Here is a 132,710-nt window from a genome sequence, read left to right as displayed (position 1 = left end):
CAGACTCAAAGTGAAAGGATGGAAAACTACCAGACAAGCCAGTGGCCCACAAAAAAGGACAGGTACAGCTATTCTCATATCTGACATGATATATTTTAACATAAATAAAATTTCAAAAAGATAGGGATGGACATTACTTAGTGCTCAGAGGATCAGTCAATAAAAAGTACTTAATTATTTATATCTATGCACCCAATGAGAAGCCATCTAAATGCATCAAATGTCTACCGAAAAAGCTACAGCAATATATTAACAGCAACACAGTCATAGTAGGGGACTTCAACACCCCACTGTCTCAACTTGACTGATCATCCAGGCAGAAAATCAATAAAGACATAAGGGAGCTAAATGAGGAGATAGATAAACTAGAACTATTGGACATTTTCAGAGTCATTCATCCCAAGAAACTGGAATACATATTTTACTCAAGTCCACATGGGTCATTCGCAAGGATAGACCATATGTTAGGCCACAAAGACAGCATCAGCAAATTCAAGAGCACTGAAATCATCCCAAGCATCTTCTCAGACCACAGTGGAATTAAACTAACACTTAACAAACAACAAAAGATTAGTAAGAGTCCCAAAATGTGGAAGTTCAACAGTACACTCCTTAACAACTACTGGGTCAAAGAGGAAATAAAGGAAGAAATCAAAATGTTTTGAGAGTTCAATGAAAATGAAAACACAAGCTATCAAAATATTTGGGACACAGCTAAGGCAGTACTGAGAGGGAAGTTCACAGCCATACAAGCATATAATAAGAAACCAGAAAAAGCACAAATAAACAGCCTGATTGCACATCTTAAAGACAGAAGAAGAACAAAGGAACCCTAAAGCAAATGAATGGCAGAAATCAGAGAGGGAGAGAGAAAGATATATACCTGCAGACCTGCTTCACCACCTCTGCAGTGACCCTCCTGCAGGTGGGGAGCTGAGGGCTCAAACAGGGTTCCCTACTCCAGTCCTTGCACTTCTCACCATGTGCGTTTAACCTGCTGTGCCAAAGCCAGACCATATATATATATTTTAAGCAGAACACTGCTCAGCTCTCGCTTGTGATGGTACAGGGCATTAAACTTGGTACTTTGGAGCCTCAGGCATAAAAATCTTTTTACATAACCATTTTTCTGTTTTCCCCATGTCCAATTCTTATGGACCCATTTCAAACCATGCTGTCAGTAATCCTCAGGGAAAAGGAGGCAGGAGTGAAAAAGGGTTTCTGTGAAGGTGGCTGGGATGGATAAGCAGGGTTAGTGGCAAACACAGTGGGGACAGCTCACTCTCATTACCCCCACCCCCAGGTTTGGTGGGCATCAGAGGAGAAAATGCTGAGTCACAAAGTCTGTCCTGGAATCGAGGAAGCTGGGAAAAACCCTGGTGTGGAAACCTTAGCTTCCGGGAGGTGTTCTAGCCTGGTCTAATCTCCGATCTGGGTCTGCCCTGGACCTACATCCTGCACAGACCCCTTCTGAATTGCACACCCACACTCCCCCCTGCTGTCATCAACTAATAGCCTCCTCCAGGACCAGCCCCTGCCCCAGGAAACCCAGCCACCGAGAAGGCACAAGCCTGGGTCAGACAGCATGGCTGCGTCTCTCCCTCCCATCTGTTTGTCAGGCTCAAAGGAATTTTGTGTTTAAGTCAAACTATCCTTAATGCATTTTTCATTTTCTACAGAAACCATAGCCATCCATTAGAACGAAAGAAGAAGAAGCACACTTCTGCCTGCTTTGCCATTTTTCTTTGATCCATTAAAATCCGAGAGGGCAGTCTCCTGGGGCTCGAGAGTGAGGCCAAGAGGGATAATTATCCATAAAGTGGTCATCTGAGTGTTTGCTTTCTGATGAAAGAAAACTTTTGAGAACTTGGAATAAAGGAGGAATATGTAAGTCTCTCCAGATCCCATCAATAATAATATTAATGAATTAATGATTTACTCAAGTTTTATGTGTCTATTTGCTTTGCTGTTCCTGAGCACACACTGTTTCCTTAGTAACCTTGACATCAGACCAAACTTCATCTCTGAAAACCAAAGTGCACCTCTTCAGAAAGGCAGACAGCTTCTCCTGCTTTTTTTTTTCAATGTTTGTAAAAGGAGAAATGATGAATTGATATATTCTAAAGGAGCCATTCTTCTTCTTCCCTTTCCTTCCCATTACCTTTGCAATCTGACATTTGAAACACCTACAGTATCAACAGCTAATTCCACTGCCTTCCTTCCAACAATGCCTTGAGTCTTAACCAAATAACTTGGCTTTCACCAATGTGTGTGATTTATTTACATATTTGCGTGTGTGCTCACACACATAAATATGCCATCGACTTCTCACTGATAAACAAAAAATGTTGATTTATTTTCTTAAGTGACTTGTAAGAAACTTTGCTTGTGCACAGGATTGGACTGTAGACTCAGCACTGTAGACAGTGCTCACAGTGTTGGTTGATCGCACTAGAAGGTCCTTAATTTTCCTAGGGAAAAGCCCATATACTTACAACAACTGAAATGGCAGCAAGCCAGCTTCTCTCAGTTAACATTCATAAGAAGGAATCAGATAAGGCAGACAAGGGTAGTTGACTTAAAATCAAATGAATATAGACTAAGGCTCATAGTAAATCAGTAGTATTTTTCTTTTATCTTCCACTGAGACTATTTTTGTAAGAGGAATTTGTTATTTTCTATTTGGAGGACAAGTTATTATTATTATTTGTGAATCAAGCAGCAAGGAAAATAGGGGTGCATATGTGCCCAAGGGAGTGACTTTGAAATGACCTGTCTTGCACAGACCCAGAAATCTGCTTGATTTATACACTGCAGAAATGGAAGGCCAATCTGAGTTTCATGCTTTCAAAACTATACAGTCATTCTCCATGTTTAGCTCATCCTATGACAACAAAGGCAAATTCTGGCTTCTCTGAAATCTCAACCCTCACTGAGGATGCGGCCCCAGATGAATGAACTAGTAACAACAGTAGGCACAGCTGCCCACTGGGGTTCTGAGGACCTTTCCAAGGGCAACAGTCAACTAGTGAGGTTCCAAGCCATTTGCAATTTTCTGCTGGAGGGGATTTGCAGTTAGAACTCTTAGCTGGAACATCTACTCTGGTCTACTTTTCTCTTCTTCTTGCCAGTGACCTCGGGTCTCTGTGTGCAGGACAGAATGGCCTTACTTTCATGGACTGATTCAATAGGACTGTATCAGAAACAGGGACTGACTGGATTTTCCTAGAATCCCAGGCATGGAGCAGCCCAACCCTTCCTGAAGGTTGTGTTTGTTTCCTTGACTAATGTTTTCTAGGGCTGACCTGGAACTACATTCCAGGGTGGCTTTTTAAGATAAAGCAAGAGAAGCACATTTCTGTTGGGGATGGTTTAAACTTCTGTAGGCAGGTAGTTATCGAAGGCTGTCTATCTGTTAAGGAAATAAATACTGGAACTCTCTCCCTCCCCACCCTGCCCTCCAGCAAGGGAGATGCAGTCTGCAATCTAAACACAAGACATTTCATTTCCCATCCTTCAACAGGGGTGTTGTTAAAATTCCGTGGGCTCTAGCTGGCCGGGCTGGCTTCACGGGCGGGTAACAGAGACGCGGAGACAACGGCTGGGCAGGGAAGCTGTATTTCTTTATTCAGGAACAACGATTCATAAACTAAACCAAACTAATCACCAAACAGAACTCCGCTGTCTCTTTGCGGCGGCGCAAGCACTCTCTCTAACTCTGTAACTCGGGAACTCTGGAACTCTTGTACTCGGGAACCCTCTGAAACTCTGGCATTCTCGAACTCAGGAACCCTCTCTCGGGGTTCCTTGGGTCGGGGCCAAGCAGCCCGCGAAATTAACTGGACTGATCCAATTCTCTTGGCGGGGGAGGGCTAGAACAAACCAATGTAAAGCATACGACACAGGGGAATCAAGAATCAATTTCAAGGTGGGGCAAGGAGAGGAAAACTAGGCCACTTATGTGGTGACTCATGGGACAAGGGCAAAGAGGCTCCATGAGCTGGTCAGCCAGGTACAACACCCAGAAATCCTGACTGTTTGAACCTTCCCCTGCCGGGAATTCCCATCTCCCCATGCCTACCTCCTGCTCTTTGTCTTCTGCTTCTTTTCCAGCAATATACACTTTTCTTTGTTTCTTGTTCTGTTGATGCCTGTAGCTAGACTCCTGAAGACTCCTCTCATAGTGTATTCTGTTCCTGCCTTCTGGGTCAAAATCTTCTCAGTCTCTTGGACACCCAAATTGAGGATTTGGGGCTTCTTTTGTTGTTGCAGCCTTTGCTCAGACCTTAATTCTTTTCAACATTAGGATTATTATTATTTATTTTTTAAATAATTATTTATTCCCTTCTTGTTGCACTTGTTTTACTGATGTAGTTATAATTGTTGTCTATCTTCATTGTTGGGTAGGACAGAGAGAAATGAAGACAGGAGGGGAGACAGAGAGAGGGAGAGAAAGACAGACACCTGCAGACCTGCTTCACCGCTTGTGAAGCAACTCCCCTGTAGGTGGGGAGTCGGGGCTCAAACCAGGATCTTTATGCCGGTCCTTGCGCTTTGCGCCACGTGCGCTTAACCCGCTGCGCTACCGCCCGACTCCCTGGGATTATTTTATTTTATTTTTTTCCTTTTTCTCCAGGGTTATTGCTGGGGCTCAGTGCCCCAGTGCTCCTGGCAGCCATCTTTTCCCCATTGTTGTTGTTGTTGCTTTTATTGTTATTGTTGTTGGATAGGAAGAGAGAAATTGAAAGAGGAGGGGAAGACAGAGAGGGGAGAGAGAAAGATAAGACACCTGCAGACCTACTTCACTTCTTGCAAAGCAACCCCCCTGCTGGTGAGGAGATGGGGCTCGAACCGGGATCCTTGCAACAGTCTTTGTGCTTTGCACTGTGTGTGCTTAACCTGCTGCGTACTTTGGCCTTCCACATTAGCAGCTTTACTTGGAGTCCATGCTCCTCAACTGACTGCAGGCTGAGAATGAGGCAGGTGTGGTGAGGATGAGGCCGGCGAATAGTGCTGAACGGGGGGCTTCAGTTCCAAGTGACAGTGAATATTGCCTCCCTAAATGTCTTGATATGGGAGGTCAAACTTTGCAGAGGAAAAACATTTTTTTCTTTTTCTTTCCCCCTTCCTTCCTTTCTTTTATCTTTTGCCTCCAGGGTTATTTCTGAGGGCTCGGTGCTGCCACTTGTTAATTCACTGTTTCTGGTGGCCATGTTTTCCACTTCATTGGATAGGACAGAGAGAAATTGAGAGAAGGAGGGGAGATAGAAAAAGAGAGAGAAAGACAGACATCTGCAGACCTGCTTCATCGCTTGTGAAGTGTCCCTGCTGGAGGTGGGGAGTGGGGGCTCAAACTCGGATCCTAGCACAGGTCCTTGTGTGAATCCTTATGCTTAGTACTATGTGCACTTAACCAGGTGTGCCACCACCTGGCCCCCTGGAAAACATTTTTTCTTTGTGGAGAGTGGTGATAGGAAAAAGGAACTCCTAGCTTCCCGGAATTTCAGTATGCAGGATCAAACTGTTCTACAAATGGACGTGTGAATGGGTCTCAGAGACCCGCTTTCAGACTGCTTTGCCACCTACAGCTCAGCCAAGTCCGTAAATCCTGGCTCTGTTTCCTCACCTCCTCCTCTGGTCTGTGTAGCATGGGGTGAGAGGGCGGTGATGCCACACCAGTGCTGCACCCTAAGCGATCTGGGACAGCCCAACCCTGCCTGCCACTTTTACCCAGTGCCTAATTCCCCCTCAGAGCTTCACAGATCTTACCCAGAGCACCCCCTCCACCCACCCACCCAGCACTCCTCAAGGATAGGGCTCATTTGGTTCCCCCTAATAGCAATTTACCTCATTTGCATGTGACTTTTTAATTATAATTTGCTGCACTAAGCAGCTCTGTTGCCAGGGCAACCACTGGCTGTCAGAGAGAACGTGGTATTTCCTGCTCTGGCTCCAGCTGTGCCCTCAGTCCCCAGAGAAGGCTCATTCGGAAGCTTTCTCCTGTCAATGTTGCCTGTTTCTATACCTGGTCTCTGTACAAGCCCTAGACGCCCTTCATTTCTCTTGGACAACCTGGAGTTGGGGTTCTCCCTCTGACACCAGTCCTGTGTCCCCCTTCCACTCCAGTCTTGAGTGCTCGGTCTTGTTGCCTATGGTCATGCTCCAGTGCTTTGTGCTAGATATCAGGAACGTGGGACAGACTCCTCAGGCTCTTCCCATTCCACCTCCTGCATCAGCTGAGACGCTGGTCTCACCTGTAACTGCCAGCACCACACACCCAGGAAGGCAAATGCTTCCCCCTGCCACCCATCTCTCTGCTTCCCTTCAAAAAAATTTTTTTCCAATCAGCACTGCAGGTGCATCTAAGTGAACTATGACTTCATAGCAATCACTCTCTGCTCTGACGAGTAACCCTCCCTCACATTTCCATCCCCTACCCTCTCCGTCAGAGATGTGAATTCTGAAGCTACTCATTCTCAGCTTGACTGAGACAGCCAGTGACAAAATGTGGCAAACAAGCCTGTACACGTCAGGCAGACCCCTCTGAGCCAGGATGTCTGCGCTTTCCCCTGTAGTAATTAAATAGCCAGATGACTTAAAACCCTCCCGAGGCCCTTCGGAGAAAGTGTGAATGTGGTATAAAATTCAAATAGAGGAGAGAGGAGGTCATCCCTGAGGGAGTAATCAAGGCCAAATGTACAAGCTCTCTGCCCAAACAGCCCCTGTTCATGTAATGACCATCCTGCAGGCCATGTATCACTGCCTCCACTCTCCCCATCAGGAAAGAGACTCAGAGAGTGCCGGTCTCACTTCGGGGCGCCAGATGCCGGGCCAGCTTCGCGGGTGGGAGAGAGCTGGGAACGCAGTTCAATCTTTATTGACGAGCGGGCATGCAGTCAACAATCTAATCTCTAATCACAATCCTGTCCTATATAACTTCTGAGGCGGAAGTGTCAGGAAGAGGAAGTATGTAGGATGGGGGTGGAGAGAAGGAAAAAGTGCACGAACCAGTGGGGATTAAACGGGTGCGGGCAAAACAATGATTATTTAAATAGAGCACAGCGGCAAGCAATGCAACAGAAGGGGTCTTAGAGGCAGAATTTTGAAGCAGACCAACAAGAGAGCAGAAGTGACTTTGCTGAAATGCATAGCAGTCAACAAAGCAGCCGCCTTGAGTTTTGCCTGAACCCAAATATCTCCATTTCCCACCTGGCACTTTACTTGCTTGGAGCTTTCTTCAAGTGACATATGTAAGGTGTCATCACTGAAGCAGATATGACTTTCATTCCATGCAACCCTACAAGCTATTGTTAATAGAGGAAAGAGAGAGGATTCTCTTCAGGATGTAAAAAAAAAAAAAAATGCCCACTGGAGCATGCTGGAGCGGAGCCTAGAATGCTGTCATTACCACAAGTCACACAAAGGCTATTTGCCTTGATTTCATACTCAGTGATACATCCCCATCAGAGCGAGTGTTTATCTCACTTGACTCAGTCACGTCTGATGACCTCAAATGGGGTCTGCTGACGGGAGTCAGTTTCCCTGTGAATCCCTCTCCAAAGGTTCCTGCATCCTTTCAGGTGAGCTCCAGTGATGGTCTAGACAAAGCCACAAGCATTCCTGTGACACTGTCACCTGTCATCTAGAGCAGGGACTGTCTGCATTTCTGAAAATAGTTAAACAAATGTCTGGCTATCATATGTTTCTCCATTTGTTAGATCCTATTTATTTGATCTTTAAACTTTTTTTTAAATTTTCTTGACCATCAACTTTCTCTCCCCCCCCCCCAATGATTTAATATTGATTTACAAAATTTAGTACAGGAGCCCATATGACCTTTGAGTCCCTGTCAGTCTGAGCTCACAATCCATGGTCACAGCTTGGAACATTCTAGGCTGCATTCATTTAAGGACCAGTCTTCCTTGAGTGGCAATGTAGGCAGATGCAGCCTCCCTTCAGAGAGTGGGTCAGACCCTACCATTACTACTTTACAGTGAAGGCGTGGTCCTGGAGAGGCTCTCAAGTGGGCTACTGATGAGGTTCCTGGTGGAAGTGACCAGTGAAAGTAGAGAGAGGGGTCTGTTAGATGTCTAAGCCCATCATAAGTAAGGGGGAATCCTAGGACTCCCTGACAAGGACCCCAGGTCATGGGGTGGCCTGGTAGTGATCAAAAAGGCCACCATTAAGTAGGCCAGTCTCTTGCCCTTATCTAACTTTTGTAGTCCCTTCTTTATCTGACAACCTTAGACTTTGTCTCACCTGTGAAAGCATTGACGATCACTTGTATCTAAACCAGTATTAGGTCTGTGGGGTCTGGTTTCAAGTTGGGGAGGAAATACACCTAGGATTTTAGTGGGGTAAAATTTTAAATATGTATTTTATTTATTTATTTTTTGAAGATTTTACTTATTTATTAATGAGAAAGATAGGAGGAGAGAGAAAGAACCAGACATCACTCTGGCACATGTGCTGCTGGGGATCGAACTCAGGACCTCATGCTTGAGAGTCCAAAATCTTATCACTGCGCCACCTCCCAGACCACTATTTTATTTATTTTGGATAGAGACAGAGAGAAGTTGAGAGTGAAGGGGGAGATAAAGAGGGACACACACACATACCTGCAATACTGCTTCACCACTTATGAAGCTTTCCCCTTGCAGATGGGGACTGGAGGCTTGAACCTGGGTCCTTACACACGATAGTGTACACTCAACCAGGTTTGCCACCACCTGGACCCTTAGTTTTTAATGTTTTTTTTTTTTTTCCCTCCAGGTTTATTGCTGGGGCTTGGTGCCTGCACCATGAATCCACTGCTCCTGGAGGCTATTTTTTCCCTTTTGTTGCCCTTGTTGTATTACTGTTGTTGTTGTTATTATTATTATTATTGTTGTTGTTGGATAGGACAGAGAGAAATGGAGATAGGATGAGAAGACAGAGAGGGGGAAAGAAAGACACCTGCAGACCTACTTCACCGCCTGTGAAGTGACCCACTATAGGTGGTGAGCCAGAGGCTTGAACCAGGATCCTTACGCCAATCTTTGAGCTTTGCACCATGTGCACTTAACCCACTATGTTACCGCCCAACCTCCATTTTTAATCTTTTAAAAAAGATTTATCTATTTACTATTTATTAGATAGAGACAGAGATAAACTGAGAGAAGAAGGGAGAGAGACACCCTGCTTCACCACTCATGAAGCTTCCTCTTAATGTGTGGACTCAACCAGGTATACCACAGCCCAGTCCCAGTTAGAATCCATTTTGAACAGGCTTGGAGTTTGATTAGGATCTATACCACCAGAAAAGGGATTGGAGGGTGACAACTTCCCAGATACACGAAGCCCCTGGCACTGGCACTGCTGTGAACATAGGGTTCAATACTTGTGCCTCACCCAGTGTGTCACAGAGTGAGGGTAGTGGATAAACTCTCAGGACACACAGCCTAGACCTCATGCTGTCAGCAAACCTGTGGTTTTTGCAAAAAAAAAGGATTAGAATTTCTCAACGTTGTAAGACTCCAGTAGTGCTCGCTCAGTCCTAGGTTAGTGTGAAATTCACTTCTTGCTAGAAGGATGGACAGGACAAGGCCTGGGTATTCATCAGTCAAACTGTAATTAGAGAGACAGCAGCTGCATTGTAAGGATAAGAGATCAAGTGTATGGAGGTCTTCAATGCCTGGGTCAGGATGTCACTCATCCACAGAGCCGGTGGTAGCCAATAGATTGAGCACACACATTACCATGTGCAAGGACCCAGGGTCTTAAACCTGCAGGGGAGAAGCTTTACTAGTAGTGAATCTGTGCTGCAAGTGTCTTTCTCTCTTTTTTCCTCTCTACTTCCTCCTCCCTTCTTAATTTGTCTCTGTTCTATCAAATAATAATAATAAAAGGACAGAAGAAAAAAGGAAAAGGAAAAAATATGGCCCCCAGGGAGCCATAAATGATAGATTTGTTGTGCAGGCACTGACCTCCAGCAATAAGTCTGGTGGCTATAAGAAAATAAAGTAGAAAAAATTTAAAAAGTGTCACCTATCCTCTTTGAAAAGGATGTGATGAAGGTCTGTTCTACTGAGCACTCCTAGGCACCCTTATCAGCCTATTTTATGGTCACAGGATGGAAAAGAGCTGAATCCTTGCTCTGAAAGTACTGCAACCAGACACAAAGATGCTGCTTAATATAAACAAAATGGGAAAAAAATATAGTAAAGGCATTCTTACCTGGGCAGGATTTTTATTTTCCCTGAGATTCTTAAAAATGAAACTCATTTGGGGAGTCGGGCTGTAGCGCAGCGGGTTAAGCGCAGGTGGCGCAAAGCACAAGGACCGGCATAAGGATCCTGGTTCAAACCCCAGCTCCCCACCTGCAGGGGAGTCGCTTCACAGGCGGTGAAGCAGGTCTGCAGGTGTCTATCTTTCTTTCCTCCTCTCTGTCTTCCCCTCCTCTCTCCATTTCTCTCTGTCCTATCCAACAACGACAACAACAATAATAACTACAATAATAAAACAACAAGGGCAACAAAAGGGAATAAATAAATAAAATAAATATTTAAAAAAATGAAACTCATTTTTGGCAAGATATCTATCAAGTACTCATAGAGAAAGTCTTTCAACCAAGACTACTGTATCCTGCTAGACTGTCATTCAGACTAGATGGAGGAATAAAAACTTTCTCAGACAAGCAACCGTTGAAGGAATCAAGTATCACCAAGCCTTCCCTGAAAGAAGTTCTGAAAGGTCTCCTATAAATAATCAGATCACCATAAACATGCCATATATCAGAACACTCTAAAACTCTATAATAATGGCATTAAAATATCTTCAGTCTATGATATCAATAAATGTCAATGGCCTGAATTCACCTATTAAAAGGCACAGAGTAGGAAGATGGATCAGAAAACATAACTCACCCATATGTTGTATGCAGGAATCCCACCTAACTCAACAAGACAAACACAGACTCAAAGTGAAAGGATGGAAAACTACCAGACAAGCCAATGGACAACAAAAGGGGGAGGGGCAGGAATAGCTATGCTTATATCTGACATGATAGACTTTAAAATAAATAAAATTTAAAAAAGATAGGGATGGACATTACTTAGTGCTCAGAGGATCAATCAATCAAGAGGACTTAATGATTATCAACATCTATACACCCAAGGAGAGGCCATCTAAATATGTCAAACATCTACCGAAAGAGCTACAGCAATATATTGACAGCAACACAGTCATAGTAGGGGACTTCAACACCCCACTCTCTCAGCTTGACAGATCATCCAAGCAGAAAATCAATAAAGAAATGAGGGAGCTAAATGAGGAGATAGATAAACTAGAACTACTGGACATTTTCAGAGTTATTCTCCCCAAGACACTGTACTACACATTCTTATTTTATTTCTTTATTGGGGAATTAATGTTTTACATTCAACAGTAAATAAAATAGTGTGTACATGCATAAAATTTCCCAGTTTTCCATATAACAATACAACTCCCACTAGGTCCTCTGTCATCCTTTTTGGACCTGTATGGAATACACATTTTACTCAAGTCCACATGGGCCATTCTCAAGGATAGACCATATGTTAGGCCACAAAGACAGCATCAGCAAATTCAAGAGCACTGAAATCATCCCAAGCATCTTCTCAGACCACAGTGGAATTAAACTAACACTTAACAAGCAACAAAAGATTAGTAAGAGTCCCAAAATGTGGAAGCTCAACAGTACACTCCTTAACAACTACTGGGTCAAAGAGGAAATAAAAGAAGAAATAAAAAATGTTTTGAGAATTCAATGAAAATGAAAACACAAGATATCAAAATATTTGGGACACAGCTAAGGCAGTACTGAGAGGGAAGTTCATAGCCATACAAGCATACATTAGGAAACAAGAAAAAGCACAAATAAACAACCTGATTGCACACCTTAAAGACCTTAGAAGAAGAACAAAGGAACCCTAAAGCATAGAAATGAAGGACAGAAATCACTAAAGTTAGGGCAGAAATAAATAACATTGAAATTAAGAAAACCATACAAAAGATCAACAAAAGTATTCAGCTGTGACTGGCTTGAGATGTGAAAAGAAAAAAAAAAAGCCACACTCTGAGAAGCTCCACAGGAAATCCCTATTATTTTATTAATTTTAAATTTTATTTATTTATTTATTTATTTATTTATTTATTTATTACTGCCACCAGGGTTATCACTGGGGCTTGGTGCCTGCATAATGAATATAACACTCCTGGCCTCAACTTCTCCTTTTTATTTTCTTTTTATTGTATAGGACAGAAAGAAAGTGAAAGGGAAGGGGGAAATCGAGAGGGAGAGAAAGAAAGAAGCTTCTCTCCCTGTAGGTAGTGACCAGGGGACTTGAACTTGGATCCTTGTACATAGTAATGAATGCTCTCACCACAGGAAGTTCTTCAGGCTGAAGGCAGTGACTTCCAGACAGAAGCACTGAACAGCAGGAAGGAATGAGGAACACTAGAAAGATAAATATTGGGTCTACATACACAGTGTTAACCATTTAGAGTAATTGCACATTTCAAGAACACTAAAATGCATGTGAACAATGGTGTCAGGGAAGAGAAGGGATGAAGGGAGCCAGGGACCCTTCACCAAAATGCATCATATGCTGACCTATTTTTCATTTCTTTTAATTAACCAACTAGTTAATTAAGTTCTTTATTGGAGTTAATGGTTTACAGTTGACAGTAAAACGTGGTAGTTGTTACATGTGTAACATTTCTCAGTTTTTCCACATAACAATCTGACCCCCCACCCTCCTTCTTTGCTATCATATTCCCCCACCACCCCCAGAATCTTTTAGTTTGGTGCAGTACACCAACTCCCATCCAAGATCTGCTTTGTGTTTTCCCTCCTGTGCTGATCTATTTTTAAGAGTTTCAAAAATATTTTTTTTATTTATTCACTATTGGATAGAGACAAAGAGAAATAAAGAGGGGAGGGGAGATAGTGAGGGAAAGAGACAGAGAGATGCCTGCAGCCCTGCTTCACCACTTGTGAAGCTTTCCCCCTGTAGGTGGGGACCAGGGGCTTTAACCTGGGTCCTTGTGCACTGTAATGTGAGTTCTTAACCAGGTGCACCACTGTCTGGCCCCTACTCATTTATTTTTTTTTTAAAAAAAAAACCTTGTTCAGGGGCCAGAGGGAGATAGCTCACCAGGTAGGGTGACTGCATTGCCATGCATAAGTCCCAGGTTTGAGTCCAAGCACCACATAGAAGGTGTTATGGTAATAGAGGAAGCTTTGCTACTATGCTGTGTCTCTCACCCCTGTCTCTTTATCTGAATGAAAACAACTGACACATAGCAGAGATATTGTAATATTGTGGCCTTAATTCCACATAAATGAAATAAAACAAAATCTTATTCATTTGTGTCTGGCCTGGCTGTTTAACACTGTTTAATTCTTAGAGCCTCTCTGGTCACCTGTTTGTCAGAAGAATTGATGACACTTACCTCAGAGGCCAGGGGTCTGAGTTGAATTTGAAAATATTGGAGGAGGCAAGAGACAGCTCACTGGGTAACTGAGTAGGGGCTGTGCCTTGCTAGGCGTGTAGCCCCGGTTAGAGTCACAGCACTACAGGGAGAGCCACAGCACCAGGACAAATTTTAGTGCTGTAATCTCTCTCTCTCTCTCTCTCTCTCTCTTTCTCCCTCTCCCTCTTCCTCTCCTTCTCTTTCTGTTTCTTCATTGCTATCTAAATAAAAAAGTTCACCCAGGAGTGGTGAAGTTGTGTGTACACAAGTGTTGGTATGCTTCTAAAACCCCTTCTGTTTCATTGGTTTAATCCCCCCTGCTTAACACTGTAGTCTATTTACATAACCACTGTTAAGTAAGCACTACCCTGCCTGCAGGGCATTGGTTTAATCCCCACTGGTTAATCATGTCTTTTTGCTCCGCCCTCTCTCGTAGTACACCCTGATTTGCACCAGTCACTTTTCGCTCCACCCTCTCTACGGCACATCCTGTTTACACCCTACTTGGCGAGTGTATATATATAAGGACAGGATTGTGATTAGAGATGGTATAGTTTAGATGGCTTAGACTGTGCTGTGTTCTACATGAATAAAGAGATACTGCGTACAGCTCAGCCATGAGTCCCTGGTCATCTGTCTCCCGCCCGCCAAGATAGTCCGACACACAAGTCCTTAACTCTGGGAAAAATGTCAATCAGTAAAAGAGAGAGTGAGAGAGCTTGAGAGAGACTGGGGAGAGAGAAGTGGGAGAACACCAGCATATTGCTGTATAAGTTGTGAGCTTACTCTTAGCTTTAAACACCCACCCTCACCCTCAACTTGAAATCCTTGTGTCTAAAAAGAAGAAATCTCTTTAGATCTGCAACAGACACTCCTTATTTTGCTTCTGAGCATCCCAGAAGCTTGTGTGATGTATTAAGGTGACTTTGGGAACCCAAACCAAAATAAAAAAAAAAATCCCCAGACAAACTATCCCATGGGGTATGGGGTTCTCTATCTGCTTCTTTGTTTTGAGGAGTTAGAGAAGCCAGGAGGAAAGGTTTTGTTGTTGGTGATGATGCTCCTTTGTTTCTCCTTTTCCCTCCTCTTTCTTTCTGTATGACTACTTTAAGAAATTAAAAGTGAAAAAATTGGGCTGGGGAGTTCACCCAGTGGTGCTCCTCATATTTGAGCCACTGGGTTCATTTCCCAGCACTGTCTTAAAAAAGGGGGAGGTGGTAAAGGATGGGGATGGCAAGATGGCTCACTTGGATAGGGTTTTTTTTAAAAAACATTTCATTTAAAGAACAAAATTAATATTTTTAAAAATCTATGTGATGCGCTTGTTTTGGCATTTCCCACAACAAAACCTGAATGACATGGGTAAATTGACAGGCTCCCCTAGCGTGGCGTGCCAGTTTGTGGAGTGCTCCAGTTCAGGAATCCAAGGGACAGGGGGATATCATCTTTAAATGCTGAAAGAATAGACAACCACAGACAGACAGCCTTTTGGAAGAAGGTAGTTTTCAGAGTGAAGGCTGGTCCACGGTGTCCTCAAACAAAAGCCGAGAGAATGAGCAGCCAATACAGCAATGCTCCAAGAAGCTCCGCAGGAAGTTCTTCAGGCTGAAGGAGGTGACTCCCAGATAGGAGCACTGAACAGCAGGAAAGAATGAGGAACACAGGAAAGGTAAATATTGGGCAAGCAGACAAAATATTAACCATTTAAAGCTACAGTCTGCAACAAAAGGCTCTAACACGTGTGCTAACTGTGGCACCAGGGAAGGAAAGGGGGAGTTGGAGCAATGGAACATTCACCAAAATAGACCATATGCTGAGCCCTAGAGCAAGTCTCAACAGATTTCAAAGAACTGAAATCACTCAGAGTGTGTTGTCTGACCACAGCACAATTAAACAAGAAATTAATAACAGAAAGATAATTGGAGAATCCCCAAGTGTTTGGAAATTAAGCAACACACTTCTTCGTAACCCACAGGTCAGAGAAGAAATCACAATGGAAATTAGAAACTACTTTGAACTGGATGATAATGAACATGAACGTATTGAAACTTGTTAGAAAGCAGCTGATGAAGTGCCTGCTGGAAAGTTTTCATTTTAAAGGCAAGAAGTAGAAAATAAGAAGTTTGTGGGTCAGGCAGTAGCGCAGCGGGTTAAGCGCAAGTGGCACAAGGCACAAGGACCGGCGTAAGGATCCCGGTTCGAGCCCCCAGCTCCCCACCTGCAGGGGAGTCACTTCACAGGTGGTGGAGCAGGTCTGCAGGTGTCTGTCTTTCTCTCCCCCTCTCTGTCTTCCCCTCCTCTCTCCATTTCTCACTGTCCTATCCAACAACGATGATATCAATAACCACAATGTTAAAACAACAAGGGCAACAAAGGGGGGGGGAGAAATTAAGAAGACTGAAAGCCGATGATTGAAGCATGTGTTTCACGAACTTAGAAAAACTTGAGCAAATTCATCCTGAAGTGGAAGGAAGAATATCATCAAGATGGGAGTAGAGATAAGTGAACTAGTAAACAGGTGAGCAATAGAAGAACAATTCACAAAGCCAAAGTCGGTTTTTGAAAAGTTTAATCAAACTGAAAACTCAAAGAGATTAATCAAGGGAAAATGACACCCATATTTTTTTCATCCAATATTAAAAACATAGACCACCCCTACAGAGCCTAATGACATTTTATATGTAATAACAAGATGCTATGGGCAACTTTACGCCATAAACTGACAACTTGGAAGAAAGGGATACATTCTTTTAGAATTTTTTATTTAGATAGAGACAGAGAGAAACTGAGATAGGTGAGGGAGACAGAGAGACAGAGAGACACCTGCAACATTGCTTCACCTCTCGTGAAGCTTTCCCAGTGTAGCTGGGGAGTAGGGGCTTGAACCTGGGTCCTTGCGCACTATAATGTATGTGCTTAACCAGGTGTGCCACTGTCTGGCCCCCGAAAGAGACACAATTTTAAGAGTCAAAATTTACATTTGGGAGGTAACTAACTCAGTTAAGCACAGGACTATCAGGTGCGGGGCCCTTCATTTGCGCTCTGGCACCACACGGATGGTATAAGGAGAGTTCCATGGATGGTGGAATGATGCGATGGTGTATCTTCTCTCTGTCTCTCCTCCCCTCCTCTTTCTCTTCGTCTGCCGCATCTGCTCTTTTCCTACCTTTGGGCTTCTGTTTATTAAGCAGTTTGTCCTGCTTTGTATCTATCGTCTTTCAGCCACCAAGATGCAGCTGCGACCTGACCTCCCTGGGCAGACGACCTTACCAATATGTCCCGAAGTCTCACCTCCCCAGAGCCCTGCCCAACTAGGGAAAAGACAGAAACAGGCTGGCAGTATGGTTTCACCTGCCAATATCCATGTCCAGCAGAGAAGCATCCCATAAAGAATTTTGGTCCATACTCCCAAATGGATACAGAATAGGGAATCTTCCAATGGAGGGGATGGAACATGAAACTCTGGTGGTGGAAACTGTCTGGAAGTATACCCCTGTTATCTTAAAATCTTCTTAAATATTATTAGATCACTAGTATAAAATTTAAAAAATAATAAAAAAAAAAGACTGAGGAGATCACCCAGTAGTGGTGTTCTTCACACTTGAGCCACTGGGTTCACTGTCCAGTGCTGCCATAAAAAAAAGAGAGGGAGGTGGTGGAGGACAGGACTGGCAAGATAGCTCATTTGGATAGTCAAGATAGCTCATTTGGATAGCTTTGTCATGGTATGACTCAGGTTTGACCCGAGACCTACCATACTGAAGAAAGTTTCAGTGATGTGATATTTCTGATATTGAAAAGTCGAGAGTCGGGCGGTGGCTCAGCGGGTTAAGCGCACGTGGCACAAAGCACAAAGACCGGCATAAGGATCCCGGCTGGAGCCCCAGCTCCCCACCTGCAGGGGAGCCACTTCACAAGTGGTGAAGCAGGTCTGTAGATGTCTATCTTTCTCTTCCCCTCCTCTCTCCATTTCTCTCTGTCCTATCCAACAACAATGACATCAATAACCACAATGTTAAAACAACAAGGGCAACAAAAAGGAAAATAAATAAATATAAAAAAATTTTTAAAAAAAGAAAAAGTCATCCTAAAGCAGTGAAACCCCAGTGACAATGAACACACACACACACACGCACACGCACACGGGTGGGGGAGATAGCATAATGTTTATGCAAACAGACTCTCATGCCTGAGATGTGAAGGTCCCAGGTTCAATCCACTATACCACCAGAGCTGATCAGTGCTCTGTGGGGGAAAAAAAAATTAAAAGCCCAAATAACTCTATACAGTTGAGAACTATTGATTCTATAATTAAAAGCTTTCTTACAAAGAAAACTCCAGACTCAGATGACTTCATTGATAGTTTTCCAAGTGTGTCTGAAAGAAGTAATACCAGTCTTATCAAGAACAAAGGATAAAAAAGAACACTTATCAAGAACAAAGGATAAAAACTTATCAAGAACAAAGGATAAAAAAGAATGCTATGATGCCTACACCATCCTGATATTAAAGCTTAACAAGGCCATCATATTACGCTTCTCACAAATATAGATGTAAATTTTAAGCAAAATATTAGTTAAATGAAGTGCAGAGTCAAATGATAATATTTTGTGGCCTGAGATATGGCACAGTAGGCTAGAATTCTAGACTTACAACATGAAGTCTCAAGTTTAGTCCCTGGCATTACATGTGTCAGAGTGGTGCTCTGATTCTCTCACTCTCTATCAGTAATAATTAAATAATTATTCTAAAATGATAATATTTCATGACAAAGTAGAGTTTATTTCAGAAACGCAAGGTGCTTACACTTGGAAATCAGTCTGTACTATATGTCACGGTGATGAGTAAATGTAGGCAAGCTCATTGGTGCAGAAACACATTTGATAACATTAATAATTCATTCATAATAAAGCATTCTCTATTGATTAAAAACTAGTTTTTAAATATTTTATTTTATTTATTTTGGATAAAGACAGAAACTGAGAGAAAAGGGAGATATAAAGAGAGAAAGAAAGAGAGAGAGAGAGAGAGAGAGACCTGCTGCAGCACTGATTCATCAATTATGAAGCTCTCCCTGCCTTAACAGGTGGGAACCAGGGGCTTGAATTTATGTTCTAGAATATTGTCATGTGCTCTCTACCAGATGTGACACTACCCCCAAAGGACACTTTCTTAAGCTAATAAAGGTTATACACTAAAAAGCTTATTTTTAGGGCCAGGTGGTGGCACACCAGGTTGAACCCACATGTTATAATGTGCAAGGACCCAGGTTCAAGCCCCCGGGCCCCACCTTCAGGGGGAAAACTTTGAAAGTGGTGAAGCAGGGCTGCAGGTGTCTCTCAGCCTCTCTGCCTTTCTATCTCCCCCTCTTCTCTCAATTTATCTCTGTCTCGATCCAATATATAAAAAAGAAAAAAAAACTGTTTAAAAGATGTATTTATGGGGGTTGGGCGGTAGCGCAGTAGGTTAAGTGCATGTGATGCAAAGCGCAAGGACCGGCAGAAGGATCCCAGTTTGAGCCCCCAGCTCCCCACCTGCACGGGGGGTGGGTCGCTTCACAGGTGGTGAAGCAGGTCTGCAGGTGTCTATCTTCCTCTCCCCCTCTGTCTTCTCCTCTTCTCTCCATTTCTCTCTGTCTTATCCAACAACAAACGACATCAAGAACAACCATAATAACCACGACAAGGCTACAACAAGGGCAACAAAAGGGGGGAAAATGGCCTCCAGGAGCAGTGGATTCATGGTGCAGGCACTGAGCCCCAGCAATAACCCTGGAGGCAAAAAAAGATGTATTTATTAATGAGAGGAGAAAGAACTAGAGTGTGATTCTGGCACATGCAATGCCAGAGATTGAACTTAAGACCTTGTGTGAGAGCACAGTGCTTTATCCACTGTGCCAGCACCCAGGGAACTAACTCTACTATTGATGTAAATTCAACTATTAAGCACTTTGCTCTGGCTCACTATTACCACTTCTATTCAGTGTGGTTTTGTAAGTCTTAGCCAGTATAATAAGGCAAGAAGAAGAAAAAGATATAGACTGGGAAGGAAGAAAATAAAACTGTTAATGTTTTCAGATGATTTAGATGCATGCATAGAAAATTCGAGCAAATCTACAAATTGTTAGAATTTGTAGAGTAATGCAGTAAGATCACAAGATATATTGTCACTGTATGGTAGCAAGGTAGCTCACCTGGTTAGTCCATCTGGTTTATCATGTATGTGACCCAACTTGAACCCAGTGTCCACTGCACTAGAGTAAGCTTCAGTTTTATGGTATCTTTCCCTCTCTCCCTCTGCTTCTTAACCTATCTCTCTACCTATCTGTCTGTCTTTAAAAAGTCTGCTCAGAGACAACCCACTTTGTGACTTGGGGCCCCGCCTCTCCAGAGCCCTGCCCCATATTAGGGAAAGAGAGAGACAGGCTGGGAGTATGGATCGACCTGTCAACGCCCATGTTCAGTGGAGAAGCAATTACAGAAGCCAGACCTTCCACCTTCTGCATCCCATAATGAGCCTGGGTCCATACTCCCAGAGTGGTAAAGAATAGGAAAGCTATCAGGGGAGGGGACGGGATATGGAGCTCTGGGGGTGGGCACTGTGTAGAAATGTACCCCTCTTATCCTATAGTCTTGTCAATATTTCCATTTAATAAATAAAAATAAATCAGAAAAAAAATCTACTTAGAACAGTGAAGCCAATATAAAATAAAAATAAACTGCCAGTATGTAAGACTAAGGTTTTTTTTTTTTTTTCTGCACTAGTAACAGGTGAGTAAAAAATGAAATTCCGGAGTGGGGGAGATAACATAATGGTTATCAGGCAAAGAGCCTTTCATGCCTGAAGCTGCCAGGTCCCATGTTCAATCCCATATACCACCATAAACCAGAGCTGAGTAGTGCTCCGGTGGGGGGGGGGAATGAAATTCGAAACAATTTACGACAGCATAAAATATAAAGCTTTTAGGAATAGCCTTTTAAAAATATTTATTTATATTGATAGAGACAGAAAAAAATGAGATGGGAGGGGAGATAAGAGAGGGAGAAAGACAGAGACACCTATAGCATTGCTTCACCACTCGTGAAGCTTCCCTCCTGCAGGTGGGAACCAGAGGCTTGAACCTGGATCCTTGTGCTTTGTGACATGTACACTCAAGAGCAAACCTTTTGAAAAAATGTATAAGACAACACTGAAAACTATAAAACATTTCTAAGGGAGATTAAAGATATAAATCAGTGGAGAAATACCATGATTGTGGACTGGAAAAGTCAGTACTGTTATGATGTCAAGACTCCTGTATTGATCTATAGATTCAACATAACTTCACTCAAAATCCCAGTCTTGATTTTGTAATGGATAGTGACAAACGGCTCTGTCTGGAATTGCAAAGAACCCGGAATAACCAGAACATTTTGAAGAATAAAATTAAAAGACTTCAAGACCTACTATACAATGTAGCTACAATGAAGCAACATCAATGTTCTATCCTAGTGCGTATGGAAGATGCAATGGAATAGATGGTCCGGAAATAGACACTTGCATCTAGAAATAGACATAGGCCCCTTGGGACCGAGACCTTCTGACTCTGGAGGAACCAGTCTGAGTGGTTCTGAGGACGGTCATTGTCTCCATGTAGGGTGGGTGTGAAGTGTATGTGGCAGGTCTGGAGTCTTGTCACTCAAACCCATAGGGTGGTGTTTTTTCACCCTAGGCTTCTGGGAATAAGGTTGGGGGTAGGGAGTGCTACATATTAGGAACAAGACTAGGAGTAGCCTCATGACACCCCTATCAGTCTCAAAGAGGTTTAGTAACATGCCCCAAACAGCATTTCTAGCAGGGTCAAGACAAACCCAGGCTATTTGTCTCCACAATCCACGCTTTGCTCCATTACATTTTGACTGTTTTAGACCAAGTTGCCAAGGAAGCTGCCCCAGGCTGGTCAAGGGCCCCCTCTATCTCAGGAGGCAATCCACAAAGCTCCCAAGTCCCAGAAATGAACCCCACAAGATCCCTGGGGGCATCTGCCAATAGGATTATCCCAACACCTATCCACCTCAAACGAAACAGGCTTCCAGAGTCCCCACAGACAGCATATGGTCCTGAGGCCCCAGACAGACGAAATCTTTCTCCAGGACCTGTCTGTCCTATCCCAGGGCATGTTATCTCCCTGGCTACCTCCCCTCTGTCCCAAAGAGAGCTGGGCTTTCTTTCTCCAGAGCTGGAGTCCAGGATGCCTCCCTCCCCCACCCAGTTGACAAGCAAAATTGTGGTGGATGATATGAGTAATAACTGGGAAGCAGTGTGAATCCCCAGAGGCCAGGGGTAAAATAAAGGGGTGATGACAAGGGCTGCTGAAAGATCACACTGACAGGACAGCTTCCTAACCAGCCTGTGAGCTGGCCACCCGCAGGGGGAGGGGCAGCCCTGCTCCAGCCATGGCCTGTGTCCCACTGCTGAGAAATGACATCTGCTCTGGGCATTGGGGTTTGCTTGCTCTTCACATTACAATGGGATTGTGTTAGTGACTCTGGGAACAAGGCAGCATCACTGATGCCTCCTTGGAGAGTCCATGACACCGTTCACTTTGGTTTTTTTGTTTGTTTGTTTGTTCTCCATCAGGGTTATCACTGAACTGGGGCTCATTGCCTATATGACATCTCCATCACTCCCAGCAAACTTTTCCCTCTTTATTCTGATAGAAACAGAGAAAAAGGGGGAGAAAATGTTAGAGAAAGAGAGATACTTGTAGTACTGCTCCACCGACTTTGAAGCTTTCCTTCAAAAAAGGGGGTTGAACCTGGTCCTCGTACACGATAATGTAGGTAATGTATATGCCCTACCCGGTGAGCCACCAACCAGTCCCGGCATCACTCACTTTATTAGGAGGACATGTGGATCAGAGTATGGGAATTAGGGCCAGGCAGTGGCTTACCTGGTTGAACACCCACAATGTTCAAGGACCCAGGTTCAAGCTCCTGGTCCCCACCTGCAGGGGTAAAGCTTCACGAGTGGTGAAGCAAGGGTGCAGGTGGCTGTCTTTCTCACTCTCTATCTCCTCTTCCCCTCAATTTCTGTCTCTATCCAATTATATATATATATATATATAGTATATGGGAATCACTGTGCTATCTCTCTAAGACAGTGAGAGAAGGAACTGGCTCAGTGCATTTTCTTTGAGACAAATTTTTTTTTTTAAGAATTTATTTATTTATTCATGAGAAAGATAGGAGGAGAGAAAGAACCAGACATCACTCTCATACATGTGCTGCCAGGGACTGAACTTGGGACCTCATGTTTGAGAATCTAATGCTTTAGCCACTGCACTACCTCCCGGATCATGAGACAAATCTTTTACAGGGCTCCTCTTCAGGTGATTTCATTTCTTTTGTTCTTTCTTTTAAAAAGAAATGTATTCATTTATTTATGAGTGAGAGAGGATAGAGAGAACCAGAACACCACTCTGGCACATACGATGCCAGGGACTAAATTCAGGACCTTGTGATTCAGAGTCCAATACTACCCACTGTGCCACCTCCCAGGTCCCCTTTCTAACATTTTTATTAACGACTTTATTGTGGTAATACATATATATCATAAAATTATCATCTTAATCATTTTACATTTGACATTTTGCAGCACTAAATACATTCACTTTGGTTAGCAGTGATCCCCACTATCTGTCTCCAGAACTTCCTCATCAGAAGGCTCTTGAAATGAGTCAAAGAAGAGATTTAGGGAGTTTGGCCCTGTGGAGACAAAACCCACTCCCTCTGCTATACCACTTAGCCCACTGGCTAAGCGGCTTTCGTGTCCTGGAGGGGGGTCTGTCCTGGACCCAGAGTTCCTGCCTATCAGCTAGACCTTACCATGATGTTGGTATTTTAACCATATTTGGATTCACACATATTAAATGTTCAATTAGTACTCATCAGATGGTACTGGAGGATGCTGGGAGCAAAGTCATTTGCACAATGCCAAGGTGGACCCAGAGTTTAGATAGGAGGCAGCTCCCACCTTTGTAGAGGGAAGAAGTTAGGAGGGTCCCAGAGGAAGAAGCAGCTTGACTGGATGCTCTGTGCTCCCCTGAGTGAGTTCCTCGATCTCTGAGGCTCAGGCTGGTCTTTAAAAAATGGTAATCTAGGCAGAGGGCAGATAGCATAATGGTTATGCAAACAGACTCTCATGCCTGAGGCTCCAAAGTCCCAGGTTCAGTCCCCGGCACCACCAGTGCTCTGGGAAAAAAAAAAAAAAAAAGGTAATCTAGTAGTTCCCCCTTTGTTTCTGACTTGGCTTACCCTGGTTACAGTTACCTGCAGTCAAGAACAGATACAAAATATCCTATGAAAATATTATGTATCGTAAAATATTTTTGCCAGAGAGAGATCATACTCATACAACTTCTGTTATAATATTTTGTTGTAATAATTGGGTTTTATTATTAGTGTTGCTAATCTCTTGATTTATAAATTACACTTTAATTTATAAACCTGAGGCATGTATGTATAGGGAAAATATAGTGTCTATAATGGATTGGGACCACCCAAGTTTTGGGGCATCCACTTAGGGTATTGGGACATGATCCCCATGGATAAAGGATAGGGGAACTACTGTAAAGACAGTCTCCCACTGTCATCTGCAGATGCCAGGTGGACAATGTTTCTCTAAAGAGAGTCGTCCTGTCCTGGGTGGATGGTTCTTCATTTTTCCTGCCTTTAGTAGAAGTAAACTCAGCTAGTACTTGGTGACACTTGAACTTGTCCTGGTCACACACATGCCCTGCCTCTTCCTGAACTTCCAAGGTTCCAGGCCACTGCCCAGCCTGCCCCTCCCCCTCCAGATACAAAGACCCCCCCCCCCCCATCCAGCTCTGTGCCAAGAGGAGTTGGCATCCATCTAAGGATCAGATTCTCTCATGATTCCCTGGGCTCATACCCTCCACCACACCTTTGTGATACAGGAAGAGAAAAAGGCCCCTTTCTTTTCTCCCATGGAACTGAAGAAGTCTGGAATGTGGAAAATGCTGCCGCCCTCCTCCGAAATCTGATTTCTTCTTGTTCACCAAAAAAAAAAAAAAAAAAAAAAGAACATTCTCACCACTAAGTCATTATCAGCTCAGGCCAGAGTGGGTTTTCCTTGATACCATTAGCATGGGGTCTAGAGATGCCAAATGCTTTCTCTGCTGTGATTAGGTGTGTGGGCCAGTATGATCCAGGTTTCTAAAAGTCAGCGCTGGGGAGTTCTCTTCATGCCTACCCGTAGAGTCTCGGGGAGCAACTTGAACCAAGGGTCTCTGCAAATCTAGGAGACAACATATAAATAGTTCCTCCATGGAGCTGCTAATACTTCATACTGAGACAGACAGGGTCTGCTCTCTAGAGCAAGAATTAATCATCTTCCATGTGCACAGTGATGGGCTGGGGGAGGGTGGGTTACTCGGAATGAGGTTCAGGAAAGCACTTTCTTAGGAATCAGGAGTTTTCTTTGGAGATCTCTCTCACTTGGCCCACAAGCAATGCAGAATAGAGGTTCACCTCTTATAAATGGGTACCAGGATCCTTGGTACCCAACATACTGACTGAATACCCTCTCCCACACCCACCTTCACTGACCCCCACAACAAATACACACAGGTTCAGGAACTGGGGGAGAGTGGCAGGGACGAGGAACCAGGTACTAAGAGTGAGGTCTTGTCTCTTGCAAGAATATAGCATAAGGGCTACAGTTTCTGTGTGACACCCTTAGCATCAGCTCTAGGAACAACTTAGCCCCTTCAGGACATTGGAACTTGGCCTTGAGCCCCACAAGGGCTGGATGCAGTGGCATTAGATGACTGCTGCTTCTGTTCTGTGATGTTTCTGTGGCTTCTGGGTCCCATTCCATGACCCCGTGGCCCCACAAGGGATATCTACCTCTTCCATCACATTTATTCCTTTTCTTTAAAAAATATTTTTAAATATTTATTTATTTCCTTTTATTGCCCTTGTTGCTTTATTGTTGTTATTATTGTTATTGTTGCTGGATAGGACAGAGAGAAATGGAGAGAGAAGGGAAAGAGAAAGGGGAAGAGAGAAGAGAAAGACAGACACCTGCAGACCTGCTTCACCGCCTGTGAAGGCGACTCCCTTGCAGGTGGAGGCTCGAACCAGGATCCTTCCGCCGGTTCTTGCACTTTGAGTCACCTGTGCTTAACCTACTGCGCTACCGCCTGACTCCTCATTTGTTCCTTTTCTTAACAATCTTGCCCAAAGACAGGAGTAGGGGATAGACAGATTTTAGGTCCACATACTAGTGTGCTTTGGAATCAGAGAGGTCTTGGGTACCATACACAAAAGCTATCCCTGGCACCCAATAACCAGAGTGCCCATAAACAGAGACCACAGGCTTTGTCTCCAAAGTTTCTGTAGCAAGAAGATGAAGATGGAGGTCAGCACCATAGAGGCCCAACCCAAGGACCAGCAGGTAAGGCAGGAATCCGGGGGATTCATGCCTGAGAGACACACACTGGAGACCAGGAAGGATAGACAAAGGTGGGGTAGGGATGGGGGTGACAGGGCTAATTCAAAGAATCAAGTATGCGGTTAGAGAAATAGCTCACTTGGATAGTGTGATACTTTGCAATGTACAGGACCTAGGCTTGAGCCTGGGTTGAACATACTGTATTCTGTATTCGAGCATACTGTATTGAAGGAATCTTTGGTGCTATGATCCTGTGATGTCTCTCTCTTTCTCTTTTCCTCTCTGCCTCTGTCAAAAAAAAAAAAAAGGGAAGGAAGGAAGGAAGCAAGGACTGGGCAGTGGTGCACCCAGTTGAGTGCACATGTTACCATGCTCAAGGGTCTGGGTTCAAGCCCCCACTCCCCAACTGTAAGAAAGATGCTTCAAGAGTAGCCAAGCTGGTCTGCAGCCATCTGTCTTTCTCTCTCTCCCTCTTTACTTGCTTTTCCCCTCTCCATTTCTCTCTGTCTTATCTAATAAAAAAGAAAGAAAGAAAAAAAATAAAGTGGCAACTAGGAGCAGTAGATACATTTTGTGTTCACCAAGTCCCATTGCTAAACATGGTGGAAAAAATTAAAAAACAATAAGAAAGAAAGGAAAGAAAAGTGAAGGAAAAAGAAAGGAATCCGATATGGAGGAGCCGGGCAGTGGTGCATTCAGCAGAGCACACATTACCCTCAACAGTTACCTGGGTGCCCCCATATACATATCACCCTCTATCAAAAAAGAAGAAGCATGATTACCCAGATGTGGTGAGGGAGTCATACAGGCATCAAGTCCCAGCAATAGCTCTGCCTACAAAACTAACTAAATAAATAAATATCGACTTTGGAAACCATTTTCTTACCACATAGCACTTGGTCCTGGGGCGCTAAGCCAGGGCGTGCTCATGCCAGATGACATCCCTCCATGTAATGGCTCCAGTCCTTTACAGGTTGAGTCTCCAGGCCCGAACTGCAGAGCCTCTCCAACATGGTGATTTTGACTGTGACTCCAAGCGTCCATCCAGGCACAGGCAAATTTGCCTCCAAGCAATTGCCAGGTATGTGGGTGTGGAGGGAAGCATGTAGAGAATAGGAAGCATATGCTGGTTTTCTAGAAGTGTCTTGGGAAACAGAAAAAGGAATGGGCCAAAGACTCACCAGATGCCCCTGACTCTTTGCAACCTTGAGGCCAGGAGACATCTTTAGCCCGACTACCCAGGCTAAGTCTTAGCACCAAGGAGCAGCCTCAGACTTAATCCAGCAGAGCAGACAGGCAGTGACAAGGGCCACCATGCTTTGGATCTGGCTGGCCCTGTAATCAGATTCGAGTGTCACACTGGGGACCTGGCGCAGAGGGAGCCTGGCACCTTCCCAGTGTTGTGGGCGTTAGGCTTCACACTCCTAATAACCACCTTCTCTTGGTGAGTTACCTGCAAGCAATTAATTATGCAATTATCTAGGCTGGGTTAAGACGAGCAACCATCAGATTGTCAAGATAGGCCACGGAATAAGAGGGTTTCCACTCTGCAGATTGAAAAACATTCCTTTCAAATGGCTAAATCCCATCAGGCTAGCTGCAGTGAAAGCAGAATCTAGTACTTTGGGGGTAGCCTGGCTTAGGGGTGTTCGTGTCATCTTTACAACCTAAGCTGTACTTATTGGGGTATCTCTCACACAAGTACTTTTTAATTGCCATTCTTTCTTTCTTTCTTTCTTTCTTTCTTTCTTTCTTTCTTTTATCAGAGAAAAGGAAAAGGGGAGAGACTAGAACACCACTCACGTCTGGTATGTCGGGATACAGAATCCACTGCTGGTTCTGCTTCCAAAGTTGGCAGAGGAGATATGCTGTGAAACCCAGTGCGGCATGGTGGAGCTGGGTTCATGTCAGAGGTTAAAGGTCAAGAAGCAAAGCACACTGAAACTGGTAAGGGAGCCTCTGAAGAACCCAAGACCAGGAGGAGCTCTGTCTTGTCTTGGCTTTGGAAAGAGGGACTGGGTGGTGGCACACCAGGTTAAGTGCACAAGGACCTGTGGCAAGATCCGGACTCAAGCCCACACTCCCCACCTGCAAGGGCCTGTTTCATGAGCAATGAAGTAGGTCTGCAGTTGTCTATCTTTCCCTTCCTCTTTTTATCTCCCCTTCCTTTCCCAATTTCTCTCTGTCCTATAAAATTTTTTTTTAAAAAAAAAAGGAAAAGAAAAGATAACTTGCCAGGAGCTGTGGGTCATAATGCTAGCACCGAGCCCCAGAAAGAACCCTGGTGGCCAAAATAACATGACAACCATGAGGAAAGATTGGACAGAGATGGGAGGTGAAGCAATTTGCCAGTGGATAGGCATGAAATTAGGTGATTGAATGGATGAGGGGAGGAACTAACTAGAGAAGTCAGAAGGAATTGGACCAGATGGTGCAGGATATTACAAAGGAAGCAGAGGAGTTGGGATTAAGTGTAATTTACTCCAAAGGAGCCCCAGGGTGATCTCCATCAAGGAGAAATGGTAACTGGCAGGCAGGGCCTCAGTGCATGAAGACTGAGGGTGCCTCATGGGCTGGTGCCAGCTAGGGAGAGCCCTTCATCTCCTATGGCATCAGAAACACCACCCAGAAGACTGCTCTGTGGACTGCCTTTATGGCACTGCAGGCCCCAGTGATTTCAAGTCATCACTTCAAGCTGACTTGGCCTGTGAACACTATCCCATACTTAATTCTATGAGTGATTATAGGACCATCAGTTCAGTTCAATAACACCAGTTCATGCACGAGCTGCCACAAATATTAACGAAGGAGCTGGATTAAACACAATCTCGCATTATCACGTGCCCAAGCCTCCTGATGCCCCATGGTGTTTAGTAATTAGACTGTGATGCCTGGAATCTGCAGTGGGCATGTGACTCTGAGCTGAATTCATTCTCCCAGGGAAACGTAGCTGCACTCTTTCTTCTGCATTGCTTGATGTCATTTAGGGTGCGTGGTCGTGCTGAGTCTGTTATGTTGGGGCGGATGATTCCCTGCGCTCGGTGCCGCCATCTGGGAGCTATTCCCAGGGGAACAGGTGTCCTGGGTGAGCTGCTGTCCCTGAGACTGAGACTGGGAGCATGTAAGCCAACCTCAAGGATGTCATCTTAGTCTTTAAAAATACAGCTTATTTGTTATTTTAGTGAGAGAGACAGAGAGATGGAGAGAGAGGGAGAGAGTTGGAGAGAGAACAGAGCAGTGTTCAGCTCTGGCTTTTGTTAGTGCAAGAGACTGAACCTGGAGTCTCACGCATGAAGTTTTTCTGCATAGACATTATGTTATTTCCCTCCCCCTGAAGGAGAATAATGAAAAAATAGCAGTATTGGTTCCCTACCTGTATGATCTAATAAATACCTAAACCCAGAACTGTATCACTGAGCAGTAATTTTTAGTTTTTGCTATTTACTTTTTGGTTAGTTCTGCTGCCAGGGTTTTGCTGGGGAACGCTTTCATTCGTCCATGATACCACTCCTAGTGGATGCTTTTCTTCTTCTGATCCCAGATAGATGGTGAGAGATGGAGGAGAAAGAGGAGAGACACTTGTCTCTTTATATATTTACTACTTACTTTTTTTCTACAGAGTCTATTATTTTTATTGTGGATCGCTTATTCATTTGCTTCAGTTAGATAAACAGCAGCTTCTAACTTTAAACCCTGCTTTCTAAACACAGGAAAGGATAGTTGTCCTTCCAGTCACCCAGCTCCTCCTCAGCCTTCCGGCCCTATTCCAGGCAGACACGGAGGTCTGTGTTCACTGCTCACATGTCACTGCCCTGATCCCTGTTGCCCAGCCTCTGGTTCTGGTTCTGAGCAGCAGGTATGTGAATGACTCAGAGCTCTGCCTGGACCAGGTGAATACAACTTAACCGTTAAGCCAGGCACCCCTGGAACTACTGAAGTAAGTGCTGAAAGAGTGTTCTGGGGCTTAGGAGACAGCATATGCTTCTGCAAAAGACATTCATGCCTGAGGCTCCAAAGTTCTAGGTCCAATCCCTACCACCATCATAAGCCAGAGCTGAGCAGGACTCTCATCTCTCTCTATCTCTCTCCATCTCTCTCTCTGTATCTCTATCCATCTTGTTAAAAAAATAAAAATAAATATTAAAGAGATACATGCGGGAGTCGGGCGGTAGCACAGGGGGTTAAGTGCAGGTGGTGCAAAGTACAAGGACTGGTGTGAGGATCCCTGCAGGTGGGGAGCCAGGGGCTTGAACCAGGATCCATACACTGGTCTCAAATTGTATTATGGGGCCGTTGTCACCAAAATTGCTTGGTACTGGAGCATGAATAGACATACTGACCAGTGGAATAGAATTGAGAGCCCTGTCAGTGGCATTCCTCTATGCAAACACTAAGTTAGAAGAAATTGAAATCCAGAAATCAGTTCCTTTTTCTATAGCAACAAAAACAATAAAATATCTAGGAGTAAACATAACCAAAGAAGTGAAAAGCTTGTACACTGAAAATTATGAGTCACTACTCAAAGAAATTGAAAAAGACACAAAGAAGTGGAAAGATATTCCATGTTCATGGGTTGGAAGAATTAACATCATCAAAATGAATATATTACCCAGAACCATCTACAAATTTAATGCTATCCCCATCAAGATCCCAAGCACATTTTTTAGGATAATAGAAAAAATGCTACAAATCTTTATCTGGAACCAGAAAAGACCTAGAATTGCCAAAACAATCTTGAGAAAAAAGAACAGAACCGGAGGCATCACACTCCCAGATCTCAAACTGTATTATAGGGCCATTGTCATCAAAACTGCTTGGTACTGGAACATGAACAGACACACTGACCAGTGGAATAGAATTGAGAGCCCAGAAATGAGGTCCCACACGTATGGACATCTAATCTTTGACAAAGGGGCCCAGACTATTACATGGGGAAAGCAGAGTCTCTTCAACAAATGGTGTTGGAAACAATGGGTTGAAACATGCAGAAGAATGAAACTGAATCACTGCATTTCACCAAATACAAAAGTAAATTCCAAGTGGATCAAGGACTTGGATGTTAGACCAGAAACTATCAGATACTTAGAGGAAAATATTGGCAGAACTTTTTTCCGCATAAATTTTAAAGACATTTTCAGTGAAACGAATCCAATTATAAGGAAGACTAAGGCAAGTATAAACCTATGGGACTACATCAAATTAAAAAGCTTCTTCACAGCAAAAAAAACCACTCCCCAAACCAAGAGACCCCTCACAGAATGGGAGAAGATCTTTACATGCCATACATCAGATAAGAGTTTAATAACCAACATATATAAAGAGCTTGCCAGACTCAACAACAAGACAACAAATAACCCCATCCAAAAATGGGGGGAGGACTTGGACAGAATAGATCCACAGAAGAGATCCAAAAGGCCGAGAAACACATGAAAAAATGTTCCAAGTCTCTGATTGTCAGAGAAATGCAAATCAAGACAACAGTGAGATATCACTTCACTCCTGTGAGAATGTCATACATCAGAAAAGGTAACAGCAGCAAATGCTGGAGAGGTTGTGGGGTCAAAGGAACCCTCCTGCACTGCTGGTGGGAATGTAAATTGGTCCAACCTCTGTGGAGAACAGTCTGGAGAACTCTCAGAAGGCTAGAAATGGACCTACCCTATGACCCTGCAATTCCCCTCCTGGGGATATATCCTAAGGAACCCAACACATCCATCCAAAAAGATCTGTGTACACATATGTTCTTGGCAGCACAATTTGTAATAGCCAAAACCTGGAAGCAACCCAGGTGTCCAACAACAGATGAGTGGCTGAGAAAGTTGTGGTATATATACACAATGGAATACTACTCAGCTGTAAAAAATGGTGACTTCACCGTTTTCAGCCAATCTTGGATGGACCTTGAAAAAATCATGTTGAGTGAAATAAGTCAGAAACAGAAGGATGAACATGGGATGATCTCACTCTCAGGCCGAAGTTGAAAAACAAGATTAGAAAAGAAAACACAAGTCGAACCTGAAATGGAATTGGAGTATTGCACCAAAGTAAAAGACTCTGGGGTGGGTGGGTGGAGAGAATACAGGTCCATGAAAGATGATGAATGACATAGTGGGGGTTGTATTGTTAAATGGGAATCTGGGGAATGTTATGCATGTACAAACTATTGTATTTACTGTTGAATGTAAAGCATTAATTCCCCAATAAAGAAATAAATTATTTAAAAAAAAAGAATTGAGAGCCCAGAAGTAAGCCCCCACACTTATGAACATCTAATCTTTGACAAAGGTTCCCAGACTATTAAATGGGGAAAGCAGAGTCTCTTCAACAAATGATGTTGGAAAAAATGAGTTGAAACATGCAGAAGAATGAAACTGAACCACTATATTTCACCAAACATAAAAGTAAATTCTAAGTGGATCAAGTACTTAGTTGTTAGACCAGAAACTATCAGAACTTAGTAGAAAATATTGGTAGAACTCTTTTCTGCATAAATTTTATAAAGACATCTTCAATGAAACAAATCCAATCACAAATAAGACTAAGACAACTATAAACTTATGGGACTACATCAAATTAAAATTAAAATTTTTGCTTCTGCACAGCAAAAGAAACCACTACCCAAACCAAGAGACCCCTCACAGAATGAGAGAAGATCTTTACATGCCATACATCAGACAAGAGTTTAATAACCAAAATATATAAAGAGCTTGCCAAACTCAAGAACAAGAAAACAAATGACCCCATCCAAAAATGGGGAAAGGACATAAACAGAATATTCACCACAGAATAGATTCAAAAGGCCAAGAAACACATGAAAAAATGTTCCAAGTCTTTTGATTGTCAGAGAAATGCAAATAAAGACAACAAGGAGATACCATTTCACTCCTTGAGAATGTCAAATGTCAGAAAAGATAGCAACAACAAATGCTGGCATGGTTGTGGGGTCAAAGGAACCCTCTTGCACCGCTAATGGGAATGCAAATTGGTCCAACCTCTGTGGAGAACAGTCTGGAGAACTCTTGAAGGCTAGAAATGGACCTACCCAACTTGGATGGAGCTTGAAGAAATCATGTTAAGTGAAATAAGTCAGAAAGAGAAGGATGAGTATGGGATGATCTCACTCTCAAGCAGAAGTTGAAAATCAAGATCAGAAGAGAAAACACAAGTAGAACCTGAACTGGAGTTGGTGTATTGCACCAAAGTAAAAGACTCTGGGGTGGGGGTGGGGGAAGTACAGGTCCTGGAAAAGGATGACAGAGGACCTAGTAGGGGTTGTATTGTTATGTGGAAAACTGAGAAATGTTATTCATGTATAAACTATTATCTTTACTGTCGACTGTAAAACATTAATCCTCCAATAAAGAAAATTTTTAAAAGTGGCCATTCTACCAAGAACAATCTACAATTTCAATACAATCTCTATCAATGACAGTTTTCAAAGAAATTGAACAATCTGTCCAAAAATTTGTGTGGAGCCATATAAAACCATGAATAGTCAAAACATTTCTGAGAAAAAAGGGAAAAAAATGGAGGTACCATGCTCCCCAACTTCAGTTTATACTATAAGGTAATAGTAATTAAAACAGCTTGGTATCAAAATAAAAATGGACGCTTAAATAAAATAAAAAAAATAAAAATGGGTCAGTGGAGCACAATTGAAAGCCCAGAAAGGAGCCTACACATATGCCAATATATAACAAAGGGGCCCAAACCATTCAACTGGGTGAAGAAGCTCTCTTCAGCAGAGGGAGCAGAGAAAAGTACACAGGCATATGTTTAAAAGTGAAACTAGGACACCCATTAACACCATGTACCAAGGTCACATCAAAATAGATCAAAGACCTGGATATTAGATCAGAAACTCTACAATTGATAAAAGAAAACAGTAGTGAAGCATTTTAGAGTTTCTGGAATACTTCTCTGCAGTTGAAAAAGATAATGTTGTGTCCACTGAGACCAAATGGATAGAACTAGAGGTAATTATACTTAGTGAAATAAGTAAAGAGACGAAAGGCAATTACATGATGTTTTCATTCCTACGTGGAATTACAGAACTAATCACATGAACTTGGTAACAAACAAACAAGCGAACAGAAGCAAGCCAAATGTTTGTAAGACTTGTGAGAACTACAGTAGTTAGCTATAGGAAGTGGGAGGGTAGGGACACAGAACTTTGGTGGTGGGTGTCTTATGGAACTCTACTCCATGATTTTACGATCTTGCAACCCACTATTAATCACAAATAAAAAATGTGGAAAAATAAAAATAAAATTAAAGGACTCCTTCACTTTGCTTCAGGATGGTGAAGGAGGAATCGCCACCCCCGGCCTTAAGGCTGGTCCATGCATGCAGACATCCTCCCAAAATAGAAGAGGTTGGGATGACTTTGAGGAGAACGCAACAGACGCACAGGTGTCATACAAGGTCAACAGCCACAGTGGCAAATACCCCTGACAGAGGAGTGGTAAGGCTGGTTCACCTCTGTGGACCACCCCCCCCTCTAAAAAATATCTTTGACTCCCAATCCTGAGAAAAGAAAGTCAAGAACCATTCTATAACATACTTGCTCATTACTTCTTAAAAATGCCAACATCGGGAGTCAGGCGGTAGCACAATGGGTTTTGCGCCACCGGTGCAAAGCGCAAGGACCGGCGTAAGGATCCCGGTTCAAGTTCCCGGCTCCCCACATGCAGGGGAGTCCCTTCATAGGTGGTGAAGCAGATCTGCAGGTGTCTATCTTTCTCTCCCTCTCTCTGTCTTCCCCTCCTCTCTCCATTTCTCTCTGTCCTATCCAATAACTACAACAACAAGGGGAATAAAGGGAATAAATAAATAATAAAAATAAATAAATAAATGTTAAAAAATGTCAACATCATAAAAAACAAAGTCAGTCTGAGAAATTGCCCTTATCCAGAGGAGCTAAGAAGACATGGCAAGGAAATGTTATGTAGGATTCTGGGTGTTCCCTGGACAGAGAAGGAACATCTGAATGAAATGTACATTTAATTAATAATATCATGTCACTTTGGGCTTGTTAATTGTGATTGAGTATATATTATATGTTAAATATTAATACTGGAGGAATGAAGTGCTGGCTAGATGGGTCCTTTGTATTATCTTCACTGTTTTTCTGCTATCTGAAGCCATTCAAGAAAAAAACATTTAAGGGTTGGGTGGTGACACACCTGGATAAGTACCCAGATTATCATGTTCAAAACCTGGGTTTGAACTTCCACTCCACACTTGCAGTGGGGGGGGAGCTTCATGAGTAGGGAAGCAAATACTGCAGGTGTCTCTCTGTCTCTTTCCCTTCCCTCTTAATTTCTCTCTGTCCTATTAAATAAATGGGGGGAGAAAGGAAAAAATGTCCATCAGGATCAGTGGATTTATAATGCAGGCACTGAGCTTCAGTGATAATACTGGTGGCAAAAAAATTTTTTAAAAAAGTTTGTCTTCTTCAGTGTGTCTATCTTTCTTTTTTATTTTTATAGTTATTATTGTTGTTGTTACTGGTGTCATTGTTGTTGGATAGGACAGAGAGAAATGGAGAGAGGAGGGGAAGACAGAGAGGGGAAGAGAAAGACAGACACCTGCAGACCTGCTTCACCACCTGAAGGTGAGGAACCAGGGGCTCGAACCATCCTTACACCAATCCTTTGTGCCACCTGCTGCACTACTGTCTGACTCCCTCTATCTTTCTCTATATAATTAAATACTTAAAGACATGCAGCAAGAAGTAAAGTAATAATGTTCATTTAGAATACAGTCCTGCAAAATAAAAGGAGCTGGGGATGTATGAGAGAGATGAAGGAAGTTTTACATATTCTTCTCTACATTTTTTTTTTCCTCCAGGGTTATTGCTGGGCTCGGTGCCTGCACCATGAATCCACCGCTCCTGGAGGCCATTTTCCCCCCTTTTTGTTGCCCTAGTTGTTGCAGCCTCGTTGCGGTTATTATTGCCATTGTTGACGTTGCTTTGTTGTTGGATAGGACAGAGAGAAATGGAGAGAGGAGGGGAAGACAGAGAGAGAGGGGGAGAGAAAGACACCTGCAGACCTGCTTCACCGCCTGTGAAGCGACTCCCCTGCGCAGGGGAGTCGGGGGCTCGAACCGGGATCCTTACGCCAGTCCCTGCGCTTTGCGCCACGTGCGCTTAACCCACTGTGCCACGTGCGCTTAACCCACTGCGCCACAGCCCGACCCCCTCTTCTCTACATTGTAATGCATTAAAAATTCTAACTTTTGAAAGAAAAAAAAAAGCAAACATTACAGATTCAGTTTCATGAAGGAGGGAAAAGAAAGCTATCCATGCAGAGCTGTGGGTACATGAACTCAGGTTACATTATTGACGCATAATTACAGTGGGTACTCGAGTGCACAGGGCTGGCCCTGGTAGTAAAGTAAAGTGGGTCTCTTCTTAGTAGGACATGGCCCTGAGCTGGCTTGAGAGACTGAGGTGTGTGTGTGTGTGTGTGTGTGTGTGTGTGTGTGTGCGTGTGTTGGGGTTGCTGCAGAGGCATTCCTGGCTCATGGCAGGTCTTCCACAAAGTGCTATGGGATGATTGTTAGGCGTCATGGTGACTGTCACCATTCCTCCCTTGGACCTTATCCCCTGTGTTCGCTAACAGCTCCATTTCTCCCTTGAGATTTCAGGAGTTCCACTTAGTGGGATGATGGTGAACAGCCTTTTGGAGCCCATCATTTTGTCATGGACAAAGTTAGCAAGTATGCACAGAGATGAGGAATTGCTGCTGGTACCCAGGCATCATCCAACTGACAGCAAAAGACAAACTTTCCTGAATGTGGATCTGAATCGGCCCAGGGAGACAGTCCTGCTGTGATCCTGTCAGTGACCTAGGTCCCACTATTGTTCCTGACTCCACCAGCAAATATTCTGCTGGGGAGAAACCATGTCGCACCAAACCACTTCAGATCACTCTCACACATTCTTCTAGAGTTTCTGGCTCCACGGCATGTCCGCACTAGACTCTAATAAAATGTGGCATTTAACTGCGTGAAGAACACCCTCTTCAACTCTAGTTGTCTGGTGGTACTCTTTATTGGGGAACTCATACTCAGTTCTTTTTTAAAAATATTTATTTATTTATTTTAATGAGAGATATATAGAGAGGGGAGAGAGACCAGAGCACTGCTCAGCTCTGGCTTATGGTGGTGCTGGGGATTGAACCTGGGACCTTGGAGCCTCAGGCATAGGAGTTTCTTTGCCTAACCATTATGCTGTCTCCCCAGCCCCGTACTCAGTTCTTGTGCTGTGCATGCTTTGCGTAACCATTCCACTTCATTCTTACCTGTAATTACTTTCATTTTGTAGCAGAAAACAAGGAAGTGGCTGATACAGTATGTGCCCAAGGCCACACACCTAGTAAGTGGCTATCCAGGAACTCAAGTCCACAGGCCTACAGTTGTCTAAAGTTATATTTAATATCTCATCAAGTCATCATTTCTTTAAAACACAAATGGACCCAGTAAAATGCTAACTGTAGACTTGCAGTGGCATTTTAATTCCCCTGACTTGGTTACGTGCTGAAAATTTCTTCACCATGACCTATTAGGAAAGAAAAAAATCAGCATGATTTCTGGGTGTTTTTCCCCTTGAACAAGTTTGGGACCCTTGACGGGACTTTCAAAAATTGCTTCTTCCTTGCATCCTAGCTGTGGGTGGTCTCTGCACCCCTTAATATTGGCTGCTCTGGAACATGAGGGACCCTAAGTGGTCCCTCAAGGTGTGATGCCCCTCTGAACACGAGAGCAGGTCCTCTTCACTCAAAACAGACACAGCTCTTTGGAAGAAAATTTCAGTGCCAAATCTTCTGAAAGCTTCCCCTCAAGTTTCTTCTGCTCCTAGATCAGAAAAGAAAAAATTGACTGAACCCAACTGTCTCTGTGTGTTTGCCTGTCTGTCCTGCTTATAAACAACTTTTTCCCTTCAGCAATCGCCCTTGATTTTGTTTTCAGGCTGCAATTAAGAAAGGATCACTGTTCTTGGGGCTCAGAGGCACTGCCGGCTCCCAGGAGAGGTCCCTTAATGCAGGAGACGCTGGGCCTGACAGTAATTACTTTGCAAGAATAATGGGATATTTATCAGCCCATCAGGTTTCCAACCCAGAGCATGATATGAAATATGAAAAGTTAGGCTGGGGCGTCTAGTCAACCATCTGCTGAAGCTCTTGCTTATTAAGAAGATTCCAGAGAGCATTTGCGTGGCTGGATTGACAGTGACAATTATTATCCTTGTCACTACCATCACACTCACCGCTGTTAACAAAGTGACAGTAAGCTCTCAGATGGTAGGTAGTACAGCCCTTTAGGTCTCCTCACTCCTCAATGTCACCTCACTGCTACCCAGGGGCAGGGTACCCAGGCACAGATTACTGGTCCCATTTTACAGATGCAGATACTGAGGCGGGGCGGTTGGCAGCCTCCCTCCAAGGGGAGGTTGGGAGCTGACTTCTCTTCGGACTCTCTAAATCAGGTGTAGTCAGGGGCTGGCTCCTACTCTCCTTGCCCACACCATCCTTTCCAGATCCTTTTACCAGTATGGAGCCCTGTCCTTTGCACACTTCCACACCCGGTCCATCAGAGGAATCACAAAGCAGTTTATTTTCCCACTGATGACAAGAAAAGACGGATGTATTGACAGAGTCCAAAGAAGCCCAGCCATCATTTGGTGTTACATGAGGGGGTACAGACACTTATCTTGGGGAGATGCCAAAATGCACCCCTGTGACAAGTCCTACAAATCAGCTTGTCCTCAAGAAAGTGGTTAGGAAAAAAAGTAATAACTGGGTAGATAACATACCATTGGCCAAAAAAAAAAAAAGTTTTGCCAAATTTCACACAATCTGGGTCAGACCTATTCTCTTGGTGTTGGAACTGGCAACCCACTGAAGAAGAATTGTCTCTTTTTTGCCCCCATTGGTGCTTAACAAGACTCAGCCCAGAGATGGAGAGCAAGGGGGCAAACTGCAACCTTGCATTAAACATATACAAGGTTTCCAACCAATTATGTCATTAAACACCAAAAGACACACCATGAACTAATTCCTCTGGCCCAGCTGAATATAGATCAGCTTAACACTACAAACAAACAAATACATAAATTTCAGAGGATTCTGCATGGCACAAGGGGGACAGGCAGAGCTAAGGGCAACAACAATTCCATCTGCGGGCACAGCCATGGCTGCCCAGTGGACTGGCCCTCAGAACCAGTACTCAGAGACGAAGACGTGGACGTTGACCACATTCCGTTGGGACATCACACCCCCGACCACGTAGTTCATCTCCAGCTTCAGGATGGTGTGGAATGGGCCCACAATGGGCCGTACCTGGCGCACAACACCTGGAGGAGAGAACAGACGTTGGTGGAGTTAGCAGGGCCGGCAGCAACTCGGAGATGTGAGAGACATCTTCCGAGCCCAAAGGGGACTTAGGTTTCATCCTGTCCCTTTCTGGAGCCCCCCTGCATCGCATCTCCCTTTGTGGGATTCCCCTTGGCTCTGCTTCCACATCCAGGGCTGTGACACTGAGCTTGTTTCTTCCTGATACAGGCTTCCCATGTAGATAGCTCAGAGAGACCAGCAAGGAAGCTAGATGTAGGTTTTGAAGTCAGATGGCTCTGGGGTCATGCTTCTGCCTTCTCAGAGCCCGACTTCCTCTTCTGCTATCTTCTACTTGACAGAGGTTATAATTTTTAAAATTTTATTGAGGGAGGTTTAATGATTTACAGTGTAGTCTTTACCACAGAGACACAGCCTTTCACCTCCCCTCTAACAGTGTCTAGGGGACACACCAGGATACTAAAGTTTCTTCATCCTGTCTCTTTTCCTCTTTCCCCAGAATCCTTTGCTCTGGTGTACTCAACCACACCCAGTCCAAGTTTTTTACCTTTTGTCCTCTCTTAACTGTTCTTTACTCTTAAGTTCCACCTATAAGTGAGATCACTCAGTATTGGTCTTTCTCTTTCTGCTTTGTCTCACTCAACATGATGCCTTCACATTTTGACCAAGTCATTACAAAGGAGATGACCTCATAGTTGCTAACAGCTGCATAGAACTCTATTGTGTATTTGTAACATGAATTTCTTAGCCCATTCATCTGCCATTGGGCATCTGGGTTGCTTCCTTGATGGAGGTTTTGAGACCAGGCAAAGGCCTAGCAAGGAATAGATGCCCAACAGATGCCTGCCACCCCTTTCTTGCCCACTTCCCGGTTCTGAACAGTGGGTACAAACAAAGCAGGTGTGATATTAAACATCAAAGTGATCTAGTGGGGCTTGTATTGTTATGTGGAAAACTGGGAAATGTTATGCATGTGCAAACTATTTTATTTACTGTCGACTATAAAACATTAATTCCCCAATAAAGAAATAAAAAAAAAAAAGTGATGACCTGGATCCCTTGATCTGAGGGAAACAATCCTGTTTCCTCGGGGGCCATGACTCTGGGTCAGGGAGGGCACCCCCGGAGCTCATTGCTTAGTGTGTGTGGCTACAGGTGGGCAGGAGGTGGCTAGGATGACAGAGACTCAGAGTGAGGTCTGACTTGAGCAGCAGAAGTCACCAGGGCAGCCAGAGGACAGGTGGCAGAAGGGAAGCTGGTGATCAGCCTGGGGAGGCAGAGACCTGTGATGTGAAGCTGCTGGGCTAGCAGGGGTCTCTGCCTGGGCCAAGGTAGGCACCTTGGAACAGTCAGGACCTTCCCTTCTGAGGCTCAGAGCACAGAGAAGGCTCAGCTTGGCCAGAGCAGGAGAGGGGGCAGGGACATTTTTTCCCAGTTCGACTGCAGAACTTGCCTGCCCCAGGCCTCAAGTTTGCCCAGGCTATATGCTTGAGGAGATCTCTGGCTTCTCTCTCCCTCTCTCAATGGGAGAACTATTGCAGATTCCAATGGAGGGGATGGGGACACAGAACTCTGATGGTGGGAACCATATGTAATTATACATTTATTATCTTACAAAATTGTAAGTCAATATTAAATCACTAGTGAAAAATAAATAAAATGAATCTTTTGGGGGCCACGTAGTGGCATACCCAGGTTCACACACTACCATGCTTGAGGACCCGGGTTCAAGCCCTCAATACCCACCGTGGGGGGACAGTTCATGAATAGTGAAGCAGGACTGCAGGTGTCTCCCTTTCTCTCCATGTCTATCTTCCCTTCCCCTCTTGGTTACTATCTGTCCTATCAAATTAAAAATGGGAAAAAATGGCTGTAGGGAGTGGCAGATTTCATCATGCAGACACCGAGCCCCAGCAATAACCATGGTGACAATAAAAAAGAAAAAATAAATAAATCTTTTTTTTTTACAGTTTTTTTTTATTGGCTAGAGACAGAGAGAAATTGAGAGGGGAGGGGAAGATAGAGACTGAAAGAAATAGAGAGACACCTGCAGCCCTGCTTCATCACTTATGAAGCTTTCTCCCTGCAGGTGGGGTCAAGGGGCTTGAACCTGGGTCCTTGTGCATTGTAATATATGTGCTTAACTAGGTGCGCCACCACCTGGCCCCATAAATAAATCTTTTAAAATTAAGTGGATGCCCTACTTTCCCAGAAACTTGAGCCTGAACATCTTGTGCACAGCCTTGTCTCTGCAGGGCGCCCAAGAGCTCCCAGTGAGCCCCTGCACTTGAGAGGAGATAGCTGGGGCTAGAGTGAGAATTAGCACCCTGGCTGGTCCTTTGCAGGTCCCAGGTTACTCGCGAGCAGGTGATGCATCACGCCTTCTGCACAGTTCAGATGCCCTGGCAGGTGTCTGCAGAGGTGGTGCTCCAGGTGTGCAGGGCCACCTCCCCGCCAGACTGCCCGGCTCAGCTCTTGAGCGCCCTGTGCACTCAGCCTTCCCTATCAGGAGCAGATCTCAGTGACACAGAAAAAAGGGAAAGGCTCTGAGTTGCGGAGCCGGTGGAGAAGCTGGGTGAGCGCCATGCTCTGAAGATAGTCAGTGAAGTGTGAGCAGGGTTCAGATGGAGGTGAGGAGAGCTGGGGTGGAGGGGGGAGCAGGGAAAGCCTTGGATGCATTAGAAGTCTTGGAAACAGGTGGGGGAGGAGAGGGGAGACAGCATAATGGTTATATAAACAGACTCTCATGCGTGAGGCTCCGAAGTCCCAGGTTCACCTCTCTGTACCATCATAAGCCAGTGCTTTGGGGGAGAAAAAAAAACCAGATTTTAAAAAAGTCTTGGGAGCTTCTGTTGTGCAGTTTGATCTCCAAAGCTGCCTCCAGCTGCCGGATTTTGGAGCAAATGACTTGCTGTTAGGAGCGGTGCAGAGGTAGACAGGCTTTCCAGCTGTACCATGGGATGTGTCCACAGCTGGTGTCCAGCTACCACTGTGACCTAACCAGAGGCAGGTGGGATGGACTGCACAGCCTCTCTCGGGACCTGGAGCCACTCCCATGCACCACTGTGGGTGCTCTTATGAGCAAGCCAGGGGGCTGCAGTTCCAAGGTCACAAGCTCCACGTGAAGCAACTGCCACTGATTGCCAGCTAAGCTACAGCAAACTGCTCCTGCCAGTCTGCTCTCTATCAATAGTTCCTTCCAGACACAGAAGTCATGTGGAAGCAGCACAGCCAGGCCCTGGGCACCCTCCCCACAAGCAGTAAAGCTCAGGGTGACAAAAATGTCCAGAAGGCCATCCGAACTGTCGGGTCCTGGGACACCAAGTTCATAATCAGGAGGGGAAGTTGAGTGCATCGTCACCCCTCTTTCACTCCCCAGGCTTACATTTCAAAAGTGAAATGCCCAGCAGCCGGGGTGGAATTCCAGGCTATTTATTCTAAGCAAACAAGAGCTTAGCTCAGATGGAGAGATAAGCGCAGGCTTCTGCGGGCTGTCAGCACCCTTTCTATGCCCCTACCCGGCGATGACATCACAGCTTTGTCCTGTCTGAACGCCCACGAACATCTCCAGCTCCCAGCTAAAGACAGGGGCTTGTCACCACCCTGGGTTTGCCAGTGGCCCCTGATGACTGGGCCCCTCCGGCCCACCCCTTCCTGGCACAGTCTGGACCAGGTCAGTGTAGGCTCACAGGTGTTGAGTCGAACACCCTCTCTCTGTGAAGAATCCCAGGTCCTCCCACCCCTATGTCCAACACCGGGGTCACCTTCCCCTGTCCTCAGTCTGAAGCCCACAACAGGGCATGCCAGCTTCGATGGCCTGAGCAGCATGATGATTTCAGCCATCAAGAGCAGAGAATATCACCACTAATTAAACTAATGAAACAGAAGGGGTTTTTAGAAGCATACCAACAGGGCTCAGAGGGCTCTGAGAGGCTGGGTGAGCCTTAGACCTACTTTAGGAGAGAGGAGCATCAAAGGGCAAGGTACAATTCTATAACTGTAGCCAGTCATGCACTCATCTCTTATCATTATCATTATTACATTACATAGTATATCATCATAATAGCATCAAAATAATTATTTTAAATGCAAAATGTAGCACTATATTAAATATATACACATCCAAATCTACTTAGAATGTCATTTATATCTGAAATGTCACATAACTTATATCTAATAAATATATATTTAATATTCTATATAGTATTTATTACTTGAATATATAATATATATCACAAGATATACATTGTATTTCAAATTCATATAAAATTTCCCTTCTGTAAACTTATATCACTATAGAAAATATTTTATATATTAGAATATATAAAATATAGCTAGCTATACAATATTCTTTTTTATTGGCATCAGTGTTATTGCTGGGGCTCACTCAGTGCCTGTATAAGAAACACACTGCTCCTACTGCCCTTCCTTCCTTCCTTCCTTTCTTCCTTTCTTTCTTTCTTTCTTTCTTTCTTTCTTTCTTTCTTTCTTTCTTTCTTTTTCTTTCTTATTAGACAGGACAGAGAGAAATTGAGAGGGGAAAGGAAGATAGACAGAGACAGTCACCTGCAGATCTGAATCACTACTTATGAAGCTTTCCCTTTTCAGATGGGGAGTGGGGGCTCAAACCCAGGCCCTCAAGAACTCTAAAGTGTGAGCTCAACCGAGTATGCTCCCATCTGGCCCCCCCCAAACATGTATTACATATATATATAATATTCATCACAAAGCCTTATGAAAATAATTATATTACACACACTTAAATAAAAATGTCTTGCTGCATAGGGGAGACTTAATTGCATTGACTGCTCAGATCCACAGATATTTCTGGACATACCTGGACATGGCAGACACCATAGAGAAAATACTGAGTTGTCTTTGGTGGCTCAGTGAGGGGACAGAGGAGAGAGACATGCTAAGACAGTGACCTTGGCTCTGGGCCAGAGAGTACCGGCACAGCCATGGGTGAGCTAGTTATTTAACCTTCTAACCTTCCTGAGTCTCAATTTCCTCCTCTATGAAACAGGGATTCAAAACAGCAACCTTCTAAACCAGAAACAAAACAAACACAAGGGTACCCTTCTCCCTCAGCAGTGACTGCTGGGGACCACAACACTCCCCAACATTTATCTAGAAACACCACCTGACTTTCAGATGAAGTTGTGCTGAATGCTCGCATCAACAACAATGGAACAAGTGTTACTTGTCTTTGTTGGATTGAGGGTAAACTTTTATGAGAAAGGAAAGCTCTGGATGTGTGAAAAGACATCTAATACATTGTGTTTGGGTACTTGTCCAAGTCTAGTTTCTCTGGTGACTGGGAAATCAGAACAACAGACCCACACTTTGCCCTGTTTCGGTAAGCTCTCTCCCACATCAAGCTTACTTTTAGTGTCATTGTGGTCACTCTCACCAGACCCAGGCTTTCTCCTGATAGATTTACCACGTGTTTCTTCACAACTTTCCTACTCACCCATCCACCTATTAATTTATATACCCCATCCATCTATCACCCACTCGTCAACCACCCTACCCACCCTTTTAATCACACCCCCTCAGCAGAGGGGAGACTTAAGGAAGATTCTAGAAAGGAACTGAGATTGACATTGGATTGGGGGAGGGGTAGTGACATACATGGCTGAGTGCACAAGTCACCAGGCACCAGGGCCAGAGTTTAAGCCTCTGTCTCCACCTGCAGGGGGAGACGGCATGAGAGGTCACATGGTGCAGCAGGCGTCTCTCTCTCCCCTTCTCCATCTCTCCTTTCTCTCTCAATTTCTCTGTCTATATCTAAAAAAAATTTTAATGAAAAAGTAACTGGATTTATTTTTGCTTCCAGAGTTTTATGCCTACATGACTCCACCACTCCCAACAGACTTTCCCCCCTCCAGAGGGTGAAGGAGAGACAGGAAGAGAGAAGAGAGATACCACAGCATTGCTTTACCATTCACGAAACTTCCCCTTTTCGTGGTGATCCTACATGGTGGTTAGAGGCACAAACCCCATTCCTCACACATGCTAATGTGTGCAGTTTATCAGTTGAGTATCACCAGGGTCCCTACACTGGATTTGGAAGAGTAAATAGGCACCAAGGAAGCAGAAAGGGTAGTGTCAAGTCCAAGAGTTGGAAGGCTAAGGACAGTTCTTGGAATAGACTCAGTCTTGGGGAGAAATGGTAAAAGAGGTGGAGGATGTGGCAAAATCTTCTCAGAAGACCTCCTACCTCACCAGCCTCACAGAATGGGAATCTGGGTCACTAGTCCCCTGGCGCCCTTGCCACCACCACCACCACCACCACCACCACCACCACCACACACACACACCATTAATTTTAGACAAGTGTTTTTTCAGAACCACCAACAACCTTCCTATTGCAGGAAGCGAGAGAGGGTGGAGAGGAACACTTGTATCCTTTGTGGAGAGGCAAGCATTAGAGAGTTGGATCCAGGATCCAGTTCCGTCTACCCACTTGATTCTGCAGACACATGGTTGGCATCTGCTGAGTTCTGGGCACAGGGACAAGCTGGATTGTCCTCTTTCAGGTCACCCCCCCAACCCAGGCACCAAGTGACAAAAAGGTGGGTTGGGGGGGTGACCTGAAAGAGGACAATCCAGCTTGTCCCTGTCCACTGCAAGGAACCATCACAGACAGTGCCCCATCCAGGACCTAGGTCTGCATCTCATCATCTCTGTCCCCGTCCTCAACTCAGGACCAGGAGTAGGGCACACAAGATCTATGCCATGATCAGTGGGCAGGATGAAAAGTGGAGAGAAAGGAGAAAAAAAGAGAAGAAAGGGACATTGGTTCAGAAGATCCCCACAACCCAAGAAGGAAGACAAGACTTTGTTCTGAAGACAAGACCTTATCCTAATACTCTGACATTTTCTTTAGAATGACCATCTGTCTCCCCACACCATGCAGGAGTGGGAGACCTATTTCCATCATGCCAGGTTTATCCATCTTACCTACTGGTGTATTTGCATCCCCACCTTTCCAGAGCCCCAGGGGGAAAAAAGGGCCACAGTGCTGAGTTCCACTGTGCTAATCTTCCAAATCCTCATCCTTGGCATTTCTGCTTCAGGTCTCAGACACTGCTGGTATTCCTTGGCGTGTCTGTGCCTCTTAAAGATATAATTAAACTTTTTTTTTTCTTTGAAAAATGTAGGCTCCCTCAGGCACTTCATCTTCATGTCTAGCCTCTGCTTTGTAAATTGCAGCTGAGGTGCTGGGGATTCAGGAGCCTGGGTGTGGGGCACATGGGCCTACAGCGGGGGACCCAGGTCATCTCTTGGTATTGACGGTCCACATTCCTGGTGCCTGGAATCACTCCCTGGCTTCTGCTGTTTGGGGTTGCAGGTAACAGTCCGCCAGTTGTTTGCAAGAATGATAATTGGCTGTGCAGTGCTCAGGGTGAGCCATCTGTCTCTGACACAAGACACTGAGCCAGAAGCAATCCCAGACAGGGCTAACACGGGGATTGAACATGCCAGTCCTTCACTTACCCACTGTGGAAACTTCAAGCTGTGGTTCTAGCTGATGTTCTATCTCCAACTCAAGAGTCCTGTACGACTCTATTTTTATTTATTTGTTAATTTCTAGTTTTCTTAGCTGTATTTATTTATTGGATAGAGAAAGCCAGATAATGAGAGGAAGGGGGGTAGAGAGGGAGAGAGACAGGGAGGCACCTGCAGCCCTGCTTCACCACTCATGAAGTCTCCCCCCTGCAGGTAGGGATAGGGGCCTTGAACCTGGGTCCTTGAATATTGTAACATGTGTGCTCAACCAGGTGCGCCACGACCTGGCCCCTCCTGTATGACTCTATGTGACACAGTGGAGTGGCGGGAACCAGATCATCACAGAGCAGTTTGACAAATAAGATGATATATCAAGGATCTTTAAAAAACAGAAAAAAATGAAACAACAAATAAAAAACATGGTCAAGTTAATAAATATATATGAAATTCACGTGCTAGGGGCCAGGTAGTGGCACACCTGGTTGAGCGCACATGTTACAATGCATAAGGACTCAGGTTTGAACCCCCAGCCCCCACCTGCAGGGGGAAAGCTCCATGAGTAGTGAAGCAGGGCTGCAGGTATCTCTCTTTCCCTCCCCTTCTATCTATCTTCTGCCCTCTCAATTTCTGGCTGTGTCTATGCAATAAATAAAGATAATTTTAAAAATTTAAAACAGAAAAGGAGTCCAATGTATATCACAAATATAAATTAAAAGCTGTAGAATAAAGCACAAGTGTACATTTTTAAACCAGGTACATGGATCCTGGCACATGCCTACAAGGGACTAGTACTCAGCAAAAAGATGCTGACTAGTAGCTGATGGGTGATCATAAAAGAAATTTATGTGCTGGAAGCCGGCAGGTTAAGCGCAGATGGCGCAAAGCGCATGGATGGGCGTAAGGATCCCGGTTCCAGCCCCGACTCCCCACAAGCAGGGGGGTCGCTTCACAGGCAGTGAAGCAGGCTTGCAGGTATCTATCTTTCTCTCCCCCTCTCTGTCGTCCCCTCCTCTCTCCATTTCTCTCTGTCCTATCCAACAACAATGATAATAATAACTAAAACAAGGGTAACAAAAGGGAATACATAAATAAATAATAAAAAAAGAAATCTGTGTGCCAACAACATGGAAAGAATAAGAAGTGTGGGAGTCGGGCTGTAGCGCAGCGGGTTAAGCGCAGGTGGCACAAAGCACAAGGACCGGCATAAGGATCCCGGTTCGAACCCCGGCTCCCCACCTGCAGGGGAGTCGCTTCACAGGCGGTGAAGCAGGTCTGCAGGTGTCTGTCTTTCTCTCCTCCTCTCTGTCTTCCCCTCCTCTCTCCATTTCTCTCTGTCCTATCCAACAACGGCAACAACAATAATAACTACAACAATAAAACAACAAGGGCAACAAAAGGGAATAAATAAATTAAATAAATTAATTAATTAAAAAAAAAAGAATAAGAAGTGTGTGCTACACAGACCAAGTCAAAGAGTCATTTGCTTCCTTGCCTGCCACCGTCTTTCCAGGCAGGTTGTGTGTCTGTTTCTGGAAACACACCAGGTCCTGAGTCTTACCTCACACCAGATGCAGAGGTGGCACTCGCCTGACCGATATTGAACAGAACAGAATAAACTAAAGATCAAGCCCAACGGGTCAAGTTGGACATTATCACCCAGACGTGAAAATGTCAGGATAGAATGAGCAGCTGTCAAAGGTCATTGAATCACGGGTGCGGTGCCAACCACTCAGAAGAAGAAAGCGGCAGCAGACAGGCAGGCCCCACAGCTGCCATGGTGGCAGCCCGCAGAAAGGACGTGGAGGGCAGCCACGTGTGGGCAGGTGCTGGATCAGAGAGCCTGGGAGCTCAGAGAGACCACGCAGCCTGGCCAAACACAAATAGGATGAGCAACTTGGAAGAATTAAACACCCCCCGCCCCGCCCAGAAACCAGAAATCCCTGCATGCCAGTATCAACAGCACAGGTCCAGGGACCCGAGGAAAAATCAAGGTCATAAAGAAACAGTCAGTACTTACAAAGCGTACTACTCACATATGGATGGGCTGGGAACACAGTGCGGGAAGGGATGGGAGATGGATGAACCCCACGTACCCATTGCTTCATTCACCATGAAGCTGTGAAGTAATGGCCACCTTACTTTTCCCAGGACTGAGATCACACAGCTCAAAGGGAGGGGTTGATCCAGATAGGATGACTCCAAAGCCTTGGCCTGTCCACCTCACTGTATCTTTCCCCTCCTCACTGAGTGATGTATTACAGAGGAAACTTCCAGAATGCTCTGCTCTTGTCTGAGTCATAAAACAGGGCAAAAATGGCAGAAAGGATTTATAGAGCGATCACATCAGGAGTCAGCAGTAAAGGAACTGAGCTCCCAAGTCCTGTTTTCTCTTCTTGGCGTGAAAAACACCCAAGGAAGAGCCTGGAAGGCCAGGACAGGTGTCTGAGCTGCATATTTAAAATACCAAATGTCACTCAACATGTCTCAGCAGAACTCATCCTCCACATTTCTTGATTATTATAAATGAGCTTCCTCCGCCGGTCTCCCAAGAGCTCGGCCAGACAGCTTGGATGGGGGCAGCTGTAGGTTCTGAGTGGAGGAGAACCCTTCACCCCCCACAGAGGCCTATCTTTCCCCTAGGGGTGGGGGTGGGGCGGACGGAATATAAAGAGATGGGTCCTCTCTGTGGCTCATGGAGGAAACCAGACTCCGTGTAGGAATGGGAGGCCTGAACACTGGGGAGCCTTCAAGCAGCAAACTATCCCTAAAATTCACATCCTGGATCACTGCTGTTGCCACCAACCCATGTGACCTTGACGAAGGATGAGAGGCCTGGGCAGCTTCCCAGAAGAGATTCACCATCAGCTCTAACTGGTTTTTGTTTGTTTGTTTGTTTTACCAGCTTGACCAAAAAGGTAACTGGTGATGGGAGAGATGAGAAACCAACTCAACTTCCTTCCAGGTGTGCTCCCACTTGGACCAGCACCCACCCATTCACCTTCTGAGTCCTTCCCTACCCCAGAGCTCTACTCATCTATCCTCATGTTTCTCCAGTGGCCCCCAGCGTGCAGCCACTGGCATCCAGCCCCCACACTCAGCCACTGCCAAGGCTGACACTCTGTTCTGGAGTCTCCAGACCCACCTCCATGCTTCATCCACCCCCTACAGACCTCAGTTCAGACCTCATGATGTCTACATGATCACTTATGACACCTTTCTTTCCACACCCTTGTGTCCCCACGCATTCCCCCTCCTACCCCCCCCCACACACATACAGAGGTCAGAGCCAGCCTTCTAGAAAGAAGGTAAATCTGCCCTCATTACATAGGTCTTCTGCTTCAAACACACCTCTCCCTAGCTGACCCCGTGGCTTCCTTGCAGGCAAGCAGGCATGGCCACCTTGGTTAAGCCCTCACTGTATGTTCAGTGCCTGTCTCGGCACATCTCGCTCTAGTCACAATACATGTCTCCAAGCCCCAGACAAGCACAGGCCAAAAAAGGGCAGGCTGAGCTTGTCTCAACAACTTGGCCTAAGGGCTGGAAAGGCAGCATAATGGTTCTGCAAAAGACTTTCACACCTGTGGCTTCAAGGCCCCAGGTTCAACCCCCAGTACCAGCATATGCCAGAGCTGAGTGGTGCTCTGGTAGAAAGATGTACAAAGAATACCTCAGCTTAGATAAAGACCTGAGGAAGAGAGAGAGAGAGAGAGAGAGAGAGAGAGAGAGAGAGCCCACCCTCTGCATTCTGGATCTCTGTCTCCATCTCCTATTAGCCCCTGGCTGGCACAGTGAGTAAGGGCAGACAGAACCTCTGGCTGGGCAGAGCAGGATGCCCCTCTCTTACATAAGGTTGGTTGGTGTGAAGCCCCAGTGCAGGATACTATTGTGCTAGGTGCTGGGGGTAGACAGATAGGTATCTGGTCTCAGCCTATAGAGGAAGGCAGGCTCAGATGGTAGGGACAGGCTCAGCAGAGGCCTCTCCAGAGAACTAGGGAGAAACACCCTAGATGGGCTCTGGATGCTGATGGAAGCTAGAGTCTGAGCTAAATGCTGAGGAATAAGATGTCCTGGCCATAGGGAGGGGCTCATGCACCTGGGTGTTCTCAGTTTTCCAGAAAGGGTGAGAATGGGTGGTGGGAAGGCAGCAAAGAGGACCAGGTGGGCAGTGGCCAGGTGACACAAAGAAAAACTGTCATCTTTCTGGAGTCAGAGGATGACTGCAGGTTCAGGAGGTGGCCCTGGTGAGCTTTGGCCAGACATGGCCTTTTCTCCTTCCCTTCTAAGAGATGCACTGAGTGAACCAGTGCGGGCAGAAAAGTGCTTCCCTCTGCGGGATGAGTCGGAATCCCCAAGTGGTTGGCGCCTGCGTGATAGGTAGGCCGGCCTTTAGTTCCATTTGTCCCCAGATGGGCTTCTCCAGAACATGAGAGGCCCTCCAAATCCTCTGACCACTGGACATTCTTTATCATTTTTTTCTTGCAGGGTTATTGCTAGGGCTCAGAGCCAGCACGACTGCTCCTGGAAGCCATTTTTTTTCCATTTGATTAGCTATGACAGAGAAATTGAGAGGGGAGGTTGAGGTAGAGAGGGAAAGAGAAGAGAAAGATAGACACCTGTGGGCTGGGAGGTGGCACAGTGGATAAAGCATCAGACACTCAAGCACGAGGTCCTGAGTTTGATCTCTGGCAGCCTGTGCACCAAAATAATGTCTGGTTCTTTCTCTCACTCCTCCTATCTTTCTAATAAATAAATAAATAAAATGTTTAAAAAAATAGATAGATGCAGACCTGCTTCACTGCTTGTGAAGTGTCCCCCCTGCAGGTGAGAAGCTGGGGACTCGAACCCAGATCCTTGCACTGGCCCTTGTGTTTAGTACCAGTGTGCTTAACTGGGTGTGCCACCACCTGGCCCCCTTACAGGACATTTTTTAGGCATACACTCTGATTATGAATGCCGAGAAAAGTCATCTGGGAGACCCAGCATGTCCTGTCGCAAGGGCATAAGGAAGCGGCAAGAACCCTACATTGAGTCCCAGCAGACGTCTCCTCCTCCCAGAAACATGCTCTTCCTCCAGTGTATCAGAACTCATGGCTTGTTCCTTGTCCCTCCAGGGCTCTTCATGCACCCGATCCTGGCACACAAGGGCCTGCCACCTAGCACCTGGCCTCTGCTGTGTACACTGATTCCCCTGGGGAGCTCATCTGATCCAGGGCTCTAACCGTATTCCACACTTAACGCATTCTCTGAGTCACCAGGGCTATCTGACAAGCAGATCAGACTCAGTATCTGGCCTCCTTGCTTTCCCTGTATCAGCTGCTAGCAGCCCCAAGCCCATGGGGCCGTCTCGGATGCCACCTCCAATGCATCAGTATGGCCTGGTGCGGCCTCCCAGTGACTGTCCTGAGTCCCCTCCTGCTGGGGCCTACCGGGGACCCCCATGGTTTCTGGCCTGGACCATCCATCACAGCATCTTCGGGACTGCAACCACACCAGCACCCAGGGATTCCCCTGAGTGAGGAGTGCCTATAAAATTGGGGCCATCCTGAGATTTAGAGCAGCTTCACCTCCTCTCCTGATGTCCTCCCCGCCCTGCGCCCTCTGAAGAGTCCTTGCTCCCACCTACCAGAGCACACACAGCCCTGCGTCACGTAAACATGGCTTAGGAGTTTGCTTAAACAGTGTTTCAAGGAAGGGGAGGCACCAGTTGGTCCCATACCATCCATAGACCATACCGTCCATAGACTATACGGTCCAGCTCAGGTGTGTGGTGGGCTGTTGCGTCCAGGTCTGTGTGATCACACTCTGTGTCACTTGTACAGTCGCACAATCGCCCAGCAGCTCATCTCTGAGAACATCTTAGCTCCCCTTGCTAAGTGATGCATGATGGCGTTACTCTTGCTTAGTGTCTGCTACCTCCCCACCCCCACCCCCAGAATATGGCATGTAAGAAGTAGGGCTCACATCTATCTGTCTCTCTTGCAGCTGCTGCATCTCCTAGCACAGCACCACCCCCAGGGGAGGAGTGGCACAATGCCCTGGGAGAGTGGAGGTCAAACAGAGCAGATGCCACCCCTTGGGCTCTGAGGAATGGAGTTTGCCCACGCGGAAAGGGAGGCGGATGTAAGGGTGAAAGTCTAGAATAGGAAGGCCATGGAGTGGGTGGGGTCTGGGTCTGTGCCTAGGTGAGGGGACAGGAAGGACAAGCATGCTGGATGCTGGGTAAAAGCCAGGCAAACCTCAGCAGGCACAGGGTGGGTTGAAATTGCCGGCACAACTGCCCTGGTGGCCCAGTGAACCATAACAACAGCTGGTGAGGGGGGTTGAACCCTGGCTTCTGAGTGAGGACTGAGCAGGGGAGACCCCTTCCTGGAGCCTGGAGGTCCACTGTGGACAGAGGGGCATCTGTGGGGCCTGACAGCTGGGTGAAGACACTGGGAGGCAGTGGACCCACAGGCTGAGCTGTCCACAGTGCTCCAGGCTTGGGTGGGGCCCTTAGGAGGCTCTCAAGGGCAGCAGCATCCAGAGCCCTGGGCTCCCCAGTCTGCACTGGGAGGGGCCACGTACTTCTGGGTTTAGCCCTCTGTCTAGTCTGATGGCTCCTCCTCACCCACTTACCTGGCAGAGCTTAACTTATGAGATGAGTCCCTCCAGGTAAGTCTCTCTCTCTAAAGAGGGATTGAGCACGGGCGGGACACATGAATCTCACAAGGTTGGCGGCCATTTAAGCCTTCCCTCCCCCACAAAAACGACCTACATCTTCCCACCTGAGCACGGCATTCCTTAAAAACATTTAAGCCTGCTCCACTCTATATTTCCTTACTGCGTCCATTAGATATAAAGAAAAAGGGGGAGATGCTGTGCAGATGTCCCCTCAGGCTAGTGCCACTTAATACGGCATCCTCAAGTGCCTTTTTCAACCAATCCTGTCCCAACATGTCACTCCTGCTTGTTGCCCTACAAAGCCCTCCTACTTCCGCCCCCCCCACCTGGTTTTTTTACCTGGGGGACGGAGGGGTGGTGCGTAGTGGGACAGCCATTTTTGGCTAGCTCCATGTGGCCGGAACTGCTGCGTTTTCATCCAACCCTGAGGTGCCAGTGTGAATAAAGGATTGTGTTCCCTCTTCGCTTGGATTTTATCTCCTCTGCGTCCAGCCGCCGCAAAGCGACACAGAACTAGAACTTGTCTCCTGTGCTGGGCCCACTGAGTGACCCCAGAATTAAGGGGCATGCTTCTCACCTACCTCTTGCCCCCTTTCTGTGCCCTCGCACCCCCCCCCCCAGTGCCATTCTCCACCCCACGGCCTTCTTCCTGTTGCTGTCCCATGCATCAGCATGTCATTGCTCCATTCCCAGAGGCCTCTGTGCAGGAGTCCCAAGTAGGCAGGGCGAGGGGGTGGGAACTAACACCCTAAGGCTGATGAATCTTCAGCTCACAGCTGGTAAGTGCCACCTCCCCACAGCAAGGCAGCTGAGGCCTGTCCCTTCCATCCTGCTGTGTGCAGAGGCCTTGAAGGTCACTGCAGTGAGACGCAGAGCATCCAGGCTGCAGGGCGCTCAAAGCAGAAGCTCGGGTACTGGGCTCTCTCCCATGTGTTGGTCCCTTGACCCTCAACCCCCGCCCTACACACACACACAGCAGCTCTTATTCACTGAGACCTTGGTCTAACCTAAGGTGTCAGCTTGAGCTTTGGCCCAGAAAACTGGGATGGGCTGTGGACTGTGATATTTCTATGGGTAGACTTTCTCCTGGGCCCAGGCCCCAAGTGCTGGATACATATCCTTCACACCACAGTAGGTCCAGCAACTGCCAGGCCATAAGAAGGGGTTGGTTACCCAGCAACGCTCCTCATGACCTCTGTAAGTTCCCCTTGGGCAGGCTTAAAAGGAGAGTTGTGTCCCCACTGAAGCCCCATGAGCCCTCTGAGAGTCCAGCCTGAGCCCAGGGAAAATATCTGGGAGGTGGTGGTGGGGGATGTTCACCAGCTATGGGACTGCAGTGACCTCAGAGAGCTTCTGTGTCTGTAAAATTGGGGCTCCTGGCCCTCCTCCTAGGACTTCAGGGAGATGACAGAAGGGACTCAGTGAAGGCATGTGGTCAGGCTTGGCACTGTGCTTGGCACCTGCCACTCTTCCTGTCCCCTGGGCCCCACCTCAGGGTGCCTTCCTTGCATCCCCTCTGAGACATCCGCCTGCCCCCTCAGCATCACTGCCAGCCTCAAGGTGAAGTCAGGCCGTAGCCCGTCCCAGACCCGCAGGCGGCTGGGCCATCACCCTGGGAAACAGCTTGGCAGCTGGCCAGGGTGTGGCCCCAGGGTGACAGGGCTGTGCCTCCCAGAGCAGAGAAAGCACCTAATCCCCTGGATTTGCCGTGAAAGACAGGACAGGGCCGATCACTCATCGCCAGGCAGGGACGGCCGTGCTGTTGTTTTTAGGTGGAATTTCTGAATCTCATTCGTAATGTGTACTGATCCCGGGCCAAGCTCTTCGAATCCGGCTGTGGGATGGGGTCATCAGTGCATGTTTAACCCCTTCAGAGGTAATGATTTTAAAGAAGGGTTCTGGGGGGAGGGAGGCTGTCCCAGTGCTAGGGTGACTGTAGCCAGATGGTGGGGTCTGCTTTAGATCTTGTCTAAGCAGGGAGAGAGGTGGAGGGGGGGAAAGAGGTATTCTATCTTCGTTCATAAGATCTCGTCCAGGCTAGGGACTGCACTTAGAGCTACAGATGATTACCCACCCCATCCCACAGGGTTTCAGCACAGTTAACTGTACAACTATATGTGGCAGCCCTGCCACACACCATTTTTCTCTCCCTCTGAGACACTGTCAAGAGCCTGCTGCCTGGGAACCAATCACTTTCAGCAGCAGGAACTCAGATTGTAGAAGGCTAGAAAGCTTGGAGAATGCTGCTTGGTGAACGCAGGGTCTGTTCCAGATGTTCACAGTTCTCTCAGAGGCCAGGGAGGTCATGCCTGAGGCCCCAGGGTTCACCATCCCAATACCACACATACCAGAACAGTGTTCTGGCCTCTCCCTCTCTTTCTCATGCATTTATAAAATGAATAAATAAGTCTTTTAGGAAAAAGAAAATATTCCCCAGGACTTGGCATGGAGTAGGAACCCAGGATGTATTTGTTGAATGAATAGAGAAAACTCATTAGGATGACAGAAGTAGCCATGGCCTCCCACATGTTGGGCCCAACTGGCCAGCGCAGACTGTGAGACAAGCCTGTTAAATAGCAGGGGTTGGGAGGGTTTGGAGGCTAATTCCGTTCCTTACTAGAACTCTGTGCTCCTGCCAGCTCATCAGCTCCAAACAGCATATTAATCTTCCCCCAAACAACCTACCAAGCTCTGTTATACACCCCTATATTCATAGCTACATGATTCATGAAAGTAGCCTGAATGATCATCGACAGATAATCAGATAAAGAAGTTATGGGATATATACTCCATGGAATACTACTCTGCAATCAAAAAGAGGATATTGTGTCCTCTGGGACAAAATGGATGGAACTGGAGGTGATTGTGCTTAGCGAAATAAGGAAGAGGTGAGAGACAACCACAGAATGGTTTCACTCATACGTGGCATCTAGAGAACAGATAAACATGAAATTACAAGAAACAAACAAGCGAAAAGCAGAAGTAAATGAAGTGTTTCTAAGTGAGGAACTATGCAATCTTGCAAACCACTATTAATTACATACATGAAAAAACCCTTCTGCCTCTCAGAACCCTGCAAAGCAAGTAGGATTATGGCAGTTTTGCTGAGAGGAAAACAGCAGCTCAGAGAGGACTCAGACCAGCCTGAGGTCACACAGCTGAAGAAAGAGAATCAAGAATCAGCTCATGTTAGCCCAAGCTCAGTGGTCAGGCTGCAGCTGGAGACGCTCTACTGCTTTTTGTCCTGAAAGTCACCCCAGCCATGGATATTTATCCAGTGATAAGCGTGAGGTATTTATTTGCTCGGGTCGCAGCTTTTTGGATATCTGAGTGGGGACAATCACTCCCTCGTGTTGCAGGAAGTTCTAGAAGCCCCCAGGGAGCAATGTCAGCCTCAAGGCAAGGACCTCCATTGCCGCACTGAGGGCTCCTGTCCCGGCACCCTTTGTCCCCTCTCTTCCACCATCCTGTATGCTCTGATGTTGTGAGGGGACCCCTACCTGCTTCTTTCATCTTGTCTATGCTGGCCTTGGGCTATCACTCTGCCCCCCAGACCCAGCACCTGGGCCACCTCATCCAAGAGGCCTCCCCTGACCAAGCAGCTCTTCTCTGCATGAAGAGAACTTTTCACACTCTCTCTCCTCAGAGTCAACCCGGGACTCGGCTCACGGGAGGCCTCAGAGAACTTCTTAGATTTCAAGGAAGGTTAGAATGGGGAAGACAGTCTTGTCTAGCTACATCAGGAGAAGGGAATGATGCAAATGTAGGAAGAAAAACCCGGTATAAACCGACCTGCCAATGTCCCCGTCCAGCGGAGAAGCACTTACAGAAGCCCGATCTCCCACCTTCTGCACCCCATAAAGACCTTCAGTCCACACTCCCAGAGGGATAAAGAATACGAAAGCTTCCAATGGAGGGAATGGGATATGGACCGCTGGTGGTGGGAATGGTGTGGAATTTTATCCCTCTTATCCCACAATCTTGTTGATCACTATTAAATCATGAAAAATAATTTTTAAAAGAAGTTGAAAAGTAAGAAAACACAAAGCAGAACTTGGACTGGGTTTGGTGTATGGCGTCAAAGTAAAAGATTCTAGGGTGGGGGAAGGGTTCAGGTCCTGGAACAGGATGGCAAAGGAGGAGGACCTAGTGGGGGCTGAATTGTTCTGTGGAAAACTGGGAAATGTTACACATTTGCAAACTGTTGTATTTTACTGTGGACTGTAAGCTATAAATCCTCCAATAAAGAAAAAAGGAAGAAAGTAAGCAAGCAAGGAAGGAAGGAAGGAAAGGAGGGAGGTATAGTAAAGCGTAGCCTGCCTCCAGCTAAGGTCAGACTAAGGTCAGATTACCAGGAAGCCCTCATTCCTGTTCCTGACTAAAACTGATATATTTTCTTTTTTCTTTCCTTTCTTTTTGTTTGTTTGTTTATCTATACAGTAATAAACAGTCTTGAGACATCAAGGCTTTAAACCTGTGCTAGCTGAAGAGGAGGATAGGCTATGGAGCCAGCTCAAAATGGTAGATCTACTATATCAGGTGCGGCTTGAGGCATTGATCAGGGAGCACAGAGGGTCAGATAATGGAGTGTTGGGGTGGGAGCTTCCTGGATCAATGCAGATCGAGAGAATATTCCAAACCCCAGGGCACTGGAGGGTTACTGCTGAGTTTTGCATACCTGGGTGTCATACAGAGAACTGACAGGACTCATGTGAGCCCCATGATTCTTACAGAAGAGCTTCTCTCAACATGACAAGGCTTCAAGGCCCCCCATTTACAAATAAAGCCCTCCCTTTTCAAATCTATATAGTTCAGATGTGAGGGTGAAAATACCATCACACTGGGGATGGTAGGGAGGTCCTAGAGCACCCCACACTCTATGTCTCCATTGGCTACTGCCTCTTCCTTGCAGCCCACCCAGATGTGCCCAGGCAGGGATGCTCAGGCTTCATAGCTTCTACACCTCCCACTATAATCTCCTGGCACTATGTGGGGACCATGAGTCTCCCCAGAGGCAGAAGCTGCACCTCCTTGCCTAACACATAGTAGGTGCTCAATGGCCACTGAGGAATGAGTGGGTCTGCAGTCCTGCTTGCCCCGTGATCATATCACTGCCCCCATGTACAAGGGAGTGAGTAGGGCTCCCCCACAACGGAGTCAGGACTGAGCTGGGGGACGGCTTGTGGGAGTGGCTGGGCCTCAAACTAGCACCTGCACCTGAATGGCACCTGTAGGTCTCAGGTCAAGGCAAATGTTAAATTCAAGGTCTCCTCAGTAAGAGTCAGGGACTCTCACTCACAGTTTATGTGTAAAGACTTTGGTTATTACTTTTTGTCTATTTACTTTATTACTATTATTATTTTTACCATAGCACTGCTCAGCTCTGGTTTATGGTGGTGTTAGAGACTGAACCTGGGAGCTCAGGCTAAAAGTTGTTTTATAAAACCATTATGCTGTCTCCTTAGTCCTGTGTGCAAAAGACTTTGAAACTCATGAGGCCCAAAGCAGACACTTTGGGGAGTCCCAACAAGGATTTGCTCTGTGCCTATGCTTTATTTTATTTATTTTTAAAGATCTCTCTGATCTTATTTTATTGATCAGGAAAGGTAAACACAAAAATGTTAAACAATTTCCCCAAAACTAGGGAAGCAACGAGGAAATATGATGCTTTCAAAAATTTAATTTCCAATTCAATGTCACGACGTGCAATTTCTGGAGAAGTTGAATTGTAATGCTTTGTTTTTGTAAGACATTCAGAATACTTTCTAGGCTTTTATAAAAATCCAAATGTTTTATAGATAGCACAGCAAATCACAGTGACCTGGAGGGCCTTTCCAAAATGCTTACACATCCAAACCATCCCCCATGAATTTCTATTACCTTTCAGTATTTGGAAAATAGCAGCATTCCTTGTGCCGGTGATTTTGAAAATAAAGGTAAAGGGTGGAGTAGACAGTGTAATGATTATGCCAACAGTCTTTCATGCTGGAGGCATCAACAGTCCCAGGTTCAATCCCCATCACCATCATAAAGCCAGAGTTGAGCAGTACTGGGAGGAGGGGGAAAGAAAGACGAGGAGGAGAAGACAAGGCTTCTTCATACAGAGACTGAGAAATAAAATGACCCACTCTGACCAGGAAGAACAACAAGCAGATCCATCTCTTTCATCAGTTTACTTTGTGATGGGTGGAGTGAGCTGATGGGTAGCTCTAAGATTGCTCTATTATTATTACTGCTAACATTATTAATTACTATAGTATGATGATGATGATGATCATGATGATCATGATTAAACACCCACCAACTCCAGCTGAATTTTTGTGACTCTCAACTCCCACACCAGGCGTCAGGTGTGCTTGTTTCATGTCAAAACCAAGGAAGCTATTTATAGAACCTCAGTCCCAGGATACTGAGAGGGGCCTTTTCTAGAAGCTTCTAGTTGCCTCAGAGGCTGTTGGCCTGAGGAGTCCATGTAAGCTGCAGAGTTCAAGGCTTTCCAGCACAGCTTTCAGCAAGGTAGTCACCTGAGTATTCTGAGGCCTGGATGTCAAGCCTGACCGGGACCCAAGTCCCAGGGCACCAGGAGTTAATGAACCGCATGGTTGTGTCACAATATTCAGGTTCATGTCACATCTGGTGATAGGATGGACAGACTTTCTCAAAGGTGTGAGGTGAGTCCCATTGATTATCAACCTGGTCAAGGCTCAGAGGGTTAAATGTAAAATTAACCTATGTGTCTAAAAACAAGCATTCTAGTTGCTCTGGGTTCGAGGGAGTTAACAATGGCTTTGTTGGTGAACCTCATAGGAGCAGACTTATTCTCCCCCACCTTAGAAAAATGCTTAAAGTCTGGCAAGATATCTCAGCTAGGAAAGCAGTGGCTTGCCCACACATGTGACCCAGGTTAGAGCCTGACCTCCAGTTCACGGTGTGTGTGTGTGTGTGTGTGTGTGTGTATGCGTGCTTCAGTGCTGTAGTGTCTTACCATCTCTCCCTCTGTCTCTCTCTCTTTTTTAAATTTATTCCCTTTTGTTATCTTTATTTTTTTATTGTTGTAGTTATTATTGTTGATGTCATCATTGTTGGATAGGACAGAGAGAAATGGAGAGAGGAGAGGAGGACAGAGAAAATAAGAGAAAGACAGACACCTGCATACCTGCTTCACTGCCTGTGAAGCGACTCCCCTGCAGGTGGGGATCCAGGGGCTTGAACCGGTCCTTATGCCGGTCCTTGTGCTTTGCGCCACGTGTGCTTAACCCACTGTGCTACCGCCCAACTCCCTGTCTCTTTCTATCTATCTGAGAAAAAAAAAAAAAAAGAAAGAGATAATGAAAATAAATACATTGGTTAATTAATAAAATGATCAGGGAGGGTTTGGGGGCAAGGTTCTGTGGCTCCATACGGGCACAGCCAGTGGCCTCAGGGGGTAACTGCCTGGGATCACCCCAGTTAAAAGTGGCTGATAATTCACAGCCAGGGGTCTGAAAGACCCTTTGGGGGAGCAGCCACTGACTCCAGCTGGTTCCCTGCATAAGGAGGATTGAGCCCTGAGCGGCAGAGGAGGAGGAAGGCTTTGTAGTGACCGAGAATACCTCGGGCATTAATAGAGCATTTTTGCACAGGTTGGAAATGCATTCTTCATTTTTCATTGACAGCTGGGTAAAGAGGAATGTAACTGGATGGCTGTCCTGGGCTTTGCAAAGACAACAAACTGGGCCTGCTTCAGAGCCACCTTTATCCCCACTAAGAATGGGTTTTTAAAGGCTACATTAGGGAAGGCCTGACCCTTTTAGGGCTCTAGCACTTTCTTCTTCTGTTGTTTGGTCGCCTCAGGGTTTGGGATCCTGAGCGGGACACCCACACTCTCAGAAACATTGCTCCAGTCAGGGCCAGTTATCTGTGGGCTCTGGCACTGAGTGTTTGAGGGAGACTAGACCCTGGGAAGCCTCTGGCCCTGTCTGACCCCTGCTCCCTCATCAGTTCATGGGAAGATTGCCACCAAGTCACAGAATTAGTGAGCTGATAAAGTACCGGAGGATCAGTTCCTGACACTCACTAAGGTGTTAGTTGGTATTATCCTGTGCAGACACTCAACTCAAATCACACCTCCTCCAGGAAGCCTTCCCAGTTCTAGGGTCTGGTATTTATACAGGACATGGCTGGGGGACCTATTTCTGCAAACATTTGTAAGTAGGCAGACAGCTTTTCCTGGGAGGCAGCATGGGATGCTTGGTGGTTTATGGGGACCCAAGAGTCCTGCCCCCAGGGTCTTCCAGGGGTGGGGGCAACAGATGGTTGGCCTTTGCAGCTCCAGAAAATGCTTCCTCCCACTCCACTCACAGAAAGGGTTTCTAAGACAATTGCATTGCCAAGTAAACAAAGTTGCAAGCCCCCTCTGCCCAGTGTGTATCAGTTCTCAGTTGCAAATGAGCATCTAACTCTGTTTCCTGCATTGCTCAAGGCAGCCTGGAGTTGCCACTGAGGACCTGGTTGATGGATGTGTGTGTGTGTGTGTGTGGGGGGTCACTTTCAGCCAAGATTCCCGGGATGCTCGTGCTGGGCTTCAACCAGGTGGGTGAGGCCACAACCTTGCTGAGGGTTCCCTTGAGCCAGGAAGGCAAAGCCCCAAACTCCAAAAGCTCTTGGGCATACAGAAATCACAGGATAGGCTGGGCTGTGTGGTGGTGCACCCAATGAGCACACACCTTGCCACGTGTATCAGATTTGAGTCCCCATTCCCCACCTGCAGGCAGGACACTTTACAAGCAGAAAGGCAGGTCTGCAGGTGTCTCTCTTTCTCTCTCTCCCTCTATATCTTCCCCCTCTCCTCTCAGTTTCTTTCTGTCTCGTCAAATAAAACAGAAAGGAAAGAGAAGGGGTAAATGGCCACTGGAGGCATGGATTCACAGTGCTAGCATCAAGTCTCAGTGATCCTGGTATAGGAAAAGAAAATAAGAGAAAAAAAAAAGAGAAAATAAGAGAAGAGAAGAGAAAAGGAATTTGCAGAATAAAGTAATGGGGAAGGGGACCCCATAGAAGACTCTAGAGAAATAAGCCAGCAACTGACAAAGGAGAGGCCATCATGAAACACCACACGATTCAACTCAGCAGGACCCTGGCCCCCTCTGGCCTTAGCCTTAGATGACATTAGCACCAGGCAAACTCCAGGGTCCCAACCAGATGGAGCCTGTGTCATGATGAGGAAAGGAAGACCCTAGACCACCAGGGAGGTAGGACTGAGGCAGGAGAAATTCCCAAGGATCAGCCGGCCCCTTCTACCCTCCACAACACCAGCCTGGGATTCCAAAGACCAGGACATGAGCGACCCAGCACAGGGAAGGATGGCTGTGCTGTCTCTGTGGCTCTATCCACATTCCATTCCCAGGAAGCTCTCTACTCTGGGGCACGGTGCTTGTGACCCCCACCCCCCTTCCCCTTGCCTGCCTGAGTCCCCATGAGAGAACTGGCCAGCCCACTCGCCTCTCTGGGCCTCGGTTTCCCTTCTACAAAAGGAGATGGATGAGAAGGTTTCCAGATCCCCAGGCTCTGCCATGCCAGGATTTTCTGCCCCAGTGGATGGGAAGCCGAGAAACAGAGACTCCCAAAGTTCATTCCATTGGGAGCATGGACATGGCTAGAAAAATGCCCTGATGGGCACAGGATCTAAGCCTGGCTGCTGCCCAGATGCCCAGCTTGGGCCACCCAAGGAAGAATTCTCTTGACTCTGAAGGAGCAAACACTGCAAGGACCCACCTCCCAGGACTGTCAGCTGGGGAGGCGTCTCACCACCCCGTGCACGGCTGCGCCAGCCTAGCATTTTGATGATGTGTTTATGAGGCCGGCTCCCTTCCTCCCAGCCCCACCTGGAATGCAAAGCCCTTGGGGGCCAAGTGGTAGTCACCCATCTGTGCCTCCACACCGCCCAGCTAGGGGGCCCAGCACAGACAGGGGGATGGGGATCCAGGAGAGTGTAGAAGCCTAGGAAAGAGTGAATGGCAGATCGAAGGTCCCAACATCTGGGTTCTAAGTGCACAGGCCCTGAACGAGGCACAGGCTGGTAAAGGCGGAAGGCAGGTCTCTGTGCCGGTATCCTTAGACTGCCCCCCACAAGAGGGACAAGCCTTCGGCCCTATCTCCCTCAGTCTGCTTCATTGCAGGGGACCTGAAGTTTCTTCTTTATTTATTTATTTATTTTTTATATTTATCTTCCCTTTTGTTGCCCTTGTTGTTTTTCATTATTGTTGTAGTTATTATTGTTGTTATTGATGTCATTGTTGGATAGGACAGAGAGAAATGGAGAGAGGAGGAGAAGACAGAGAGGGGGAGAGAAAGACAGACATCTGCAGACCTGCTTCACCACTTGTGAAGCGACTCCCCTGCAGGTGGGGAGCCGGGGGCTCGAACTGGGATCCTTACGCCGGTCCTTGCGCTTTGCTCCACATGCGCTTAACCCGCTGCGCTACCGCCCGACTCCGAAGTTTCTTCTTCTAACAAAGGGGAAACTGAGGCTCAGAGTGGGCAGTGACTAGAGGGCAAGCAGCAAGTTTTATGACTGCTGACAACAAGCTGCACGGTCTTGCCCTGGGGGTCCCAGTGAGAACTAATGTACCATTAATTGTAATTAACTGAATATTCCTGCTGCCAAGTAGCGGAGGAGGAGGCTGGGGGTGGGGAGCCCCCCAGATGACTCAGTCATGTTTACAACGTGCGAACCCATTTAAGAGCTTGTAAAGGTGCTATAAATGCCTCTTTGGCAACAGGGGAATAACGATCCCCTGGCTCCAGCTGCCAGTTTTAAAAAAAACGGTTGGGTGTGAAGGATGAGGTTCCAAGGTCCAGCAGCGCCACCTAGAGATGATTTTATGAATAACTCTGCCAGGGGCCAAGGGCAGATCACCAAGTACACTCCCACTCTTGGTGACTAGGGTGAAACTGAAGCCCAGTTGAGGACATGGCCTGGACCCCCGTGGCTCAGCTGTTTTGAAAATTCTCAGAGTCTGAAGCCATGTTCCAAATGGTAGATGTGAAAAAAATTCTTTTATTGCCACCAGGGTTCTTGCTGGGGCTCAGTGCCTACACTACAAATCCACTGCTCCTGGCAACCATTGCTTTTCCTTTCTATTTTTATTAGATAGGATAGATAGAAGATCCGAGGGGAGAGGGGAAAAATGGAGGGTGAAGGTGAAGCACACTTGCTTCACCACTTGTGAAGCATCTGCCCTAAAGGCGGGAGCAGGGGCCCGACTCCCAAAAGAGTGGCCCTTGAGCCATGTTTCTCGCCAAAGTTTTGTCTTCACCAAGTCTCACTACCTCTACCTGGCACCGCTGACTACCCTCTGTGTTCTCAAGCTGCCAGTCTCCAAGGAGGGAGCTCCCACAAGCCTACATCTGGGAGCTGTGACCTCTGTCTCTTAACCATTGAAGAAGACAGTTCCAGGCTGAGAGTAAACGCCAAGTTCCCTGACTGCCTGCATGCTAGTCTCCCATCACTCTAAGAATCAAAACACACAACTCCCAAGAGCCGGGGTGAGTGCTTTACTGTGTGTTGGTGCCAGAAGTTCTCAGTGTGAGACACAGGGGCCTAGTTAATCCACCCACTTACAGGTGGGGAGACTGAGGCCCACAGGAACCCCCTTGAGAGCTCCAGATCTCTGGCTCCTCATGTTGGGGTTGGTGGAGAGAGAGAAAGTGTGTGTGTGTGTGTGTGTGTGTGTGTGTGTGTGTGTTGTGGGGGGTTCTCATTGGACCCTGAAAGGTAGGTAATATCAGATTTAGAAAGGAGGCTCAGAGGGACACTGTGTCAGTCCAAGGAGGTTCTCCTGAGAGGCTGGCACAGAAGACCCTGGCTAAGACATTGGCATTGGTGGTTGGAGTCGGGGGATGGAGAAAGTCTGGAGAGACCTGATGTCTCCGGCTACTCACCCACAGTCATGCCGTCCATGTAGCGCTTGATGATGTCGAAGGAGTCCCGCAGATTCCCCTCCGTGATGTAGAAGACAATGTCCTGGCTGCCAGGATACAATGGAGTGAGAGTACGAAGAAAGATGATCTCTGGGAGGAGAAGCAAAGACATAGGAAGGGGTCACGCTCAGGGCAGGATACCGGAGGGACCCCTAAGGGCTGTGGAGCACATCCTAGCCCTATTTTCTTCTTCTTCTTCTCCTTCTCCTCCTTCTTCTCTTTCTTCTTCTCCTTCTCCTTAACTTCCTCCTCCTTTTCGTCCTCCTCCTCCTTCTCCTTTCACCAGGGAAACTGAGGCCTGTGGAGAGATCTGGATCTTTCCCAAGGTCAGCAAGCTAATCAGTAGCAGAGCTGGCGCTAAGAAGCAATTAGCAGTTTGTTATGAGTGTCAGTGAAGATGGAAATAGAGAAAGAGGGAGAAAATGAGGCAAAAGTGGGTCGGAGGGGGGTAGGGCCTGGCAGGGGCGCCTTTGGTTGAGCTCACGTCACCATGCACAAGGACCCAGGTTCAAGCCCTTGATCTCCACCTCCACTTCCCTAGCACTGCAGCAGTACTGCAGGTGTCTCTCTTTCCCTCTTTGTCTCTCCTCCCCCTTCACTTTCTCTCTGTTTCATCAAATAAAAAATAATAATTTTTAAAATATATTTTTGGGGGCCAAGTGGTATCACACCAGGTTAAGTGCACATAGTACAAAGTGCAAAGACCCGCGCAAGGATCTCAGTTCAAGCCCCCGGCTTCCCACCTGCAGGGGGGTCACTTCACAAGTGATGAAGCAGGTCTGCAGGTGTCTATCTTTCCCTGCCTCTCTCTGTCTTCCCCTCCTCTCTCCATTTCTCTCTGCCTTTTCCAATAAGATGGAAAAAATGGCCTCCAGGAGCAGTGGACTTGTGTGCTGGCACTGAGCCCCAGCGATGACCCTGGTGGCAAAATAAAAAAAATAAAAAGGAAAAAAATATGTAAATCTTTAGAGAAAAAAAAAAGTGGAAGGTTAGCAAAGAAACTGCTCTGTCACCCACCCTCCCTTAACACATCAGACAAGTCACATCTCAGTAGGGAGGGACTGGACCATCCAGAGGCTGTGAAGTGGAGTACACTGCCCTGCGGGGTGAGGAACACCAGGCCCCAGCCTACCTTGGCTTTGGGAGAACTCAGAGGCGCCTGTTCTCCAGGCCTGTTTCCTCATCTGTAAAGTGAATGGGGCAACCCATGGGTGCCCTTGCAGGGTCCTCTCAGTGCTGAAGGTCAAGGCCTGAAGTTCAAGGCTCTAGATGCTCATGGGGGATCCTTACAGATCCTGGAGATCACCTGCAGAGCTACTCACAGGTCTGCACTGGCCAAGAGGCCACAAAGTCAGCCCTTAGGACCTTGGGAAGGGTTTGTCTGGGGTCTGGTGGACCAGACAATGGGTGCTTCCCTGCTCCAGTTCTGTGCCACCCTGTGCAGGCTCTGGAACCTACTTTTCTTTTTCTTCTTTTTTCTTACAGGGTTATCTCTGGGGCTTGGTGTTGGCACTACAAATCGACTGCTCCCAGTGGCCATTTTTTCCATCTTATTGGATAGGACAGAGAGAAATTGAGAGAGGAGGGGTAGGTAGAGATAGACAGGCAGATAGATAGATAGATAGACAGAGAGAGAGAGAGAGATAGAAGGAGGAGGTGGTGCAAAGATAGACACCTGCAGACCTGCTTCATGGCTTATAAAGCACCCCCCCACACACATGTGGGGAACCAGGTGATTGAACCAGGATCCTTGTATGGGTCCTTGTGCTTTGTGCTATATGCATTTAATCTGCTATGCCACCACCCAGCCCCTACACTCCACTTTTCTAAAAGAGCGTGTGGATGGGTGAGGGAGCCCAGGTCTCCTGCATCTTTGGGTAACTGAATCCTTGGGGAGCCTCTCCTGCCCTCCCCACCCCAGGTCAGGCTCTATGCTATGGCACATGGGAGCCTCCGTTGCTGGTGGATAACGGAAAAGACATTAGCTTCCCACGTGTCTGTGCGCCAAAGCCCAGCCTCAGTGAAACTCGAGTGACCTCTGGTCTACATGGCAGACCAGCTGTGGTGACACAGATCCCATTCCTCCTGAACCCATGGATCTGTTCAGTCCCTCCAGCTCATCTGCTCCTTGGCCTCTAGGCTGATGTTTCTGTATGCTAATACCACCAGGTGCAATTCTTTAACAACCCTCGAAGCCTTGGAGTTGAACCCCCAGGCCAAGTTCAGGCTCTCGCCTACCCTTTCCAGTCCATGCCTTGCCAAGCACCTACTGCTCCAGCCAGAAAAAACCTGGCTTAGTTCCTTAAGTGCCCATGATTCCTACTTCCTGCTGACACTCCCAGGTGTGTTCTGTGTGGTAGCCTCCTCTCCCCCTGAACCCCATATTCACCAAAATACCTCCTGTTGATCACTCAGGCAGTAGCATGAAGCCACTTCTTCCTGGAAGTCCCCCTGAATTTCCAGTGCTTGGCACAGAAGCAGTTTAAAGCTGCTTGGCTTTTAATCTGCTGAATGGCTGTTAACCAGAGAGAAGGTGCCAGAATGGTGTGGTGCAACCTGGCAACACAGATGAGATGCAGAGATAGGGAAAGGTCAAAACCAAACCAGGTCTCACCGGGGAATGGTTCCTTGGGGCCAAGCTCTCAGCTCAAGCATTGAAAGACCTCTAAGAGCACTTGCTACCTCTCAGGGAAGCGTTCCTGGCAGTGACTCCACTGGGTCTGGCATCCCAGTTCCAGGCTGTGGAAGTAAGCACTCACCTTCAGGGCGGTTGAACTCTCGGAATGTAGGCAGCGAGACGACAATGTGGGAGATGGTAGTAATGGGGTCCAACATGCATGTGACATCATTGGGGCGGCAGGACCTGATGCAGCGGATGGTGTCTGTCTTCTCCTGGTGCATCCTGGGAGAACCAAACCCCAAGAACAGACGGAAATGTCAGAGCCACAGCTACCACCAAGATGGCAGGTTGGGGGGGGGGGAAGAGCAGGCAGCTGGGAGGGACCACTTATCCCAGAAGTGACTCTGTGGGAGACGTGTAGTGTCCATAGCCCAGCTGCTGGGTGGGGATACTTTGTGGCTTTTCCTGCAAGCAGTATTGGGGCCTGAGCTCTAGAGATGCTCCCAGATTCCATCTGCCCACATAGAGGTAAGTGAAACTACAATATGCCAATTGCATGAATGAAGTATCTATTCCTACAATGCCAAAGGCATTCATTCATTCATTTACTCACTCACTCATCAAGTATGTATGGCATACCTGCTGGGTACCAGGTGCCAGGGACACAGGGAGGACAGGGAGACTGCTCCTGCCTTCCCAGAGTCCTGGACAATGAATGAGAGGGTATATGTGAGTGCCCAGCACAAAGAAGCCACAATGCCAGTGTCAGGTGACAGGATGGAAAAAGATAACCTAGTGGTGGGTTCTAGTCATTGGCTGGATCTATTTTTTAAAAATTTCCTCATCGTAAAATAGAACACATACGTAAAACCACACAAAACAAAGAAGTGCTCAAAGAATATGAGAAAGTCATACAGCATTGGGGAGACAGCACAGTGGTTCTGCAAGACTTATGCCTGAGGCTCCAAGGTTCCAGGTTCAGTCCCCAGAATCACCATAAGCCAGAGTTGAGCAAAACTGTGGTAAACACACACACACACACACACAGACACACACACACACACACACACAGACAAACACACACAGACACACACACATATATATAATACTAAAATGCCTTTATACCCCTCAAGTCAAGGAAGTCACCCAAGGTCCCTCCTTGTGTCCCAGAATAACCACAGACCCTGCCCATATCCCCAAAGTTACCTCTGTCCAAACTCTGCCAGCAGCTGCCTCAGTGGGTTTCTTTGAACCGGGATCCTTACTCCAGTCCTTGCACTTCACGCCACGTGTGCTTAACTCACTGCGCTACCCTGCTTTTGTTTTCTTAAGATTAATGTTAAACTCATGGATTTAACTTGAGATCTCAAGCCATTTCATTTATCTGTTTGTTTGTTTTGCCTCCAGGGTTATCAATGGGTTATCAATTCGTCTGCATGACGAATCCACTGCTCCTGTCAGCCATTTTATTGGATAGGACAGAGAGAAAATGAGAGGAGAGGGAGATAGAGAGGGAGAGATATACCAACACCTGCAGATCTGCTTCACCGCTTGTGAAGTATCCTCCCTGCAGGTGGAGAGCTGGGGTCTCAAACCTGAATCCTTATACGGGTCCTTGTGCTTAATGCTATGTGCGCTTAACCCAGTGCGCTATCCATTGCATTTACTATCCTTAAATTTTCCCTCTTTTTTTTTTGGCCAGACTGGCTCCCAAGTCCTTCTGAGTTGAGTGGTCTTTGATAGCCTTCTAACTATTTACTGTAGTGTCATCTTGCATTTTTATAGCCAGGAAGTTTAGATTTATTTTTTTATAGCAGGAAAATGGCATTTTAGTACCATAATCTGCATATGTGTCCAGTTCATTAATTGTAGCTTCTTCAGTGGATAGTTTAAAAGATACAGCACATCATGAGTACATACTGATATTTTAAAAATTTTTTTATCTTTATTTATTGGATGAGACAGTCCATACTGATATTTTTAAGTAAAACAAGAATAACTTTACTTAATCTTTCTCTTTTATTTATTTTTAATTTTTTAAATTATCTTCACTCATTGGATAGAGACAGCCAGAAATCAAGAGGGAAGAGGGTGATAGAAGGGAGACAGACAGAGACCTACAGCACTGCTTCACCACTCACAAAGCTTTCCCCCTGCAGGTGGGGACTGGAGGCTGGAACCCTGGTCCTTGCTCATTGTAATACATGTGCTTAGCCAGGTGTGCCACCACCGGCCTCTCTCTCTCTCTCTTTCTTTTATGAATGAGGTAATTTAGTAACCCAGCATACTTTGTTCTAATGCTTCTTGTTGCCAGATGCCACCTGTCTTAATCCCCGTTACAAAAGAAACTCCTTTCTTCTGTATCAGTCTTGGCTCTCAAGAACACCAGAGATGATAGAATACGCCGTGTTTATTTATTTGATTCATTCTATAGTGCGGCACAGTAGTAAAACCATCACCACTAATACAGTCCTTTAAATTGCTGTTTGATATGTTCTCCCTAGTCAACTCACACTTTCCACTGTACTGTCTTTATTTATTTATTTAAATAATCTTTTATATATATATATTTATCTATTTATTTCCCCTTTTGTTGCCCTTGTTTTTTTTTTTTTTTTCATTGTTGATGTCATTGTTAGATAGAGCAGAGAGAAATGGAGAGAGGAGGGGAAGAGAAAGATAGATACCTGCAGACCTGCTTCACCGCCTGTGAAACGACTCCCCTGCAGGTGGGGAGCCGGGGGCTCGAACTTGGATCCTCACGCAGGTCCTTGCGCTTTGCACCACCTGCACTTAACTCGCTGCGCTACCACCTGACTATTTACTGCTGTCTTTTTTTTTTTTTATGCACTACTTGGGCACACACATGTGTGACACCTCCAAGAGACCTTTCCCAGCCTTGTTTTTAGTTCTTTATACTTAGAGAGAAAGAAAGGAAAAAGGGAGGGGCATCAAAGTGCTACTCCATCATCCAGAGCTCCATTTGGTGCTATCCGTGGTGCTCCCATGGGATGCCAGAAATCAAACCCAGGGCCCCACGCCAGGTAAAGGGTGTGCCCTACTGCTAAGCAATCCCCTGACCACCTACTTATGACCTGTTAATAGATGCACCACATCCATAATGAGAATGCAATGATTCTTTATGGTCATATAACTATAGACTGAATTCTTTCATGGTAATAATTCTGCACGTTGTAGTTGGTGTCCTTTGTGCCCCAAAGTGTTTCTGCATATGAAATCACCCGGGCAGTTTAAGTATGTGACTGCCTTCCCTCTGGCATCTAGTTATTGTGGAAAGGTCTAACAATAGTGTTTTTCCTCTGTACATCATTTGTTGTTTTTTATTTTATTTTATTTTTATTTTTTGCCTGCAGGGTTATTGCTGGATGCACCATGAATCCACTGCTCCTGGAGGCCATTTTTTTCCCTTGTTGTGGTTATTATTGTTGTTGTTGTTGATGTCGTTCATTGTTGGATAGGACAAAGAGAAATGGAGAGAGGAGGGGAAGACAGAGAGGGGGAGAGAAAGACAGACACCTGCAAACCTGCTTCACCACCTGTGAAGCAACTCCCTTGCAAGTGGGGAGCCGGGGGCTCGAACCGGGATCCTTATGCCAATCCTTGTGCTTTGCGCCATGTGCGCTTAACCCGCTGCGCTACCGCCCGACACCCGTCATTTGTTTTTTTGTCTTGACACCTACATTTGTTTGTTTTCTCCTTAACATTCATGATTTTACTAAACTGTCATTTGGTATTGGTTGGTCTGAAAAGATCATGTTGAGGCCTGGAGGTAGTCCGACTGGCTAAGCGCACAGATCATTATGTGCGAGGACCCAGTTTCAAGCCCAGCTCCCCACCTGTGGTGTGTGGGGGGCCCTTCATGAATGGTGAAGCAGGTCTGCAGGTGTCTCTCTTTCACTCTCCCTCTCTATCTCCCTTCTATCAAATATAATAGAAAGAAGGGACCAGGTGGTGGTGCACCTGGTTCACCTGGTTGAGCGCACGTCACAGTGCACAAGGACTCAGATTCAAGCCCCTGGTCCCCACCTGCAGGGGGAAAGCTTTGAAAGTAGTGAAGCAGGGCTGCAGGTGTCTCTCTGCCTCTCTCTCTCTATCTCCCACTACCCTCTCAATTTCTGGCCGTCTCTATCCAATAAATAAATAAAAAGTTAAAAAGGGGGGGGGGTTGGGTGGGTGCATTTAAACCGGGTTAAACGCACATAGTGCAAAGTGCAAGGACCCACACAAGAATCCAGTTTGAGCCCCTTGGCTCCCCATCTTCAGGGGAGTCGCTTCACAAGTGGTGAAGTGGGTCTGCAGGTATCTATCTTTCTCTCTCCATTTTCTGCCTTCCCCTCCTCCCCTCTCAATCTCTCTCTGTCCTATCCAATAAAATGGGGGAAAAAAAAAAAGGCCACCAGGAGCAGTGGATTCAGAGTGCTGGCACCAAGCACCAGCAATAACCATGGAAGCAAAAAAAAAAAAAAAAAAAAAAAAGCTTTCTCTCCCACCCACCTTAAAAATAAAAACAAGGAAAAAATGGCTGCCAAAAGCAGTGGATTTATAAATGCCAGCACCGAGCCCCAGTGATACCCCTGATGACAAAAAATTAAATTAAATTAAGAGATAATGTTTAGGTATGCTACATGTCCTTTCAGTATGGAATTTAAATTTTATTTATGTAATTGTTATGAAAGAGAGAGAGAATAAAGCAAGGGCACTGCTCAGCTCTGGTATAAGGTGTTGCTGGAGACTGAATTTTTGGCCTCTGGGATCTAACTTACAAGTCTGGTGCTTCTAACAGATTGAGCTAACTGCTCTGTTCTGGAATTATTTTTTTTTTAATTTCTGGAAAGTTTCATAAATGATTATTTTTAGTATTTATTTTGCCCCTTTGTTTTTGGCTTGGTTCTTCAGGGATCTCCACTATCGCCATGTTTCTCTTTCATTTCCAGTAGATTCTCTACCGTGAGGTCTTGACCTTGTGGAGAATGCTGCTGGCCCAGTTTCAGGAAGTCCCTAGGGTCTAGACTGCTCCATCCCAAAGTCCCTCCATGAGCTCCTTGCACACACTAACCACTGCAATGAGCAAAAATCCCTCCCAGTCTCTGGTCAATGGACTTTCTAGGGATTACCTGCTATCCTGGGGGTCTCCCATAACTTTCTTCTGCAAAGACGGCAATAGCAGGGAGGGGGGCATAAATTGTACTTCGGAGTTTGTAAGGATGCTTACCACCAATAGTTGTAAATTTGTCCATGGACCTGAAAATTTGCTTATGTAGAGGCTGAGTAGTGGCGCATGTGGTTAAACCTGGATTCAAGCCCTTGGTCCCCACCTGCAGGAGGAAGCTTCACAAGCAACGAAGCAGTGCTGCAGGCGTCTCTTTTCCTCAGTCCTCCCCCTCTGTCTTCCCCATCTTCTCTATAAAAAAGGAAAGGAGGAGGGAGAAGGACTGCTCTCAGCAGTAAAGCCTTCCTTGTGGAGGTGCTGCACCCCAGCAACACCTCTGGTGGAAAAAAATATTTTATCTAGTTGTGCTGCACTTAAAAAAATATATTGGGAGTCGGGCGGTAGTGCAGCGGGTTAAGTACAAGTGGCGCAAAGCGCAAGGACTGGCATAAGGATCCCAGTTCAAGCCCCTGGCTCCCCACCTGCAGGGGAGTCACTTCACAGGTGGTGAAGCAGGTCTGCAGGTGTCTGTCTTTCTCTCATTTTCTCTGTCTTCCCCCCCCCCCGTCTATTTCTTTCTGTCCAATCTAACAACAACAACATCAATAACAACAATAACTACAACAACAATTAAAAAAAACAAGGGCAATAAAAGGGAAAACAAATAAATATTTAAAATTTTTATTATTCATTTTTATTATAGTTATTATTATTTATTTTAATTTTCATTATTGTTTATTATAAAATTTATCATTCGTATTTATTATTATATAAGTAAATATAAAAATATATTATTCAGGTCCAGAGAGCTCCAAGGACTATGCTACTGTGTCCGTCCAAACTCACTGGATAACATTTTGTACACATTATCTCTGGCCTTTTCTCTACACCACACTGCCTCCCCATTCAACTAATAAAAGAACTTGCTCTAAACTTAGGCATAAAGAATGGGCTTATATGCAGGCTTTCTGAGTTAAGACCAGTGTAAAATCGGACAGCATGGGTTAACCCCAATAACCTTGCCTCTCTACACAGCGTTTAAAACAGCACGAGGCAGGGCTTCAAGTCACCGACATTAGATCCAGGCTGCCTGGGTTTGAATCCCAGGCCCACCTATAAGCAGCTTTGGGATCTTCGGCAAGTTCCTTAACCTCTCTGTGCCTCCGTATCTTCACTGTGATGTGGAGATCATAAAGCAGTTATAAAGCAGTTGTGGGGATTAATTGAGTTAAGTGTTTGGAACAGTGCCTGGCCCACAGAAAGAAGAATATAAGTGGCAGATATCATCACTGCTATTATGATTATCATCATAATAATGATATGATTATTATCATTTCCCCTGGGGAGTTCGACTCATTACAATGGCAAAGACCTGTAGAAGGGCACACAGGTCTAAGAGTCAGAAGTGAGGGGCAGTTCTACATACCCTAACCTTGGATATGAGTAAACTCCCCGAATCATCATCCCCTATTTAAATCACAAATGAAAGCTTGAATACCTCGCACCAAGGAGAAAACCAACGTGCACAGCCACCTGTGAGCCAGACATTGGCACAAGAGTCGAGACACGGCAGGGTTTCATGGAGTCCTCAAATTCGCCCAAAAGGTCAACCTGAGTAATCTGAAAGGCAAGTGTGTCTCCAGGGCCGTGAAACTAGCAGGTGGTGAGGTGCAGGCTCAAGCTCTCTGTCTGTTTTGTCTCCTGTGCCCGGTGCAGTGTCAGTAGCCTGATAAAGGCACACAGGAAGGATGCTGCCCCCAAGTGCAGGGCAGACATGAGCTCTCAGGTCGTTCAGCTCTTCCCCGCATGTGCACATGGGCACACACAGAACCATTCCAGGTGTCCTAAAATGGACACCGTGAGAGATATGGAGACCCTTACCCAAGAGATAGTGCAAGCTAAGCTGGAGACACTTGGGGGTCACTGTGCAGGGTCACTGGATGACCTCTAAAGTCCCCGAGGGTGCCCCACCCTCCAGTGCTTCCATGAAAATGAAAGAAAAGCTATCCTATTGGCCTGAATAATCGTGACCACGAGGAAAGGATATGGGACACAATGACTGAATTCCCTGCTGACTTCAAAGAGGTGATTATTTAAAATAAGTTTTGAAAATACAATCTATCCACCAGCCAGTTATCCATCCGTCCGTCCGTCCATCCATCCATCCATCCATCCATCCATCCATCCATCCATCCATCCATGTGTAATCATATATTCACTTAGCTCTTTCTGCAAACCTTATAAAGGGGTAGAGAATACCAGACACAACTCCTGCCCTAATACAATGAGGACAATAAGAGGTGGCAACCACAAGACCTCAGAGTAAATGCTCACACAAAATATGCCCAGGGCTAGGGCAACTCCAATTTGGAAATTCTTTGCAGCAGGAGAGAGCTGAGCAGTCAGCGAGAATGTCAGTTTTCAGGAGAAAGGGCATGGCAGGAGCCAGAAGAAGGCAAATTCAGGGGAGGGCAAGCAGCCCTGTGTGACTAGAACAGAACAAAGGGGGTGAGAGGGATGAGGGGAGTGTAGGTATCTCACTCCAAGGTTGGTCTGCTCATCAAGGCAAACTGAACAAGAAGATTGACACTTGAGGATGGGTGAGCTTCCGGCAAAACCAAGCCAGGAACAGAAGACTGACTCTGGCTCTGCCACAAACAGGTCACGTCACAGTGACGAAGTCCTTCTTTCTTCTCTGTTTGTAAGTAAAAGAGTTTCCATATTTGTATAACAAGAGGTGACTGAGCTCAGTACTTCTCAAGTGGTCACACAGCTTCCTGTGCTACATCGGAATAGACATGGGCCATAACTCAGATCGATGGGGTAAAGAGTCAGTGGTATTCAGATACTTTCTTCATGTTTGGGAGCTACTCTCTGCCCTAATCCAGCTCTCTAACCCTATTCTCAACTCTGACAACCCCTTTCCAGACAATATTTTTAGTCCACCTGCATGTTAGCTATCAGGCTCAGGCAAACATTACTAAAGTTACGGACCCCTTGGAACATACCTAAAATAGACTTCCTAGCTTCTTCCCACACAAACTCCCCTAATCTCATCTGCTCTATTCCTACCTTTAGGTTCTTGTCTATTAAACAATTCGATCTATTTTATATCTTACCACCTTTCAGCCACCAAGTTGCAGACACTACCATGACACCATCCTGACTTTCCTGGGCAACAACCTCACCAGTGTGTCCTGAAACCTTACCTCCCCAGAGCCCTACCCCACCAGGGAAACATAGAAACAGGCTGGGAGTATTAAGCCACCTGCCAACACCCATGTCCAGCAGAAAAGCAAGACCAGAAGCCAGACCTCCCACCTTCTGCACCCCAAAAAGAATTTTGGTCCATACTCACAGAGGGATAAAGAATAGGGAATCTTCCAATGGAAGGGATGGGGCATGGTGGTGGGAACTGTATGGAATTATATCCCTGTTATCTTAGAATCTTGTTAATCATTATTAAATCACTAATTAAATTTTTTTAAAAAACCTACTCCTCAAGGGTCATCTCACTCATTGCCTTCATCTTCAGGCTTAGCACAGAGTGGGGAAGAGAGAAGATCTGGAATGAGCCCCCCAAGCTTTGTTTCCCTGCTGCCAGGGCTCCCCGACGGACAGGGACTCCTGGGAAACACACCAGCTAATGGAAACACTGCTCAGCCAGCCCGGGGTGGGGGGGAGACTCAGCTCACCCCAAGTGATAAGCAGCCCAGAGATTCCCAGCACAGCAAATAAAACCAAGGGACGCGCAGCATGCGGTGTGGGATCACCTGCTAAGACTTTATTAAAAAAAAAAAAAAAAATCTCAAAGGGGAGGATGAGGAAAGCAACAAGAGGCCCAAGGCAAGTGCTCAGAGCTCTGCGGATACAAAGATGAAAAGCTTGGCCACAAAGGAGCTGACGGTGCCGTGACGATAGAGGTCCATCTTGACGGTCAGCAGCAAGTCCCTGGGCTCGGGAATGGGCTTGGTGAGGGCCACCACCCCACTGTGGTGGCTCACCTTCCGGGTGGTGAAAAAGCCCTCCTCATTGCCACTGGTGATGGCCAGCTGCATGCTGTCCCCAGGGACGGCACTGGAAGGGCCCATGCGGAAAACCACGGCGGGCACTTGGATGTTGGTGGGGAAAGAGAGGTGGTAGTAGGTTATTCTCAGAGGCAGCCTGGAACACTCCAGATTCTCATGGCAAGGCAAGCGCTCGCAGCGACTGCAAGAAAGTGGACAGAGAGACAAGGAGAGGGTTAGGGCAAGTTCAGCAAGCGGAGAAACCACAGCGTGGGAGAGCAGAGGCTTGCTGTCCCACAGCCCCTCTGGCCCATCTAACTCAGGGAAGAGCACCCCTCACTCACCTGAGGGAGGTGCCGGGGACCTCGAGGCTGCTGACTCGGGCACTAGCCACTTCCGACACCCTCGGGGGACACACAACAGACAGGCCGTGCTAGAGTGAACCGCATCTCCTTTTCACCAGCAGAGCCTCGACCTGGGTCAAACTCACTACACAGCCTCACAGACCTGAGACTTATCCAAGCTCCCTGCCCCTCACCGACCATGACCAGGGCTACACAGGGCTTTGTGTGTGTATGTGGGGGGGGGGGGCAGTTCAGAGACATCCTCAAAGCTATCACTTCAACCATCAGCAGTCACAGCTGCTGCCACCTATCAAATACTTGTCTATTCATCACCACACATTCTTTAGTGTGGACACCACAAAGTGTGTTGGCGGGAGAGGATTTGAGGGTCATGTTTCAGATAGAAATTTGAGGCTGGAAGAGGCAGTGGACTCCCCAAGGTTCTCACAGAGTGAATGAGGAAGTCAGAGGTGTAATTCAGCTGTGAGGTCTGGCCCCACATCTTCCCTCATTAAGCCTTGTGCTTCAGGTTCAACTCTGTCTAAAGCAAAGGGCCCAACATCCTGTGACAGGATGGAGACAGATTTTGAACTCCCGTGACAGTCTAAAAAGAGACTGTAACTTCCTCTTGCTTACCATATGAACACAGGGTCTAAGTAATGGTGACAAGATGGAGACAGGGTGTAATTTCATGTGATGGAAAGGTGATAGCTTCTAACTTCCTGTAGCAGAATGAGAACTGGCCCTAAATTCCTGTGACAAGAAACAGAAAGATTCTAGCATCCAATGACAGGCTAGTGACAGGCTCTAAGTTCCTATGATCGGATGGAAATAAGTTCTAATTTCCTGTGACAGAACAGAAATGGGTTCTGAGTTCCTGTCACAAGTTCTAACTTCCTGTGACAGTATTTGAAGACAGGTTCTAGCTTAAGACAGCGTGAGACAGGTTCTAAGAACTGTGACAGAAATGAAGAAAGGTTGTAACTCCTTGTGATAGGGTGAGGACAAGAGTCTAAGTTCTTATGGCACAGTGGACACTGACTCTAACTTCCTATGGAAGGATGAGAGCAGCTTCTAAGTTCTTGTGACAGCAGAGAGATAAATGTAACTTCCTGTAACAGCATGGAAATGAGTTCCCAGTTCCTCTGACAGATTCACACTTCCTAGGAAAAAATAGTGATAGTCTCAAATGTCCTATGACAAGATGGAGACAGATTCTAACTTCCTGTGACAAGTCCAAATTTCCTGTGAGAAAGTATTTTTTACTTCTAACCCTCTGTGAAGGGATAGGGATAGGCTTTAATTTCCTCTGATGGGATGAAAACAGGTACGAAATTCAGGTGAGAGGATGAGGACAGAGAGTATCTTCTGCTTCCCAAACTCTCATCACACTCTGATCTGAAGGCAGCAGCTTGAAGAAGCAGAGCCAATAGCCAGCAAGGTTGCCTTCCGAATAATGTGTTTGCTTTTGCATGTGTGCAACCCAGGTGCGAATTCGCCATACTGAAGGAAGTTTGGTGCTAGGGTGTATTTCTCTCTGACTCTCTACCTCTGTCTCCATTTTTTCTATTGGAAAAAAAGAAGTTGGCCTGAAGCAGTGAAGCCCCAGTGGTGACAAGAAAGAAAAAAGGAAGAAGAACCACAGTCAAGGTGGTTTTGGATTCTCCAATGAAAGGCATCTAGTCTTCAATCACATTCAAGTTTCTATGCCTCATTGGGTTAGTGGGACTTATTTTACACTTGACACCTATTATGAATGTGAATCTCCTTATATCCATTTCCAATAAGGCCTGGCAGGAACCCTTCAATTTTCTTAGCCATTTACCATTCTGAATTCTTTGCAAGGACACACCTAGCACTCCAAGGTACCCATAACGTGAGGACTGAGGAACAATGAAGAGGGGAGCCCTTTGTGGGAGGGGGCTCACAGGCAGAGAGGAGAGACAGGAAGGAAGGTAGATGTGGAAAAACAGCCCATGCCGAAAAACAGCCAGGTTCGAGTCAAATGGGAGGGTTCCAGATGATTCAAGAAAAACTGAGGGTCTCTGAGGAGCCAGAAACTGATGAAGACTGTGGAGAACTAAGAGAAGACATCAATTTCCATCAACTGTGCCCAGCACTATGCTGAGTACGTCAGGGTTCTCCTGTCACTAGCTCACTTCATGTTCATGTTGGTCTTTCTTTTCCTTCTACTGACAGGAAGATTGGTGTTCAGTGAGGACCCGTAACCTGTCTGTGACTCCACAGTTTGCAGTGAGAGGCAGATCGAGTTTTAGAGGACACACACACACACACACACACACACACACACACAGCCTCATGGCCTCATGAAGGGCCTAGTAGATGTTGCCAGCAGATGGCGCTAGAATCCATCCTTCCCACTTTCTCAGAGAGCCTTCCAAGGGTGGGCTCCAACTTGTCAGACAGGAGCAGTCGCTTGGCATGATGTCGTGAGGGAAGTATAGGTGTGTGCATGCTGATCTGCTGTAGGTCCTGCAGCTGTTGCCCTTAGAAAGTCTGACCAGCCTGCTTTCTTTCTCAGGCTCGCCACAGTCATTAATGACAGTAACCTCCCCCACCTTCCACAAGCTACTTCTGGGCCTTAGCTAGACTCCTTGCTTCCCAAGGGCAGAGCGGGGCTTGGCTTCATCTCCAAGGCCCTGCATGACTTGACAACTACTATACAGTGCGTATGTGTACAAATAAACACTTCCCTGAGTCTCTTAATCAGTTCCAACTTCAACTATGCTGTCTTGCCATTCAAACTACTCAAACAGCCCTGTAAGCCATCTGTCTCAGCCTAGAAATCCTTGTCAGTCAGTATGTCTGTCATAGAGCACAGGAGATGCCACACACCTTGGTTTCATCTCACCATGTGTGACAGAACAATGTGTCCCAAATTGTCAGCTCAGCAGATCTGGCCCAAGTTCTGTGAAAATACATTTACTGAAATCACAATGAGAGAGAGAGAGAAGAGAGAGATATCCTCAAGCTCAGTCCCTTCTGGAAGGCACCACGCCCAGACTGGCTGATGTTTTGAAGTCTATCCCTTCTGACATGTCCCTGACTTTCACACACACTTGTCACTCCAGAGGAAACCAGCGGGGGGAGGCGGGGGCTGCAGGCCCCTTGTCCTAAGACTCAGGCAAGAACTATGTCAACTGAGGCCACCCAGCCATGAAGACCACCAGTGTCTGGGGGTCTTGAGGGAATAATAGGAGGTTTTTGATCCCATATCCACTTCTGGGCCAGCTTTGAACATTCCTCCTGTAAACAGAAGGGAACCATGTGGTCAAGCCTGAAACAGACTAGTGGCATCCCCCAGGCTCAGCTCTGTGGTTTGTGGCCCAGCTGCTGGGTCATGCTCTAGTTACTGCCCCTTAGCTTCTGGGGACACTGCCCAGAAAAGACCATGGAAAGAGTGAGACATGGCAGAGACCACAGGCCTCTCTCTCTCTCTCTCTCTCTCTCTCTCTCTCTCTCTTTCCCCTCTTGCCTGTCAAGGATCCCTGAGTGATCCTTGCATGTTAGCCACAGAAATGCCATCCAGGGGCTTGGAGGTGGCACACCCAGTTGAATGCACACTTTACTAGGCACAGGGCCAGGGTTCACGTCCCTGGTCCCATCTGTGGGGTGGGTGGAATGGAGGGGAAGAAGCTTCATAAGCCATGAAGCAGGGCTGCAGTTGTACACATCTACCTCCCTCCCTCCTCACTATCTGTCTCTATTAAAAAGAGAGAGAAAGGGAAGGAAGGAGGGAAGGAAGGAAGAAGAAATGCAAGCCAAGTCCCTCCTAATATAATTCTTTAGATTTAACAGATTGTTGGGAAGCAGGGGAGATAAATTCTTTGAGAGGATTCTAAAGAGAAAACGCCAGTCCAAGGAGTCAGCAGGACTGAGACCAGGCTGGGTTTTCTGGCCTGGCGCCCTGGCCTATGTCTGGATTACCTTGTCACTGAGAAGCCACTGCTGCTCTCACTAAACTGTCAGTGTTCTCAGGACCCCAGAGTAACTCCCCCAAGTGGGACAGAGTAAACAGAGTAAGGTGCTCTGAGCACCCCCCCCTCTTATTTCTTATTCATGAAGCTCCATGATGTCTCAACAGGCATCAGGACAGAAGATTGTTAGCAGCCCCCGAGAGCCGGCCAGGCACACGGTCAGCAACCGCTGAGGGAGAGCAGGGGAGGGAGGCGCCCCAAGGAGCCACTGTGTCCTGGTTTGCTTTGCCCTGAGGCAGTGAAGCAGGAGGCAAGTGACCATCCCCTTCTCCAGCAGTCATTCTGTGCTGGACCCCAGGGGCCCCCAAGCTGCTAAAGGCTGATCCTCATGAAGGCCTTGACAAACAGGGCTTCTTAGAAGCAAGTTACAGATGTAGAAAATGTCCCCGAGGATCCAAGAGATTAGCCTTAGGCCACAGTACTGAGCGGTGGCACAGTCAGGCCCCAAGGCAGCATGGGAGGAGTTCCAATGTGGTTCCCTTGTCTCTAACCCTGGTTCTCTCATAGCCATCTGTCAGGTCCCAACCTGGACACTGGGGTGCCACCCACCTTCTCTTTATCTTTACACACACTCAGTCCCTTTACAGCTGAGAATCTGAAGAAATTTATGGGACTTTGTACACATTCAAGATCAAGGAACTTAAGACTGACCGAGTCTTAAGTGCAGGTGGCACTAAGCGCAAGGACCGGCATAAGGATCCCATTTCGAGCCCCCGGCTCCTCACCTGCAGGGGAGTCGCTTCACAGGCGGTGAAGCAGGTCTGCAGGTGTCTGTCTTTCTCTCCCCCTCTGTCTTCCCCTCCTCTCTCCATTTCTCTCTGTCCTATTCAACAACAACAACATCAACAACAATAACTACAACAATAAAACAAGGGCAACAAAATGGATTAAATAAATAAATTTTTTTTAAAGTCTCCCTTAAAAAAAAAAAAAAAACTGACCGAGTCTAAGTAGGTCTGGGGGTGGGGCAGTGGGAGGAGAGAGCATAATGATTATGCAAAAAGACTCTCTGGACTGAGGCTTCAGAGTCCTAAATTCAATCCTCTGTATCACTATAAACCAGAGCTTAGTAGTGCTCTATTAAAAATAATAATAAAACAAATCCTAAGTAGGCCTGATTCTAAAGCTGGCATCTATCTGGAATGTCACCGCATGCCTACGAGGGTGAGAACAGGCAGGGGGTTGGGGCTGGCCTTCTCAGGTCAGGAGCCTCAGCCCCAGGCCAGGGACACTCATCCCCAACTCCACTCTCCTTCCTCCCAGACTCTCTCAGTCCACTTGGGGGTGCTGTGGAGTAAGAGTGATCACCGGGGCAGGCTACATTCACTGCCTTTACCCTGGATGGGGGCCCACTTCCAGCCACTAGGGAGAAAAACAGAGGTCACTCTTAATCAGTCCCAGGGGCAGGTTGACAAATTCAGGTGTGAGATAGACTTCTCACTCCTGGGACCCCTTCATTCCGTATAATATATGTCCTCAGCCTATTCCGCTCCTAACCTGTGCTCCCATCCTCTCTGTCTGACCTGGGCCCCTCCTTCCTCTTTCTCATTCAAGCAGCCCCAACTCCAGGCAACCTCCCCCTTCACACACATATCCCCAAGCAGGTGGAGGCCCTCCTCAGTCTCAGCACCCTGCCCTCTGCATAGCTTTTGCTCATGCTCTGCTGGGCAGTCTGCCCCGGTGTCTGCACAGTGGACCCTGGGGAACAGTCCCTGAGGGAGTCGGTGCCTGTCTCCAGCACTGAGGGTGGCAGAGGGGTCTAGAGTGTGTGTCAACCGGATGGGGGTGTTGGCTCAGCTAATCTCTGCCTGCAGCTCCAGGAGGCATGAGGAGCCCTGCACGGATGGAGTGGTCCTGTGGTGGTGTGTGCGATAGAAGTTAACATCAAACAGCCAGTCTTCCAGAATCCTCAACCCCGGCCAAAGTAAAGCCTAGGAGCCAGGGAGCATTAACTGACGTCATGGTTTTAACTTGAGGACACAGGCCCGCCTTAGGGCTCGGAGTGGCACCAGTGCCCAGCGGGCGGTTATGTAACCCACTGCTCTCTGGAATGCCAAGCACTCACAGACCCAGTTCCGAACTGGCTTTCTCCTAACTGGGACACGGGAAGGAAGCAAGGTGTTGGGTTTCCACGTGGACAAAAACACAGGCTGGGGGAACAGAACAGGCACAGGGGAGGTGGACGAGCACCCCGGGGCCGGGAAAAACACAAAGGGGGAGCCAAGGAAATGGCTGACTGAGCAGCTCCTGCTCTGGCATCTGGAGGCCAGGCCAAAGCTGCCGGCCAAGTAGGATGCCTCTGAGCATGAGCAAGTGGCCACTAGGGGGCTGGCATACGGCCTGGCCTTCCAAGTGAGAAGCAGGGCCAAGACTAGGGGACAGAGCTAGCTCAGCTCTGGTGTGTGTGTGTGTGTGTGTGTGTGTGTGTGTGTGTGTGTGTGTGTGTGTGTGTGTGTGTGTGTGTTGTGAGGGGAGGTTGAGTTTGTCTCCTGCCCTGGAATTTTTCCTTAAGCAACTATGGTGGCACTGAGACAAACTGAATAAAATTAGGGGAGAGAGGGGGTGTGCAGTGACACCTATGGCCCAAGGTCCTCATTACTCGCTGAGGAAGGCAATCTAGCCTGGGAAGGAGGGAGGGAGGAAGGAAGCTTAATACAATGACATGGATACACAGCTTCAAGGTTAGGACTCAGAACCTTCAGAGCTGCTTCCCACCCAGTCACTGGGCTGAATGTGGTTTTCCAATAGGGTTACCTCATGTCCCCCGCCACCTCTCCACCCCCCAAACAAGTCATGTTTGTTCATCTGAATCACTGCCACCTCCTCTGGGTCAGAGAATGTTCTCACATCTATATCTTAAGGAGAAAACTGAGGCCCAGACTGTCCCCCAGACTGTCTGGGATTCTACCTGGGAAATGAGAGGCCTGGAGTTTCTGCCTAGCTCCACACACTGGCCTGTCCACCTTCGATTCATTTGCTCACTACCTTGGCTTCCTCTGGCCAAGCTTCCTGGTCTTTGGGACCCGAATACCAAGCATCCTGAATTTCCCAAGACATTATGACTTGTCTAGTGCCCCAAAGCTATCCACTCAGACCCAGGTAGGCCTGGGCAGCAGATAAGCTGGCACAGACGGCCTAGAGGCTGAGAGACTTACGTATCTGCTGAACGGCGGTAGTTCTCTGGGCACTCGAATGCCAGGCAACGGAAGCCACCTTGGATGTTGAAGCAGGTCTCATTGATGGAGCAGTTGTGGATGCCTGTCACACACTCATCAATGTCTGCAAGAGACCCCAGGACATCACAGTGAAGGTTCAGGCCTCTGAGCCCCACCTCTGTCTGCAGGGGAGGGTGCTCAGTCTGTTCTCAGTCAGGGTCATGTGGGCATCAGGCCACCTTTGCGTTCTGTTGGTTGCTTTCTGAACAGCACCCTGTGCCAGCTCTTTTATTCATAGTATATTAATAAAATATTACCTTCAATCTTCAGAATTACTATAACAATGATTACAGCAAATGCTACATGATAAGTCTTGGAAGCGTTTTGCAGGAATAACTCACGAGACTATGACAATTCAGTACAGAAAGAATTGTGGCCCACATTTTAGGCAAGAGCCCTAGAGGTTAGTGGCTTGCTTAAGGTTTCACACTTTCTAAAGTGGCAGAGTGGAGTGGAGTGGAGTGTTGAACTCAGACAGGCAGAAGCCAGAGTCTTAGCCAGCCAGGACCTCTCCTGAAGTCCCATTTCACTCCACACTCGTAATACCCTCGGAGGGACACAGCAGGAGCTACTGGCTCCATGCTACAGAAGAGGAAACTGAGGCTGAATGGCATGATTTTCTTGCTCAGTGCTGCAGGTTGGCTATTGTCTGAGCTGGACTGGAGCCAGGCCTGGGGTACCTCAACATGGGAGTGAGTCCCTTCCCACAGTCCTCTGGAGCTGCCAAATACTAGGTGTCTGGGTGATGTCACCAAGCCTAGGGAACCTCTGTTAAGAGGGGTTAAAACAGCGCTCTTTAGTCTCAAAGGCTGTGCCTCAGAAATGTTTTGACACTGTCTGGGCAGCACCCCCAGTGGTACTGAGGGAGAAAGGCCAGGTCAGCAAAGACCGCAGAACAAAGCCACTCCCATCTGAGGTTCTGCACAAGAGGCTGGGCCTCTCTCATGAAACAACACAGCTTCTGCCCTGCCTGCCTTTGATCTTCCAATCAAGGACACTTTTATGACCAGAAAGAACATCTGCAGAACCCAGAGTATTCAGATCTCTGGGTGCCAGGGCCCTGTGGGCTCCTGGGGAAGGTTCTGAGCAGACCGTGTCTGTGATCTAGCCTGGGGCTGCCCGGGAGGGGAGGCTAGCGTGCCCTTTCAGGAGGGCTCCTTACCCATGTCTACCTTGCACGTCCTCTCAGTTACCAAAAGAACATTGCAGGACACACAGTCACCTCCAGACAGCTCATGGACAGGGGAGCTGAGGACAGGCTGGATGTTACTGGCTCCTCATTTAGCCCAAGCTGGAACCCAGTCACACAGGCCCCTAAGAGGCATAGTGCCCACACCAGACCGTCATGAGCCCCTGGCCGACAGTGACAGCACCTGGGGCAGAGGTTTCTGCCATGTGCCCTGTTCATACTGCAGCTTCTACAAGAGTCTGACCCACAGAAAGGTTTGTTGAATGACTGAATGGAAGACTGGCCATAGTGCTAGGCTGTGGAATGGGGGCTTCTGGGTACTGATGTCCTATGTCCACCCTGGTGGGCATCTTTTTTCTTTCTTTCTTTCTTTCTTTCTCTCTTTCTTTCTCTCTTTCTTTTTTTTTTCTGCCTCCAGGGTTATTGGGGCTTGGTGCCTATACTACAATTCCACTGTTCCTGAGGCCATTTTTCCCCATTGTTGTTATTGTTGTTGTTGTTGCTACTGCAGGTGTTGGACAGGACAGAGAGAAAGAAGATAGAGAGGAAGAGAAGATAGAGAGGAGGAGCAAAAGATAGTCACCTGCCGATCTACTTCACTGCTTGTGAACTGACCCCCCTCCACCCCTGCAGGTGGGGAGCCGGGGGATCGAACCAGGATCCTTGTGCTCGTACTATGTGCACTTAACCCAGTACACCACCGCCCGACCCCTGGTGAGCATATTTCTAAAGGCAGTCAGCCCTCTTTGGGCTTCTGAGGGCAAGGTTTAAAGCCCCCCCCCAGGTATGAAATAATGTCCCCCCCAGGACATTCCTGTCAGCCCCTTTCCAGCACCTCATCTGTGGTGTGGTCCTTGAATTGAGGAAGCACAACCCCCCCCCCCAGTTGGCCTGAGCAGCCCCAAGGAGTTCCACTGCACTCACCTTGGCAGTTGCGGCCATTGGGGGCCAGCCGGTACCCGGATGAGGGGCAGCTGCACTGGAAGCTTCCAGGGATGTTGATGCAGCGGTAGGAGCAGATGTGGCCTCCAGTAGGCAGGGCACACTCATCAATATCTGCAACAGGAAGCCCTCTGTCAGCATCCTGCGGGGAGACTGGCTTCCTCCGAACTAGGGAGTGGGCCAGGGCAGAGATGGCCTCCAAGACTATCTGGATGGAAACTGAGGGCCCAGGCAGTGGTGCACCCGGTTAAGTGCACATAGTATTAAGTACAAGGACTCATGCAAAGGATCTGGGTTCAAGCCCCTGGCTCCCCACCTGCAGGGGGGGCACTTCATGAGTGGTGAAGCAGGTCTGCAGATGTCTCTCTGCCTCTCCCCCTCTCTATCTCACCCTGCTCTCTCAATTTCTCAGTCCTATCCAATAAAATGGGGAAAAAATAGCTTCCAAGAGCAGTGGATTCGTAGTGCTGGCACTGAACCCCAGTGATAACCCTGGAGGCAGAGAAAGAGAGAGAGAGGAACTGAGGCCCAGAGAGGGGGAGGACCTAGCTTAGCATCACACAATATCACACAGGTGTGGGGCTGAGATGCACACCTACAACGAAGAAGGCAGAGTGTGTGGCTGGGCAGACGCCAAGGGCTGCAGAATACTGTACAGGATGCTGGCTGCTGGCTGCACACACGCCTTGGGGCCACTTACTCCAGATGTACTGAGAAAAATGCACCTGACTTCAAAAGGGCAATGATCATCCCAACAGTGACGACTCCTCACATACCTAGAGGAGGGGCTGCTATCTGCAGCGCTCTGACGTCATGCTTCACCTTCCCCTGGTGAGTCTGGACAAAGCCCCCAGGTCACAGAGGGGGCTGACCCAGGTCCAGAGGCAGAGCTAACTGTGAGCTCCCAGGGTTCCCTCTCACGCCCACATCACAACACTACTGCCAAGCCCTGCAGCAAGATGTGGGGTCCCAGCACACATGGCCATCACGGCTGGAAGGTATTTACTGAAGGCTCAGTTGAGCACAAAGTTCCAGTCCTCATCTGTAGGGGGGAAGCCTCACTAGTGGTGAAGCAGTGCTGCAGGTCTCTCTCCCATTTCCTTCTCCTCCTTCTTCTTTATCTTCTCTATCTCCCCCTTCCCCTCTCAATTTACTCTCTATCCTATCAAATAAATAATTTCAATAAAACGGAAAAAGAAGAAGAAGGAGAAGGAGAAGGAGAAGGAGAAGGAGAAGGAGAAGGAGAAGAAGAAGAAGAAGAAGAAGAAAATTTCCAATGGGTAGGTTTGCTCCTTTCCAAACCTTGCTCTCAATCTTAGATAAATTGCATCCAAATTCCTAGTCACCATTTAATTTCCATTTTGTAAAGAAAAATTATAAAAATAAATAAAGCTAAATTGATCTCAGAGATAACGAAACAGACCGCAGGCCAGCCCGAAAGGATGTGAGATCACAGGGGTGGGAGTATCTCCCCAGCCGGGCAGGTGCCCTCACCCTCACAGGTGACCCCGTCCACGTCGCTGAGCTGGTAGCCTCGCCGGCAGTAGCACTGGTAGGAGCCGTACACGTTGGCGCACTCCTGGCTGCAAGGGCTGCTGCTGCACTCGTTCACGTCTGAAAGAGAGGAGCCCCGGGGTCCCGCTCAGAGCTGCCACACTCCTGGCACCGCACGGCACCACACCTCTGTGAGGGACCAGGCTCGGAGAGGCAAAGGTCTCAGGTTGCCTGGGATCCCCCAGGGGGAAACACAATCCTCCACCCCAGCCTCCTGCAGCCCCCACAGCAGGAGAATCTGGAATCTGGGATCTTTCTGTCCCCACCACTTCCTGCTTCAAAGGAATCATCTCCTGCCAGCACAACAGAAAGCATCACCTTCCAACCCCATCGCCTTGGTCCTGCCAGTCCGTTGTGGTTCTCAAGTGGAAATGCAACCATGAACTCCCCACTTCACCTCCCAGTCAACAGGAGGGAGGGAAGGAGGTCCTCAGTGATTCAACACACACGGTCAGTATTTCCAGTCCTCCCGGCTCACGAGATCCCTTGGCCAGTCAGGGCTCTTGCTCACCTGTTCCCAGAGCAGGGTCAGCACATGCCAGCCCACCATTTGCTTTGGTAAATACAGTTTCACCAGCACTCAGTCACACTCATTCTCTTCTGCTCTGTGACTCCCTTCACGCAGTCCAGAGGTTCTAACAGGATGACCGGCAACAGTGAAAATATTTACGAAGTAAGGGGCTGGGTGTCAGTATTCCCACAGGACCCAGAGGAGAGCACACACATTAATTACAGTGTGCAGGGATTGTGGTTCAAGCCCCTGGCCCCCACCTGCAGGGAGAAGCATCACGAGTGGGGAAGTGGTGCTGTACACAGGTCTCTTTCCCTCTCTGTCTCCACCTTCCCTCTCAATTTCCCCATCTCTATCCAACAATAAGTAAATAAAATGTTTTTTAAAAGAGAAAATATGGCAGACGGGAGATAGCATAATGTTTATGCAAACAGACTCTCATGCCTGAGGCTCTGAAGTCCCAGGTTCAATCCCCCGCACCACCATAAGCCAGAGCTGAACAGTGCTCTGGTTAAAAAATAAATAAATAAGTCTTTAAAATAAAGAGAAAATATTTACTGACTTTAAGGGAAAAACAATTGTTCCCTAGCTTAAACATCCCTCTTTCCCCCATGTTCTTCCTGCTAATTCTTAGCTGGGCAGGAGGGCGAGCAGCCAAGATTGTCCGTTTGCTTCTCCCCTGGTGCTTCCCCAGCTCTTGGCTACTGCTATTTGTCAGTCTCAGCCCCGAGATGTGGCTTCTGTCACATCCTAGAATCACTCCCTGGAGGCAGCAGCTGTGTCCTCACTCCTCACCCGGCTTGGGGTGCTCTGTAAATGTCTCGTGGGATGATACAGAAAGGCCAACCAGGCCCTATTTCACAGCAGAGATATTCTTCACAAGTACACATTTGAATGGCCACTTTTCAGCCATTTGGAAGTGACCAGGGACAATAACTGCCAGGAGTAACCTTAGTGACAGTCACGGAAGTCACCACACTGCCAGTCCGTCCTTTCACACAAGGTACTGGGACACACTCTTCACATGTGTCATCTAATTTCATCCTTGTGACTCTACCAAGTTCCCTGTTCTAGAGGACACTAAAGCCAAAGATGCTGATCACCTTTTTAAGGACACACAATGGCAGAGTTGGGACCAGAGCCCAAGGCTGGGGGTCAGGGTGAGGGGAGGCATGCTAACCTTGTTCTACCTATGGTCGTGTGTTAGTGACTGGTGTTCCCAGAATCTCAGGCAAGTTTAGGATTCAGGAAGCCATCATGCCAGCTTCAGCCTTTGCTGTGAGAATTAAACACAAATTTATCTCAACCCAGGCTGCTGGGACTTGTGTGTGTGTGTGCATGTGTGTGTGTGTGACTGTGCGTGTGTGTATGTTTACATAGAAACAGAGAGGCAGAGAGTGAAAGAGACCACAGCACCAATGCCTCCTTCAAGGCAGTGGGGGCCAGGTTTGAGCCTGAGTTTGCACACAAGATGAGAAGTGTACAGTCCACGAGAGCTATTTTCCCGGGTCCCCTGCTGTATCTTCAGTCTGGTTCTGAAAGTTGCCCTCAGAGGCAAAGAACAGGGTTGGATGTGCAACATAAAGACTTTGAAAAGGGCTCACCAAAAACTGGCAAAAAAAAAAAAATCTCAGAAACCTAAATCCCAGGGTGTCCATCTTCTGAAGGCCTACTATGTGTCTGGGCTCAGGGTAAACCACTATCTCCGGCAAATCACTTTGCACAGGCTTGTCCACTGCGGACACATCGTGTAACGTGTGCCTGAGAAGTGAACGTGAACTTGTCTCGACTGTCTGCAGGAAGAGTTCCCAAGGGGCAGGCAGCTTGGAGGAGGAGGGGTGGGTAGCATCAGGGAGGCCCCTAGCCCGTGCCTGCCCTCTCACCTTCACAAGACCGGCCGTCGAGTGCCAGGCGGAAGCCCACGGTGCAGCTGCAGTGGTAAGATCCCGGCGTGTTCTCGCACTTATGGCCACACAGGCGCCCAGGGTAGCGCCGGCATTCATTGATGTCTGCAACAGAGAGGGCGACAGGTCAGGGGCAGTGTCTACTCCGACAGCCCCTCACTCAGGACCTCACCCCTGCCTCACTTCTCAGACGAGAGGCCAACCGACTCCACACACACACACACACACACACACACACACACACACACACACACTCCGTGTCAGAGGGGCTGCCCACTAGGAAAGCATCATGCCCCTCCCACAGTGGCACCTCTGGGCACAGGCCCACCTGCCAGGTCCCCACCCAGAACCCATGGTGGTCTGAGAGAGGGGCCTGGGATGGGCAGGGCAGGTGCCTCCCAAGCCTTAGTACCCTGGGTAAGTGGTGGCAGGGCCAGTCAACAGGGTCTGTCCCTCACCTCGGGGCTGGGCCATCGTGCCTTCTTTGGTTTTCAATGCCCTGTACCAAGGACTTAGCTCTAGGTCCTGCATCTCTGCAGGTTATCAGAGACTCTCTAAAGAATCTCCAATACTCTGAGGCATCTAAAGAGTGGACTGGGGTCATTGAAATGCTTGGAGGGCCGAGTCAGACAAAGCACTTTTTCTCAGGTAAACTGGCTCCTTCCTATGTGCCTGGTAGCAGGCTAGGAGCAGGATGGAGTCTCCAGTGAGGGCTCTTCTCTGGGCCTGCCTGCATTTGGCTCTCAGTGATGAAGATCAAGCCATGGTCACTCCTGGCAGCCACAGGCTGAGGTCCCTCTGGTGCCACCTGGTTGGGCCTCCCAAGGCCTGCAGGGATGCCTACGTACCCACACACGTCCTGCTGACGCCATCAAAATAGTAACCGGCCTCACACTCGCAGCGGAAACTGCCAGGGGTGTTCACACAGAGGTGCCCCGGCCCACAGGGCTCCGAGGGGGGCGTGCACTCATCCACATCTTGCAAAAGAGAGAGAAGAAGAAGGAAAAAAAAAACAAAGAAAAATGAGTATGCTGATCTTCTTAAGATGGCAGAAAGGGAGACAAGAAAGGAGCAAACTAGTGTTCCTGGTTAGAAGAAACGATTCCCAGCTCAGAGAAGAGAGGGGCAGCTGAGGCAGCTAGACCCCCAAAGTCATCCAGCCCAGACCACTAAATATTCAAATCCTGTCTGGGCAGAAGCATTAACAGTGAATCGACAGGGGGCTAGACAGTGGCATACCTGCTTGAGTGCATGTTACCATGCCCAAGGACCCAGGTTCAAGCCTCCCATCCCCACCTGCAAGGGAGGGGGGAGCTTCATGATAAGCAAAGCAGGTCTGCAGGTGTCTCTCTGCCTCTCTCCCTATCTCCTCTCCCTTCCCCCTCTCAGTTTCTCTCTATCCAATAAAATATTTAAAAATAAATAAAATTAAAAGTACATTGATATAGCAGCATCGTTTTATTCTTAAACACGGTGTCACTGAGTATGAACTACGTGGCCACCCATGCTGGGTCTTACACGCAGCTCACTGCCCACGGGCACTCTGGGCAATGGCCTTGGTGAAGGCAGGAAAGCCCAGTGGTCTGGGAAGATGCTGAAGCAGGGCTCTGGGAGGACTGCAGGGAAGAGGAAACTGCTAGCAGCTAGATGCATGTGGGTAGCCTGATACAAAGGGGCACGCGGGAACACTGGAACAGCCAAGGTCCACACAGAGAGGAAGGGCAGGGCTGGTCTGAGCAGAATACACCTGTTCAACTCGGATCGTGAGGTTACTGAAAGTTGGGAGGGGCCGGGCAGTGGCACACCTGGCCAAGTGTACATAGTACCATGCACAAGGACGCTTGGAAGGACCTGGGTTTGCACTCCCAATTCCCGCCTGCAGGGGGGGGGGGCACACACTTCATGAATAATGACACAGGTCTGCAGGCCTCTCTCTCTCTCCCTCTCCCCTCCTCCTCCTCCTCCTCCTCCTCTTCTTTTTTATCAGAGCACTGATTAGCTGTGGCTTTTGGTGGTGTGGGGGATTGAACCTGCAATTTAGGAGCCTCAGGCATGACAGTATCTTTGCTTTACCATTATGCTATCTACCCCACTTTCTCTTCTCTCTCTCTCTCTTTTTTTTTTCCACCTTGGGTTATCGCTGGGACTCAGTGCCTGCACTACAAATCCACTACTCCTGGCAGCTATTATTTCTATTTTATTGGACAAGACAGAGAGAAATTGAGAGAGAAGGAGGAGATAGAGAAGGAGAGAGAAAGATAGATACCTGCAGACCTGCTTCACTGCCTGCTGTTGCTAGTTGGACTCTTCTTGGGCTACCTGCGTGAGCTCAATGCTTCCAGACTTTCTCCCCCCCCAGACGGAGGGTGAGAGATAACTAAAAACACCACAATACTACTCCCATTATTCCTGAAGACCTCCCACCTCTCACTTTGCATGATGCTCCCTGTGACTGATGGCCAGGCTCTCAAACCCAGGTCCTCACGCATAGTCAAGTGTTCGTTCTCCTAGGTGAGCTGTCTCCCGGCCCCCTGGTCATCTTTTTCAATACCCACCGACACATCGGGTTCCCTCCTCGTTGAGATGGTAGCCACGGCCACAGTTGGGCACGTTCTTCCGGCATGTGTAGGAACCCTCTGTGTTGATGCATGTCTGGCCCACAGGGCATGGGGCATTGATACTTAAACACTCATTGATATCTGCAGCAGGAGAGACAGAGAAGACTCAGTTAAACACAAAGGGCTTCCCAAGTTAAAACAAAAACAAACAAACAAACAAACAAACTAAACCACTTTCTTCCTCCTTGCAAAGCCACAGAAAGAGGTACCACGATGCCTTCCCTGGGCCATAAGGCAGCCTCCCACTGGTTTCCAGGTCTTACCAGCATTCCCTGCCTTAACTGCCACCTTCCTGGCCTATCTCCCTACCCTTGAACTTTCAAAACCCTCATCTTTTGCTGCATCCAATTCAAAGCTGCCTGCTCAGCTTTTCGGGTCACAAGGTCAAGTCCCCACCGAGTTCACAGGGTTAGGTCCATTCATTCAGTGGACCACGTGGCCTGCAAAGCTGGTGTTTGCGACCAGCCCCTTGCAGGACACCTGATGGCTTCTGTCATGTTTTCAGAAGTAATATAAAATTTTAGTACTGATATCTCTGGCCTCTTCCCTCTGAGCCTAAGGTTCCCCAATCAGATCTAGATTCCAAATTAAGCTATGAACAGTGGAATCTCTCCAGAGTGGGAGACCCATGGGTAAGGACAGGTAAGCAGTGAATGAAATGAGTGTCTGGGAATAAAGCCAGCCTTGCCCCCCTTAGGGCTCATCTGGGAAACACCCGGACAGGTCCAGCTGTAATGGGCCCCAAGGACCCCAGGAGCCTTGACTGCCCAGGACTTGAGAATCACCCACACCCACATACATCAGCATGAGGGGTGCTCTGTGCTGACCCCGGAATGTTTGAGGAGCCCCAGGAAGATGGGTTCCTGCTCTTTATGAAGATGTCAGCCCTTTACACAGGCAGAGCAGTTCTGGGGGCAGGAAGACAATGCTAGCCATGGTGACCAAGCTGCCAGCTCCCACGCGGCCTCAAATAGTCAGGCTGTTTCTAGATTTTTCTCCTGGTAGAGAGTTATTTTGTCTTGACTTGAACCCAGGTCCTTGTGCGTGGTAGCATATGCACTTAAAAAGAATTATTTTGGGTGATGCATTTTTTTAAAGATGGCACAAAACTACTGGCATGACTGAGGGAAACAACAGGTAGCAAGTGACAAAACAATGTGGTCTCATTTTCATTAAAAAAGAAAAAGTGAGGAGTCAGGCCGTAGCGCAGCGGGTTAAGTGCATGTGGCGCAAAGCACAAGGACCGCTGTGAGGATCCCAGTTCAAGCCCCTGGCTCCCCACCTGCAGGGGAGTCGTTTCACAAGCAGTGAAGCAGGTCTGCAGGTGTCTGTCTTTCTCTCCCCATCTCTGTCTTCCCCTCCTCTCTCCATTTCTCTGTCCTATCCAACAATGATGACATCAATAACAACAACAATAACTACAACAAGGGCAACAAAAAGGAAATAAATAAATAAATAAATAAATAAATAAATGAAAAAAGTGTTAGCAGGGGCAGGAGCCAGGGAAGGCACGGGGTAGGGGTGGAGGGGGGAATTGTCCTGTGGACAACGGATTTGGTTGGTTTTTGTTTAATATTTATTTATTTATTTATTCCCTTTTGTTGCCCTTGTTTTATTATTGTTGTTGCTGATGTCGTCATTGTTTGATAGGACAGAGAGAAATGGAGAGAGGAGGGGAAGGCAGAGAGGGGGAGAGAAAGACAGACACCTGCAGACCTGCTTCACCGCCTGTGAAGCGACTCCCCTGAAGGTGGGGAGCTGGGGGCTCGAACCGGGTTCTTTACACCGGTCCTTGCGCTTTGCGCCATGTGCGCTTAACCCTGCACTACTGCCTAACTCCCAATTTGGTTGTTTTTGTTTTATTTTGTAAATAGAAATGCACATTACTTTTTAAAGCTAATATTACATATAAAGTGCTAAGGAATGAACAGACGGTTTTGCACGTGTGCAACAGGATTAAGAGGCTTCCCTGGCCCACTGCTTGTTAAATCCCATGTCCTCTGAGAAGAGAAAGAAGACACACTATCACACACTATCTGTGGTGCTATTCACAGTGGTCCTGTGTGGTGCCAGGAACCGAACCCAAGGCCTTATGTCCCATGAGGTGTATTCTTTGCCCTCTCAGCCCCTAAAAGGTCATTTTAAAGAAGGGAAACTCCTGAACCGAGTTGCAAGGACTCTGGACAAACAGAGGGACCACCTCTCGCCAAGAGTGCTAAAATGAGGGACAGTCTCCTCTTCTGCCAGCCCTGGGTCCCTGGGGACTTTCCCTACTCACCAGGACTCTGTCCCTACCTGGGGGAGGACCCTGAGGGGCCTATCCCTTCCTGCTACACCCTGCCGAGGGGAAGCCCGGAGCAACATCAAGATTTGCAACATTCCCCCTCTGTGAATAGCAAAGCTGATCTTGCCATAAGTCAGGCTTTCCATCCTCAAGGGATGCCAGCCACCGCTTGGAGGCCCGGCCACATACCAGGAAATCTGGTCCCTCCCTCTTCTTGTTGGCCTCTGCTCACTGCTCCCCATTACTCTCCAGAGTGGGATGATGACAACCCCACTGGCCAATGGCTTTGCAGAGTCCACCACAGCCAGGCTGAAGTTCCCCCAGCTCACACACCCTACCCCCAGGGGAGCAAGACGGGGATCAGGTTCCAATCAGGTCCTATCCTAAGGAGTTACTGTTGCATCTGTCCTTACATACTGGAGGACAGTTCAAAGGGGGTGGGGTGCTGTCCATCCTAGCTGCCATTTCAAGCTGAAGATCAAAGCAGATTAGTCTGCAGAAGGGTGAGAAAGAGATAGGACTGAAACTTTCAACTCCTAGTCACAATGAAGTTCATCTTTTTCCTTCTTTGCAGGGGAGGATTCATGGTTTACAGTAAATACAGTTTTTGATAGTTGTGTAAAATTTCTCAATTTTCTGCAAGACACTCTGACCCCCCAGCCCAGGTCCTCCTGCAGCATCAGGACCCAAAAGCTCCCCTCTCCTACCCCACCCTGAGTCCTGTACTTTGGTGCAATACACCAACCCCAGTCTAAATTCTATTTTGTGTCTCTCCTTTCTGTTCTTAATTCTCAACTTCTGTCCACGAGTGAGATCACCCCATATTCATCCTTCTCTTTCTGGTGATCTCACATAACAGGATTCCTTCAAGCTCCATCCAAGATGAGTTGAAGATGAAATTGATTTTTTTTTTTTTGCCTCCAGGGTTATTGCTGGGGCTCGGTGCCTGCACTACCAACCCATTGCTCCCAGTGGCCATTTTTCCTATTGTTGTTGTTATTGCTGCTATTATTGCTATTGCTGGATAGGACAGAGAGATATTGAGAGAGGAAGGAAAAACAGAGAGAGTGAGAGAAAGATAGACATTTGCGATGAAGTAACCCTCTCCACACACACACACACACACACACACACAGGTGGGGAGCCAGAGGCTGGAACTGGGATCCTTGTGCTAGTCCTTGCCCTTTGCACTATGTACATTTAACCCACTGAGCTACCACCTGGCCCCATGAAGTTGATCTTTCTTTTTTTTTTTTTTTCCTCCAGGGTTATTGCTGGGGCTCAGTGCCTGCACTACGAATCCACTGCTCCTGGATGCCATTTTTCCCCTTTTGTTGCCCTTGTTGTTTATCGTTGTTGTGGTTACTATTATTATTGTTATTGCTGTCATCACTGTTGGATAGGACCGAGAGAAATGGAGAGAGGAGGGGAAGACAGAGAGGGGGAGAGAAAAATAGACACCTGCAGACCTGCTTCACCACTCGTGAGGCGAGCCCCTCCCCCCCGCAAGTGGGGAGCCAGGGGCTTGAACTGGAATCCTTAAGCTGGTTCTTGTGCTTTGCACCACGTGCGCTTAACCCACTGTGCTACCTCCCAGCCTCCGAAGTTGATCTTTCTGGCGTAGGTCAGGCACAGCCTCAAAGAGGGAGAGTTGAAGTTAGGAATCTGACTTCTATGCCAGGGCCCAGAAGCTTCTGCTGAGCAGAGGGCAAGAGTAGGCCTGCAATCCAAGCTTACAAATAGCAAATGATGATGGAACCAGGGGATTAACTCAAGAACTGACACAGCATGGGGGATGACCAATAACGGGACAGCTAACTCTGGCCTGCTGCTCCCCACAACTTCTTCAGCTCTAGGGGTCTCCTCCTAACCTTCTTTGTCCACTATATTCAGAAAGAATTTTCTTCCATTTCACATTTACTGTTCCTCTGACAACAATGTAGTGCTGTTGTCATTTTTTTTTTAATTCTGGGAAGTATATATAACATAAAATTTGCCACTGTAGGGGGTCAGGAGGTAGCACAGCAGGTTAAGCGCACATGATGTGAAGCGCAAGGACCGGCGTAAGGATTCCGGTTCCAGCCCCTGGCTCCCCATCTGCAGGGGGTCGCTTCACAAGCAGTGAAGCAGGTCTGCGGGTGTCTTTCTTTCTCTCCCCCTCTCTGTCTCCCCTATTCTATTCTCTCGATTTCTCTCTGTCCTATCCAACAACATCATCAATGGCAACAATAACAATAACAACAACAACTAGGGTAACAACAAGGGCAACAAAAGGGGAAAAATGGCCTCCAGGAGCAGTGGATTCGTAGTGCAGGCAGGAACCGAGCCACAGCGATAACCCTGGAGGCAAAAAAAAAAAAAAATGGCCACTGTAATCATTTTAATGCACACAGATGAGTGGGTTGCGTGGACGCATCTGCTGCGCAGCCATCAGCATCACTTACCCATGGAATCTATGGAATTCTTCCACCTTCGCCAACCCAGACTCTGTACCACCAAACATTAACTCCCCATTTCCTAGGACGCCCCTACCCCATTCCCACTCTTCTCTCTGTCTTTATGAATTTGACCACTAGCTGTTCCTGATGGTTACGTTTTCTAATTGTTCTTTTCTGATAGAGACAGAAAGAAAGAAGAGAGAGAGAGGAAGAGAGAGAGAGAGAGAGAGAGAGACCTGCAGCAACGCTACACCCTCATGAAGCTTCCCCCTGCAGGTGGGGACCAGAATCTTGAACTTAGGTCCTCGTGCACCTCCTGCATCAATGTCTACCCACTAAAACAACGTCTTAATAGAGTGGGCACTTTACAGTCACCTTACCTAACCCTCAGTGTGAGCCTCTAAGGCAGATATCAAAATGCACCTCATTTGATAGAGGGAGAGACTGAGGGCTCAGAGGGAGTGAATTAGCTCAGGTCACCCAACACAAAGCCAGCTGTCTGGCTGCAAAGCGCATGCTTTCATCTACCCCAGTAGGTTGGTAAAATACACCGTTGTGGCCAAACCCTGTCTGTCACCTGCTTTGTCAATAAAGTTTTATTGGGACACAGCCCCACTAATTTATGCTTCATCCACAGTTGTGCTTTTTAGCTGCAGCAGATCTGGGTGGTCGTTAACAGAGGATTTGTGGCCCACGATGCCTACCACCATATCCAGCCCCTTCTAGATAAAGCTCTCCACTCGATTGCTTAAGTACTGTGCAGCCCAGCCAGCCCCCAAATCCAGAAACAAGGCCCCTCTCAGGGTACTCGGCCCTGCCTGACAGACCCATGAGCCCTGGCGGCAGCATCTTACCAATACAGCTGCCTAGAGCATCTTGTATAAAGCCACTCTTGCACTGAAGCTTGGGTCTGCAGCGGAAGGATCCCAGAGTATTCTGACAGATAAAATCGGGGAGGCAGTTATGAATACCACTCTCACACTCGTCAATATCTGGTACATCATAAAAAAAGGAAATTGTTAGCAAGAGTCCTGCCAGAAACATCTTACAACATTTTAAAATCACAAAACATTGTTTAACGCTTATCACTCAACCCCACAACGAGGTGACAGTGAGGTCACAAACAAAAGGACCTCAGTTAACCAACCAAATAACGCTTACATTGCTCAAGGCTTCAAAGACCCCCTCCAAGATTCTTATGAGGAAGTTTTTTTTTTTTTATATAATGATAACTCTGGCATCTTCTTGGCAGATTGATAATGTTGTTAATGTTATTTTTCCTCAGTACAGGCTAAGCGCAATGATCTTTGTGGCAATAAACATGACTCAAATAAACTTGCTACTTCTTGAGTCATTGAATTACTCCAAATGTGAACAAAGCTGACTGTCATGACCAGACAGGCTGGCTGCCCTTTCCCCTGAAGTTCAGACGTGCACAAGTATATACTCAGCTGGCCAGGGTCCTAAATTGGTAGGGTTCAAACCTCCCTTCAAGGCTGCGGGGTGGGTGGAGTGGACTGAACTTTCCCAAAGGCACTCAGCGGTCAGGAGGCTGTGCCTTGCCTTGGCGTTATTGTCATGACTGAACCAATGTTTTCTTCTAAGGGATTTTGTCCTGCAGGGCTCAGAAGCCTCAGCAGAAAACTATGCGCTAGAGGATCCTCATCATGGCCTTATCTGCCAAATAGCATCTATGGTTTGGCAGAGGAAAGGCTGGTAGCCAGAAATGACATGTTTTTGTGCAGAAGGGAATATGCTTTGAACTTCAAAAAGCCTGGAATCAGATGGAAGAGAGCTGTTGGGCAACAAATGTGTACATATATATATTTCTGCAAGAAGCACTTGTGGGCACCTGAAGCTCATTCCCACTTGTTCTGAAGTACGAATGCCCTGAGCCTTTTCAGAAATCCTCACTATCACTAAACATTACTCTTACACAAGGTGGTCAATCAGTCTTTAAATAATAAACAACGTGGCTGTTGCAGCAGATGACCACCGGGGGAGCCCAAGGGCACCTTCCCCCTCCCACCCTGACCCCCTCCAGGGGCTAAGGACCCATACCTTTGCAGTCATTGTTTTCTGTGAGCTCATAGCCAGTGCCACAGCTACTGTCTCGCTGGCAGCGGAAAGAGCCCACGGTGTTGATGCAGGATTCTCCAAGACGGCAGTTATGGCTGCCCGTGATGCACTCATTGACATCTAGGAGAGAGACCCGGGCCAGACATGAGTGACCAACATCGTCAGATGGAATGTTCCCAGAAGCACAGAAGGATGGGTTCCTTGTAGATATAACAGGTCCCCACTGTGTGCACTGTGTGGGTCTCGGGGAATCACTCCAAATGCAAAGCAAAGTTTCTTTCCTCAGATAAGTTTCGAATCTGCAAATCGATTTTTCTTTCTGAGTATCCACTAAGTAAGTAACCTGGACCCATGTAACTTGTGAGAACCTTATCAGCCCACTGTTGTTAAAATTCTGGACGGCTCCAGCCGGCAGGGCTAGCTTCATGGGCGGGTAACAGAGACGCGGAGACAACAGCTGGGCAGGGAAGCTGTATTTCTTTATTCAGGAACAACGATTCATAAACTAAGACAAACTAATCACCAAACAGAGCTCTGCTGTCTCTTTGCGGCGGCGCAAGCACTCTTTCTTTTACTCTCGAACTCAGGAACCCTCTCCCTTACTCTCGAACTCAGGAACTCTCTCTTACTCTGTAACTCTGAAACTCTCCAACTCTGGCACTCCGGAACTCTGGCACTCTTGAACTCTCGTACTCGGGAACCCTCTGAAACTCTGGCACTCTCGAACTCAGGAACCCTCTCCCGGGGTTCCTTGGGGCCGGGCCAAACGGCCCGCGAAATTAACTGGACTGATCTAATTCTCTTGGCAGGGGAGGGCTAGAACAAACCAATGTAAAGCATACGACAGCCCACGATCACCTTCCTCCATCTGCCTGCCCCACAGAGAGGCCAAGGGTTGTGCCAGGGCCACTCAGCAGATGTCAGGTCCAGAACTAAGTCAGAGTCCAGATTTAACTCTCTTTCTCCAACGTGGTGTTTATATTCTCCTGGCTAAGAGCCATGGCTGGGAGCCACATGCTGGAAACCCTTGGCCCTGCCAGGAAGCTAATTCTGGGTTGTCCTTCACCTACCAACAGGAGCCCTGGAGTCATGCAAAAGGGCCCTGCCCAGATGTCAAGTGGAGGCAGAGCTCCCCCTGCCCCCAGCAGCAACCGGCTGTCCCTCTTGTGGGTCAGGGTGCAGGGGTAGTACCTTCACAGGAGATGCCATCGGGCTGCAGCTGGTAGCCCACGAAGCATGAGCAGACGACCTCCTCCCCTGTGTCTCGGCACTGCTGCTTGCAGGGCCCGCCACCTGCAACCAGAGCAAGAGTGAGCGTAGGCCAGACCACACCAGAGGTAGCGTGGTTTCCAGTTCTGTTTGGACTAGGCTGGAAAAACGCCCTTGGAGAGGACTGGCACAGCAACACAGGCTCCCCAGAGCACCTGACCCACCACAGACCTCCCCAGGGAGCAGCTGTGGGCCTCCTGAGGATGCTGTTCTAGATCCCAGCAGGTTCTGACAAATAAGTGCCTGCAGGGCTGTCTCTATGCTGGATGGAGTAAGAGGGAGCCACTTAGACCAGCGTGAGTGAGTGACACTGCTATCCAGCACAGACACTAAGGAAGCAGGCCCCACAGGGCTGTCAGAGCCTGAGCAAGACACAGATGAGCCCGCCATCTCTCCCAACAAACCAGCTGTGCTATTCACAGTCACTGCCTCGCTCCACTCTCCATGCTCCCTGAACATCTGTGTGCCATTCCCCAACCATGTCTCCTACAGGGGGCCAACAGAGGGCTCAACACACAAATCTCAGAGGTCAGACCCAAGCTCTGACTATTGCCCAGGGAGGGTGTGCAGAGCCCTGTCCACTTCTCCAGTCTCTTCCTCTCTCCCTCCACCTACCCTCCCACTTCCTCAAGTCCCCTGCCAATGTTATTTTCCTGCTAACCCATCAACCATTGCAAACCAGCTTTCCCCTTCCCACACCCGCCCCCAGAGAAGATTGTGAGGCTTTCTAGGGCTCTCTGCTCCCTCTCGGCCAGCTTGGTGCCAACAGTCACTGTGTCCTGATCACATGGTTAAACTGGCTCCAAATTAACACCCCAACCACAGGGCAAACTGCTGGATGAACTTGCAGGGTAGACTAGCCAGTAGAGACATACTGGAATATTCCATGAAAGAGAAATAAAATTTTATGGTATGAAAAACAAAATCTGAAAGACTCTCCTTTCAACTGGCAAATACCTCTCTTGTGAGACCAATAGATACCACCCAAGGCAGGGTTGGGGTTTCAGAAAACAAAGGGAAATACTATAAACCCTCACCCTTGGGGGACTCTCAGCATTGGGGAAATCAGTGTGTCTAGCTCATAGGATCTGTGAGCTGGGTCCTGATGAACATGGGGCAGAAGGAATTTAACATCTGCACCGCACCAAAGTAAAAGACTCTGGGGTGGGGGGAAGGGTTCAGGTCCTAGAACAGGATGGCAGAGGAGGACCTAGTGGGGATTGAATTGTTATGTGGAAAACTGGGAAATGTTACACATGTATAAACTATTGTATTTTACTGTTGACTGTAAACCATTAATCCCCCAATAAAGAAATTTTAAAAAATGTAATGTCATTCTCTCACATGGTTCCTTCTTCACTTCTTCACACAATCAGTCTCTCCCTCCCTCAATCAACAGCCTCATCCCATAGGATAGAGTGAAGGAGAAAGGGTAGGTTCAGGGGGTCTGGGAAGATATAGAAGCTTACAGCCAGTTCTTAGTCAAAGGGTCCTTCTGAGATGGTTCTGAACAAAACCTGATGTCACATTCCCAATGAGGCCAGCACTGACTTTCTTTCTGGAGGTTCTAGAGCCTTACCTCGGCATCGGTCATTCAAGAATGGGTCCTCTTGTTCCTCCTCGAGCTTAGAAGCCTTAGCTAAAAAAGAAAGAGACACAGAGAGGCATCTATCCAACTGCAGTTTCTCATCTTATCAAAAGGTAAACTCTGCATATTTTATCTTGTAAATATTGAACAGCCCCACCCATTTGTAAACCTTATACAAATGGTTCTGTATTCATTTTGTCCTTTTAAAATTAAATAAAATAAACACTGGAAAATGCAATGAAATCTCTAGGAGGTCTTTTCTAGCAAACAGGCCTCGGATAAGGGACTATAATTACAGCTTCATGCTGAGTGCTATTATCTTGTCCAAATGACTTGGACAACCCCACAAGTGAAGTCATCGCCCTACCAAAAATTAAATCAAATCACCCTGGGAAAAGTTGAGCGTTGTGGGCTGACCTGCCTTCTCCCAAAGGAGGTAGGAGTTCTAACCCCTGGTGCCAGTCCAGGAGACTGGTCTTCACTGAAATTAAGATGTGATTAAGAGTCAGGAGACAGCTCCCCCAGCAGAGGGCACACTTCACCATAGGAGAGGACCATGTATGACACCAGAGGAAGCTCCATGAACAGTATGGCAACACTGTGGTGTCTTCTCTTTCTCTCAGTCTCTCCCGTTTCATTTTTGTCTCCAGGAGTATTGCTGAGGCTTGGTGCTGGCACAAGGAATCCACTGCTCCTGGTGGCCAGTTTTCTTTTTTTATTATTATTGGATAGGACAGAGGGAAATTGAGAGATGAGGGGGATATAGAGAGGGGAGAGAAAGACAGACACCTGCAGACCTGCTTCACCTCTTGTAAAGTGACTCAAGGTGCAGGTGGGGAGCCGGGGGCTCAAACCAGGATCCTTGAGTGAGTCTTTGCATTTAGTACTATGTGTGCTTACCCCGGTGTGCCTAGCCCCCTCACCCTCTCTCTACATAAAGTTAAAAGAAAAAAAGGGGGGTGGGGTGGTAGCACAGCTGGTTAAGTGCATGTGTTACAATGCACAAGGACCCAAGTTCAAGCCCCCAGTCCCCACCTGCAGGGGGAAAGCTTTGCAAGTGGTGAAGCAGTGCTGCAGGTGTCTCTCTGTCTCTCCTACTCACTACCTTTCCCCTTCCCTCTCAATTTCTGGCCATCTCTATCCAATAAATAAAATTTATTAAATAATATAAATATTAAAATAAAAAAATTTAAAGGGAAACAAAGTTAAAGCCATTAGAGTGGATCTTAGCCCACTGTAACCATGTCCTTATCGAAAGAGGGAAATTTGGACACAGGAACAATGACAGATGATGACGGGGTGGCAAGCCAAGGAGCATGTAAGGCCTGCAAAAGTAAGGGGACTAGAACAGATTCTGTCCCACAGCCTCAGAAAGAACCAGCCCAGCCAACACCTTCACCTCAGGCTCTGACCTTCAGACTGTAACGCAAGGAATGCATTTCTGTTGTTTGAGCTGGTGGTATTTTATTATGACAACCCCAGGAAAATGACACACTTCCTTTACATAGCCTGCCTCCAAGTCCCAATACAGTGCTAGCCATCGATAACCCCACTTCAGGTGAACTGACCAGCTGAAGAGGAGACTGAGCACTCGGCACCTTGCCTGTGGGGGGTGGGGTTGAGGCGCCTAGTGATGGGTAGGACTCTTAATTTAACCGGGGCATTCCACCGACAGTCTTGGCACATGGAAAGAGACGGCTGTGTCTGTTGAACTTGGGTAGATAGGCCAAAACCAAGGCCTCTAGTGGTGAGGCCCTCATCTCCACACAACGAAATGACATTGATCACAACTGAGCAGCTACTGCATTGCAATGCTGGGTGGAAAAGATTAAATCCCTGTGGGGCCCACAGCAAAATCAAGTTTAAGAAGGCAAGCTAAAAAATAAAAGGGGGGGGGGGAGTCAAGCAGGCAGTAGCACAGCGGGTTAAGTGCACGTGGCGCAAAGCGCAAGGACCGGCGTAAGGATCCTGGTTCGAGTCCCCGGCTCCCCACCTGCAGGGGAGTCACTTCACAGATGGTGAAGCAGGTCTGCAGTTGTCTGTCTTTCTCTCCCCCTCTTTGTCTTCCCCTCCTCTTTACATTTCTCTCTGTCCTATCTAACAATAACGACATCAGTAACAACAACAACTACAACAACTATAAAAAAACAAGGGCAACAAAAAAGAAAATAAGAAGATGAAAAAGGCTGAAAGGAAATGTGGCCTAGCGGAAGCAAGACCTATCTCCGTCTCCCTTTCCCTTGTTTTTTCTGTGTCTTCTAAAATGCCTACAGTGAGCGTGTAATTCACGCACCCTGGTCAAATAAACTTCATTAAGAAGCATACGAGTAAGGCTGCTAGAAAATTCAATATCGTCTACCAGGTGTCTAGGGATTAGGGATTATTAAAGTAAGGAAGGGGAGTGGGCAGAGGTGCACCTGGTTGAGCGCACACATTACAATGCACAAGGACAAGGCTTCAAGCCCCCCAGTCCCTACCTGCAGGGGGAGCACTTCCCCCGTGCAGAAGCAGTGCTGAGGGTGTCTTTCTCGCTCTTTGCCTCCCCCCTCAATTTCTCTTTATCCCTAATAAATAAATTAATAAAATATTTTTAATTTAAACATTCAGTAAGTGTCCTAAGTAATTCAAAGAAGTTTTCATCTGGGGAAGAACTAAGGAAAAAAAGCACTTAGGGTATGAATCATCTCTCCTAGACTAGGAAGCTGGGGGGACATCTTTGCCAAAGTGATTTAACTTGAAGACTCTTATTCAATTGGTGCCTTCAATTTAGAAAAAGCCCAAGTCAAGCACAAGCCAGAGTGTCTAGGCCCCATCTTCCAAAGGACTCACATTCACAAGGTCAGAAAGAGACATGAGGAGCTATTTTCCACCCAGCTGTGAGATCACCAAGACGTCCACGGTGTGTGCATACCCAGAGACCGTTTGTTCCTGCTGGAAAATTAACCCTGAAACCGAGTTTCTCCAGATACAACTTTCCAATCTGCAGAATGGGAGTAATGAGACCCAAGCTATACACAGGTCTTTGATAAAGGAAAAGGATTGTTTCTCCAGATGGGATCAGTGCTTTGACAATACACAGTACAAAGCAGACTTACTGGAAAACATTCAGAAAAGAGAACCAAAAGTCCTGATGTTTTGTGTAGGTGAAACACTTAAAGTGATTCCATCAGATGCTTATAGAAGCTTTCTTTCTTCCTTTCTTTCTTCCTTCCTCTTTCTTTCCTTCCTTCCTTTCTTCCTTTCTTTCTAACCAGAGCACTGCTGAGCTCTGGCTTATGGTGGTGGTGGTGTGTGGGGGCGGGGGGTTTAAGCCTGGGACTTTAGAACCTCCAGCATGAAAGTCTTCGAATAGCCACTGTATTATCTCCTCCATCACTGATAGAAGTTTCTACAAGCTTATCTCTGTATTTGTTTCCTCCTAGGACAGCCCTGGTCTGTGGCGTCTCTGAGTCGCCCCACATACACTATGCCTGCTGTGGTAGTGAGGATAAGGGAGGGACACCCATGATGGGAGTAGGGAGGGGTAAGGCTTCATAGGGAATTCTAAGGCGAGGCCAGAGCAAGAGCTGAACAGATCAAAGACAAGGGAGAAAGAAGACATCTGGAGTAGTGGGAAAGCCAGAGAAAATCAATGAAACGAGACATACATCAACAGGAATCCTCCCCAGAGACAGAGGAGACATTCTCCACCAGGATAAATAGTTGAGGTTTGTTTAAAGTGGAAATGTCAACTCTGATTTCAAACATCAAGGGATGAACCAGGATGTGGCTTCAACTCCCCCTCCCTTCCTGCTTTACGACAGAGATGTCTGAATCCAGGCCCAATGGGAGTCTGTAGGGTCATGGAGTTTAGAAATTAAAAACAGTACTGGGAGACAGCTCACGCAGTAGAGTTCATGCCTTCCTACACAACAGCCCCTGGATTCGAACTCTGACACCTCATGGGAGCGCCATGAGCCAGGGGAAGCTTCACAGATGGTGCAGCAGTGCTATGGTGGGGGCTCAAGCAGGCAGCAAGCTTGGGGTAGACTGGACTTCTGGCATTTTCCAGGGTTTTGTTTATTTTTTTCCCATTTATGCACCATAAATTATCACACAAGTGAAAGAGACTAGTTGACAACCAGGAAATGTTCAGCACCGTGTAACTGACTCACACCCCATGGCTTCAGAATTTCTCTGGTTTTAGGTAAATTGGGGGCGTGGGTAGGCAGAGACAGAACTAATGTTTTGTGTAGGTTCTGTGTAGCCGTTGTAGTAAAGATACAACTGGGAATGCCCTTGAGGTTGCTCTGTAGGTCACTGACACCTTTGCCAAATACATGCCCATCATATGTGAGAACCCTGCCCTCTATTCTCCAGGCTGTCCCCAGACTCCTGGCCACTCATCACCAGCTCCAGAGGGAGAGAGGAGGAAGCAGCCTAGGGCCATGCTCCCTCCCCCATGAGTCAGCCAAGTGAAACGGAGCTGCAGGTCCTCTCAGTGAAAAGAGAGCAAGGACCACCACCCTGTGGCCAGGGCTGCTAGAGGGCCAAGGGAAGACTGTGACAGTAAACACTGACAGAGCCAGGAATCTCAGCAGTCCAGTTAATGCTCCCAGCCTCCTCTTGGAGGAGAGCTATCATCCCTGCTGAGGGAGGCCTGGATGGATAAGTGCTGAAGGGCTGGTGTATGCATGAATCAGATCCAAGCCCCAAGCCCCAAGCCCTGTCTCCCTCCAAGGCAGAAGTTGTCAGAGGAGAAAACAGTGCAGCTGCTCTGACAAGCAGAATCTCCCTGTGTGCTGAGCGCTGGCATGGGTAGATGCCTTTGCCCATACTGGTTATAAAGGCTGATTTCTGGGCTGGGGAAATAGCATAAGGGTTCTACAAATGACTTGCATGCCCAAGGCTCTAAAGTCTCAAGTTTAATCCCCAGCACTACCATAAGCCAGAGCTGACCAGGGCTCTGGTCTTTTTCTCTGTATCTCTCTCTCATTAAACTAAAATTATATTTAGGCAAAGACAAAGAGGCAGAAAGGCAGAGGAAGAATGAAAACAGACCACAGCACCAAAGCTTCCTTCAATACAGTGGCAAACTGGGGTTGTGTATATGGCCAAGCAACGCACTACCCAGGTGACCTATTTAACCAGCCCATAAAAGTTCATTTCTCAACGCAACGACTGCCACCTCAACACGCTTCAGCTTAGACTGTGTCCAGAGACTTCAGGTGTGGAACGACAACCCTTCAATTTCATTACTCGGGTGAGACCTTTCCTTTCATCGTATTCTCTAATTCCATCCCAGGTGGTTCACTTCCTAACAAAGTCCCAAAACCTAGATATAGACCAGGTTCCATGAGATATGTTCACGCATATCCATAAACTAGGGCAAAATATATACCTGAAAGCAGAAGTACACTAGAGTTTGCAGTGAGTACCCCTCCCCCCCAACACTTCCTCTCCACTATTCCAACCTTTAGGTCCATGGTTGCGCTACAATTTGTTTGGCTTTGTATGTTAACTCTCTTTTCAGCCACCAGGTTCCAGGTGCCATCAGGATGCCGGCCAGGCTTTCTTGGACTGAAGACCCCACCAATGTGTCCTGGAGCTCCGCTTCCCCAGAGACACACCCTACTAGGGAAAGAGAGAGGCAGACTGGGAGTATAGACCGACCAGTCAACGCCCATGTTCAGCGGGGAAGCAATTACAGAAGCCAGACCTTCCACCTTCTGTAACCCACAATGACCCTGGGTCTATACTCCCAGAGGGATAGAGAATGGGAAAGCTATCAGGGGAGGGGATGGGATATGGAGACTGGGTGGTGGGAATTGTGTGGAGTTGTACCCCTCCTATCCTATGGTTTTGTTAATGTCTCCTTTCTTAAATAAAAAATTTTTTTAAAAAAAGTTAATTTCACATGCCAACCCATGTATTTGGTCTAATACTAGTCTGGGTGTTGCTATTTCAGAGGTTTTTGTTTGTTTCTGTTCACTTGCTGAGAGAAGCATTTAATATTTCAATCAGCAAACTTTGAGTAAAGCAAATCACCCTCCTTAATGTGGGCCTCTTCTAATCAGACGAAGAGAAAAAGACTGAGCTCCACCCCCCACCCCCACATCCAAGCAGGAAGGAATTCTGCCAGCAGACACCCTTCAGACTGGAATTGCACCATTAGCTCTTTCTTGGAACTCTGACCTGCAGGCCCACCCTGTCCATTTCAGACTTGAGATTTTAGCTAGTCCCCATCAGCACGCAGGTCAATTCCTTATCCTAGATCTCTTCATAGAAAGCTAAGTAAAACAGATGAGAGGCAGACGGATAGATGAGCTGACAGTAGGATGCTGATATACATACACATCCTACTGCTTCTGTTTCCCAGAGGGGAGGACAATGGGGAAAAGTACCTGGTTCTTGGAAGTCGGCAACGTCTCCGGGAGCAAAGTCTGTGGTCTCCTGGCCCTTGACGCAACATGCCCGGAAGACCAGCCCACACTGGTAGCCAACCATGAGGTTGTACTCACAGCTCTGGGCCTGGGCCTGGGCCGCCTTCCCAAGGAGACAGCACTGGCAGCACCTCTGCAGAGACAGGCAGACAGACTCCAGATGGAGAAGCTGGACAATGTGCCCAGGGTCCCCCCCACCAAAACCCTCCGCCCATGTCCAAACACACTGGACAGCAAGGATCTGTGCCCTCCCACCAGCCCTGGATACCTAATTATCCCCCAATACCCCCCCCCCAACTCATGCCTTCAGGAAGAGGGGGCTCTTAACGGCTCTCTTAAGCTCACACAAGGGTTCCCTGAGGGGCCCTGTCCTTCTGTGTAGCCTAAGTAGAGAGAGCCCTCTACTTAGTGGACATACACTGGCCGTTTCCCATGCAGGTAGACACCTCGTGCATTTGGGAAGCATGAAGATCTCAAGGCAAGTCATCAAGAAGGGATATCAACTCCCTGTCACCCAGACCCTAGCAATCCCAAAAGTCACCCAAGCCCCCAGGGCAACATTCATCTATCTCCAGTTCAATTGTCATCATCCAAAATAAGGGGCAAAGAACTGGGCCAGCAAAATAGCTCGCCTGGACAGTGTGCTGCTTTGTCATGTACACAACCCAGGTTCAAACCCAGGTCCCTGTGCACTGAAAGAAAATTGAGGGTTGAGTCTCTTTCTTTCTCTGCCTCTCTTACTCCTGTGATCTGAAAGTCATCCCAGAACAGTGAAGTCCCAGAGATGACAAAAGAAGAAAGAAAGAGAGGAGGAGAAGAAAAACAGCATGATGATGATGGAGGAGAAGAAGATGATGATGATGAAGAAAAAGGAGAAGGAGGAGAAGAAGGAGGAGGAGGAGGAGAAAAGGAGAAGGAGGAGGAGAAGAAAAAGAAGGAAGGAAGGAAGGAAGGAAGGAAGGAAGGAAGGAAGGAAGGAAGAGAAAGAGGCAGAGAACTTCCCAAAAAGTCTAAGGCGGGAATGCAAGTGTTTGGAGTAGGTGCAGGAGTGACTTGGAAGCTCTGCTTCAATCCACACCTTCTGCTGCCAGAAGTTATCCTTTCAGGCCATGAGTAATCCTTCCCTGAAACAGTTGCCCCTCTGCCAAAGCAAGCTATTCCTACTCCCATTGGAACATTCCACGCTATGTACACACACACACACACACTCACACACACACACACACACACACACACACACACACACACACACACACACCCTTTTCTCTCAAGTCTGGGCACAGGATAGTGTCTGCAGTCTGGTCCTGTCTGGGAGGCAGATGTTAAGGCCCAAGGTCCCGGCTCCAGGCATCCTGAGCAGACCATCTCATCTTGACCCCTCTGAGTTCCCTCACACCAAAGCCTCCTAGACAAGAGCTCAGAGAGGCTGAGTTGGGAGAAGGGGCCCTAAGACCCATGATTCCTCCATGCGGAACCTCCCACCACTTCCCAATCTGTGTGGGGAGAGAATCCCCAGAAAGGAAGCCCCAAACTCTCTCCCGTGATCCAGACTTCACTCTACTCCTCGTTCCTTAAAAGGATTCCGCCACAGTGACCCTGGGTCCATACTCCCAGAGGGATAAAAACAAGAAAGCTATCAGGGGGAGGGGATGGGATATGGAGTTCTGGTGGTGGGAACTGTGTGGAGCTGTACCCCTCTTATTTTATGGTTTTTGTCAGTGTTTCCTTTTTATAAACAAAAGTTAAAAAAAAAAAAAAGGAATCCTCCACCTTCCTAAGCAGGTACAGTTAGCTTTCCGCCTGGGGCTTCTTTCCCCGACAGAAGTCCAGCTGTGCGTGTTAACCTTTTAAACCCAGGCCTTCCTAGATGGATTTGTTCTTCTCTCTCAGTTGGCAGTGAGAGGGAGGGGAGGACAGCCCAGATACTTGACATTTGCCATGTTCAGACCTGGGCATGCTCTCGGGAATTTGTCCACACCCCTGAAAAGATGCCAACCTGCTTGGGCCTACACCAGAGTCCAGAATGAATGCCACTCTGCCCCCAAAGCTCTCTCAGTGCGGGATCTCTTTGGATCCCATGGAGTCCACCCCAGCTCAGCTGAGCCAGCCCCCTGCGCACAGTCCTGAGAAGCTACTAAGGAGGACGAACCTCTCAGAATTTCAGCTCCTTTTCTAGGGTGGTTCAGAAGGGTTCACTGTCAGCTCCGTAGAAAGGGAAAGCTTGAGATCTTCCTAGGCTGGGTGGGGGTGCTCTGACTTCCTGTCTGAGGCCCCAGGAATCATGAGGGTCCATGAGGGAAACCTGGGTCACTCTATGCCTGTATCCTCAGTTTCATGAATCCAGAGGATGGGGGTGCCAGGATTTAAAGGGGAGGGCCTGTGGAAACTTGGTGCTCCACCCTTCCTCCCTCCCATGCTGGGCACCTATGGCAGGAGTGGGTGGTGCTCTGAGGCATGTTCCCAGTCCTCTTGGTGGGTTCTCACCTTCACAAACACAGCCTCAAGGCTGGCGTTGTCCTTGTGTGTGGCGGCACAGCTGTCCTGTTCATTGGCCAGGTTGATGCCGGTGGCACAGTGCAGCTCCTCCAGCTGGCTGTGACAGCATTGCTCTTGGACCATCCTGCCAACAAGAGATTGGCCAAGGTCAAAGTCAAATGGAAGGCCAGCAGGTCGTATGCACCAGGAAACACAGGGAGCCTTGGGATTGGCGGCCCCAGGGCGGGGTGGGGAAGATGACATCTTCTCTGGATGTTCTCTCCCCTCCTTACTCCACTGACACACAAGCGCACCACCCGACAAACAGAAGTGCTCAGTAAGCGTTTAGTAACTGTGGCCAGGCCTTCATCTTTCAGCAAGTCCTTCTGTGAGTCCGTCTCAATACTCCAGCTATTTTCCAGACTCAGAGGACAGAGCTCCAGAGGTAGGACAGTGGGACTGCTGATGCCAGCTTGGAGCACCCATGCCTCCTAGCCCTGTCAGGGCCTTCAGGAAGAAAGTCCCAGAAACCCACAGACACATAAACATAAAAGCTTATTTCTGTGGAAACACTGTGACCCATCAGCGTACTATGAATTCTGAATACCCTGACGCTCGCTACACACAGTCAGTTACGTTCGGACTCCATTGAGACAAAGGCCTGGGATGGTCAAAGTCAGAGAGACCCTGTTGGTGTCAGGGGAGGTGGGTGGGAGGTGGGACGGATGGGAAGTGGGTGTTTAATGGCGACAGAGTCTCAGTTTGAGGAGGTGAGAAATTTCTAGAGATGGACAGTGGTAAAGGTTGTATGACAATGGAAATGCACTGAAATGCATTTGTTGTTGTTTCTTAACGGGAAACACAAAGTAAGACTTGGACTAGATTTAGTGTCTTGCACCAAAGCAAAGGATTCTAAGAAAAGAGGAAAGGGTCTGGGGGTGGGGTTGAGAGGGTCCTGGCACATAATGGCAATAAAGGGCCTAACTGGGAGTCGGGCTGTAGCGCAGCAGGTTAAGCGCAGGTGGCACAAAACGCAAGGACCGGCATAAGGATTCCAGTTCGAGCCCTGGCTCCCCACCTGCAGGGGAGTCTCTTCACAGGCAGTAAAGCAGGTCTGCAGGTGTCTATCTTTCTCTCCCCCTCTCTGTCTTCCCCCATCTCTCTCCATTTCTCTCTGTAATATCCAACAACAATGACAACAACAATAATAATAACTACAACAATGAAAAAACAACAAAAGGGAATAAATAAAAATTTTTAAAAAGAATGATATTTTTAAAAAAGGGCCTAACTTGGGGATGAGAATGGGCTCTTATCCACTGTATCAACAACTGTAAAGCATTAACCCCCTAAATAAAATGATCATTAAGAAATGTGGTTGAGGGCTTACTATGTATCAGGCTTGTACAGAGTGTGTGAGGAGGTGTGAAGAGGGGGGTATTTGGGGCAGGGGAACAAAGCTCTGTACCTGGAGGTTGGCCATGGAAGGAGCAGGCACTCGGTAAGTGAGCAACTACACCCAGGTTTCAGCATGTGTCATGCCCATGTGTGGACTTGGGTCCGATCACTCATTTGCCCTGTTAGCACCTCAGGGCCCTTCTCAGTGAGGTGTTCCTTCCCAACAGCTCCATCTGATGCTGGACGCCCCCACACCCCTTGAGGAGTATTTTCTATTCCCAAACTATTGGGTTGTCAGAAAAGTCACAGCATATTTTTTTCCTATGTTTTTCTATGCAAAGCCGCACCATGACTTTTCCAATAACCTAAAAAGACGTTGACAAGTTGGCATCAAGAGTGAACTAAAAAAAAAAAAAAAGAGTCAACTAAAGTTGTAAGTAAAATCCAAAGTTGCAAGGAGCCCTCTGAGTCTCTGGCTCGTTCTTTGTCTGATCAGGAGAGGTCCAGCTGGCGATGTCTCACTTTGAAGGCGCTGCTGTCAGTGAATATTGATAACCCTAACTTCCTGTTATGGAGTAAACTGTGTCCCGCCTCCACCCACCAACCCACCCACATACCCCAATTCCACACTGAAGTCCCAGCCCCCAGTAAAACGGTCCCCTGCGCAGCAGAGTGACTACCTTTGGAGATAGATATTTAAAGAGATCATTAAAATTAAATGGTCATTGAACCGGTCTTTGTTGCTGTTGCTATCGTTGTTGTCACTGGAGCTTCATTGCTTCAAGGTGATCTTTCCTCAGACAGAAAAGACAGAAGAGAGAGAGAGAAATACCACTGCACTGACGCTTTCTCCACTGCAGCAGGAGCCAGATTCAAACCTGGGCCATGCACATGACAAAGCAAGCACATTATCTAGGTGAACTATCTTGCTGGCCCCATTCAGGTGATCTTAACTCCACCTGACTATTGTCCTTTTGAAAAGAAAGAGCGAGGGTTGGGGAGACAGCATAATGGTTATAGAAACAGACGCTCATGCCTGAGGCTCTGAGGTTTAATCCCCTGCACCACCATCAGCCAGAGCTGAGCAGTGCTCTGTTTAAAAAAAAGGATGGGGGGTCGGGCGGTGGCACAAAGCGCAGGGACCGGCGTAAGGATCCCGGTTCGAGCCCCCGGCTCCCCACCTGCAGGGGAGTCGCTTCACAGACGGTGAAACGGGTCTGCAGGTGTCTATCTTTCTCTCCTCCTCTCTGTCTTCCCCTCCTCTCTCCATTTCTCTCTGTCCTATCCAACGACAAAGCAACGTCAACAATGGCAATAATAACCGCAATGAGGCTGCAACAACTAGGGCAACAAAAAGGGGGAAAAATGGCCTCCAGAAGCGGTGGATTCATGGTGCAGGCACCGAGCCCAGCAATAACCCTGGAGGAAAAAAAAAAAAAGAAGAAGGATGAAGATGAAGAAGAAGGAGAAGATGGGCAAGGGGAAAGGGAAGATTAGGACACAGCACATAGTGAGGGCACAGAGAAAAGACAGCCTTCTGCAAATCCAAGAAACCAGCCCTGATGACACCTATTCTTTTTTTTAGGTAGAGAATGAGAGACAGAGAAAAAGAAAGAGATAGAAACCACAGCACTGCTCAAATGCTTGTCAAGCCATGTGGGGCAGGGGCTCAAACCTAAGCCATTACACATACCAAAGTAGGTGAGCTATATCCTCCTGTCCCCTACCCTCCTGTCCCCTACCCTCAGGCTGATAAATATCCTGATGTCAGACTTCCGTTCTTGAGGACTCTGATGCCTGTCCTATTAAGTCGCCCAGATTATGAATTGTGTCATGGTAGTAGACTTAAGACATCCCTTATCGAGGGTCGGGCAGTGGCGTACCCTGTTAAGTGTACATTTTAAGAAAAACCTGCAGAGGGGTCGCTTCACAAGTGGTGAAGCAGGTCCGCAGGTGTCTATCTTTCTCTCCCCCTCTCTGTCTTCCCCTTCTCTCTTGATTTCTCTCTGTCCTATTCGGCAATAACAACAATAAAAAAATAATGACGGGGAGTCGGGCTGTAGCGCAGCGGGTTAAGCGCAGGTGGCGCAAAGCACAAGGACCGGCATAAGGATCCCGGTTCGAACCCCGGCTCCCCACCTGCAGGGGAGTCGCTTCACAGGCGGTAAAGCAGGTCTGCAGATGTCTATCTTTCTCTCCTCCTCTCTGTCTTCCCCTCCTCTCTCCATTTCTCTCTGTCCTATCCAACAACGACAACAACAATAATAACTACAACAATAAAACAACAAGGGCAACAAAAGGGAATAAATAAAATAAATGTTTTTTAAAAATATTAAAAAAAAAAATGACAACAAAGACAACAGAAATAGGGGAAAATATGACCTCCAGGAACAGTGGATTCGTAGTGCAGGCACCAAGCCCCAGAAATAAACCTGGAGGCAAAAAAAAAAAAAGGAAGAAGAAGAGGAGGAAGAAGAAGCTCGAGGACCCACACAAGGATCATCCCAGTTTGAGCCCCTGGCTCCCCACCTGCAGGGGGGTAAGCTTCACAGACAGTGAAGCAGATCTGCAGGTGTCTATCTTTCTCCCTCTCTATCTCCCCCTCCTCTCTCAATCTCTCTGTCCTATCCAATAAAATGAAAAAAATGACCCCAGGAACAGTAGATTTGCAGTGCAGACACCAAGCCCCAGCAATAACCCTGGAGGCAAAAAAAAGGGGGGGCATCCCTTATCTGGCCCTGCGGTATTTGCTTCTTCCTTCACTTCTCTGATTATTATCACAACTCTCAAAGGAAGGTATCATGGCCTTCATTTCACAATTAGGGAAACTGAGGCTCATAACTGGCTCATGTCATAGTCAGAAATACAGTAGGCCCCACCCTACTAGGGAAAGAGAGAGGCAGGCTGGGAATATGGATCAAACAGTCAATGCCCATGTTCAATTGGGGAAGCAATTACCGAAGCCAGACCTTCCACCTTCTGCATCCCAAAATGACCCTGGGTCCATACTCCCAGGGGGTTAAAGAATAGGAAAGCTAATAGGGGAGGGGATGGGATATGGAGATCTGGTGGTGGGAATTGTGTGGAGTTGTACCCCTCTTATCCTATGGTTTTGTTAATGTCTCCTTGTTTTAAATAAATAAAAAAATAAAAAAGAAAGAAAATACACATCATAATTCTAAGGAGAAAAAAAAAAAAGAAATACAGTAGGTGGGGCCACCTCCTGGTGCCCCACTTCCTGAGGCAGACTGCCTGGCTCTCTTGTCTATAGGCACACGCTGGACACAGAGGCCTAGAGCCCAGTGTCCAGCTTTGTTCCCACACTGCTGCCCCCAACATGTCCAATGCTCAGCTACCCTCAGGAGCTCAAAGCCCAGCTCTCACTCACAGGATGCTCCCTGAGTCCTAATTGGTGGTCTCCTGGTGGATTCAAACAACACCAGTTTCCTGTTTTCTCTTCCTTTATTTGGTCTATAAAGCTTTTGGCTTTCCAAGAATTTCCTACATCAGGATTTACATCCTGCGTCATTGCTGGCAGGCAGTGGCCAGTGCTGGATGCCAATACTAATGTGGAACTCCAGAAAAATCCAGAACTAGGCGTAGGAGACAGGCCGGTCCACTCATTGTGTGGCAGGGCCCCCCAGCCCCAAGCCCCCAGCTGTCAATGGCAAGGCAGCTTGGACTAGGGTTAGAGGCCAAGAAAACAAAAGGATGTCAAAGGAGAAAAGGTCTTCTTGGGACTGGGAGACAGCACACCCACAGAGCACAAACTTTACTGAGTTTAAGAACCTGCGTTTGAGCCACCAGCATCACATATGAGCACAACACACAGCACAGGGGAAGTTCCATGAGTGGTGCAGAGGTGCTGTGGTGTCTTTCCCTCTCTGTCTGTCTCTCTCTCTCTCTATCTCCTTCTCCATCTCTGTCTGAAATGGGGGGGGGGGATTTACCAGGAAATGATGCAGGCATGAGGTCCCAGTGGAGAAAGAGAAACAAAAGGGGGCCGGGTGGTGGCACAGCCAGCACCACCACAATGCACGTTCCCATGCACGAGGGCTTGGGTTTAAGCCCTGGTCCCCACCCTCAGTGGGGAAGCTTCACGAGGAGTGAAGCAGTGCTGCAGGCGTCTCTCTTTATTTCCTCCAGCCCTCTCAATTTTGCAGCCTCTATTGGGAGGAGAAGAAGGAAAAGGAGGAGGTGAAGGAGGAAGAGGAGGAGGCAAAGAAAAAGAAATGCTTAAAAAACATTTAAAAAGGGAGGGGGCAGGCGGTAGCACAGCGGGTTAAGTGCACATGTCCAATGCTCAGCCAAGGACCGGCGTAAGGATACCAGTTCAGGTCCCCAGCTCCCCACCTGTAGGGCAGTCGCTTCACAAGTGGTGAAGCAGTTCTCTCTCGATTTCTCCGTCCTATGACAGCAATAACAACAATGATTAACAAGAGCAACAAAAAGGAAAAAATAGCCTCCAGGAGCAGTGGATTTGTAATGCAGGCACCGAGCCCTAGCAATCACCCAGGAGGCCAAAAAAAAAAAAAAAAAAAATAGAAAAGGGAGCAGATAGCATAATGGTTATTTATGCAAAGAAGAAAAGGAAAAGGAGACGGATGAGTGGGGGGGGGGGGGAGAAGGAGCATAGACAGGAATAGGAAGAAGAGGAAGAAAAAAGAAGAATCCCACATATACACCCAAAAAAAAAAAAGCTTTCCTCCTTACCCCTCCCCCAGGACATTTCTGCCCAACACAAGCAGACCTGGGTTTAAATCCAAACACCAGCTCTTTACAACGCGGGAAAGCTGTCTCTTCCAGGGTCAATGAAATGGGGTTAGTAACAGGGTTCAATGAGAGGCCACGCACCCAATGCACAGCGTGGTGCAGGTGCTCCATGAAGTCTAGTTTCTCTTCTTTTTTTTTTTTCCTCCAGGGTTATTGCTGGGCTCGGTGCCTGCACCATGAATCCACCGCTCCTGGAGGCCATTTTTTCCCCTTTTTGTTGCCCTTGTCGTAGCCTCGCTGTGGCCATTATCATTGCCATTGTTGATGCTGTTCATTGTTGGATAGGACAGAGAGAAATGGACAGAGGAGGGGAAGACAGAGAGGGGGAGAGAAAGACAGACACCTGCAGACCTGCTTCACTGCCTGTGAAACGACTCCCCTGAAGGTGGGGAGCCGGGGGCTCGAACCGGGATCCTTACGCCGGTCCTTGCGCTTTGTGCCACATGCGCTTAACCCACTGCACCACCACCCGACCCCCTTAGTTTCTCTTCTTAACATTACTTGTAAGGTGACAGCAAACAGAACATTTTCATCTTGTATTCTAAGTGTATTCCCAAAACATTTAAGGCAACTTAGGCAGGGAGGAACAACTGTCAGGTGGGACCATGTCAGGGGATATGAAGGGGTCCCAACCCATTATTTGCCATGTCATGTGGCCCCCTTGTCCCCCATGAAAATCCCCCCACCTTGTGATTAGGAGGAAAGTGGCCCTACTGTGGAAGAGACAGTTGCAAAGCCAGGGCTTGTTTGTTTGTTTGGTTTGGTTTGGTTTGCCTCCAAGGTTATCGCTGGGGCTGGGTGCCTACACTAGGAATCCACTGCTCCTAGAGGCTATTTTCCCCCATTTTTGTTGCCCTTGTTGTTACTGTTGCCTTTGCTGATGTTGTTGTTGGGTAGGACAGAGAGAAATGGAGAGAGGAGGAGAAGACAGAGAGGGGAAGAGAAAGACAGACACCTGCAGACCTGTGAAACAACCCCCCTGCAGGTGAGGAGCCAGAGGCTCAAACTGGGATCCTTATGCTAGTCCTTGTGCTTCATGCCATGTGCACTTAACCCAGTGCACTACCCCCGGCTCCCCAGGCCTTCTTGCTCTCAGTGTGTGTGTGTGTGTGTGTGTGTGTGTGTGTGTGTCACAGAGGAGTAGACGATGGGAGGAGAAGGGGTTACCAGAGCCCAGGAGGATCAGACTTTGCTGCCCAGCCTCTCCTGGGGGCTCGGCACACTATCCCTTCCTGCCCTGCTTGTCTCTTCAGAAACGACACAGTTCCGGCGACAGGTGGGCATCTGCAAATATACCTGCATTCTTTGGATTCAGAGGCATATGGCTCGGAGCAGTCCCTCTGCTGGGTGGCCATCCGATGTCCATCTGCACAGCAGCTTTCCATGGGGATGTCTGCACCCACTGAGCAAGAAAAAGAACAAAGTGACTGACCATAGTAGACTCCCACTCACTAAATACACACAGTCCCTTTAACCTGACGTCTCCCTGGGGTGGCTGAGGGCTCCATCCCTGATGTCCTTGTGTCTCCGTGACAGCAACCAACAGGTCTGAGAGGGATAAGGGCTCAAAGGGATGTCTCTTCCTTTAGTTACTTGATAATTACATGCTTCAAACTCCACTGGGCTGGGAGATGCAGAGATGCAGCCCAGAACACTCAATCAGCACATACCTGGCTGAGTCCCTGCTCCTGCCACGTGCTAGATAGAAACTCAGCCTCTGAAACTCCTACAAGGACTCTGCCTGCAAAGTGCAGAGGGCAAAAGAGCCAGGTGCCACTGACAGACACACCGTGCTGCTACCCAGTCCAGGACACAGCAAACCAATTCCTGAGGGGTTCGAGACATATTGCACCAAGGGCAGACTACAGAGTCAGGGGCAGGGGATTCCTAGAAGTTCTCAGACAGCTGGAACCCAGAAGGGACAAATGAAAGTGTCTCTAGAGGACGGATACTCAGCCTGGAGAGTAAGAACTGCAACCTAGGGAGGGAAGAATGGAAGTAGGGACTTGAGCCCCACTCGCTGGCCAGTTTCTGGATCCACATCTGTGTTCCTATAATCATCCTCACACATGGGTTAACTGCACTTCATTTGCCACAAGATCACTTCTTTTCTTTTCCGTCCTCTTTCTTTCTTTCTTTCTTTCTGTCTTTCTTTCTCTCTTTATTTTCTTTTTGGTAGTCACTGGGGCTTCACCACTTCCAGCACACTTTTTCAGAAAGACAAAGACACAGACAGATAGGACAGCACCAAAGCTTCCTTCAGAGTGATGGGGGCCAGGCTCAACCCACGACAAAGCAAGCTCACCATCCCTGTGAGCTCTCTTGCCTGCCCTAAGACTGTAGTTTTCTACAGATACATGGGGAGGCTGTTCATTCAAAAGGATCTAAGACATGATGAAAGGCCATTATCTGTCACAGAAGGAAAAAAAAAAAAAAGGCTGTGGTTGACTCCTGTGATAACTGTGACCCAGTCACGTGGCCCAATGTCCCCTCCGCAAGTCAACCCAAGTCACTTCCCCCTTCCCCCACCCAACTCCAGCTGAGCCCACTTAGTAATTCCTGCCTGTGGTCTCACACCTCCCTCTGGCTCTCACCCTGTCCCATCACTTTATCACCTGCTTTCCAGCTAAGCCAGGTGTCCCCAGTGGCTCCCACACGCCACTACCCACGGAGCACCGCTCACTGTCAATATTCTACCTGCTTCACCCTCCCAACAGCAAATGTTTGGAGATCTGGACTTATCTCTTGTCCCCTTGTGCCTGGGCATCAAGCTGCCACATAGCAGTCACAGAGTCAAGTTGAAAGAGCTTGAGCCTTGAAGTCAAACAGAAATGAACTCCCATCTCAGTTCCAGTGCTGCGTGACCCAGAGCAGACTACTGCATGTCTCTGGGCCACAGCCTCCTCTGCAGCAAACAAGTTGGCAATCCCTTCTCAGAGCTGCTTGAGATGAAGAAAACTTAGAAAGTCCTACATTGAGTGTCTTCACTGTGTATTAAGTGAGTCAGAGAGACTTGCTTGATTTTGCTCAGGGGACTTGGTGAGTCTCGGCCCCATCTTGTTGTGCTGCTGTCCCCCAGAGCAATAGGCTTGGACATTGAGCAAAGCACTGCAGGCAGAACTCAGACTCCCCAGCTCAGCAGGGCCGGAACTTTGTGCTCTGAGCTGCAGAAGTGTTTGAAATGATTCCAGATGGGGAGTCTCGAGCACTTTGAGGCGTATTCTCAGCAGGACAATAAAATGAGAGTTAAGTGCCTTGCTCAGTCCATAGACTTGGAATGTCCCTGGAATGCTCCAAGCAGCCAAGCAGCCACACAGCTGGAACTCGTGCAAAGCACGGCTTCACAGCAGCCTGGGGTCTGCAGAAACTCCTTGGGCCAGAGTGTCGGGGAAACTCAGGGACTGTCCAACACAGCTCTAGCAGAAGGCCCAGCAGGGGCCACAGCCCAGTTGGATGGTGACCTGGCAGAAGTGTGGGGAGCAGGGCCAGGCAAGGCATCGCCTCCCTCAGAATACACAGCCCCTGAGACAGGATGGGCCCTGAGGGAAGTCCCCTTGCTTTCACCATCTGCTCTACCTCAGCCTCTTCAGTCCTTCCCTCCCACCTTTTTTTTTTTTTTTTTTTTTTGACCAAAGTACTGCTCAGCTCTGGATTATAGTGGAGCAGGAGATTGAACCTGGGACTTTGGAGCCTCAGGCATGAAAGTCACTTTGCATAACCATTATGCTATCTACTCCTGCCCTTCTGCCAGCACCACGCTGGTAACAGTAACACAGAGAGCAGCAGGGCCACCATTTCTAACCCACCCCATTCTCTTGGCAGCTATGTTGCTCCCAATGTTTTTCCCACCAGGGATTTTGCTGGGGTTCCACTTCTGCACAACACCACCACTCCCAGCCTCCCTCTCCCCCCCCTTTTCTTAAAATAAGGTGAGAGACAGAGAGGGAGAAAAAGGCAGAAAGAGGAGAGACACCACAGCAAAGCTCCAAAACTTGTAAAGCTCCTCTCTGTATGGTACTGCCATGTGGTGGTCAGGGATTTGAACCTGGGTCCTCATGTATCACAAGTTGTGTGCTCTTCTAGGTGGGCTATCTCCGGGCCCTTGTTACTCCCAATTATTTTTCTATCAGGAACATACAGTTCTGGGCTGAACATCTTTATTCCTAAAGCCTCCAATATTTCCTTAGGCAGTGCCTCTGAAGCTCAGGTAAACGGGGTGTCATCAGGATATTCAATAAGTTAAGGGAGGCCGCTGTACCAGGAGGCTTATATGACCCCCAAGCTGTGTGGATTGGTGATTGGTTGGAGCTGGACCTGGTGAGTGAGACTGACAGGCTCCTGGCCAGGGGTGAAGTGCCAACCAATGAAGGAGCCAGGTGGCCTAGCTGGAGGGGACAGACACCCTGGGGACACCACAGGACACTGAACCTCATAAAGCTAAATATAACCCAAGAACAAACTCTCTTACTACAAAATCCTGTGAACCTTCTGCTTGGATGTTGCAGGAGAAGGCAAGCCAGGAGTTAATGCTACCTAGCCCCCAAGGCTGACACCACCTCTCACTGAGCCTAAGCCTCCATCCCCCATCTGCCAAAGGGCGGTGGCAGCGGTCTCTGTGCACGGCTGGAAACTCAGGAAGGTCATTCTGGCAAAGAGTTTGAAGCGGTACTTGACCACGAAGAGCAACAGAATCATCACAAGACAGCGAAGGCAGATGTTGGCGCGGCCCTGGGCTGAGAACAGACTCTTGGAGGACTCACACTCCAACGCCACCCATTTTCAGGAAAGAGGCATTCCCGGCCCAGAGGAACTGGAGGGCAGGTGTTGTAGAGGCAGCCTCTCGTTTGTGGATGTCAGATACCATTCAGCACCAGAGACTGCGGCCAAAATAAAATTCTTTCCCCCCCCCCCACACACACCCCCCCAGGGAATTAAAGGGCTGCATAAATATCATGGTGCCAACTTAGTCCTGGTGATTTGGATGGGCACACTACAGGCTCTGAGGCACCAGAGGTTCCTGGTCCAAGGCAGAAAGAAAACACACATTCTTTTCAAAACTACAGGTGCTGGCTGATAGGCAGGTGGGGTCCGTGCCACTCCTCTGACGTAACCTCCCAGAATGTCAACCTGCCTTTTGCAAACATCCTAAAAGCTTAGCTCAATAGGTAGCAAAAGTCAGTGACAAGTTCCAAAAGGAAAAAAATGGAGATACACTGGTTCACCTGTCAGCATCAGAACACACTGGTGCTCTCATCTGAACATCAGCCCCAGGGATGCCCACACTGCCACGCAGGGGTCTGGTGCCCCAGCCCCAGCAGATGAGCTATCTTGCTGCCACCCCCAGCAGATGAGCTATCTTGCTGCTTCTCCCTCAAACCTCCCGGGAGGGAGCACTCCACCAGAAGTCCCTTCTCCCCTCTCCTATCCAGACTCATCTCTGGGCCCAGACTCCCACGTTTCTGTCTGCAGCCTGGTGTCACCCCAGAACCGCAAGATCCACTCGGGCCTCTAACACAGAATTCTGTGTCTTCGCACCACCATCCTGCACCTAGCTTTCCTAGTCCTAGCAGTTAGCATCAGCACCCACCCAGCTGGCTTCAGCCCCCTCACCCAGGGTCTTTAAGATCAGCCTGGGGATAAGAAGAGGACTCAGTGGAAAAGAGGTGGCATGCAGAGCAGGGCTGACATCCTAGTACACATGCCAGGTGCTGGAGGACAGGGCACAGGTGACCTCACCGGCCACAACCCTCCTTCCTGAGCCCCTCCAGGCCAAGAGGGACGTCAACACACTGGGTGTTCACCAACCAGCACTTCGTTAAGTGTCCAGATTTGAGACTTAGCTAAGACTCTGTTAAGTGTCCGCAACTGAGATCATTACTAAGAAACCAGAACCAGGAGAGTAGGGCGGTAGCGCAGCGGGTTAAGCGCACGTGGTGCAAAGCACAAGGACCGGCATAAGGATCCAGGTTCGAGCCCCCAGCTCCCCACCTGCAGGAGGGTCGCTCCACAAGCGGTGAAGCAGGTCTGCAGGTGTCTGTCTTTCTCTCCCCCTCTCTGTCTTCTCCTCCTCTCTCCATTTCTCTCTGTCCTATCCAACAACAACAGCATCAATAACAACAACAATAATAACTACAACAATAAAACAAGGGCAAAAAAGGAAATAAATACATAAATATTAAAAAAAAAAAAAAAGAAACCAGAATCACACAGACCCTGCCAAAGCATTTAATTATCTAATTGCTACAACTCCATGGCTGTTGGTATGCATGAGACCCCTTCTGTTTCATTTGGTTTAAATCCCCCCTGCTTAACACTATTCTATTTACATAACCACTTCATTCTATTTATATAACCGCTGTTAACAAGCACCTCCCTCCAGGGCATTGGTTCAATCCCCACTGTTTCATGATATGTTTTTGCTCCACCCCCCTCCTTGTCACACCCTGATCCTCTCCTTGTCACACTCTGATTGTCACCAGTCACTTTTCTCTCCACCCTCTCTATGTCACACCCTGTTTCCACCCTACTTGGCAAGTATATATAAAGACAGCATTGTGAGTTTTAGAGTACTGTACCTTGAGTTTAGCCTAGCTCGTCTTAGATTGTGCTGCGTCCTGCATGAATAAAGAGATACTGCGTACAACCCAGCCATGAGTCCCTGGTCATCTGTTACCCGCCCGTGAAGCCAGCCCGGCGGAAACAACCTAACCCATCGAAAACAACACATGGCAGTAAAAGAAAACCTTTTTATCATGTGAAGCAGGCTGGGAAAAAATAGTCGTGCATCCATCAGTATGGTTTCATAAACACTTCACTTGTACAGCTGTCCCGTCACTGCTCAAAGCTCACTGGCCTCAGCCTTTAAAGGGGTTAGGGTGAGATGTCTGCTGGAGTGTCTCCCCCACTGTCCGAGGAGGGAAGCAGACTTCCTGGAAACTTGTGGGGACGAGTCTTATGGCCTTTCTTGCTTCTGGGCCTTCGTCTATGCTGTTCCCTTTGCCTGGTCCACGCTCCCCACTACCCTTCTTCAAAAACCCAGGCAACTCCTCCTCCTTCACATTCCAGTTTTCAGGCTGCCTCTTCCAAGCAGTCTTCCCTGACCCTTTGTTAGTTGGGGATGGTTCATAGTTGGGGATGGGTTTATAATTGTTCATTTCTCTGGGTCTCCCAGGGGGTGTGAAACTCATGAGAGGAAGGGTTGAGTGTCTCTTCTTCCATGTTCTGTCCCCAAGACCTGAAGCAGCATGTGGCAGTAAGCTGGCCCTCAGCAGATATTCAGGGTACAAATGGCTGGATGCCAAGAGAGGCCAGCTGGGACCTTTACCAACATGGCTCCACATGGTTCAGTGACCTGGCTGGGTCTTTCTCCCAGCTCCTGCCTGGGGACATTCAGCATTAGAACTTTGGGGAAACATAATACTGTTCTCTCCCTGGGAAGGGGTCAAGGCAGATGACAGACAGCAGTGTAGCTGCTAAAGTAAACACAGGACCTCTCCCTCAATCGCCAAGGCAACCCATGTAGCTGTCTGTTCTCTCTATCCGACAAATGAGAAAGCCCCTCTACCACCCTGCCCTGCAGGGCTGGGGTGCAAGAAGACAGGCATTTTCTGGAGTCCTGCAAATGCTGGTGGCAGCCTGCCAGGCCCCAACGGTGCATGTGCCATGCTAACCGCCCCCGCCCCATCCACATACAAACACCCCCACCATCCAGCAAGTACACAGGCCTGGGTTGGGGGCGGGGCGGGCAGGACGTGGGCGTGACCCACAGCGGCCTGCCCTGAAGCTGAGTCCCTGGGACTGTCACAAACCCGGGTACCCCAATCTCTTCGCTTTTGCATTCAGAGCTCCAGCAGCCTCCCTCAACCTGTCAGCCCTCCCACCCCACCGACTAGAAAACTTCCAGAAGCTTCAGCGCAGGCCCCGTGCTTCCCAGCCAAACCCCCACTTGCCTTTGTTCCCTCTCCTTCCCAGCCACTTTCTCTGTAATCAGTCAGAAACCTCTGCCAGAAGCCAAGAAAGCCTTGGAGAAAACACAGTTTTTCCCAACAACCTCCCTTTCCCCTTCCTCCTACCCCCAGCTCTCCAGGAAGCCCAGCAGGACAGAGAAACAGACATGGAGTAGGAGGCAGGGGGATGCGTCTCTGCCTCTTGGCTAGGACAATCGTGTCCTGTATTTTATTTTGGAAAGCCAGGTCACCATGTGCTTAAGTGCTCAGAACTCAGTGGCCTTCTCCACCATAGGTTTTTGTCTTGTTACCAGCTAGAGGAGAGTCAGAGAGGGGGAGAGAAATAGAGAGGAGAAACACAGCACCGCCCCATTGCTGGAAAACCTTCCTCCTTTGCATGATGCTCCCACTGATGACAGGGACTTGAACCCAAGTCCTTACTCATGGTAAAGTTTTCTCTCTACCAAGCAAGCTATCTTCTGGTCCCTCCACACTCACTTGTAAATTATGTGTTCATTATTTCCTTGGAGACCTGGAAATTGGATGGGGGGAGCCTGTGTCTTTCAGGGTTTCAGGGTACCTTGCAGTAGCTGAGCCCACAGCCTCAAAGAGGAACCAGGTAGTTACCTACCAGGCCCCAAACCTTAACAAGCATATAGAAACTCAAAAGAGGGGTACCCCCCAAAAGAACAAAGGGTCATGTGCTAGCCCAGTCATGCCTTAAAGTTTGCAACCACAATGTTTCCAGTCTACTTTTTAAGTTAGGAGATTCTCTATTAAGAAAGATAGTTGTAAACCATCAGCCATGGTTCAATGAATCCCAAAATACAGCCCAGCAAGTTTCAGGGGTTTATTCAAAATTAGATACTACAGGCTACAGGAGAGAGAAAGAGAGAGAGAGAGGAGGTATTCTACTTGGACAAGAGAAGTAACAAGGATTTTTGAGACTCAGGCTCAAAAGAGTTCAACTTAGCCTTCTCTCTGGCCCTTAGTTCCCTTGTCTGTAAAATACGGTGGGGGTAGGGGGGTGGGGGGGGTTGTTCAGCTTCAGGGTCCCTTTCATCTGCAACAGTCTTGTATGGTCTGAAGCTACAATTTATCTCTGCACTTTCCCTCCAGTTACTGGGTCACATGAATGCCCTTGCTCCAGGGCCCACTTGACCAGCTCCTGCCCAAGAACCCTCTCCTCCAGGAAGTCCCTTGTAAATCCCAAGAGTCCTGTGCCTCCCCTGTGCCTTCTCCCCAGGAGAAATGACCCAGTGCATGCCCAGGGTAGGTACTGCATCCAGGGCGTCAGGACACCTTCACAGTCCCCCTCTGGCCTCCTTGTGAATCCCCCAGAGCAGGAGCTGGGACTAGTGAGTGACCTTTTGACCAGGGTGAGTGGTCACAAGGAGTTAAAAAGAAACTAAGCCAGAGATAAAGAATCTGGGATTCCAAAGATTGGGGGGGGGGGGCATTTATCTGAGACTGAGCCCTAGGAGAGTGGTCTGGCTAATGACTGATGAGTGAAGGGTCAGCAGAGAGGGTCAGAGGTCAGGGCTCTGATCAGCTGGACCTCTTGGCTGCCAGCAGGAACCCGTTAAAGATCCAGGGAGGGGAAAAAAGGTGTAGCCTGGGGTACCCCATTCCTAGGGCTGCACTTGGGGGCTCTATCCCCTTTGCCTAGGGTGCGTAGGTTTGGAAGGGGCCCTACCCCAGCTCTGGGTAAGTATGGAGTCTAGGAGACAGGGAGAAGAAGGAGAGGAAGAGGGAGAGGGAGAGGGAGAGGGAGAGGGAGAGGGAGAGGGAGAGGGAGAGGGAGAGGGAGAGGGAGAGGGAGAGGGAGAGGGAGAGGAACAGGGAGAGGGAGAATCACCGCGAAAAAGTCTGATTTCATCCTATCCACCCAGTCTACCCAGCGGAGGCTTGTCTCCTGGGCAGAGGACTACTTCCTACCCACCCTCAGCCTCAGTCTTCTCGTCAGCAGAATGGGCACAACCCCCACCTACGGATGGAGGTAGAAACAGTGAGGATAGATCAGGCCAGGTCACTCCGTGGGCAAAGTCCGCAGCCCCGAGGGCCATCAGCTAGCGCACCCCCAAATGCAAGGCCCGAGGAAGAACCCCACCAAGAAAGCGCGGGGCGGCTGGGGGGCCGCGGGGGCGCAGCGCAAGAGCGTGGACTTGGGGCGCCCCTACCTTGGGCCGCCAGCACCGAGAGGCCGCCGAGCAGCAGCAGCCGCAGCGGGACCGGGCGCGGGGCGGAGGGCTCCATGTGGCCAGCGGACAAAGGCGCGGGGTCTCTGCTGCTCCGGGCGCGGCTCCACGCTCGGCCTGAGCCTCCGCAGCCAACGCCGAGCCGAGCCGGGCCGCGCGGTTCAATTATCCCGCCCCGGAGGAGGGCGCGGCCGCGGCGGAGGCGGGCCCGCGGGCGCCAGGCCTCCCTCCTCCCCCCGGCCCGGGCCGACCCCCCTGCCCCGGTTGTCTCCCGCCCCTGCCGCCCTCCGAGGCACCCCGGCCCCAGAGGAAGTGCAGACCTAAGGCTGCGGGCGGGGGCGCGGACCCCAACTTCTCCCTGGAGGGGACTGTACTGGGGGGCGAGGAAGGAGGGTGCATTCGGGCCGCGGGCGCCTGCACCCCTTCATCCCCACCCCCACCCCTAGTGGAAGTGAAACCCGATCCCCTCTCCAGCCAGCCCAGAGGCGGGCTCGGGATCGAAGGTTAGCTCCTGCGGTTTGGGTGGAAGGATGGGAGACGGACACCAAGGCACCAGGAGGTCCGAGGGGGAGTGGGAAGGGCAGGGGGTCCGAGGGCCCCGCCACCTACCATCGCTCTGCTTTCCCGCCCTCGGCGGCCTGCGCGCGTATCTTCGCGGGTGGGACCCCGCAGGTGGGTGACTGACCCCAAACGTGTGCCCTGCAGGACCCGGCTGCGCCCTGGGCAGGACCTTCTGCAGTAGGGGAAGCAGCCTAGGTGCTGAGCCTGCAGGAGCCGCAATCAGTGGTTACTGGAGTACGAATTAGTTTGCAGAACCATACACAAATGTTTTCTTTTATTTTTTATCTTACTTTATTTTTTTATTTCACGGAAGAAAAGCCAAGGAAGCAGGCTAGCATTTGTAGTACAAGTAGTATAGAAACTTAGGATCTCATTCGGACCTGCAAATCTAGAACTCTACTTTTTAACTTTACCAGGCAGCAGCAACAGGTTTATTTTCCAACGATAAAGCTCTGACGGGGTGGGGTGGGGTGGGGTGGCACACCTGGTTGAACGTCCATGTTACAATGCGGAAGGACCTGGGTTCAAGCCCCAGGTTCCCACCTGCAGGGAGGAGTCTTAATGAGCAGTGAAGCATTGCTTCAGGTATCTCTCTGTCTCTCTCTTTCAGTCTTCCTCTTCTCGATTTCTCTCTCTCTCTCTCTATCCGATAAATAAATATAATTAATTAAATTAACACCTGAAGGTAAAGATCCACAGGCAGTCCATTTCAGTGGATGTATGGGTTCCCTGTCCACAGCTCCAATCTGAGGTTGACACACACACACACAGAGACAGACACACACACACACACACACACACACACACACACACACACACACACAGTCTAGTGTATCACAAGACCGGAAGCTGTTTTAAGGTGTTCACTGCAGTGCTATACAGAATGACCTCTAAGTGAGAACGACTCAGCAGCACTGACACTGTAAGGAAAACACCGTGGGGCAGCACAGCTGGGAACAGGACGCCACTTTGTCAAGCCACAACTCTCCACTCATGCGCCTACACAAGGTGCCACGCAACACCAGAACCCAGACAAAGAACACTACATGAAGGAGACAACTTTTTTTTTATTTCCTTATTAGGGATTAATGGTTTACAGTAGTTTGTACATGTGTAACATTTCTTAGTTTTCCACACAACAGTTCAAACCCTACTAGGGCCTCCTTTGTCTTCCAAGACCTGAACCTTCCCCACCACCTTACAATCTTTTACTTTGGTGCAAATATGCCAAACCCAGTCCAAGTTCCGGCATAAGGATCCTGGTTCAAGTCCCCGGCTCCCCACCTGCAGGGGAGTCGCTTCACAGGCAGTGAAGCAGGTCTGCAGATGTCTATCTTTCTCTCCCCCTCTCTCCATTCCTCTCCTTTCTCTATTTCTCTCTGTCCTACCCAACAACGACATCAATAATAACTACAACAATAAAAAACAACAAGGGCAACAAAAGGGAATAAATAAATATATTTTAAAAATTTTTAAAAAGAGAGATCCAGGCAGATAGCATTAATGGTTATGCAAAAGACCTTCATACCTGAGGCTCCAAGGTTCCAGGTTTAATCCCTGCCATTGCCACAAGACAGAGCTGAGTAGTACTATAGCTAAAGTAATAATAATAGCAATTATTGTTTTTAAAGAAAAAGGAGGATGGGGTAGATAGCATAATGGTTATGCAAAGAGACTCTCATCATGTGCCGGGTTCCCTGCACTGCTGCAAACCAGAGCCTAGCAGTGCTCTGATTAAAAAAAAAGAAAAAAGAAGAAAAAAGTAATTAAAAGGGGAAAAGAACATTTCATCTCTGTCTATAAATAGGGAAAGTTAGCAGAGTGAATATCCTTGGGGTGATTATGGGGAGGATGAGTGTTTTTTTGTTTATTTGTCTGTTTGTTTTGTTTCTTGAGGGGGAAGAAGGGAATTGACTAAGATGTTCTCTTAATCAGTGTATTGATGGGGTTCCATTTGTAAAACTGTCTCAAGCTCACTTATGTTTTTTTTTTTTTTCTTCTTTCTTTCTTTTTTTTTCTTTTTTTCCTCCTCCAGGGTTATTGCTGGGCTCGGTGCCTGCACCATGAATCCACCGCTCCTGGAGACCATTTTTCCCCCCTTTTGTTGCCCTTGTTGTAGCTTCGTTGTGGTTATTATTATTGCCCTTGTTGACGCAATTCGTTGTTGGATAGGACAGAGAGAAATGGAGAGAGGAGGGGAAGACAGAGAAGGGGAGAGAAAGATAGACACCTACAGACCTGCTTCACCGCCTGTGAAGCGACTCCCCTGCAGGTGGAGAGCCGGGGGCTTGAACCGGGATCCTTACACCGGTTCCTGCGCTTTGCGCCACGTGCGCTTAACCCACTGCGCCACCACCCGACCCCCGCTCACTTATGTTTTATGCCATTTTCTAAGTGAAGGTCTATTTGAAAATCAAAACCAAAATGATGATTTGTTTTCCCATGGGATGCCTTACATGTTTGTGGAGAACACAGGAACACTTTTGAGGTCACTTGCTAACTAGCTCCTGGCTAAGGTGGCTTCCCAGGAGAGGGCCTGTGGGACTGGTGCTGGAAGATGCAAAGAAAAGTGTGAAGAGTTTCCTGGGCAGAGAGAGTAAGTGGCATCTGTGAAGGCCCAGGGCTACTCAGGAAGTTTATCTAATTCACTTCAGCCAGATGGTTTGGAGTGTTGGAGGCACATGAGTGGAACAAGGTTTTTTAGGCAGTTGGATACAGGGCTGAGGGGAAGCTCTGAGCAGGAGACAGATTGGAGATACATTTGTGCTTAGGTATTAAGGTGATTGCTTTTAGTTAAATTTGTTTTCTTTTTCACCATAGCACGGTTCAGCTCTGGCTTATATTTGTGAGTGGGTTTGAATCTGGGTCTCAGACTTGAGTCTTTTTACATAACCATTCTGCTATCTCCCCTAGGGGCCCTTATGTTGATTTTTTTTTTTTAAGCCACAGGAGAATAAGAGTGCCCTTTTAGGAATCCCAGAAAAGTTGTTACATGGGTATGGCCTATTAAGTACTCATCCATCCATTATTTCATTGATACAACAGCCCTTGGGAAATTTTAGAATCTCTTTCTATAGATAAGAAAACCAGGCCCAGAGAGGCCGAATCACATTCCCCCCACTGACACACAATTGACAGCACAGAGCTCTGGATCCAGTCTATCTGACTTGGAATCCTAGTGCCTCTCAGAGTAGCTTAGGTTGATGGTTCTGTTTTTCACTGAGCACCGTAGCATAAACATGACCCTGTCTTGTTATCAATACTCATCTCACAGGGCCAATGAAATAGTTTAGTTGGGTAGTGTGCTGCTTTGCCCTGTTTGGGGTCCAGGCTTGAGCCCAGCCCCCACCACACTGAAGGAAGCTTTGATGTTGTGGTCTCCCTCTCCCTCTCCCTCTCCCTCTCCCTCTCCCTCTCCCTCTCCCTCTCCCTCTCCCTCTCCCTCTCCTTCTCCTTCTCCTTCTCTTTCTCTCTCTTTCTCTCTGCCTCTATCTAAAAATAAACAAAATAAAATCTCCATCACACATTTAGTGAACAAATCACATATGAAAACTGTCCTAATGTTTACTTAACCCTCCTGGAACTACTGGTCCTTAAGTCATTTCAGTTTAGAGGGTTTATAAACCGTGCTTCAGAGAGACTTGTGTCCTTCATGCTTATCTCCTCATATGCATGTCTAGCAGGGCAGAACCCAGAAATGGATTCATTCATGTCCCAGAAAGAGAGACAAGTCCAACACGTCTCTCTCCACTTCTTCTCTAGC

The 132,710-nt window shown here is 47.8% G+C and overlaps 1 protein-coding gene across 4 annotated transcripts; it reads right to left on the bottom strand.

Moving 5' to 3' along the window:
• Positions 1-38,547: 38,547 nt before the first annotated feature.
• Positions 38,548-128,666, bottom strand: FBLN1 (fibulin 1). 4 transcript variants are annotated; one of them, XM_007531902.3, is made up of 17 exons: positions 128,369-128,666; positions 119,539-119,644; positions 112,081-112,216; positions 109,558-109,729; positions 103,166-103,225; positions 101,509-101,610; positions 100,300-100,437; positions 99,093-99,230; positions 93,454-93,597; positions 91,747-91,875; positions 90,878-91,003; positions 88,424-88,543; positions 86,912-87,043; positions 84,739-84,862; positions 68,204-68,346; positions 65,406-65,534; positions 38,548-39,310 (listed from the first exon to the last, which is right to left on the bottom strand). In XM_007531902.3, exons 1-17 carry the CDS (start codon positions 128,442-128,444, stop codon positions 39,171-39,173), a joined length of 2,115 nt encoding a protein of 704 aa, XP_007531964.1. In that variant the 5' UTR covers positions 128,445-128,666; the 3' UTR covers positions 38,548-39,170. The 4 variants fall into 4 exon arrangements, with proteins under 4 accessions (XP_007531964.1, XP_060044746.1, XP_060044747.1 ...); XM_060188763.1 differs by lacking the exon at positions 99,093-99,230; XM_060188764.1 differs by lacking the exons at positions 38,548-39,310; positions 65,406-65,534 and adding an exon at positions 68,095-68,118 and having other exon boundaries at positions 68,160-68,346; positions 128,369-128,662.
• Between the last annotated feature and the right edge of the window lie 4,044 nt (positions 128,667-132,710).

The sequence above is a fragment of the Erinaceus europaeus genome, chromosome 4 (genome assembly GCF_950295315.1).
Source record: "Erinaceus europaeus chromosome 4, mEriEur2.1, whole genome shotgun sequence".
In the NCBI taxonomy this organism is placed as follows: Eukaryota; Metazoa; Chordata; class Mammalia; order Eulipotyphla; family Erinaceidae; genus Erinaceus; species Erinaceus europaeus.
The sequence above is the reverse complement of the archived record's forward strand: the minus strand, read 5'-3'. Positions and strand labels throughout refer to the sequence as shown.

Excerpts from the sequence above, each read along its gene's own strand:
- FBLN1 (XM_007531902.3), bottom strand. The coding sequence starts at position 128,444 with ATGGAGCCCTCCGCCCCGCGCCCGGTCCCGCTGCGGCTGCTGCTGCTC. Across the intron at positions 91,876-93,453 it reads GGAGGGAACCCGATGTGTCG|ATGTGGATGAGTGCACGCCC; the intron begins GTGGGTATTGAA and ends CTCTTTTGCAAG. Across the intron at positions 91,004-91,746 it reads CGTCAGCAGGACGTGTGTGG|ACATCAATGAATGCCGGCGC; the intron begins GTACGTAGGCAT and ends TCTCTGTTGCAG.